At 45.2% G+C, this 144,179-nt stretch overlaps 1 protein-coding gene across 1 annotated transcript; it reads left to right on the top strand.

The window, feature by feature from the left end:
- The first annotated feature begins 72,168 nt into the window (after nt 1-72,168).
- RBP2 (retinol binding protein 2) lies at nt 72,169-139,857 on the top strand. Its single transcript, XM_069213791.1, has 4 exons — nt 72,169-72,322; nt 113,789-113,967; nt 137,695-137,796; nt 139,613-139,857. Exons 1-4 carry the CDS (start codon nt 72,250-72,252, stop codon nt 139,664-139,666), a joined length of 408 nt encoding a protein of 135 aa, XP_069069892.1. The 5' UTR covers nt 72,169-72,249; the 3' UTR covers nt 139,667-139,857.
- Nucleotides 139,858-144,179: the final 4,322 nt, after the last annotated feature.

Raw genomic sequence — 144,179 nt, 5'->3', positions numbered from 1 at the left:
AGAATCTAGATGATGCAGAATCCCAGAATCTACCCTATTCTGGGTTGCACTGTTGTAAACATTGAATAGCTTTTATTGTGTTTCAGTCTTGAATGTTAGCAAAAACTGCTTGTTGTCCATATGATGAGTAATTATTCCAGTTATAGTGCAGGTCAAACTGGTGTACACTCAGATTCTTAACCCCCCTGAGGGGATATCTCTGGTGGCCCTTGCTGTGGGGACACTGAATCCAATACACCTTGGAATATAAACAGGGTCAGTAGCACAAGTGTCTTGGAAGTCCTATGAAAGAAATCTGACAAAATAAATCACACCTGTCAGGGAATTTGCATTTCTATGCAAGGTCAGCTACATTCCAGCTGTCAACAAATTCACACTCTTGCCCACACAGCCAAACCTAAGGCCTGCTGCCTTTAGGGATAGTGTCATAAAGGAAGTACTATATTTAAGCAGATCAGATATACTAAAATTCACTCCATTCGGAGGCAATATTACAGAATGTAAGGGTTAGATCTTCCAAGCAAGGAACAAACGACCCAGTCCCCTACTTTATGGGTGTTGTTTTCTGTTATTCTTCTAGTGACCTCATTTTGTTTCCTCTTTTGCCATCAGGTAGGTAGAAAAGCATCTACTCAACCAGAATTAATAGGTGCCTAATGCTCTTACTATTTGTGGAAAGAGGCTGCTGAAATGCACCAATGTGGGAAAAACAAATCCCCAAACACAGATCTTCTTGGCCAATCTATCTTAATCATCGGATGTTAAGGTCTGGGTTACCATCTTTCCACACTGTATGACACGATCATAACTCTTCTATCGTCTCACTTTTCCTACACTCCAAGTCCGTTTTATAAACTCTATCAGTTGTTCTCAACCACTGGCCCAGAATGGGAGGGTCATTCTACAGCAACCTCATATAATTCTCTCTCCTGGTCAACAGAATAAAAAATAGACCGGTCTCATTTGGCCGCAGGACATAACTCAACTCAGCTGAGTATCAGTTCCAAAAAGAACCATGATGGGGCTTACCTTAATTTGACTTTGCAAAATTAATGCTAAGATACCACAAACACCCTCACAGAAACTACCCAACCTGAGGCATGAAACTAACATAGTATGTCATCTGATTTCTCTTCCCCACGTCGTCTACGGCATGGTGTGACCCCCTTAAAAATGTAGCCATCTTTCTCGGGGTGAAATAAAGTCTTTGCAACTTAAACAAGCTAGTTTGTTGAGTAGAGAAGACGCAGAGACAGTTGCCAAATCTCCAGATACTCCTCTACTGGTGAATAGCGCTCCCATTGGTGAAGAGGAATTGTATTCTTTTTGTCATCTGCCTTTACCAGTTCCCAATACCATTCAGAAACTTCCTTTTGGAGGAGCTTAGAACCTAGCATTTTCTCATCAAGTTCCTGACACACTTGACTACCTCAGCTCTGCTGACCCCCCAAAAACTAATTGCAAATATTTACACCTTTGGTTTTCTCCTACATAGCCTCCCAAGAAATCATACCATGGCCTACCCTTAATTCTTCCCTAACTCCAGTGTTTGTTAGTCGTAGGCTTAGCTCATCTTCTAGCAAGGGAGGAGTACCATGTGATTCCTAAATAGGGGAATACTTGGAATAGTGGTCATACATAAGATTTTCTGAATAGAGTACCAAACCTCCAAAAAAAAACCACAGCACCTTCAATCTCACCTTCTTGGAACCTGGGGTCACCAAAATTATAAACAAAGCCACCCCTCTCTCCTTCGTTCCCACCATTGCTGTGTATAGCATTTCCCTGCTAGAGTCATTCAGGGTGGATAACAACATTCGGGAGTTCTGAAATGGAAAGGGCAAATAATACAGTAAAACATCTGAGAATCAGACCCTGCATTTTCTAATTTCCTTCTTCCAACTGTGTCTCACTCCCTTGGAGTCCCAAGTAAAGTTAATTAATCTCCCTTGTACCTTTGCTATGCATTAGGAAACAGGAGGAAAATATTGTTGAATAAAATGACACCTTGGACAGAATTATCATCTTAAACAAATTTGTTCCACTGTATGAAGCTAATGAAATATGACCCGATCTTGCTACCATTTCTAGATTATGCTTCGGAACCTGGTCTAGTTCCTGTACAACTCTGATACCCAAATACCTAATCTTTGTCCGAAAAACCACCATATCGCACTCCATTTTCTAAACCATTACCTCTGGCGTATCCTTATTTACAGGCTAGCATGAGAATGAACCAAAAGTATCTGTAATTTCTTCCACCCAGGCAACTGTCCTACTTAGATCCCTAGATTACAGAATAATCATCTGTATGCAGGGCAATCTTATTCTCCAAATCCCTGTGACTTAAAGGACTGAATATTGATATCTGTTCTAAAGGTTTGAGCTAGAGGCGACAGTGGACATCCTAACAGGTTCCTCTCCCTATGTTAGTTCTCCTGGCCAATTGCCATTTCCCAAAATCTGTGCAGGGCTGTATATAAGGTCTTGAGTTGTGATGCCAAGGGTATACCAACCACTTCTGACACTTCCCACAGATAAGCCCAAAATACTCTGTTGAAAGGTTTAGCAACATCTCTTCTGACCTTGGCCAAAGCATCTGAATTTGTGGGTAGCCATATCTACTAATGGAATTAACAAATGAGTTAGGTCATGCAGCTGCCTTGATGGCACAAATCCATTCTGGTCTGGATGTATTATATTGATTGCTACCTTAAACATACTTCCTGATACGATTCCTGGAAGAAAAACTTTATAGTCATAGTTCAACCAATAAATTGGCTTGTATGAACCTGCCTTCTTTGGGTTCTTATTTGGCTTTAGGAGTAAGGAGGTTATGGCTTCATTCAATGACAGGGGTAGATTCCTCCCAGATAACAGTTCATTTAACATCTCTCTATATAGGAACTATAACCTCTTTCTGAGTTTTATAGTACTCTCCCAGAAGTGAATCAGAGCCTGCTGCTTTTCCAGTTGGAGTTCTGTTCATTTGTTCAAGGACTTCTTTCTCTAAGATGAGGTGCAAAAGAGGTGGTTGTTACTCTACAGATAGCTGAGCACCACTCAACCACTCTTGTACCGCCTCTTGCTTACAGCTACTTTTCTCTGTGTACAGCTCTTTAGCCAGCTTAACTATACACGTGTCTATCTGATCTGGACAGTGGCAGCTGCTGCATTTCTCAAGGGGAGGGCGGGGAGGGGGACAGGGGACAGTAAATAACAATAAAAAATGAATGAGAATAAAATATATATTTTATAAAAACGTACCATTTCAAGGTCACCAGCCGCCTTGCTCCTCTTCTTATGGTGTCCAAGCAGTCCCTGGGACATCAGCACAGACTCCCCACGCAATCCTGGTGCTTCTCTCATTCTATACCTAGCATGGGAGCAACACTGTGACTGGTCTGAGTTGCTTGGTCTGCCTCTCAGGCACTGCATTGGAGTCTGTGCAGTTTTTTCAACTCGGATGTGCAACACAGCTGAGTTGGAGAAACCTAAGTATGCATGTCATTTTGACCGGCCTAAGATGGCTGGCCAAGCTGACCTGTGCACTTAGTGCACTCACTCTACTCCTCATCCCCCTCCCATGGCAAAGCCCTGACCCTCCCTTCACACGCTGGCTCAGCTGAGCCAGCAGCTGAAAAACAAAACAAAACATAATTTTATTTTTCAGCTGCTGGCTTTTGGCCAGGGGGTAACACTCCTTCGCCTTTGCCGCTCCTGGATCTGAATGTTCTGAGGTGTTCCCCTGTTCATCTACTATTAATACCGTGATGTGGGTCCCTTCCCTGCCTGTTCTCGCTTTCCAGGCTAGAAGTCATTCACCCCTATTCACAAACTGGAAGTGTGCCAACTTGCTTGCCACTTTGCACTGCTCCTTCTCTCTATTATCTGCCTAAAAGCCTTACATTTCTCAGACAACCTCTGCCCAACTGCCTCCTCCTCCTCCTTAGTCTTGTACAACTCCTTTTCTAACATCTCAAAGTCATCCTCAAACATCCTGACCTCCTTCCACACTTTTCTCTCTTTTCAAGCCCTCCTGCTTACACAAGATTCCCCGGGTGACTGCCTTATATGCATCCCTTACCATGCTCAGTGAAGCCTTATCCAGAACACTTTCAAAATACTGCTGACTTTCCTCCCTTAAAATCTGAAGTATCTCTGCATCCAATAGAAGTGTTCTATTCAGTGTCCACCTAGGTTTGAGCTGAACCTCTGGCAATCCTATCTCCAAAAACACTGATGAGAGGCCTGAGCAATGAGTGGACATATGCTTAATCTCCTTGACATTATGTGATACTAAAATGTCTAGCAAGAAATAGTCTATCTTAGTGGAACTACAATATCTTTTACTAAAAAAGAGTACATGTTTTGGGTTCTGACTTCTTATGTCACACAACACAGGAAAATGTCTTGCATCAAAGTATTTACAGCCTTCCTGACTCTAGTACAACCCGCTGTGCACCTTTAAGAGACCCGTCAAGCTCCTCACTTAGCACAGCACTGAAATCTCCCCCAGTCACTAGTGGGGAGGGAAACTCCAAGAAATTCCCACCCAGGTGCCTTATTGATGATTAATCATTGCAATTGGGAGCATAATACCCTGCACATGTAAACTTGCTCTGCCCCACACTTAATTTGCCAATAACCTATCAGCTTTGAGCAATCCATTCTAAAATCTACCATACTTATTCAGGAGTTCCTTTTGATAAAAAAAGGACCACTCCCTTAGTTGACAATCATTGTTCAGAAGATACTGCCTGATGCACCAATCTTTTACTGCTAAAAAGAGCTTTGCACTTTCAATTAGTCAAATTAGTTTCCTGCAGTATTATTATATTGGCTGCACTATCCTGCAAATACTGGCAAATCAGACTTTGCCTATTCCTTGTCTGGAGGCCATTTACATTCCAAGTCACACACTCCCCTACCAATATTCGCCTCCAGAACTTTGGTCCTTTCAAAAACATCATCCAGTTTGTGTTCTAGTACCTGACACACACATTGCACACCGTTTTGGTTTGTCTCAGATACCTCAAATGGCCTCTGCATCTCTTGTCAAAGATCCAGGAGTATCTGTTCAACAGTACAAGAGGACGTGGGTGTTTCCAGCTGGGGGAGCTAACTACCTCTAGCTGAGTAGCCATTTTTTCTTCCAAGCCTGGGGGGCATCTGTTCCTAAGAACTTTTTCTAGTAAATCTCACAAGACCTAATATCTATTGTCTACCTGGCCTGCATAAGCTAGCCGTACCCAGCTTTTTCCATCTTGTCAACCACTCTAGGGGACTCCTATAGGACACCGAACACCAGGGGAGGTCTCCATATAAACCAGTACTGAGCTACTTGTGGCTCCCCTGTGTGATCTACACCAGTCTGTTCACCTCCTTTCCGCACTATTAATGGAATCACACCCACCTCTGAGCCTGTCTCTCTTTCCCAATCCAAACCCTTTGCTTTCAGTGGCTTTAAGAATTCTTTCTCTGCCAGGTGCGCTTTGCTTGTAGCCATTATTTTTTTTTAAAAAGGAGTTAGGACAATGGGTGATTCTATGCTTCATATCCTCTGCTGCTGCCCTAGCTTGCTGTCATGTCGTGTCCTTGGAACACCCCAACCCTCTTCTTCCAAAGTCCCTCGATACACATCCTCCAGACATCACACTTACTGAGATGGAGGAGGTACCTCAATCTAGAGGATACCTCTGACCACCCAAGGGAGCTAAGATTGGATCCAGCAAGAAACTCAGATCTCCCTGTTGCTTCCTCATGAGAGAAGGCCCTCAGAACTTTTGTCCTGAACACGTTTTACATACTGCCTGCAGTCAAACCTTTGCACGAGGCCTCAATGCATACTGTTGCAAAGCTTTTGACTTCCCTCAGAAGGATCCCCTTCCTCCATGCAGCCCTTTGGGATCCTGGTGGTGGTGCCCAAAGGTATCCACCCTGGGATTCATCGGGTGGGTGGCACGTTCCAGACAAGGGGGACCCCAATTGGCTAGTTTAGGTTCAGGGGCAGGGTTTGGAGTGGCAGTTAGGTCGCCTGTCACCTCCGTGATTTCTCACTTACATTGATGTGGTCCTGGATGTAGGATAGAGATTTTTGTTTATTATGGTAGGACTTGCTAGTTTGCTTTTGGTAGTTTTTGCCATAGTATAGTGTCTGGTAAAGTCACAACTGCTTTGTCTGTTGCAGGTATACAGTACTGATGAGTGGCTGGGATGGCAGAGAAAGCACAAGCGACGCATGAATCCCTGAGGGTAGTTTGTGAGGCAGGACGGGAGGACCTGATAAAGCCAGGGGTCCACTCACAGATTTGGGTGGGAATGGCTTGCCCCAAGCATTCGGCAGCCAGCGGTGTGCTGCTGCAGTTTTGCTGTTAACACAGCAAAGCCCAAAATTATTGTTCATGCAGAGGAAAATGATGAGCAGGTATCAAGAGGTGTGGCAACAGAAAATGAGTGTGGGAAGTGTGAGTGCAATTGCCTTGGAGCATAAAGGGGCAAATTTACATGCAGGCTGAGGGAGTGCGTGTATGTGTGGCCCGCAACCGGAGAGTGCAGCGAGTGCTTTGAGGCATGAAAAAAAAGCTTGTGACTCAAGTGGGGAGGACGGGTGTGGCATCAGCTCCACCGCCACAGAGACTGGTGTCAGCTATGCAGCACCCGGTGGTGTCAGAGTGCTCGTGCGAGTCAGTTAGTACGAGTGCTCATGATAACAGCATGGCCATGGAGGAAGGACATGCAATTGGAAGAGTGAGGACTGGAAAACATGGAGCAGTGCAGCTCACACCGATCACAGGCGCTAAAGAACAGATAAAACACAGGTAGTTGAGGTAGCAAAATGGGGAGGTGAGGAGGAGGGTTTGGGTGAAGGCTTGCTGATAACAAATGTTTATGCAACTTAAGGAGGGGCAAAACTGCAGTTAGCAGCAGAATGGCTGGAGGGTTAGCCCTGTGAACAATTGTTGCAAGTCAGTGGCCAAGGCGCAGGGTAGATTGGTATGGGTGGCAGATCGGGAGGCTAGCATACAGAGGTTGCACAGGGGGATAGAGTAGGAACCAAGACAACAGAACCTGCAGATTCAAGAAGAGAACATCAGTATTGGAGAGCCAGAGGTTAATGCAAGGTGAGAAGCAATGGTGGAATATTTAGGACTTGAAGAAGGCAAAGAATGCTGTTGCAGTGGAAGTAGGGGTAGGGACATCTGTGGATGACAAAGGAGTGTGACAGATTCCAGTGGTTTGAAAGTAAGTGAATTGGAGTGTGAGGGATTGGAGAAAAATGCAAAGAAAAAAACAGGGTGAGAACAAAACAGATGACAAAAAGGAGAATGAGGGAGACTTTTATAATGGTAAAATACTACAGGAAGAAGAAATGAGGGTTTAAAAAGGCTACCAGATATGGGATTTCCAATGCCATTGGGAGCGCATCTATTAAATTTGACTAAAGAGAAGATTTGGAGTTTATGGACGTTTTTAAACTAATACACAGGGAGCTGCAATCCAATGAAGGTTCGTGGGAAGAAGCATGGGAATGAGCAAAAAAATCTTGGGTACAGACTAACATTTATATGTGGACATCAGCTTTTCTTTTATCCATGTCAGTGTTTACTGTGAAAAATTCCCACACAGATCAGTGTCTCTATTCAAATACATGGATACCATATGAAAAGCATATGTGTAGTTTGGGGATTTTGGATGGCTCCACTATGAAGAGGAGTTTAGGGCAAGAATTGTATTGAGGCTTGAAAAACCTTGGGTGGAAGTCGACAACGAGCTATGGGTGCAATGGATGTACTCTCAAAGAAGCAAACTTTCCATGCAAGCAGCCAGTGGGCTAGCGGTCTCGTATCCACCTTTTCAGCCGTGACCCACCCTGCGGGGAGGGTGTGGGGACGGCAGAGGGTAGTCGTCCAATATTGGGACATATGGGAGTTTAAACAGTTGTGTTCCAAATGCGAGTGGAGACATCTTGCAATGCTTCGAGGAACAGGCCATCTTCAGTGGCCAACTTCAGTGGCAGCAGTCAGGGTCGAGGAAGGAGAACTCCTATGTCTGGGTAAAAGGGCTTTTACACCAATTAAAATGGATGTTTTAAACTATTGGCTGGATTTTTACCCCAACAGGGAAGAGGTGCTAATTCTAAAATGGGCATTTGAGACAGGTTTTAGGTTGGGCTATCAGGGACCCAAGATCAGGAGATTTGGTGACAACCTAAAATCAACCAGGGATCATCCAGAGGTGGTAAGGGAGAACATGAATAAACAAGTGAAAGAAGGGAGGATGGCAGGCCCATTTGAGTGATTGCTGCTGAACTTGATGATTTCTCCACTAGGGGTGGTGTCCAAAAAGACTGCATGTGAATTTAGGATGACCCATCATCCTTCCTGGCCAGAAGGTACATCATTTATTGATTTTATTGCTCATTGCTCAAGAAGATTCAGCAGTTCAATTTGCATCCTTGGTTGCAGCCATTCATTTGGTAAGGAAGGTAGGTGTGGGTGCTGACTGGTGAAATGTGATGTTAAGTCTGCTTTTCAGCTTCTTCCTGTCCATCTTAGAGACCTTTCTCTCTTGGGCATTCACTTTCAGAACTGTCTGTACATGGACAAAGTGCTTCCCTTGGGATATGCGATTTCTTGTTTTGAGAATTTCAGTTGCTTTTTGCAATGATGTTTGATCTTCAGGACTGGACATGAACTAATTACTCTTTAGCGGAATAATCATCTGGATGACTTCTTGTTCTTTGGTGCAGGTGGTGAGGTCTCATATCAGGTTGCATTAACAAATTTTGAGACATTGGCACATGAGATGGGAGTTCCATTTGCCCCCCAAAAGATCGACGGGCCTAGTACTAGTCTGATCTTTTTTTGGTCAATGGATGATGGCTATCATTGAATTATACAAATTTACTGGGATGCAGCAAACTCTGAAAGCTTTGGCCTTTTCTGGTAAGGAAGGTGGTGCGCGGAGAAGAGGCCATCACAATGGAAGTAAGAGTGGAGAAGCATAGCTTTCTTTGAGTTCTTTGCACTGCTGGTAGCACTATCTGTGTGGGGCAAGTGGTTGGCAAACAAGACTGTAAGATTTCATATTGACAATAGGATGCTTGTGGATTTGGTGAATGGACAGAAGATTTTTTGAACTGTTACAGAGATTCATGTTAGGTTGTTTGATGTTTGACATTGTCTCTAGCGCCAAACATGTACCAGGAGTAGACAATGACACTGAATATGTTTGTCTTGTTCACAGTGGTAAAGATTTCTTGTTTTGGCGCCTGGAGCAGATTTGTTGAAGACTCATGTTCTGCCAGAAGTTTGGGAACCAGCAGATTGAAATTTATCGCATTGAGTATGAGAACTGCCTACAGAAGAGCATGGGAGGAGTTCTTACGAAGTGGGGCACAATGGGAGCACCAGAAGGATGTAGGTATTGCAGCTAGGCAGGAGCATGAGGTGCGATTCATTATGGCCAACATAGTTAGGAAGGTTTCAGCTCCAAACATAGCAGGAAAGCTGGCAGGTATTAGCTTCTACAGTAAATTCTCCTGGGGATGTGAGCCATGAGCAGGCGAGATGGGTAGAAGGACTTTAGCGGGCTAGACGAAGGAATGCAAATGGAAACAGTTATTCAGGGAACCAATAACAATTCAGCGATTGATATTGTTGGACAATGGTTTAAGAGATTGTTGTTATTCCAATTTTGAGGTTTTATTATTCAGACTGTGTATGTCTTGGTCATTTTATGTGACACTTAGGATTTCTGAGGTAATGTGGAGTACAGTCAGTTGGGGTATGAGAGTGGAGGATGTGGTTGCTACAGACTTTAGGCCGAATATCTTTCTTGCACAGTCAAAGACAGATCAAGTAGGTAAGGGTGCAAAGATTTTATTTCACAAGATCGGGGGCACAGTGTGCCCGGGAGGCACTTGGCATGCTTTCAAAGTAGTGGGTGGGGCAAGAGAAATTTAGTTTTTAGGCATGAGGATGGATCAAGGTTGACTTCAGGGCATGTACTGGTGGTCTTGAGGAAGGTATTGGCACCGAAGGGAGGATAGAGGTCGATCTTTCTTTTCAGAGGAACAAACTATATTTATTAGAGATCAGGGAGAGTTTATCCAGGATATTAGCTTGTACTAGTGGCTGTTGGGGCGACCGCCTAGCCATAAATTTGCACAGCACCAGAGCACCAGTCAAGAATAGGGGTGGGGTGCAGAAAAACACATTGACAGACTGTTTTCCTGGTGGCAGAAAGGGAGGACAGCCAGATAGCCCAGAAGGGTTGGGGGCATTGCACAGTAGGCATGTCAGAGGTTATGCAGGAGAGAGATGGATGGATTGAGTGTGAAGGGCAGTGAATGGAAATTAAGGGGGATGGTGAATGATGAATGTTTGAATGGTGGATGGGGCAACGGTTTTCATTGTTGGGGAAATTTATGGGTGGGGGTGTTAGGATTGTTCTTTGTATTAGTGAAGTAGGGTTTTTGAATGATGGTAATGTAAATATGGTTTGATAGTCTGCTTACCTGTCCTAATAAGGCTGCCTTTTACTCTCTAACTGGTCTGGTTAATTGTGCCTTCCTGCCCGAATGAGCCTCAATTATCTGCACCCCTTCTGAAAAGTTCAGTCCGTAGAACAGCTCCTCCCTCTAGGAAGATTACCAGAAGTGCTAATTAGGTCCCATGATCCTGCTAAAGTTTTTCTCCTAGTGCAGCTTCTGCTGGTTCTACCTCCATTCCTCCCTGGCATCAGCAACACAAGAGCTCTCCTTTGCCAGTGCAGCAACCTTGCAGCCCTCCCCTAGCACATCGCAACCTTTGTGGAGTGCTGCTCACACTTTCATCTAAAAAAAAAAAGAGAAGAAAACAGCTGAATGTATTCCTGTTAAAACAATTCTTCTTATCCTTTGAATTACGTTGTCAATCAGGGGCTGAGTTTTGTGGAGCTCACTTAAACTGCCGACGCACCCCTAGCACTGACCCATGACCTCTGCGCTCAGCTGGCTGTCATATTAGAATCTAGTGATCCCATATTGACCAAACCTTATTCGCAGCCTGGAACCATAACAGCTGGGTCACACTCAGGACCCTCATGATTAATTAATCAACTGCTGACAAGGCTTCCACTTCTGTTATTGGAATTAAATTAGGAGTCAATTTCAGGGCTTTACTGGGAATGTCTCAGAAAAAACATGGTACTATTAGGCACCATGTTAACTTCAATTCCATCTGTGAGCCCACAGACTTTTACAACATTACCAGACACCCAGCACATTCTACTTGCCTTTTTGGTCCCTACTTTGCACATGTAAGAAATTCAGCATTGAAAATATTATTTGAAACCTTAATGGAGGCCCGTCGGTGATTTAAAAAGACAAACTATATTGCCCCTTTTCAAGTTATCATGGAGCCCCTCTGACCTATTCTTTGGAATGAGATTGAGTTTGAGTTGTGAACTTTCCCAAATGATGGACATATATCTTTGTCTACTTTAGCTGGAGTCAAAACTTGTGCAGAAGCATTTAGCCTTATGGCTGCCATCAGAAATCTCATGTCAGTGGAGTTTGCAAAATTGCCCTTTACATAAGAGCAAAGGATTGTATCTCTGATGTTTAGCACAGACTTGTTGGTTAGACTAGTGGAGGGATTTGGGATCGACAAGCTGTGGAGCACTGACTCTTCAACTTTTATCAGTCCAATGTCCTGCACTGTAAAATCCCAAACTTTCCCCTTCACAGTAGATTTTAAATCAGGAGGCCAGTCTTCCTTTGTCAAGACAGTGAACAAAAAGACTTCTGACTCTTATGATATTTTAAAGTCAGCGTTTTTCTCATGTGTCTGATTTGCCGCTTCCTCTGGTGTACAGAAAATTATGCAATTAATTTGGCACAAAACAACTCTTTCCAGAAAATCAACAAGTCTTGTATCACATATTATGAAATCATGGGTATCTTTAATAGGACCAATCTTAGCAGGGACACTTGGGTGGTCATTACAACCCTGGCGGTCGGTGTTAAAGCGGCGGTAAGACCGCCAACAGGCCGGCGGTAAAATGTTTGCAATTACGACCGTGGTGGAAACCGCCAACAAAGACAACCACTTTAACATTCCGACTGCCACGGCGGTACAAACAAACAGCGCAGCGGTCACCGCCAACAGACAGGCGGAGGACAAAGTACCGCCCACAGTATCACAACCTACCAATCCGCCACCTTTTCCGGGGCGGATTCACCGCGGATAAAAACACGGAGGAAACAGGATTCCGAAGGGAAAATGCTCACCTCTACAAAACCCACGAGGAACTAGGACACCATGGACCTGGAACTCCAAATTCTCACTGCGATAGTCTTCCTGCTCCTCTACCAGGAGCACGAACGCCGACGGCGAAGACCACGGTGTGTACTGCACCTACGACACAGGGGAGGGGGGAGGGAAAAAACAGGGGGACACACACGCAACACGCAACACCCCCACCCTCACCCACAACAACACACACACTAATCCATATTGATTCATCACAGTTACACCCCCCAAACCTCCCCGGAAGGATGCAAAGACAATAGAAAATGAGTGTAACCATTGTAATATACTAAAATCAAGTAGGCAAAAATATATATATACACCATGAACAAAATATACACCAAGCATAGTAGTCCAGGTAGTGCTCCAATTAAGTCAGTGGAACACTGGGCCCACACTGTATGGGCGAGGCCCACACAAGATCCCCGACCATGACGGAGAGAACACTGCAGGGGCATCAGAGAGCAAGAAAACAGGCACCTCAGGGGGAGGGAAAGGGGGGGCACCTCAGCCCGTTGAGTGCACGATGCCAAATCCACGAGAGGGCCACATGCCCACTGTTCAATCCTGGGGAGTGCAAAGCCACAGTCTCTCAAGTCTCTACAGTGGGTGGCTTGCCCACTGCCCTATCCTGGGGAGTGCAAAGCCACAGTCTCTCAAGTCTCTAGAGTGGATGGGTTGCCCACTGTTCCATCCTGGGGATTGCAAAGTCACAGTCTCTCAAGTCTCTACAGTGGGTGGGTTGCCCACTGCCATATCCTGGGGAGTGCAAAGCCACAGTCTCTCAAGTCTCTACAGTGGGTGGGTTGCCCACTGTTCCATCCTGGGGAGTGCAAAGCCACAGTCTCTCAAGTCTCTACAGTGGGTGGGTTGCCCACTGTTCCATCTTGGGGAGTGCAAAGCCACAGTCTCTCAAGTGAATAACAGTCTCCACTGGTTCTGGAGGGGGCATTGTGCCCAGAGTGCTTCATTCTGCCCGTGACGGACTCAATAGCGTCAGTGCCCTTGGAGCTCATGGGCCAGCGTTGCTTGTGACACTGTGGTGCCCTGTTCAGCGCATGCTTGAGACAGCGGTGCCCTGTTCAGCGGTGCTTGGAGCGGCGGGCTCCTCTGCAGTGACTCAGCTGCTGGCGGTCCTTCATGGCCCAGCGGGGCTTGTGCTGGCGGTCCTCTCTAGCCCAGCGGGGCTTGTGCTGGTGGTCCTCTCTGTCCCAGTGGGGCTTGTGATAGCGGTCCTTCATGGCCCAGCGGGGCTTGTGCTGGCGGTCCTCTCTGTCCCAGCGGGGATGACGGCTGTGGCCTCCTGGGCAGCAGGGCTGGTGGCGGTGGCCTCCTGGGCAGCTGGGCTGGTGCTGGCAGTGGCCTCCTGGGCAGTAGGGCTGGTGGCGGTGGCCTCCTGGGCAGCTGGGCTGGTGCTGGCATTGGCCTCCTGGGCAGCTGGGCTGGTGGCCTCCTGGGCAGCTGGGCTGGAGCTGGTGGTGGCCTCCTGGGCAGCAGGGCTGGTGGCGGTGGGCTCCTGGGCAGCTGGACTGGTGCTGGCGGGCCTCCTGGGCAGCTGGGCTGGTGCTGGCGGTGGCCTCCTGGGCAGTGGGGATGATGGCGGTCTTCTCCACCGTGCTGCTCTTCCCAGACTTGCTGAGTTTCTTGTGCCCCTTCCCCACCTTGGAAGGTGTCGCAGCTGACTCCACACTCCCACCTGTACCCCTGGGAGCGGCTTTGGTGGTTGGAGTCCTCCCCCTCTCCCGCTGGGCACTGGCCAACTTCTGATGCTTCACAGGTGGGGGACTGTCTGTGCTGTGGCTCCATGCCACACTGGCTGCCCCGGCGGCCGGTGCACTCCAGATTCCGGTGACTACAGGCACAACTGGTCCCAGAGATGTTGTGGCTGAGGGGCTAGTTCGGGACCTAGGAGACGGACGGGGTGGGGGAGGTGTGGGAAAGAGGTCAAGGTTGGACAGGAAAAGTTTTTGGAGACACTGGGACGGGTAGCTGGAGGCGGTTTGGGAATGGAGGAAGAGGTTGTGGTTGTAGGAGGTGTTCGTTTGCTGACTTTGGGTGAAGGTGCATGCACTGGAGGCTGTCGTGAGGTGGATGGCTGTTGGGTGGGTGTGTGCCTGCGTTTGTGTATCTTGGGAGGGGGCATCACAGACACACTGGGAGAAGACACAGGGGACGTGTGAATGGTAGTGGGGGTGGTGACTGCACGTGAGAGGGGTGTGGTGGTGCGTGTGCTGGTGATGGTAGTAGTAGCTGTAGAGGTAGTGCATGCAGGTGTGAGTGTAGACGAGACTGGGAGGGAGGAGGGAGATGAGGAGGAGGGGGACACAGTGGAGGCAGTGGATGTTAGTGTGTCTGCATGTGTGTGATGCTTGCGTGTGTGCCTGTGGGATGTGTGGTGATTATGTTTGCCTGAGCTTCCCTTGTGTGTTGACGTGTGTGCATGCTGGTCTAGAGGTGTGCTTGGGATAGGCTGGGGTACAGGGGATTGGGTCTGGGTGGAGGAAGTAGGAGGGGGGAGGCTAGACACAGGGACAATGGCTGCCATCAGTGCTGAGGCCAGATTCTGAAAAGCTCGCTGAAGGGCTGACTGACCAGAATGAATGCCCTCCAGGAATGCATTTGTTTGTTGCAAATTGCCTTTCTACACTCTGGGTGGCATTCAAAATGGTTGGCTACCCAACGGTGAGGAACCTGAGGAGGTCAATGGCCTCCTCACGGAGGGCAGCAGGGGTGACTGGGGCAGGGGCTGAGGTGCCTGGGGCGAAGGTGATGCTTACCCTCCCGGGTGAGCGGGCACGGGGCAAAGGTTGAGGGGCTGCTGGGAGGGCAGTGCTGGAAGGGGGGTGGCGGCTGTACCTGTAGATGGGGGGGGGGGCACAGATGTTGCCGCCACCACAAGGGAGCTCCCATCAGAGGACGAGTATGTGTCACTGGTCTCAGCTCCTGTCCCTGCCGTTTAGCTCCCCTCGCCCTCTGTCCCACTGGTGAAGTCCGATTCCGTAGTGTGGCCCTCCATGGCCAGGTGGGATGCAGCCCCCTCGTGCTCCGGTGCCACTGCTCCTCCGCCTGATGATGCTAATACACACAAGAACAGGGAGACCACAAATAGGGGGGGGCGACAGAAGAAAGACATGTTGAGTGCATGCATTACCGCTACCGTCGGCGGACACTACAGACACAGAAGCCCCCTGCACTACGCCACGATCTTGGGCTCCACTGTTCAATTCCTGGGAAATGGCCTACTAGGATATGGACTACATCTGCACGCATGGATGACACAGGGGCCTGACTAGGCGTAGTTGGCACTCTACAGAGGTGCGGTGGGGTGCCACATGGCCTGCCTTACGGAGGGACCTTGCCTACGGAACTCGCCCTGGCCTAGGGAAACCAACTGCCCACCTCCCCCACCCAGACCCCTCCACTGCGCGCAAAATCAACAGAATGAGAGTGTACTCACCCCCTTGTGGCTGCTGTGATGCCCTCAAGAGCCCATCCAACTCCGGGTACGCCTGTTAGGGTTTGTACACAGCAAAGAGCATGTCCCCTCTCACTGCACTAGTGGGTTCTGTAATAGCTCCCTTTTAATCTTACTATTGAAAGCCTTTCTTGTTATCTCACCTTCCCCCCCCCCAGGCTTCTGTATATATTGTTTAATGTGCTGTTTTGTTTACACATTGGGCCTTGCTTTTACCAAGGCTTCTTTAAAACACTCCTCCCTAGGCCATGTGTTAATCCAACCCATTTGCATAATAACTGAAACTCTGCACACCTTTCAAGAACATGTGCAGCATGTGAGGACCACACCTAGCTCTTCAAACCACACCCAGCTCTGCACACCTTCCAAGAACATGTGCAGCATGTGAGGACCACACCCAGCCCAGTCTATAAAAGGCATCCCCCGAGCCTCACCCAGTGCTTGTGCTCGTCTACCTCCCGCTTACCTGAGAACAGAACAGATCCCTCGGCGCTGGCACTCCTGCTCTTTACAGACTTTCATTGACTTCAATGGGCGCAGCTTCTGGCTCTTCCTTCTTCCGGTTTCCGGTTCCTCCTTGCTTCAGCCTCTCTCCTATGAGTAACCTGCAAAAGAGAAAGAAGACAAGGTTAGACTGATCAGTATCTCTTGCCAGCAACAAGTAAGTGCACAACCTTTTATTACCTGAAAGAACTTTGACAACAATTTCTGTATTCGTGTATAGACAATTTGAAACGAAATACCTTCCACGAACATTGTGATTCAAACTCTTTGTTACAAGAATATTTTGCAGAACTTTGTGAAGCAAACATTGTTTTTTCTCATGGAACTTTTAAGAATCGAACAGTGGAAACCATTAACAGCAAGGCAAACAGTCAATCAAGGACTTGCACAAATTACATTCTGTATTTTGATGTAAAAGTACAGTATTTGTTTTATAAAAGATTCTGGAAATATGGGAAAAGTGAGTCTGCTATTGGGAATTTAGGCTTTAGTTATATTATGATGAATGTTTGATATTGATAATTCTGATAACGGTATTTGTTTAATGTTTTAGAAGCTTTACAGTAATAGAAAACACATCCCAGAGCAGTAACACATTCCAAACCTGGAAACTAGAGACCAGGATCCAAGAGGTACTTTTAGAAGAGAATTTCTAATAAATAAAGGGATAGTCAGGAACCCATTTAGGAATAGGTTGCACTTATCTGTTCTTTGTTTATGTTTCATTAGGCACCAGTTTCTGCAGAAGTCAGAAAGGGCCGCAGATTTGTGCAGCACTTCAACAGTGGAAACGCAAGAACGGTGTTGTCTCTCTTTTTTATTTTATCCACTTCCCCCCTTCCCTTGAGCTTCTGTTCTTAGTGCACTGTTTTAAAAACTAGTGTGCTGGAACAAGCAGTTTCAGGGTGGGGTCGGATTGTCTTCAACCTCCATCAGAACTGAACAAGAACTCAGGTGAGCTGGGCTTTGACAACGCCACCGCCAGGATCCTGAACATCAGGGGGGTCATGGTGTGACGGGCACCCCTCCCACGTTGGGAGGCCATCCCCAGCTGAGTCTCTGCCGTCCTCTTGCTCCAGCGGCGCGTGTCCTCCCATCTTTTCCGGCAGAGGGTGCTCCGTCTGTGGTAGACCCCCAGGGTCCACACGTCCTTGGCTATTTGTACAGGGGGAAGAGAAACTTATTACCAACTGCACCATCAAAGTGATTGGCCCCCATCCCTACCCTTGCCATGTGGCACAGGCACTCACTGTCGTTTCATGCATGCCGCACTCTCCCCCCTTCCTTCTTACATCCACCCCTCTCCACACAGGCATAGCCCATACTGCATGCTCCCAGTGTACTTACCTGTTTGTCTGGAGGACCGTAGAGTAGCGAGTACTGGGGGAGGACCCCATCCACGAGTTTCTCCAACTCCTCCGATGTGAAGGCAGGGGCCCTTTCCCAAGACACTCGAGCCATTGTCTCTTCCAGACCGAGGTCACAGCAGCGCTTGCAGTGTATGTCCTCTCCTGTCGAAGATCAGGTATCGAGTGATAGAAGTGATAGAAAATGGCAGTCACGTCCGCGGCGGTGCGTACCGTCACCACCGGCGTACTTCGTCATTGGCTCCTGGGACCCATAGGGTCCAATGTTAACCAATGCAGCATTGCTCCGCGGTCTTCGACCGCCTACCGCGATGGTGTACAACGCCAGCGCAATTACCTCACATCCCATTGTCCCACTTTACAGGTCAGGCAGCCGCCATTTCATGGGCCCACATGGCTTCATTTTCAACTGCGTCACACATACCTAGGCCTAGACTCAACACACATACAGGCCACTTTTTAGATTGGTCATTGGTGTTCTGTGTAAGCTGTGGGTACGTACCTCTGAGTTGTTTGACTCTGTGCTCGCTGTTGTCCTTCATAGGCACCATCCGCTGGGACATGTGAGGAGATGGCGGCATCCTCCGGTGTACCGACCGTTGGTGGACCTATCGACAATGGAGGAAAGACATGTGATAATCACATACAGGTTTGGCCGACCAGTACATCTCCCATGTGAATGCCAAGTTCCCTGGCTCAGTGCATGACGCCTACATCCTGCAGCATAGCAGCATCTCTTATGTGATGGGTCTACTCCAGAGGCAAAGTGTGTGGCTTTTAGGTGAGCACCTGGAAGCTAGTCAGTGGGAATGGTTGTCTGGGTCTGGGGATATCCCTCCAGGTTAGTGTGTGTCTAACAGTTGTCCCTCGCCATTTGCAGGTGACTCTGCTTACCCCAACCTGCCATGGCTACTGACCCCAGTGAGGAATCCCAGGACAAGGGCAGAGGTACGCTATAATGAGGCCCATGGACGAACTAGGATGGTGATCGAGCGGACCTTCTGCCTCCTGAAGGCCAGGTTCAGGTGCCTCCATATGACAGGTGGATCCCTATTCTACTCACCAAAGAAGGTGTGCCAGATCATCGTGGCCTGCTGTATGCTTTACAACTTGGCTTTGCGACAACTGGTGCCTTTTCTGCAGGAGGATGGTCCAGATGGCGGTGTTGTGGCAGCTGTGGAGCCTGTGGACAGTGATGAGGAGGAAGCAGAGGAAGAAGACATGCAGAACAGGGACTCAGTGATCCAGCAATATTTCCAGTGAAACACAGGTAAGAATACAATCCTGCCTACTAAACCATGACCCACGCCCTCGTCACGAGCCGCCTGGACTACGGCAACACCCTCTACGCCGGGACCACAGCCAAACTCCAAAATCGCCTGCAATGCATTCAAAACGCATCGGCACACCTCATCCTCGACGTACCCCGCAACAGCCACATCTCCGCACACCTGAGACACCTGCATTGGCTCCCAGTCAGCAAAAGGATCACCTTTCGACTTCTCACCCGCGCACACAAAGCCCTCCACAACAAGGGACCGGAATACCTCAACCGACGCCTCAGCTTCTACGTCCCTACCCGCCTCCTCCGTTCCTCTGGTCTCGCACTCGCTGCCGTCCACGGCGGGTGGGAGATCTTTTTCCTTCCTGGTGGCCAAGACCTGGAACTCCCTCCCCACCAGCCTCAGGACCACCCAGGACCACTCCGCTTTCCGGAGACTCCTAAAAACCTGGCTATTCGAGCAGCAGTAACCCCTCCTTTCCCCTAGCACCTTGAGACCCGCACGGGTGAGTAGCGCGCTTTATAAATGTTAATGATTTGATTTGATTTGACTACATGTACTTTTACACTACTACCTCTCTCCTGTCTGTCGTTTTCACCCAGTGTATGGTCACTGAGTTGTCACTTTCACTACGATTTCACAGATGTGGGTCCCACTGTGTGACATCTGCTTAAATTCCTCATGGACTAGAGCTGTGTGACATAGGTATTTTGACATTACTATTTCAAAAACATTTTGTCACTGTAATTGCAAATACACTATTTCGAAATCAAAGACAGACTCCAGATCATTTTGTGCTTTAGGTGTGTTTATTTAAATGTTAAATATTGGAGGGGGAAGTTAAATGGTGAGGGGTGATGGCGGAGGAGTGTCCATGGCAGAGTCCAGTCTATTAGTCTCAAAGGTGTATTGCCCATATGGGCATAGGAAGTGGTGCTGGGGCAGTTTAATTATGGACAGGGTGACAAAGTGGGACAGTAGGATGACAATCAGGGTGGTCTCATTTCTTTGCAGGGGTCTTGGCATCATTCTCTGTATTGTTCCTGGATCTCAGGGACTGTTTGCGGGGTGGTTCTTCGTCTGCAGGGGATGGGGTGCTGGTGTGGTGGTCCTGTGGCGGGGCGTCCTGTCCACTAGCGCCGGCTGAGGTGGTGGGCAGTTTATCGTCCATGCTAGTGTCAGGGGCCCCTTATAGGGCCACAGTGTCCCTCCTGGTGTTGAGTACTGCCTTCAGCACCCCTACGATGGTGCCCAGGGTGGAATTGATGGTTCTGAGTTCCTCCCTGAAGCCCATATACTGTTACTCCTGCAGGTACTGGGTCTCCTGAAACTTGTCCAGTACCGTTGCCATTGTCTCCTGGGAGTGGTGGTAGGCTCCCATGATGGAGGAGAGGGCCTCGTGGAGAGTGGGTTCCCTGGGCCTGTTTGCCCCTTGTCGCACAGCAGCCCTCGCAGTTCCCCTGTGTTCCTGGGCCTCCGTCCCCTGGACCGTGTGCCCACTATCACTGCCCCCAGGTCCCTGTTGTTGATGGGGTGGTGGGTTAGCCAGGGTTCCCTGTAGTTGTGGACACACTGCTGATTGACATGTCCTGGGGACGGAGGTATGGGCCCGCTGGGTGGGTACTGTGCTGGTGTTTCCAGAGGGGGGAAGCTCTGTGGTGGCCTGTGACTGGGTGTGGGGAACCAACTGTCCCGAGGTCCCCGATGGGCCGGGCTGGTCATCTAGATCTAGTTGGGCAGAGGTGCTGTCAACACTGTGGGCCTCTTCTGTTGGTGGTGTGGACATGTGTGGACCCTCCTGTCCGGTGATGTTGGGTAGGGGTCCTGCAGGGGGATAAAAAGATGTTTATTACATCTGTGTGTGCCATGGTGTGCAATGGGTGGGTGACTGTGTACCCCAGTGCTTGCATTCCTGTGTGGGACCTTGTGTGATGATGGTTTCGGGGGTGTATGGGCATGTGCAGTGGCCATGCTTTGGTGATGGGTGTCCATGCTTTGTTGTTGCATGCAGGGCTTGGGGTTAGGATGTGTGGTTTGTGATGTTGGGACATTTGTGAGGAGTTAGAGTGATTGGGGTGAGGGTGAGGGTGGGGGATGTAATAGTTAAGATTTAACTTACCAGAGTCCATTCCTCCACCTACTCCTGCGAGGCCTTCAGGATGCAGAATCACCAAGACCTGCTCCTCCCATGTTGTTAGTTGTGGGGGAGGAGGTGGGGGTCCGCTGCCAGTCAACTGAACCGCAAGGTGGTGTCTTGAGACCACGGAACGCACCTTCCCCGTAGGTCGTTCCACCTCTTCCTGATGTCCTCCCGATTTCTTAGGTGCTGTCCCACTGCTTTGACCCTGTTTACTATTCGTCACCATAGCTCCATCTTCCTTGTAATTGAGGTGTGCTGCACCTGTGATCCGAATAGTTGTGACTCTACCCGGACGATTTCCTCCACCATGACCCTGAGCTCCTCCTCCGAGTACCTGAGGTGTCTTTGCCGTGCCATGGGGTGGTGTAGGTGATGTGTGGGGTGGTGTGTGGGGTGATAAGTGTGCTGATATGTAGTGGTGTGTAGTGTGAGGTGCGTGGAAGTTATGTGGGTGATGGTGTTGTGTGCCTGTGGATGCTAGTATTGTTGATGGCGGTGTCTCTCTCTGGCCTTCGTTCGTGGTTTTTGGTCATAGGGGTTTGTGGGTGATGTGGGTGTGTGTTTTATATTGTATTGGGGGTGTGGGAGTGGTGTATGTATGTGTATCAGGTGTGTATTTCGATTTGTCCAATGTGGTAGTGTTTTGTAGGAGTGTGTGTATTTTGAGTACGGAGGTGTGTACCGCCAATGGAATACCGCGGTTGAAAGACCGCCGCGTGGATTCGTGTGTCGTGATAGTGTGGTTGTATTTCTGTTGGCGTGACGGTGGATGATTTGTTTTCGCCAGTTTATCACTGACCTTTGGTGTGGCGGACTTGTGTGGGTGTCTGAATTTTGGTGGATTCCGTGCTGTGGGTCATAATGGCTGTGGCGGTTTTCCGTGGCCGCAGCGGTGTGTTGGCGGTCTTCTGCACAGCGGTATGTGGCTTTTACCGCCAATGTTGTAATGAGGGACTTGATTTTTTATTTGTCTATTTGAGATGCTAACATCTTGGATTTAATTTCCTGAGAGGTCTAGGTTTGGATCCTCCATCTGACAAACTGCAGAGTGGGTAGCACATGTATCATTCAAAAGGTATTATAAGTGAAGTCTAGAATTTTATTTAAAACAAAACCCTTTATTTTGCATGTTTTGCTCCATCATTGGGACTTGCAGCATGTTTGCATTATGTGATCTCTGATTCTGCATGTTCTGCGGAGTGGTCAGTTGGACAGAGTTGCTGACTGCATCACCCATTTTGGGACATTGGATTCATTTTCTGAAATGCTTAATTCATCAAGCATCATTTTGAACTCTAATAGGATTCAGTCTACAATCTTGTTTTCAGCGCCCAGTCTTGTTGCAAATATAGCATGGTGTGCTCATTTTATGTAAGCTATTGTTCACATTCACATTAGGAGTGTCTACAAAACCTCTACCGCCTTGAGGAACAACATTCCCTGTTGATGCATAATGAATACCACCTTGAACACTACCTTCTTGCACTCCCATGTTCACACTTGAAACAGAATCGAACCCAAGTCTATCATGGAGCACTTCTTCTGCCCACTTCTCTGAGCTAACTTTGAATGTTCAAACAATCACAGCAGGGGGCAATAAGGGAGGTTCGGAGGAAAAAGAGAGAGGCACTCCTGGTCCCGTGTGTAGGTCTCCCAAGTATAGGTAAAACAACAGTCATATACACACGGTTCCAAAACATAAAAAAGGTTCTCTTGAAAAGACGGTATACCAGAAAAAGCAATTTGTTTTAGAGCAAGAGCCCTCACTCACCAGCCGGTGACATGCTTCATCATTGGGCCATGCTCCTCGTCAGGCCGGCACTGCAATGCCTGACGGGCCCCTCAAGGGGGCTCTTTGCCGGAGATCTTTTAGAGGATGGTATTGGCCGGTCAAAACATGCAAAAAAAGGAGGAAGGATTGGTATAAAGAGATGTATAAAAATGTCTAAAGGAAAAAAACTAATAATTTATTCCGATGTTAATACCTCTGACATGGTTAAAAACACTGTATAGGGATGTGGCAAAATAATGTTTACAATCCCTCAACAAAGAAACATACAGTTCGTAAATCTTGTTGAAAAAAAAAAAAAAATGGTACGAAGTGGGGTAACACAGAGTTCTTGTGTCACTCAATCAAAACCAGGAGGTCAACATGTTTCTCGCTATTCATAGTAAAAAATGATCTTGTGCGATTCTTCAGGACCTAATACGTACCTAATCCTTATAGAAATAAGCTCTAGGATAAGAGTAATTTGTGTTCCCTATGTGGGAAAACAAAAGCCTGGAATACAGAAAGAGAACCATAATCAAAAAGTATTATTTTTTTAACATAGACAATGAGGCATCATGTAACATATTATCCTCAAGTAGTTGCACATTACCCTCATGAATACCACCTTGAACACTACCTTCTTGCACTCCCATGTTCACACTTGAAACAGAATCGAACCCAAGTCTATCATGGAGCACTTCTTCTACCCACTTCTCTGAGCTAACTTTGAATGTGCCACCATGTACGCTTCCTTAATCTTTCTCTGGCTGCTTGAGTATCACTGCATTATTTTACAATCTCCAGGATCTTTTGGCTTCTGCATTGCTCTCATAATTGTGGGCCACACCATCTCTTTCTGTGTAACTTTCAGTTTGAATTGCTGAATCACCTCCTGGTACTTTGTCAAAACTTCGACAGATGGACTATTTTGGGCTGTTCCAGCGAGTTCTTGTTTGGGACAATTTACAACCCCTTTGCATTCCATCTCCATGGGGATCATTACAACATTGGCGGTAAAAGTCGCTTACCGCCGTGCAGAAGACCGCCAATACACCACCGCGGCCCCGGTAGACCGCCACAGCTATTATGACACACATCTCGGAATCCGCCAAAATTCAGACACCCACACAACACCGCCACACCAAAGGTCAGCAATAAACATGCGGAAACAAATCCTCCACCTCCACGCCAACAGAAACATGCCCATGCTATTACGACCCACGAATCCACGCGGCGGTCTTTCAACCGCGGTATTCCATTGGCGGTACACACCACCGCGCTCAAAATACACACACATCTCCAAAACACTGCCACATTGGACAATTTAAAATATACACACCTGATACACATACAAACAACACTCCCACACACCCAATACAATATAAAACACACACCCACATCACCCACAAACCCCTACGACCAGAAATTCTGAAAGAAGGCCAGAGAGACAGCACAGCAATTGACAACCCTATCACACAGAGGCACACAACACCATCACCCACACAACATCCACGCACAAAACACCACACACCACTACACTCACCACACTCCTCAACACATACACCACCCCACACCACACCCACACCAACCCATGGCACGCCAAAGACACCCCCGCTTCTCCGCGGAGGAGCTCAGGGTCATGGTGGAGGAAATCGTCCGGGTAGAGCCACAGCTATTTGGCTCACAGGTACAGCACACATTAATAGCCAGGAAGATGGCGTTATGGCGCAGAATAGTGGACAGGGTGAACGCCGTGGGACAGCACCCAAGAAATAGGGAGGACATCAGGAAGAGGTGGAACGACCTACGGGGGAAGGTGCGTTCCACGGTCTCCAGGCACAACATCGCGGTACAGCGGACTGGCGGCGGACCCCCACCTCCTCCCCCACAACTAACAGCATGGGAGGAGCAAGTCTTGACCATCCTGCATCCTGAGGGCCTCGGAGGAGTCAGTGGAGGATGGGACACTGGTAAGTCAAATCTTAACTGTCATATCCCCCACCCTACCTGCATGCTATCACACACCCCCACCCTCACCCCCTCCCCTATCACTCCAACTCATCACTAATATACCAATAACACAAACCACCCATCCCAACACCAAGCCCTGCATGACACAACTAAGCATGGTCACCCCTCACCAAAGCATGCTCACTGCACATACCCAGAACACCCCCCCAACCATCATCACACAAGCCCCCACACAGGAATGCTTGCAATGGGGTTCACGAACACCCACCCATTGCACACCATTACACACACACATGCAATAATCATGCTCTTATGCCCCTGCAGGAATCCGAAGGACCGTCACCACACCAGAGGGTCCAGACAACATCACTCCACCCCCAGAAGAGGCCCACAGTGACGACAGCAGCTCTGCCCTACTGGATCTTGATGACTAGCCCGGACCATCGTGGGCCTCAGGACAGTCGGTTCTCCTTGCACAGGCACAGCCCAACACCGACCTTCCACCCTCTGGTAACACCAGCACAGCACCCACCCAGCTGGCACAAACCTCCCTACCCAGGACAGGTCAATCAGCGGTGTGTCCACCACTACAGGGCACCCAGGATAACCCACCACCCCAACAACAACAGGGACCTGGGGGCAGTGGTAGTGGGCACACGGTCCAGGGGACGGAGGCACAGGAACATAGGGGAACTGGGAGGGCTGCTGTGCGACAGAGGGAGGACAGGCCAAGGGAACCAACTCTCCACGAGGCCCTCTCCTCCACCATGGGAGCGTACCACCACTCCCAGGAGACAATGACAACGGTCCTGGACAAGTTGCAGGAGACCCTGCGCCTGCAGGAGGAGCAGTATTTGGGGTTCAGGGAGTAGCTCAGAACCATCAGCTCCGCCCTGGGCACCATCGTTGGGGTGCTGAAGGACATACAGCAGACCTTGAGGGACACCATGGTACTCCAAGGGGCCCCTGACACCAGCCAGGACGATGAAATGCCCACCATCTCCGCCAGCGCTAGTGGACAGGACGCCCGCCACAGGACCACCACACCAGCACCCCACCCCCTGCAGACGGACAACCACCACGCAAGCGGTCCCTGAGATCCAGGAACAGGACAGAGCAAGATGGCAAGACCCCCGCCAGGAAATAAGACCACCCTGATTGCCCTCCCACTGTCCCACTTTGTTACCCTGCCCATATTGGAACTGCCCCAGCTCCACTTCCTATGCCCAGATGGGCAGTGCACCTGTGAGACTAATAGACTGGACTCTGCCATGGACATTCCTCCACCATCACCCATCACCATTTTACAACCCCCCTTCATTTTTTGAGCACTTAAATAAACACCCTTGAAACACAAAACAATCTGGAGTCAGTCTATGATTTTGTACTTTGTATTATCAATGACAGTGTCATAATGGCTGTACCATTGTAAGGCTAACATACCTATGTCACACATCACAAGCCCTTGAAGGATGCAAACAGTTGACACGTAGGTTACCACACCTGTGAAACCGTAATGGAAGGGTACAACTGAGTTAACAAATAGTGATTGAAATCGACAAACAGGATAGAGGTAGATGTGTGAAAGTTAATGTAATGTTAAACCAGAAAATGTTCTCACCTGTGTGTCACTGGAAATATTGCTGTATGACTGACTCCCTGTTGTCATTTTCTTCTTCCTCAGCTTCATCCTCATCACTGTCCACAGACTCCACAGCTGCTACAACACCGTCATCTGGATCATCCTCCTGCAGAAAAGGCATCTGGCGTCTCAATGCCAAATTATGGAGCATGGAGCAGGCGATGATGATGTTGCACACCTTCTTCGGTGAGTAGAATAGGGATCCACCTGTCATATGGAGGCACCTGAACCTGGCTTTCAGGAGGCCGAAGGTGCGTTCGATCACCCTCCTAGTCCGCCCATGTGCCTCATTGTACCGTTCCTCTGCCCTGGTCCTGGGATTCCTCACTGGGGCCAATAGCCAGGAAAGGTTGGGGTAACCAGAGTCCTCCAATAGCCATAAACGGTGCCTCTGGAGTTGACCCATCGCATAAGGGATGCTGCTATTCCGCAGGATGTAGGCGTCATGCACTGAGCCAGGGAACATAGCATTTACCTGCGAGATGTACTGGTCTGCCAAACAGACCATCTGGACATTCATGGAATGATAACTCTTCCTGTTCCTGTACACCTGTTCACTCCTGTGTGGGGGGACCAGAGCTACATGGGTCCCATCAATGGCACCTATGACGTTGGGGATATGTCCAAGGGCATAGAAGTCACCCTTCACTGTAGGCAAATCCTCCACCTGAGGGAAAATGATGTATCTCCTTACGTGTTTCAGCAGGGCAGACAGCACTCTGGACAACACGTTGGAAAACATAGGCTGGGACATCCCTGATGCCATGGCCACTGTTGTCTGAAAAGACCCACTTGCAAGGAAATGGAGCACTGACAGCACCTGCACATCAGGGGGGATTCCAGTCGGATGGCGAATCGGTGACATCAGGTCTGGCTCCAACTGGGTACATAGTTCCTGGATAGTGGCCGGGTCAAACCGGTAGGTGACGATGACATGTCTTTCTTCCATTGTCAACAGGTCCACCAGCGGTCGGTACACCGGAGGATTCCGCCATCTTCTCATATGTCCCAGCTGACGGTGCCTACGAAGGACAACAGCGAAGAACCAGTCACTATTCCTCCAAGTATGTACCCACAGTTACACACAAGACTACACCACTCACAAAACCCTTCCTGTATGTGTGTTGAGTGTAGGCCTAGCTATGTGTGACGCAGTAGTAAATTAAGCCATGTGGGCCCCTGAAATGGCGGCTGCCTGACCTCTAAACTGGGACAATGGGATTGTGGGGTAACTGCGCTGGCGTTGCACACCGTCGCGGTAGGCAGTTGTAGACCGCGATGCTGCATTGGTTAACAGTGGACCCTATGGGTCCCAGGAGCCAATGAACAGGTGCGCCGTCGGTGATGATGCGCACCGCCGCGGACGTCACCGCCATTTTCTATCTGTTCACTCACTAGATACCTGACCGTCGACAGGAGAGGACCTACACTGCTAGTGCTGCTGTGACCTCGGTCTGGAAGCGACGATGGCTGCTGCGTCTGGGGAAAGGGCCCCTGCCTTCACTGCACAGGAGTTGGAGAAACTTGTGAATGGGGACCTCCCACAGTACACACTACTCTACGGTCCTCCAGACCAACAGGTGAGTACACAGGGAGCACGTTGTATGGGCTAGGCCTGGGTGGGGAGGGCTGGGTGGAAGAGGGAAGGGGGCAGAGTTCTAAGAACATTAATGCATGGGAATGAATGGGCCACATGGCCAGAGTAGGGAGGAGGCCACTCACAACGACGGTGCAGTTGGTAATGACTGTTCCTCTTCCCTTGTGCATGTCATGTAGGTCAGCGCCCACCAGAAGAGGGACATCTGGTGTGCCATCGCCAAGGAGGTCCGGACCCTGGGGGCCCATCACAGACGGGGCACCCACTGCCGGAAGAGATGGGAGGACATTCGCCGCTGCAGCAAGAAGACGGCGGAGGCTCAGCTGGGGATGGCCTCCCAACGTGGGAGGGGTGCCCGTCGCACCATGACCCCCCTGATGTTCCGGATCCTGGCGGTGGCCTACCCGGAGTTGGATGGGCGCTTGAGGACATCACAGCAGACACAAGGGGGTGAGTACAACCTCATTCTGCGGACTTTGCGTGCAGTGGAGGTGTCTGGGTGGGGGAGGTGGGCTGTGGGTGTCCCTAGGCCAGGGTGAGTTAGGTATGCAAGGCCCCTCCGTAAAGTAGGCCATGTGGCACTCAACCCCACCTCAGCAGAGTGCCAAGTCGAGGTATATTTGCCCCTGTGGCATCCATGTGCACAGATGTCCACCATTGCCATGTAGGCCATAACCCAGAAATTGCGTGTGCAGAGTGCAGGAGCAGGGCGTAATGCAGGGGGCTGCTGCGTCTGTCTTGTCCACCAACGGTAGCCGAATACCATGCACTAAAACTCTCTTTCTTCTGTCTCCCCCCCTTTTCCTGCTCTCCCTGTCCTTTTGTACATCAGCATCAACAGGCGGAGGTGCAGTGGCACCGGAGCACGAGGAAGCTGCATCCCACAAGGCAATGGAGAGCCACACCACGGACTCTGAATGCAACAGTGGGACGGAGGGCGAGGGGAGCTTCACGTCGGCCACCGGGTCACCAACCAGCGACACGGACTCGTCCACCGATGGGAGCTCCCCTGTGGTGGCGGCACCATCTGTGCGCCCCACTTCTATAGGTACAGCGGCCACCTCCCCTACCAGCACCGCCCTCCCAGCAGCCCCTCAGCATTCGCCCCGTGCCCGCTCACCCAGGAGGGTGGGCATCACCTTCGCCCCAGGCACCTCAGGCCCTGCCCCAGTAACCCCTGCTGCCCTCAGTGAGGAGGCCATTGACCTCCTCAGGTCACTCACTGTTGGGCAGTCTACCATTGTGAATGCCATCCAGGGTGTAGAAAGGGAGTTACAACACGGTAATGCATTCCTGGAGGGCATTCATTCTGGTCAGGCTGTCCTTCAGCGAACCCTGCAATCTCTGGCCTCAGCACTGATGGCAGCCATTGTCCCTGTGTTGAGCCTCCCCCCTCCAACTTCCTCCACCCGGACCCAATCCCCTGTACCCCAGCCCATCCCAACCACACCTGCAGACCAGCATGCACACAAGTCAACACCCAAAAGTAGCTCAAGCAAACATAGGCACCACACCTCGCACAGGCACTCACACAAGCATCACACCCATACAGACACAGCAACATCCACTGTCTCCACTGTGTCCCCCTCCTCCTCTTCTCCCTCCTCCCTCCCAGTATCGTCTACACACACACCTGCATGCACCACATCTACAGGCACCAGGAATCGCACCAGGACACCCAGCACCACAAGCCACTCACCTGCACTCACCACCTCCACTGCCATTTACACGTCCCCTGTGTCCTCTCTTCAGTGTGTCTGTGACGCCCCTTCCCAAAGTACACAAACGCCGGCAATCACTCACCCAACATCCATCCACCTCACGACAGCCTCCAGTACCTGCACTTGCACCCAAAACAGCTAAAGTAACACCTCCGACAACCACCTCCTCTTCCTCCACTCCCAGACCCCCTCCAGCTACCCATCCCAGTGTTCGTCAGAAACTGTCCCTCTGTAAAATTGACCTTTTTGCCCCCACCCCCTTTCCAATTCATCAGTCCCGTCGTAGCGCCTCAGCCAAAAAGCCTCCAGTACCAGTGGTGCGTGTTCAGGGATTGTGGAGTGCACCGGCCACTAGGGCAGGCAGTAGGACCCGGAGCCAAGGCACTGGCAGCCCACCCCCTGTAAAGGCACTAAAATTGGAGAGTGGACGACGGGACCGTGTTAAGACTCCTGGTGGGACAACAACTGAACTGGGTTCGAAGGGGATTGGAGAGTCAGCTGTGACTCCACCAAAGGTGGGGAAGGGCCAGAGGAAGTCTTGCCAGCCTGTTGTGAGTGTCACGGCAGAGAAGTGCGCCATCATTTACGGCGGTCCAGACACAACCGCCAGCACCGTCGTCACTGGTCCAGAGATCACCGCCAGAGTCACAGCCCAGGAGGGCCCAAGTATCGTCACTGGTCCAGAGACCACCGCCGGAGTCACAGCCCAGGAGGGCCCAAGTATTGTCACTGGTCCAGAGACCACCGCCGGAGTCACAGCCCAGGAGGGCCCAAGTATCATCACTGGTCCAGAGTCCACCGCCGGAGTCACAGCCCAGGAGGGCCCAAGTATCGTCACTGGTCCAGAGTCCACCGCCGGAGTCACAGCCCAGGAGGGCCCAAGTATCGTCACTGGTCCAGAGTCTACCGCCAGAGTCACAGCCCAGGAGGGCCCAAGGATCGTCACTGGTCCAGAGACCACCGCCGGACCTGAATCACAGCCCAGGAGGGCCCAAGTATCGTCACTGGTCCAGAGTCCACCGCCAGAGTCACAGCCCAGGAGGGCCCAAGTATCGTCACTGGTCCAGAGACCACCGCCGGAGTCACAGCCCAGGAGGGCCTAAGTATCGTCACTGGTCCAGAGTTCACCGCCAGAGTCACAGCCCAGGAGGGCCTAAGTATCGTCACTGGTCCAGAGTCCACCGCCAGAGTCACAGCCCAGGAGGGCCCAAGTATCGTCACTGGTCCAGAGACCACCGCCGGAGTCACAGCCCAGGAGGGCCCAAGTATCGTCACTGGTCCAGAGTCCACCGCCAGAGTCACAGCCCAGGAGGGCCCAAGTATCGTCACTGGTCCAGAGATCACCGCCAGAGTCACAGCCCAGGAGGGCCCCGGCTGCCACAGCCCCGCTGGGCTATGATGGAACGTGATGCCACACACCAATGCCCAGTGCAGAGATTGTCATGCCACACACCAGTGCCCAGTGTAGGGAATGTCATGCCACACACCAATGTCCGTACCAGAACCGCCATGGCAATGCACCGCTGAACAGTCCTGAACCGCCATGTCAGAGCACCGCTGAACAGGGCAAAGACCGCCATGGCAAAGCACCGCTGAACAGGGCAAAGACCGCCATGGTGAAGACTGCTGAACAGGGCAAAGACCGCCATGGTGAAGACCGCTGAACAGGGCAAAGACCGCCATGGTGAAGACCGCTGAACAGGGCAAGCACCGTGTAGGAATGAAAAGGCCGCCACATCAGGCATCCTTATCCCATGTGCAGCTGGGACATTGACAGGACATGAACTTTCACGGGGAGACTCATCCAGTATGGGCACCAGTCCCACCCAGTACCAGTAGAGAACTGCATCTACTTGAGAGACTGTAGCTTTGCACTCCCCAGGATGGCACAGTGGGCAACCCACCCACTGTTTAGACTTGAGAGACTGTGGCTTTGCACTCCCCAGGATGGCACAGTGGGTAAGCCACCCACTGTAGAGACTTGAGAGACTGTGGCTTTGCACTCCCCAGGATGGCACAGTGGGCAACCCACCCACTGTAGAGACTTGAGAGACTGTGGCTTTGCACTCCCCAGGATGGCACAGTGGGCAAGCCACCCACTGTAGAGACTTGAGAGACTGTGGCTTTGCACTGCCCAGGATGGTACAGTGGGCAACCCACCCACTTGTGAGACTTGAGAGACTGTGGCTTTGCACTCCCAGGATACATCAATGGGCATGGTGCCCCGTCGTGGATCTGGCTTCGCATTCATCTGGCTGAGGTGCCCCCCTTCCCTTCCCCCTGAGGTGCCTGTAGTATTTCGATCTGATGCCCCGGCAGTGTTCTCTCCGATTGTGGACAGGTGTCGTTTGTGGGCCTCGCCCATGCATTTTTGGACTTTCGGTGCACGGACATTGTTGTGTACGTATCTGCACTACTTCTCGTATTGTATATAATTATGAGTGATTTTCTAATATATATCTGTATATTTTTGTATGACATGTATATTGGCACATTATAATGTTTGACCGAATTTCGCATTGTCTTTTCTTTCTTCCGGGGGGATTGTTGGTTGTTACTGTTATTTTTGTGAATGCATTGGTGTGTATGTTGTGATATGCGAGGGTGGGGGTGGGGGTGTTTGGTGGGTGTCCCCCTAACTTTTGCCTCCCCGTGTCGTAGGTGCAGTACTCACCGGTGTCTTCTGCGCCTACGTAGCTGTTGTTCGTAGAGGAGCAGAAAGACAAGGGCAGGGAGTATTTGTAATTCCGGGTCCATGGAGTCCTCGTTCCTCGTGGGATGTGTTCAGGTGAGCGTTTTCCCATAGCAAAAGCTGTTTCCGCCGTGTTTTTATCCACAGTGAATCCGCCCCAGAAAAGGTGGCGTATTGGCGGGTTGTAATAGTGTGGGCGGTACATTGTCTCCTGCCTGTCTGTTGGCGGTAACCTCCGCGCTGCTTGTCTGTACCGCCGTGGCGGGCGATGTGTTAAAGTGACTGTCTTTGTTGGCGGTTTCCGCCAGGGTCATAATTCCCTTTTTTTGTCCGCCGGCCTGTGTGCGGTATTTCCGCAGCTTTAACACCGTCCGCCAGTGTTGTAATGACCCCCCATATCCTTTGGAACAACAAACTCAAACATATTCAAATCTTCCCATAGCACCTTTGACACAGTTACAATCCTTCTCACCTCCTCATACCATTTCCCCGGCAACTCTCTCAAATTGGGGGCATTTTTTAAAGGAATCCAGCTCAGATACACCTCAAGGCATATGCACATATGGTACTCCATACACTACTCTCAAGGGGAACTCAGTGGTCACTCAAGTCCCAGATTCACTTACATTTGCTTCACCTGCTGCCTTTTTTTTCCTTGGCTCCTTCTTTCTTTGCCCATCTATTGTTATATTTCTTTAGTTTTCTCCAATCTCTGCTGCTACATAATAACTATTATGTACTCTAAAGCTCAGGCCTTTCAATTATTTTATCTCTTTATCACTAATTACCTTTCTAAAATACTTTTGATTACTTTAAGTCTGATTTAGGACAGCCTAATTCTCTTCAGCCAAACTTTCCAAATTCTCATGTATCTCTTGAGCAAGCCTATAAGCTTCTTTGCTGTGGTTCTGTGACTGCAACCGTGGCGCTGGTAGGTGTGACAGCTACACCGGTAGATAACCCATATATTACAGAAGTGATTTCTACTTCTGGTGCACTTGGAGCATGGGATTTACCTGTATCCTCAGTCACACTAGCTCTTGATTCTCCCTTCCCCATTTCCGGTAATGTTGGCCCTTCAGGAGGAGACACAAACTAAAATGGTGGTGGTCTTGAATTTAATAAATCATCTAAGAACCTCTCTTCTTCATCATCAGCTGTTTCCATACCTTTATCTGTTGTTCTTTATTCTGACTCTTTCTTGTCTGTGGTCTCCTTACCTTCCTCTCTCACAATTGCAGGAAAACGTTCGGACCTTTAATCACATCTTCACGCCATGCTTGCTGTCTTGGATTAAATCTTGCATCCAACCAATTAGTAACAATTTCTAATTTGATTCTTCATTATTTTGTGTTTCTTCTCATGTTCAGCATGCCCCCTTGCATTCAAAGCCTCAAACTGGACAGATCTAGGTTTGTGTTCAATTTCATAGATCCGCCTTCTAAAACTAGTCCAATGACTTGCGCAAACATACTCATTTGCGCATGCATACACATTTCATGACCTTTGTTGGAAACTGGGCTATTAGCTGTGTGGCCAGCAAAAGTAATAGTTTCTCAATTGTCCTCAGTGGGAAACAAACACCCCATTGAAGTGCTTGACTCTCACAGGGTAGCAAGGCAGAGCAGTCTAAGGCTTTCTCAAGGGAGGTGGTGTGGGCTAGGAATCACCAATCACTGACACACAATAAAAAAGCTCAATAAGTGATTGTTCAGCCAGCACTTTTTTAGAAAAAGGAGAAGTACATTTGTTACGCACACAACACTAAATACTACGCAATATATTGCAAATATACATTGGCAGATGGCAGTTGCGCAACCTCTGCTGTCCACCTAAAGGGGTCAACCAAGAATATCAAGAGTGTTCAAACAGTCATGGTATAATAAGGATATTACTTTGGCATGAAGCATTGTCATAATTGCAATAACAATGGATCAGTAAAAGAAATGCAATCGTCATGTGAACCCAATAAAAACATTTATTCGAAATAAAGTTTGTGTTTGTGCATTCTTTCATGCACTAGGAATTAGACTGTAAGGTCAAAACAGCCCCTAGGGGTCACCACAATAAAAATAGCATATTGTAGGGTAACAATGTAAGTAGCCCCTAGAGGTCATAATCTCATGAAATATCATTATAGTATAATCCCTTTAAGAAGCAATATAATGTAACCATATCAGCCCCTAGAGGGCACAGTGCATTCCACATTTCAAAACCTTCCAAAATGTTCCATACACATGGCCTCTAGCAAACAACTAGTCCAAGCTGTCAAGCAAAAGCTCCAGCCATGAGAAACTTTAGATGTGACTTGAATAGTGGTAAAGGGGATGATTTTGGTGACCCAGAAGATGATCCAGGGAGAAAGAGTACATCATGAGGATGGGGTCCCTGGGCAAAATAGTTAAACAGGGAGTCCATCCCATGCATGCCCTCTCCCTCAAACCTGGTGACACAGCTTTCTTGCGGTGTCCACGGCCTCTGGTCCACCCCGGGGGAACTGGATTAACACAGCTGCAGATCCCTAAGTGCTCTGAGGGAGGGAAGGTCAAAGGTCACAAAACTTTTAAAATGCCACAACTCTGCCCCTGTGGGCTGATGTGCACAATCCTGGGCTCATTTTACTCTTGCTGGCAACCTCTATCCATCAGGAGCAGTTACAACATCCATCCTCCCCTCTAAAGCAGTGTAGGCCTCTAAAAGCTGGTCCTCCTGGCTCCCTGCACCCGTCCATTGTGTCTTTGTTGGTATTTGCAAAAAAGTTCAGGGCTTCCCCCAAGTGGTCCTCAAGGGGTGTAAGGGAGACCTACTGTTCCTGGGGTCAACTGGACAGAGTCCTGGATCCTGAGTAGGGTGTCAAGAGATCCCTCCTTCCAGTTCTTCATGGCAGTCCCAGGATCCAGCAGCAGGGTGGGTGGAAAATCCACAGGCAAGAAGAAATCTTCCCCTTGTGCAAGAGTTTATAGAAGGGGGAGGAAAGTTCCAGATGATAGGCATCCTTAACCAATCCTGGGGTGCCACATCACCTCTCCACCCCTCTCCCAAACCTCCTGCACAGCATTCTGGGACAATCCAAAATGGCGTCATCAAGGCCACGTCAACTCCTGGGGTCCAAGCTCCATCCCTCACTGACATCACTGCCAGGGATCTGCACACTAGAATTTCGAAGGCAACTTCCCTGTGGTTTGGCACCAGTTGTCTGGGCACTCTTCTTTGTTCAGACAGCTTGGGCCCTGGTGCAGTGTGACAGCTATGTGAATGATACAGAATGTCCACCCCACCCCTTCCTCCTCAGAAGCAAGGACAAGTAGTGCTAATTGCTCCTTTTGTGTAAGAGCAGCCTTAGTTCCTGCTGCTAGAGAAAATGTAATTACTGGACACAACAGGGTGACAACAGGGCTCTGATCCTGAGCTGAGCCAGGAAAATATGAAAACTCTAAATGACCCACAAGATGTATAGTTATCATTTTAGAAGTTGCATATTTGGTTGGTCTCTCTAGGTCAAGGAGAAGGGAAACAACACTCTAAGGCAATTCCCTCCCTATGTGTACAATGGAGTGTCACTATAGTTAAAACAGTAAAGCACACTGACTTTCCCTAACATTGTACACTATCCTCATGACGTCTATCCCAAGTGAATACCTATTCCTGAAGACCCCCCAGTGCACCAAGCTACCTGTATGCTGTTGCCTGGGTGCGCACGACAGTAGTCTCCCACAGTCAACTTGCACACATATGCACATGTGTAACCACCCAATTGCCCTTACCCTTGCTGAGCTGCAACGGCCTTATCCTAAAAGGCGAACACTGGCAGTAAACATGTGCAGTCCATTTACCATGTGATTACCATAGGTGAGACACCAGTTTTGAGGCTAACCCCGAGTTAAAAGTCCAAAAACCGGGTAATATAAAAAAAGCAAAACATCTGGGTGTACTACTGGGGCAGATCCGAGTCTAGCAGCCCTAAGCATGTCCATTATCTACCTTCCACTGGTGAGATATAATGCAGACATTTCCAATCTTATTGAACATGGAGTCTTCATACATTGCCTATGCTTTGCAGACAATATACCTCAGTGAAATAAACATTGGAAGACAGTTTTCTTCCATGTCTCTCGGCCCTAATAGTGCCCATCAGCACAGCACTGTCTTTATGTTTTAGCTTCCTTAATTTTAGCTTTAAATCTCTCCTTTTTTTAATAAAATAATATGCAGCCTGTTTTGGAATTAATTCCAAAAACACTTCTGACGGCTCTGCAATAAACACTATGGGAAGAAACATTAAGGGAAAGAAAGCGCTCTCGGCGTTCCCCTCTTTAGTAGTAAACAAGTAAACACTGTAACCAATTTAAGGCATGGTGCTCTAAGCCTAGGAGGATCTTCCCCTTCCTCCCATAATGTATCAACAAATACACAGACAAAGTTTAGTCATGTACAGGTACCACCTAAGCCCAACACTACAGACATGAATAGAGCCATCAGAAGTTCCTACAGAGACCAGGGCACTCGTGAATTACAGATGTAGAGTCAATTATTCATAAGTATTATATTAGCAAATCAATAGTCAGTTTCAAATAAGACATGCAAGTGAACAGAATTTCAATGGAGTCCTTCGGAGGAAGAGTTAATCTTTAATGGAACACAAAACAGCCAACACGTGTTTCGTCATGGGAGGGAATACTCCCCGTGACTTCCTCAGGGCTGCAAAGAATATCAAAGTACATAAAGGTAAAAAAAAATATACATATATATAATATATATACATAAATCAATACAGACATTAAACATGACAAAAGACTGTGTACAAACATAACACAAAGAAAAGGACCCGTGATTTGGTGAAAATCATACTTGTTATATTCTAGTAAATTCCAGTTGCAAGACTATGGCCCTCATTACGAGCCTGGCGGTCTGTGACCGCCAGGCTCGCGGTTGGCGGGAGCACCGCCGACAGCCTGGCGGTGCCCCTTAGGGCATTCTGACCGCGGCGCTTTGGCCGCGGTCAGTGCAGCAAAACCGGCGGTCTCCCGCCGGTTTTCCGCTGCCCGTCAGAATCCTCCAAGGCGGCGCAGCATGCTGCGCCGCCTTGGGGATTCTGACACCCCCTACCGCCATCCTGTTCCTGGCGGTTCGCCCGCCAGGAACAGGATGGCGGTAGGGGGTGTCGCGGGGCCCCTGGGGGCCCCTCCAGTGCCCATGCCAATGGCATGGGCACTGCAGGGGCCCCCGTAAGAGGGCCCCGCTTGTATTTCACTGTCTGCATAGCAGACAGTGAAATACGCGACGGGTGCAGTAGCACCCGTCGCACCTTCCCACTCCGCCGGCTCGATTCCGAGCCGGCGTCCTCGTGGGAAGGTTGTTTCCCGCTGGGCTGGCGGGCGGCCTTAAGGCGGCCGCCCGCCTGCCCAGCGGGAAACTCAGAATGCCGGCCGCGGTCTTCAGACCGCGGTGCGGTATTCCTGCGGCGCAACTTTGGCGGGCGGCCTCCGCCGCCCGTCAAAGTTGTAATGAGGGCCTATATGTGTTAAGATAATACTAAAACAAACCCAACTTACCCCATCTAGTTTGGAGAAGAAAGGAGAGACCAAGGCATATCGCGTGAGAAGAAAAAAGAAACAAAAGACCAACCAATCAAAGAGACCAGACTACCATCCAATCCTAAGTGAAAGAGTCAAAATACTACCTAGTGCACTCGCTCAGTAAAAAGTGTTACCATGCAAAACCATATATACAATGATCATTAAGTGAAAACCGCAGTGACCTAAAGTCAAACCAAACATACTTCAAATAGGTATAGCGCGAGAAAACTTAATCTCACCAGTTTCATAACCAGATTAACCATCTGGTATATATGAAACAAGGAAGAGAGAGACCGGGAGGTTATATGGTCCAGTGTACAGTCTCCCAATAACCTAATATACAAAAGGTACACTGTTCCACACGTACTCAAATAGCCTAGGGCACCCGAGGTGTCAGGAGCAAAAGCCCTCAAGCATCACAATGGATGACTGGCATCATCATTGGGAATTGCTCCTCGCCAGGCCGGCGCTGCAACGCCTGACAGGCTCCCCTTAAAAGGGGGGCACTCAGCCGTACTGTTATGATGGTAGTTCGTCAGACAGGTATGCCTCTATTCTGGCACCAGCATACGCTCGGAGAGAATGGAATGTAAAACTAAAATTGGTTATTCATCCCAAAATAATATTTCATAACTTTAATCAATATACTTGGATGAAGACCAAGATTCAAATCAAAAAGAAAGTAATAAACTGAGTGTTGATGCTCAATTACTCTCAAAGAGCAACAAACTGACGGGGTCTGTAATTTTAACAGTACCCTCAGGTTGGGGTCGACATGTTTCGCGTCGTGTGGTCCTACAGGATCCAGTGACGCTTCATCAGGATCAAAAGAAAATTTTATATCAATTCTTCTCCAATTAAAAACAAGAAAGGTGACGAAAATTAAATATAAATACCGGTCACTTACACTTCAAGTAAACTGGCTACGTCACTGTCAGGTCGCCCTGGGGGACAGAGAAGGGGTTTGTCAAGAACAAAAACAGAAATAAATACATACACCTAATAATACCTCTTATTGTGAATAACATGGTGTAGTTGTGCTATTCTCATAAGGTGGATCAAGCAGTCGTTTACGTAGAGAAATGGGCTTACCATCCCCCAATCAGGAAAGGGCTCCTTGAGAGGCACGTTTCGGGGACTTGGCAACACACTACCTATTGGTAAATAAGTCGTCAAACACGCACAAAATTACCATGTAACCAATTTACACAGATAGTATGGGTGGCACCATGCGCTCTATTGTGGGTGCGCAACAGTAGTGAAACTTGATTGGTGCCACTCACAACATGAGTAACATAGCAACTTTTGTGCGTAAAAAGTATTAGTAGAAAATATTAAATGCGAATACTCAGTATAAAATTAGTACAAGTCAGTGCAAAACACCATAAGTGCCACACAAGTAAAAGCAGATGTCGAAAAATGTGCCCACATTAGTGTGTCCAAAAATTATTGACTTGCGTCTCTGTGTCGTGATGACCGTTATAGCAGGTTATTAGTAAAATTGCGGAAGCACTGAGACACACGATGTACCAAAAAAAAAAACAAGTAAAACAATGGACGGTTTTATTGGCGTATCTCAGCTCGAAAAACAGACTCTCGAATCACAGTAACATTACTCACGTTTATATGCCAGGTCCGTCACTGAGGACCTACCCTCCGAAGCGGCGTCGGGTAGGTCCTCAGTGACGGACCTGGCATATAAACGTGAGTAATGTTACTGTGATTCGAGAGTCTGTTTTTCGAGCTGAGATACGCAAATAATACCGTCCATTGTTTTACTTGTTTTTTTTTTTTGGTACATCGTGTTTCTCAGTGCTTCCGCAATTTTACAATTAACCTGCTATAACGGTCATCACGACACAGAGACGCAAGTCAATAATTTTTGGACACACTAATGTGGGCACATTTTTCGACATCTGCTTTTACTTGTGTGGCACTTATGGTGTTTTGCACTGACTTTTACTAATTTTATACTGAGTATTCGCATTTAATGTTTTCTACTAATACTTTTTACGCACAAAAGTTGCTGTGTTACTCATGTCGTGAGTGGCACCAATCAAGTTTCACTACTGTTGCGCACCCACAATAGAGCGCATGGTGCCACCCATACTATCTGTGTAAATTGGTTACATGGTAATTTTGTGCGTGTTTGACGACTTATTTACCAATAGGTAGTGTGTTGTCCCCGAAATGTGCCTCTCAAGGAGCCCTTTCCTGATTAGGGGATGGTAAGCCCATTTCTCTACGTAAACGACTGCTTGATCCACCTTATGAGAATAGCACAACTACACCATGATATTCACAATAAGAGGTAATATTAGGTGTATGTATTTATTTTTGTTTTTGTTCTTTACAAAACCCTTCTCTGTCCCCCAGGGCGACCGGACAGTGACGTAGCCAGTTTACTTGAAGTGTAAGTGACTGGTATTTATATTTAATTTTCGTCACCTTTCTTGTTTTTAATTGGAGAAGAATTGATATAAAATGTTCTTTTGGTCCTGATGAAGCGTCAATGGACCCCTTTATCTACTACTAGCAAAAAGCTCTTCATTAACTGAAGAAGTATGCAGACACACCTTCAAATAAAGAGGTATGCAGCAAGAGCAAAATGCCAGGCTAAATGCAGGAAAACATTTCAGGCCTTAATGCACATGCATAAATGTGGCTTGCATATGACTTTTCTACATTACTACTTATAAGTGTACCTCAATTATATAGCTTCCAGTGCACCACGTTTACATGAATACACTTTGAATACATGATATACATTGTTGTGATTACAATTTCATTGACAGTTCAGGCTCTCATAACGGCACAGTCAATTAATGATCTCTCACTTCCAATTGGATGTCAGGGTGCTCTGATTTGTGCGCCGACAACCATCATTTTAACAGATGTATTGTGCCGATTAAAACCTGAGTCTTTAAAATTCAAAAGTATGGTGCCTGTGTAAGGTGACATAGCTAAATTACACCTTCATTCATGCGTAATCCCAGTAGCCATCTCCAGATCGCCATATGCATGGCAATCTGAAGATGAATACTTCAGGACCGCCCACTCCCTCATCCTTCTCTTGTGATGAGCTATATAGCTCAGACTCTTATGCACACTTGCAGAACGGACAAAAACACGATTGTGTCCAAATGAACGTGTTTTCATGTACAATGCCAGTGAGGAGCTGTTGTCTCTTTTTATGCAAGCATCTGGAGTGTGTAGCTACTTGCAGGTGGCAGGGCACCTCCCACTTGCTCTTGATGACAAGATTTTTGAACAGCACGTCTCTATGTCACCCAATAATGAAACAAACTGCAGAATTACTTTGCTGTGATGTGAGACTTGAGCTTGACGTACTTAAAACAACAAGTCCTTGTCTGCTTTATCTAAAATAAAAGAAAAACCAATCTCACTTGTGGGAACCAATTAACTTCAACACCCATAAAAATACTATCAATCACTCTAGGTTAGGTTCACTATCAGCGATTATCTGAATTGATCAATGACTTTAATCTTCTGCACAAAGAAATAAACAATATCCAGTGTTATTTAATATATGGTGGACGTATCCCTCTCTTCAGGGCTGTCCCCAAATCTTGTCCCTTCACCCTCCTGTTTTCTGAGCCTATTTCATTTTTTTAGGACTCTTTGCACTTCATCACTGCTAACAAATGCAAAAGTGCTTGTGCTTTCTCCTTTAAACATGGTGAAATTGGCTTACACCCAATTGATAGTTTACTTATAAGACACTAGTAAAGTGATAGTACAGGTACTCAGGGTCTGTAAATTAAATGCTACTAGTGGGCCTGCAGCACTCATTATGCCACTCACTTAAGTAGCCTTTTTAAACATGTCTCATGCCTGCCATGGCAGCCTGTGTGTACAGGTTAAACTGTCATTTCAAACTAACTGGTGAAATAAACATTTTGTCAGGCCTAAACATAGTTTTTAATACATATAAGTCACTCCTAGGTTAGGTCCTGACCAGCCCATCGGGCAGGGTGCACGATATTTAAAAGGATAGACATGTACTTTTAGTTTTTCATGTCCTGGTAGTGAAAATTTCTCAAGACATACTTCTCGCACACGGTAACATTTGGTTACTGTTAGACCTGGCATCATTACAGGGTCCGTAGCGAAATATGTATTGAAATGTGTGTTTTTGACCACTGACTTTGTGTTGCACCACTTTGTACCTCGATTAATTGCCTATTGACTTTATCGGAGCATTAGACTCTACCATGTTAAATCTGTGTGTATTTTTCCACATTGCAAACTGTATTTGTTTTTGTGCTTTTTCTCACCAAGGGCTTTGGTTGATAAGGATGTACTCAGACGGCAGGAAACGGCCTTGTTTTGATTTGACACCTTGGGATTGTGGCCAAACCCAAACTTGTTATTTTCAAAGCAGACCTAAACTAGCCAGCATCTTTGAATTGCTAAATTAGGTGGTTTTTCCAGAAAGCTCCTTATGGTTTTTTAAGATATAAAAAGACCCAGTGCGACGGTGAGAGTGGCCTCTATCATGATTCTTGACATCGGATGCCTGATATCTGTCACGTGAGGGTGGTAATCTCTTTCCCGAAGTCGAACAGGGTTATCGTCTTGCTGGCATGAGACAAATGAAGAGCGAGGCAGGAACTATGGTGATTAATTTTTACTTCATTACTTGCTTTGACAAATATAATATAAATACATATATTTGCTGTGTACATTGCAGTTGAGAATCATTTTGGTATATTTTCCTTTCATTGCTATGACAATTTTTAAACGTGTGATTTTAACATGCTAATCTCCTTTTTAGGAACCTCGTGGTGAAATAATAATAAATGTCTTCTTTGAACTGAGAAGTGCATTCCAGAGATTTTTGTCAGCTCGCTCATTAGTGAAAGCAAAACATTTTTATGTAGATCAGACAATCTAAAAAAGAGAGGTTGAGAGTGCACAATTTAAAAGTGTAAATTTGTTTTTATTCAGAGAGTTAAAGGAAGCACTGCAAACAATGTTTGAAAATACATGCAAAATTAAAATGGCTTATAATGTCGTGGCAAATATGTTTCTTGTTTATCAGGACTTTCTAAATTTTGGGATGGGTGCTTGGATAAATCAAAAGTACTGAATCTGTTTTCATGTTTAGAAAAGGTACTTTTTGAATGGAATGATATCCTTTTTGTTCTTGAAAGGAGTGTTTGGATACATTTGCCTGCTTACAGAAAAATGCATGAGAGATGTAAACAGTTAGAATATGAAAATAAGGATCTGAGACAACAGCTTGACCAAAATAAATTATTACAAGATAAAGCTGAAATCTACCAAGCTGTTACAGAACAATCCGACTTTTCACATTCCAGTAATGAGGAGGTTAAAAAAGGTGGGGGCCAGTGCGAGCTGCATTAGCAGAACGTAGTTCATACGCAGAGTAGCCCACAGTTTTTGGGAGGAGTTGAAATGCATTCTTTAAAAGATTACACTGAGCAAGAAGTTGACAATGTTACAGGTATATTCAGACTACTTTTGCAGAGTACGATGTGTACAATTAATTCAGACAAGACACAGGTACTGTCGCAAAATGTGCAGTTTCTAGGAATTCAGTGGAATCCAGGACATAAAGAGATGTTGTTACAGGTAAAACAAAATAATTTGGAGTTTGCTACTCCTGGCACTAAGCAGAAGACACAGAGTTTCATGAGATTGTTTGATTTTTGGAAACAGTAGGACCCTCATCTGAGTAAAATCTTAACCCTTTGGTACAAAGTAACCAGGAAAAAACATGAGTTTGAATGGGGTGAAGAGCAGCTGAGTGTTTTTGATATGGCAAATGAAATAATTCAATAGACTTAAGACTTGTGGCCAGTGCAAGAAGGAGACATTGAGTTACATGTAACTGTTCAGGGACAATATGCAAATTGTAGTATGTGCCAAAAACAAGTGAGGACAAGGGTGCCCCTGGGCTTTTGGACTAAAAAACTACCTGACTTTTAGGGAGCGCTATGCTCCTTTTGAAAAACAGCTTTTGACCTGTTATTGGGCTCTAGTGGATACTGAGCAAATAACGCCAGGTCATAATGTAATTCTGAGACCTGATGATCTCACCTAAATCTCACTGTATAGGACATGCACAAGAGGCTAGTTTCATATACTGGATCTGGTAGATACAAGACAGGGCTCGAGTAGAACCAGCAGGCACTGCAGCCCTAAATGAACAGGTGTCACAAATCCCTGTTCAGGATGAGGTACCACAGGTAAAAGAGTCACCAGGAAAATGGAGTGTGCCTTTTGAATTCTTGTCTCCTGAGGATAGGAAGCATGTTTGGTTTACTAATGGTTCATCTAAATACATGGGTACTAAAAGACATGGGAAAGCATTGTCATACAATCCAGTTACTGAAAAGTTGTTGACCACTACAGAAGAAAGAAAAAGTAGCCAATATGCAGTGTTGCACACTGTGTGTCAGGCTCTAAACCAAGAGCTGCCTGTGACTTCTAATTTTATACTGATTCTTGGTCCACTGCCAATGGATTAGCCATTTGACTTCCCACATGGCATGCACATTACTGGTTCATTCGCTCAAAGGAGGTGTGTAGAAAAGAGTTGTGGCAGGAAATTTGGGAAATGTTAGAACAGAGTAAAGTCATAGATGCTCATTGTCCCATTGACTCACTAGAACGCTGGTTCAATTCCCTTGCAGATGAAAAAGACAAAAGTTCAGAGGCAGAAGTGTCAACCCAGAATTCTGACTTGGTGGGGATGGCTAAGCGGGCACACCAGAAATGTGGACACCTGAGAGAAAAAAGCCACTTACAGGTGGGCAGAGATTAGAGGGATGCACATTCCCCTCGGTGTGATAAAAACTGTGATTTTGCAATGTCCTATTTGTCAGCACACACCAAAGAGATCTGTCCCACAAACAGTCAAAGTTCAATTAGGGAGAGGAAAGCTACCAGGACAGATAGTAATCAAAGTTATTCTGTTAAATAGTGGAGAAGCTGATTTATTCATACAGAGGGGAGACAGAATTGTCCAACTTGTGATAAGTTCAGTGTATGGAGTATTGCCGAGGAAGGGGACTGCCCCAGCCCTTCTGACAGTGCAAGGAAAGGGAAGTTCAGCAGATAAAAACCTCAGTGCAAAGGTGTGGGTTGAATCCCCAAATGGCCCTCCAAAACCTGCAGAAATTATAGCCAAGGGCCCCAATGATGTCCTGCTGATTATAAAACAAGGGAATGAAACATAGGAGCACATTTCAGATGACAAATGTTATTTGCAAGAAAAATCACACTTGTTTCTTTTACAGATCTTACTAAGACTTGCCACTGACCAGGAGTGTGCTGTGTGGTCTCCCTTTGGGCTTTTGCGTGTGTAGTCGGGGGAGGGACCACACCCCCAACTTGAACCTGACTGATCACTATTATGCAACGCTCCTGTGTGCTTCACAGATTAAAGTTCTGCATGGAAACAATGCAGAGCACCATGGATGTTCTGTCAATCTGTTTGATTACATTTATCCACTGGAACTAACCCATGGCTTGTTATCATCTGATGACTGCTGCCAGTCTCATTAAGCAAAATTGCCAGTTGGCTGACTATTCTCGTATGGGAACACTTATATTCCAGCAAACCTTACAGGTGGACTGTGTACCTTTACATGATTAGAACTCATGATATTTCCATCTAATTCTATACCAACTTGCTATCCTAGAGACACTATTCAATCAGTTCTTATCCAAATCAGAATATATAAGCTTCAGTCTTTTCATTGTAGGTGTGTCTGGTTTAGCTGTGTATAAGATCAATACATTAATCCACTTCCATTGCTTTATAGTGATTGCTTTTATCATTTCATTATGTTGCTGTATACAATGCATATCTGATTTGCTTATAATGTTTTCTTTTTCTTTTTTGAAATAAGAGAGAAGTACACAAAGTCATTTATCAAAGGGTGGAATGTACTGAAATATGTGTTGAAATATGTGTTTTCGATCACTGACTTTGTGTTGCACCACTTTGCACCTGGATTAGCTGCCCAGTGTTCACCAGTTGCAGACTACATTTTGTATTCAGTTTAGCTGCCTATTGACTTTATCATAGCATTAGACACTGCCATGTTAAATCTGTCCATATTTTCCCACATTGTAAACTGTGCTTGTTTATGTGCTTTTTCTCACCAAGGGCTTTGGTTGATAAGGCTGTACTAAGACGGCAGGGAACGGCCTTGTTTTGATTTGATGCCTTGGGATTGTGGCAAAACCCAAACTTGCTATTTTCAAAGCATACCTAAACTAGCCAGCATCTTTGAATTGCTAAATGAGGTGGTTTTTCCAGAAAGCTCCTACAGTTTTTTTAAGATATAAAAGACCCAGTGTGACGATGAGAGTGACAGAGGCCTCAATCAGGATTCCTGACGTTGGTTGCCTGATATCTGTCCTGTGAGGGTGGTAATCTCTTTCTCACAGTTGAATGGGGTCATCATCTTGCTGGCATGAAAAAGACAAAGAGCTTGGCAGGCCCTACTGTGATGAATTTTTACTTCATTATTTGCTTTGCATAATATAATATAAATACATATAGTCGCTGTGTACATTGCAGTGGAGAATCATTTTGGTATATTTTCCTTTCATTACTGTGACTACTTTTAAAAATGTGCTTTTAACATGCTAATCTCCTTCTTAGGAACCTTGTGGGGAAATAATACTAAGGCCCTCATTTCAACTTTGGCGGTAACTGCCGCCTGCCTCCACGGCGACGGCCACCAACATACCGTCGCCGTGGCTACCAGCCGCCCACCCACAGAAGTCTAGCAGAATTCTGTCGACGGTCATGGCGGCGGACGGCGGTAAGGTGGCACTGCTGTCAGCAGCAGCGCCACCCCAGCAAAATACTACCTATCGTAGCATGAGCAATGATACGGCCTAGCAGTGTTTTGCTGTCGGACGTTGCTGCTGACAGCAGCGCCGCGTCCGGTTTCGAGCCAGCGGACCCCCTGCAAGCAGGTAAGTCAGGTTTTCCGACAGGAGAGGGGATGGTGGGTGTTGTGTGTGTGTGTGGGGATGTGTATGTTTTGGTATGTGTGAATGCGGGTGTGAGTCGCGTTGAATAACTGTGTGAATGCCTGAATGTGAGTGTACCTGTATGTGGTGTGTTGTGAATGCATATGTGCGACAAAGTATGTTGTTGTGTGTTGCGGTGTGTGGGTATGTATGTGTGCAAGCGTGGGTGGATGTGGGTATGCATGTATGTATGTGTGCGTGTGTGGGTGTGTGCGGAGGGGTAGGAGAGGGAGGGGGTGGGTGAGACCCCTATCAGTGCCAGGGAAAGAATTCCCTGTCACTGATAGTGCCTACCACCATGGTTTTCATGGCGGTATGCTTGCCACGAAAACCATGGCAGTAGGTGGGGTCATAATCCTGAGGGTGGGATTGTGACGGCCGCCTGGCTGGAGACCGCAGTCTCCAGCCCAGCGGCAGTTACCACCCTGGCGGTCGGAGTGGTACATTGGCGGTTTGGATTGAGTCAAACCGCCAATGTCACAATTTGGGAAAAGGTACCGTCAGCCTGTTGGCAGTACCTTTCCCCAAACTACCGCCGACCGCCAGGGTCATAATGAGGGACAAAATGTCTTCTTTGAACTGAGAAGTGCATTCCAGAGATTTTTTTCAGCTCGGTCATTAATGAAAGCAAAACAGGGTCTTATGCCAGGCCTTTTCCCTTTCACCTCTTGTTTTTTCTGAAACGTTTCATTGGCCCTAGAGCTCTGACCACTTTACCACTTCTGATCTGTGCTAAAGTACATGTGCTTCTTCTCTAAGCATTGTAATATTGATGTATCCACAATTGGCATATTTAATTTACTTGTATGTCCCTTGTAAAGCAGCATGGGCATGTAAATTAAATGCTTCTAGTGGGCATGCAGCACTGATTGTGCCTCCCACACATGTGGCCCTGTAAACATCTCAGGCCTGCCACTGCAGAGCCTGTGTGTACAGTTTCACTGTCACTTTGACTTGGCATTTAAGACCTCTTGTTAAGCCTTTAATTCCCTTTTATTACATATAAGTCACCCCTAAGGTAGAACCTAGTTAGCCAATAGAGCAGCGTGCTATGTAAGTATAGGGCAGTATATGCTCTGGTCATTAAAAACTTCCAAAATTGTATTTCATCACTGTGAGGCCTGCTCCTCTCATAGGCCGGCATTGTGAATATCTAAATATACTTTTAAGCTGTAATTCTTGATCAGAAAGGGGTAGCTGCATCATGTTTCACATTATTGAAATCATGATGATAAATCCTCTTTACTGGTAAAGTCGGACTTATTATTACTATTTTATGAATGGCACTTTTTGAAAGTGGCCATTTCACAGCTCTTACTGCTCTGTGTGCCTGACCCCCTGTCTCAAATAAACGTCTGGTGGGCTGGGTGATAACTACCTTTGTGCATTCCCCTCAGACACACAACACAGGACAATCAAGTGGATCTGCATTCATCTGCATACTGAAGGGTCTTTCTGGAGGGAGGATGGGAAAGGCTCACACTTACACTTCAAAGGTCGTGGCCTGAGCCCTACAGAAAGGGATGATTACCTCCAACTGATAGTCTGGAGCCAGGACTGGGATGAAAGGGGAACCTGTGCACTTCAGAGAGATCCTTTGAATTCATTCCCCACATCAAAGGGACTTTTGGGTATAAGTACTGGGTCTCTGACCCCCTGAGATCAAAGCTGGATCTAGGAAGAACTCTGCTGCAGTAAAGGCTGCTGTGCTGTAAGGATTGCCACTTTGCCTGGACTGACTGTTCCAAGCAACTGCTTATATGCATTGCTGAGTTACCCTGCTGATCTCTGCCCTGATGAGGACAAGGACCGGACCCATCCTGCTGAACTCAGAGTGTCTCAAAGGGCTTGCTGACTTGCCACCATTCTTCTGCAGTCTCAGGGACATCAAAGACTACTTGCAACTCTCCCGGTGCTGCTGAACTCTGCCATCTGTGAGTTCTACCCTTGTCTGAGGTGCCCCTCTTTAGTCCTGGGTGTCAGAAGTGGGTTCTGCAGCAGATCCCTGCAAAAACTGACACATTGCCTTGAGTACGTGTAAAATGTGCCACATCGCCCCGCAGATGCAGGCGCGGTTAATGCTAAATCGAGCGTGAAAACGCTGCAGTGACCCGACTGCGTGGAAAATACTGATGCTTCGTGCCACTGACGTTTTACTTCATCAAAGTTACTGTTTCAGGGGAACAGGTTCTGTAGGTGGTCTACGTTACATTGAGGTAGGCCTGAACTTTGGATTTGCATTGGTCCCTCATGACCTCAAGCAACCTTTTGACCGCTAGTGACTTCTAAGCACATTTTCACATTTAATCTTTCATATCTCAACTTTTACTGATTTGTGTTGTTTTTGTCTTGTTTTACTCAGATAAATGTTCTCTATTTTTCTAAACTGGTGTGGAGTCTTTTTGTGGTGTTTCCACTGTGTTACGGTTTGTGTGTGTCGCACAAATACTTTACACATTGCCTATTAAGTTAAGCCTGACTTCTCTGTGTCAAGCTACCAGAAGGTGAGCACAGGTTGATTTAGGGAGTATATCTTACTTACCCTGACTAGGTACTTTTAAAAAGCTGGCATTTTCTTGTCCTAACCATATGGCGACTGCAGCCTGGGTCACATGATTAGGTGTAGCTGGCAATTGGACTTTGAGTATTACTCCCAGACAGTGAGACTAAGGGGGAATATGTGTTGGCAGGAGGGGCCATCCCTGACTTGATAGGGAAGTGTAGCTGTCACCTATCACACTTGCACATCATGCAGACTGCCTCAGCACATTCACATAGGGGTTCATCCTTGTTTTCTGTGCCCCCAGACAAGTTGGGGCCAGGCAGGGAGTCAGGAAATACCAGACACCTTTGGGGGTGAAAACCTCTAGTAATTTCTCCTACTTCAAAACTGGCACCAAGGATTAATAGTAGACCCTCAGACCCAACTGTTCAGTACAGATCGGAAACTGTGGAAGTCTCAGAAGAAAGACTACTGTGCTGCTTTGGTGAAAGAAGGACTACTACTCTGCTGCCTTGCTACTCTGCTATCTTAGTGAGGACTGGACCTACATCTTGAACCCGAAACCACCAGAGTGACTCCAAGAGTTAGTTGGCTGGCCTCCTGATCAGAGCCTCAGGGACAGAAATGGCTCCCACACCCTTGAACTCAGACTCTGCCTTGTGTGAGTCCTGCCCTCCAAGTGGAGCCAGCCCAGTCCTGGACCCTTGGAAGTGGGCCTGAAGATGCTCTGCCAGCCCAGCTGAGGTCCTCACGAAATTTGGTGTGAAGCAACACATAGGCCCGCAAAGCCTCTTCCCACAAATACAAGCTTCATCAGAACTAACGCAGAGTGATGCAGAGCCCTACAGAGCCTCATTGCATAGCTGCCAGCCTCGACGGAATCGTCACAGAGTAAAGTAAAGCCTTCCCAAGCCTTGCCACCCAGCTGCCAACTTCAAGGGGACTAGATGCAAGCCGTGCGGCATAGTTTTTATTCAGAACTGATTCAGTGCAACACAACCTGACGCAGGACTTCACATTACAGCCCTAGCAGCCCCTCAGAACTGACACCAGACAAAGCAAAGTCTCGCAAAGCATCACCACACATTCCAAGCACCAAGGACACAAGGTAATTTGTTAAACAGGCTTTACATGGTATCTGTATTCAGCCCAGCGCCATTGCGGTCAGCTTCAGCTCGTGACTTTGACACGGTCCAGTGCGACCAGGTAACCACAATTCCATTTTGTGCTTTTTAAGGTCTATTTAAATCAGAATCTTTAAATTTGCATTTCCATGTCTACTGATTGGATTTTTGTTGTTTCAGTCTCAAATAATGTAATACATTTCACTGTATGTTTCTGAATTGGTGTCAGATTTTTCTTGTTTTATGTTTTCACTTTATTACTGTTTGAGTGCTGCTAAATACTTTACACATTGCCTGTAAGTTAAACTTGCCTGCTTTTGTGCAATGCTACTAGTGTGTTGAGCACAGCTTAATGTTGGGTTTGCTTGTGTTATTTCCTGACCAGAATTGCGGTTGCTGTTTGAGTAGGGTTTCAACCCTCTCAACCAGTAACCCAGTTCCCTACAATATGCATTCACAACTAGACATTTAGTAAATCCCCATCACAGTGTGGATGTGGTGCTTCACATCACACTCTTCACCTTACCAGACAAGTACCAATAACAAGTTTATATCTCGAGATCTTGGATTTTCAATGAAATATGAAAAACAAACTTTAAACCTATAAACAATCAATACATACAATTTCAATAAATGCAACCAATAAACATGAGTAAACACTAAAAATGTCTTTGCACATGCATAGCCCTATTAGACATAATTTGGTCACCATAAAGGCACAACTTAAAAATGGGAAATAAAGCAATGTTTAACAAATCAACACATTAATCACAATACGCACATTCAATGAACCTAAATGAACACCTCAAAGTTCATTACAAATTCCTAGTTCTCTTGGACCCAATCAGTGGGCACAACGCAAAAGTGGGAACAAGGACATCAAAATCAAGATAACCAAAACTCCTACTATCCCACAAACCAAACCTGAATGGCCAAATCACTCACAACCTGCATACCTTTTTAATGAAAACCCAACTTACAAGCCCCACAATGCAATAAGCAATAATAGACTCACTACAGCACTCTCTACAATACCTTCTCACCCTATTTATACTCACTTCTCCTGAACACCAGTATAGGCTTCGGGAACACTGCCATTAGCCCACAAAACACCATCAGAATTTAAGTGTGTGGACTGAGTCAGTGCAAATTTAGTTTCAGGTTCTGATCTTCTGAACCATAAATGTCTCTGTAAATTCAATTAAACCTATCCAGATCCGCTCGAAGCCAACCTCTGCTTCCAGATTTTTGAAAAAGCGCGTTTCTCTAATGTCCAATTATAGTACTTCTGGCGAACCAGGAGCAGTGTTAATCCACTAAGGATTTTGTTGCACTTCACCGGATCTGATCATACAAATCAATTCAATATGAAATAACATTTCAGAATTAAATGTAAAACACATTAAACTTTACAATACAGAATGACAAGTATGATAATTGAACCATTATGGTTAATTGAAAAATTAAAAGCATTACAGAAAGCAAAAATAATGGCAAGAAGTCATTCAGTTAGAGTTATGAAAGCATGATTCTCAGAATAAAAATGCAAATAATTAAATAGAAGATTAAGGTATAATTCAGCTATGGTAAAAAAAAGTCATAAATCAGAGGTGAGATCAACCTAATGTTGCCTTCTAAGATCAGGGGAATGTGAGCCCCAAACCCTTAGGATGTGGCCTTTTCTACAGGAAATCACACAAGGAGACAAATATTTGTTGTGAATGTGCAAGGTTCTCACAATGCCATCAAATCATATTAAAGGAACAATGATACAATTTAAAATCAAATTATTTAGCCTCAGATTCACATATTGCAGTTCTAATCCCTGGTGAACCTTAGGCACTTCAATACTTAGCATAAATATCGTTCCAAAATCAAGGGTAGGTTCTTATGAGAATCACATCTTGGTCCCAATAAGTGGGGCCTTGGAAAGCATTCCCTATTTTAACAGCATGAAAATGTAGCTTGAGAATGAAGCATCATGTTGTACATAAGAAAGTGAAATCATGTTTTTAAACATTGTTTACTAAATACCTATACTGCGCTAACTCCATTTTAAAATGCAGCCTACATTGTACAGTTTACAATAAGCAGAACCTATCAGCACATTATCTTGAATTCCTATGTATTCATCACATTGTGTTAATACAATTATCATTTTACGAAACACCCTTTATCAATGTTAATTTACACATACTATTTGCTGTTTTTGTGAATATTTACAATTTGTGAATGTTTCATTTATGAGTCGTTAATTGGTATTAGTTTTTAGGAAATTCAACAAACAACCAGTAGATAAAACATCTGTAAATATACCGCACACTATACTATTTTTACAAAACTATGCTTAGAGACTGATGATGAAAACTAGGCCATTTGATTGATTGCAAATCCTTTTTTGAATGGTGTGCACCTAGGAAATCATTCTTACTTCAGGCTCTAAATTAGATAAACTGCATGGGCCTGTCCTGGTACTGGCGAGAAGAAGGACAACTGGAGAAATGTATTCAAGCGCCCCTGAAAACCAAAAAAAATATTAAAAGTAAATTAAGGAGTTAAAAAAGGGCCTACAGATGACTGAGAGGGGTTAGGCCATTGATAAATAATTAATGCTCCACACAATACATTGAAAGGACCAGTATCAGCAGATAGTGGGGATCTCAAAAGGTGAGGAGTGAACAGATCTCAATACTACAGTGTCCTCCTCAACCTGGGTTCCAGCTAATGACTACACCACACATTGAGGTATGTATTGCACATCTTTATATGTCTAGGTGTAACCACAAACTCAGCTTTCTAAACCTGCATGTGCCTCACCATGTTCTGACACTTACGTCACAGCTCTACAGAGTTCTTCAGGAGCCAAAAGGGTTCCATCATTTATACTCGCATGACACTACATCGTCACCTCTATTAAAAATATATATTTTTTTTTTACAAACATCTACACAAATCAAATCTCTTCTATAAGTTTTCTTTGTGCTTTGGTTACTCATCCGGATTGTATCTTCGGAAACTGGGAACTATGAACAGGACTGTCCATGATCTGAGTTGGTGATGTAGGAGCAATGATAGTCTGGGGTTTTCCAATTGTCCTTCCTGAACTAGCCTCTACCTTGGCATCAGTATCTGATGAGTAGTAAGCCACCTGTCTGAAATGCGAGGAATCTCACGTAGTGGATTACCCAGGACATTGGGCAGTCACCATTTGCCCTTTGCTGGTTACCACATGGAATGGATCTGCATCAAAGGGGCATCAGACTCACATTTTCTCAGTTGACAAACAAGCACTCGATTTTCTCTTGTCCAGACAATGGGATGGATTTAGATCTCAGTGGAAGGAGTTACTCCATCACAATAATGACAGATATCCTGTTTGGCGAAATCGAAATGCCATTGTTTTCTAAATCTAAATCAGGCCCAATGCTTTCCGAGATCTAATGTCTTTTGTATGTTGTCTCTTGTACACATAGGCCTTCATTTTCTTTTTACAATCTAAGTCTTTTATACAGGTTTCTTCTTCAGTTAATGATCTTCTGTTAGTCCATTGAGGTGCTCCCCCAAATATCAACGTTGCAGGGCTTTCACCTGTGGCCGAGTGAGGAGTTGAATGGTAAACTCGTAGGGTAGAATTCAAAACAGTCTTGAGGTTGAGCTTTTCCAATTCTAAAGAGGTCTTCTGATGCTTTGCATTAAACAGATTGACAAAGCCTCTGAATTCATGACTATGGAAAGGTGGGCCATTATCTGATTTTAAAATTGTAGTAATATCCCATGTTGCAAAGATGCCATCTAATCTCTCAATGACTCTGTCCTGATGAATGATAGATGAGAGATCTTCTACTAATGGAAAACAGGAGTACTCATTCACAATCATCATTAGGTGATGCCCATTGTCACATGGACCGAAAAAGTCAACAGCAATTCTTTCCCAGGCATGCTTTGACAACTCTGACATGTTTAAGGAGTGTTGAGTGTTTTCCGATGACAAGCAGTTGCATAGATGATAGACCTTTCATTTTTTTCAACTCTTTCATCAAAACAAGACTGAGCTCATCATCTTTGGAAACGTCACCACAGTTTGGGACGACTCCTGGTGGCCCACACCCTCAGTGCCCCCCCAGCACTGACAGAGCACGCCCACAACTTAGGAATCATCCTCGACTCCTCCCTATTTATGACATGCCAGGTAAACTCTGTTGACTCCTCCTGCTGGCACACACTCCGCAAACTTTGGAAGATCTTCAGATGGATGCCAGCTGAATGTCGCAGGACTGTCACCCATGCCTTAGTCACTTACAAGCTCAACTATGGCAATGCCCTCTACACCGGCACCTCAACTAGGAACATCAAAAAACTACATCTCATCCAGAACACCGCCGATAGACTCATTCTGGACCTCCCTCACCAAGAACACATCTCCTAACACCTGAGGACCCTCCACTGGCTACCGGTCGAGAAGCAAATTATCTTCAGGCTTCACACCCACACGTACAAGGCCATACACAACGAAGGACCAGCCTACCTGAACCACTGCATCTCCTTCTACACCCCCGCCAGATCCCACTGCTCCTTCCAGATGGCCCTGGCCACCACCCCTCACAACCGCAAAACCCCCGCCGGAGGACAATCCTTAACCAACATGGCAGCAAAGAGCTGGAACAACCTCCCCCTGCACCTCAGACAAAGCCCATTGCTCACCATCTTCAGGAAGAACCTCAGGACGTGGCTCTTCGGATGAGACCCCTGCCCCCCCCTCAGTGCCTTGGGACCCTCACGTGTGAGTAGCCGCGCTTTACAAATATTGATTGATTGATTGAAGATGAGCAAACCAAACGATCCCTGAGATGCCAACGATTCCACGATGTCCTTCAAGGACAACTTCAATCATCTGTTGTCACAGACTCTCCGGAATCACAGTTCTCTAACCCCTCAGGATAATGCCTTCATGTGTCATGGACAGTTCATCCTTGACATTTTTAAAATTCCCATATTCACTGTCACTGGTAAGAGGTTGAGTATGTTCGTTCCATGACTGATTGAGAATGTTTTGGGTGTTTTAACCCCTTTGGTGCTGTGGATGTAACGGTTACATCTTCGGCAGCCTCCGCTCAGGTGCTAGGATGTAACCGTTACGTCCTGCACCCGGCCCACAGGAAAATCGCTTCCCCTTCTATACCCTTTCCCCCACTCCCATCTAATGACATCAGTGCGCGCTGACATCAGTAGAGGCCGCCACCCCGCTGGACGGCATTTGCTTCCAGCGCGATAAGGGCAAAACAGGTACGTTTTTCCTGCAGCCGGGGGGCATTTTTTGTAAAAGGAGCATCGGGGGAAAGGAAAGGCTTTTCAGCATTCCTGTTGCCCGATCTCACCGTGATCGCTCAGCAGGAATGCCCACTAGACAGCAGGGATTGTTTTCCAGTCAGTTTCATGTCGAGGACAGTGGCCTCCTGGGCAAGGGTCGCTCCCTTTAGAGGGCCAAAATATAGCACACCATTTCTGCCCCCCTTGGGTGCAGATCGGCCTATTATTTTTAGGTGGATCTGGCCCCAAGGGGGGTAGAAGCCATTATGAAGTCAGGGGTTGTTTATATTTGTTTTTTTTTTATGTGGGGGGCAGCCCCTTGATAAAGGGTGGACCGCCCAAATGGGGGCACATCCCTGTTGGCCCGTTCAGCCCCCAAGGGGTCAGAAACCAGGCACCATGTATCTTGTGAGTGTGTGTGTTTTGTGTGGGGGGCGTCCCCTTCGGCAAGGGTCGCCCCCTCAAGGGGGGCACAATGCTGATGGCCATTTCTGCCCCCCTTGGGGGCAGATCAGCATATTATTTTTAAGGCCCATAAGCTCCGAAGGGTGGCAGAAGCCACAAAGACACCAAGGATTATTTTGATTTATGTTTTTTTGGTGTAGGGGGGTTGCCCTTTGGGTAAGGGTCACCCCCCCCGGGGGGCAGATTGGCCTATTATTTTTAGGCCCATCTGCCCTCAAGGGTGACAGAAGCCACTAAGGAGCCAGTGATTTTTTTAGTTTTGTTTGTTTTTGTGTGTGAGCGCCCTATAGGGCAAGGGTTTCCCTCCAAAGGGGGCACACAACTCTTTGCCATTTCTTCCCCTGGCCTATTTTTGTTTTTAGGCCCATCTGTCCCCAAGGGGAGAAGAATTCACTAAGGTGCCAGGAATAGTTTTTGTTTATGTGTTGATTGGGGGGGAGGGTCAGTCCCTTGGGCAAGGGTCACCCCCTCAAAGGTGGCACATAACTGTTGGCCATTTGGCCTAGCTTTTTTAGGCCCAGCTGCAGAAACCACTAGACACCAGGGAACATTTTTAAATGTTTGGTGGCGAGGTGTTTGCCAACTGGCAAAGTATTTGTATTTGTGATTATAACATTTTATTTCTCCTTTTTGTTCTAGTTCAAAGCTTTTGCTTCCTTTGCTGTGACTCCTTGCAGTTTTGGCAGTGGTTGACCTGCAGTTTGTGTAGTTGCATGTTTTAGGTAAGAATTTTTTTTTACCTCAAAAGAGTATTGTAGCCATGCATGAATGGCATTTTTGTACATGGTGTACTAAAGGCAGGATTGTGCGCGAAATTGTCCTTCGATTTGTGCACAATGATATTTGTGTTGTCTTATGTCTAATTTTCTTTTCTTTTTTCTTTTTAGTGAGATATCATTGTTGATTGCTGTGACTGTGCAGAGTAGTTGCTGGTGAGTCTAGCTTTTTCAGGCAAGTGAGTGGTATAGTTTTTGAGTACATAACTCTTTGTGATAAAGCCATACTTTGTTTATTACTTATTTTAGACAGTGCTGGTTGGTGTTGGCGCATTTGTCAAGTTTACTTTTCTTAGAAAGGATCATGGCTAGCCACAGGGTGACCTCTCAGCAGGTTGTTGGTATATTTTTGAGTTGTCTTCTGACCATGATTATGAGACTGACACTGCACCTGAGGCAAAGGAAGATGTGTGAGAGTCTGATAGGGAATTTTCTAACCGAGAGGAATTTTCTGATGAGGAAGCCACTCTCAGTGCAGATGAAGGACGTGTTTTAGAGGAGGACACTGATGTGCCAATAGTGCAGCAGCCTGGGACTGAAGGGTTTCCCATTGGAAGATCTGAACTCTGGGTTGCACCAAACATGAAGCAGCCAGAGTTGCCTGCCTTTACTGGTCTTCCAGGGTGTAGAGTGAATACAGAAAACTTTTTGCCTGTCAATTTCTTTCAATTGTTTATGGAAAATGTATTTTTGGAAGAGATTGTTGAGCAGACTAATTTGTATCTGTAGCAGTTTGTGAGGGACAATGCTACCAGACTTAGGCCACACTTTAGAGCTACCCAGTGGATTCCCATAAATCTGGAAGAGATGAAAAAGTTCTTGGGTTTGACTTTTTTGATGGGGTTGATAAGGAAGCCGTCACTGGCTTCTTATTATTCTACTATTCCCTTGATGGCAACGACTATATTTCCTGCAACCATGACTCGTAATCGACAGTGCTTTAGCCTTGCCACAAGATCACCCTGTTTATGACCGTCTTTTTAAGATTAGGCCTGTCCTTGATCATTTTGTAGATAAGCTTTCAGAGGTCTGTTTGGATTTTAGGCAGTACATTCCTAGTAAGAGGGCACAGTATGGAATTTAGATATATATGCTGTCTGAAAGTGGTAGGGATTCCAGTATTGTCCCCCTGGGTTGTCCGCCCAGTTTTGTAGTTAGTGAACAAATTGTGAGGGAACTTGGTAGACGACTGCTTAACAAAGGTTACCATTTGTACCTAGATAACTTCTACACTGGAGTGCAGTTGTTCAGGGAATAGTTCAGAGTGGACACTGTTTCTTGTGGCACAATCCATTCTAACCGGAAAGGATATCCAAGGGAGCTTGTGTGTAAAACTCTTGAGAGGGGACATTACAGTGCCTTGTGGAATGATGAGCTGCTAGCTGTGAAATTAGCAGACAGAAGAGATGTCTACTTGCTAACTACCATCCATGATGAGTGTACTTCCCCTGTGACTGGTTGGGGTCAGGTTGCCGACGTGTGCAAACCTGCATGCATTTCGAACTACAATAAGCACATGGGTGGTGTTGATACAGGAGATCAGAGTTTGGAACGTTACACTGCTGTTCGTAAGTCTTACATTTGGCATACAAAGTTGGCTATACATTTGTTTCATTTAGAAACTTTTAATGTTTTTATTGTGTTCAAGGATTGAATTTTGTTAAATTTCTGGAGTCAGTGATCGAGAGCCTTGTTGTGGTTGAACAGGAAAGAGTTCCTAGAGTAGCAGTGGTGGAGGGTGTGGCTAGATTGAAAGATCGCTACTTTCCTGATCAGATTCCTCCCACTGCCCAAAAAGATTTTTGCGCTAAGAAATGTAGAGTCTGTGCCCAAAGTGGTATCTGGAGGGAGACTTGTATGTACTGCCCCGATTGTCCTTCAAAGCCTGAGTGTGTGTGGCCGGCTGTTTCAGGAGTTACAACACCCAAAAGAATTATTGGGAACTACTGTGGGCGTAAACTGACTGTTTTATATTTTCATATGTTCAGTTTCACGATTGGCATTACTAGCATCTATTTAGTTAGAGCTTTTGTGTTTGTAGTTTTGTATCTATAATTTGTGTTTTCTTTTTTGTTAAAAAAAAGTGATGGCAGTGTGCGTGGAGTGGTGCTTGGCTGGCAGTGTAGTGACACTGCTAGCCAAATGGCAGTCCACAGACTCTGTCAGCTGGTGTGAGTGCTGTGTCAGGCATGTGGGCTTATGGAAGTGATGGGCCCTTGAATGGCACTGTCTGTTGATGCGAGTGTTGTAATGTGCTGAGCCCACGGCTGGCGGCGTGAATGGTCTTGTGAATGTCATGTATGAAAGGTGTGTGAATGGATTGTAAAGCGGTTGGAGCCTTGTCGTGGCTTTACAGCTCACAAGCTGTGTCATTGGTTCAGTTTTTTTATCTTTCAGTTATTAACAGTAAATTCCATTTTTGTGAAATCGCTTGTTAATACAATTTGATCTATTGAACCATCACTCACCCTTGTGCCAAATCCAAACAGAAAGTGTGGTAAAATTAAAAATTTAATAAAACGACTAGAAGCACACCTGTGACATGCTAGGTGCTCTGGTGGGACCCTGATGATGAAGCATGCCACCAATTAGGTTGGTGGGTGAGAGGAATGTTTAGCATAACCTAACAGCGTTTCGTTTCACAATTTAAATGTTTGGAACATCAAAAAAAGGAAGTGGACATATCAAAATGATCTATTAGAAAACTAACTGTTTTTGCATGGGCGGCACCTGCGTTTTTGGTCCCGGGTGCAGCGGTCATCTAGGGAAACCTACCAAACCCAGAATTGTTTTTAAACTAGACACCTGGCGAATCCAGGAAGGTGTGGATTGCATGGATCCTCCAACATTTTCTTACCCTGACTCCCTGCAAACCTCAACATTTGCTAAAAGAGCATATTTTCCTCACTTTTCTTCGTAGGATCACAGTACCAGTACAAGTTTCCTACCAGGCAATGTTTCCCTCAGTCTGTGGATAAAAATGATACCTCACTTGTGTGGGTAGCCCAGGTGTCTGCAACAGGAAAGGGACAGAAACGTGTAGAGTTTGAGGGGATAGCATAGCAAGTTGATAAGCAGAATTTCTTTTAACACATTTTTAGGCTGACTCTGCTTTGGGGAGGTGAGGTATCATTTTACTTGGGAAAGTCCCACAAGTCACCCCATCCTGAATTTCCCTAGGTGTCTAGATTTGAAAAATGTATAGGTTTGCTAGGTTTCTCTAGGTGCCGGCTGAGCTAGAGGCCAAATTCCACAGCTAAGCACTTTGCAAAAACATGTCCGTTTTCTTTGGTTAAATGTGATGTGTTTTGTGGCATTTCCTGTTGCAGGCACTATGCCTACCCACATAAGAGAGGTACCACTTTTTATCGGTAAACATAGGGTAGTGCTGGGTGGAAGGAAGATTGTGGTTCCCCTCAGATTCCATTACTTTCCTATGTCGGCAAAGAAACAATTGTCAACATGGGGCACATAGGGATGGCAGGAGGTCCATTCAGGAGAATGCAGATGGATTTAATTGAAATGCCAGCATGTGCTGGTTTGAAATATGTGTTGGTGATTGTGTGCATTTTCAGTCATTGGATTGAGGCTTACCCGACACAAAGGAATGACAGCCTGACCGTGGCTAAGTTGCTTTTGCAAGAACTAACTCCACGTTTTGGTTTTCCAGTCTCGATTGAATCAGATAGGGGTACACATTTCAATAATGAGGTGATAAAATTGCTTTTCTCCCCATTAAACATTCAGCAGAGACTGCATTGAGGTTACCGCCCAGAAGGTTAAGGTTTAGTGGAACAAATGAATGGAACACTGGAATCATGATTGGCAAAAGTGTGTGCATCAACAAATCTAAAATGGTCAGATGCTCTACCTCTAGTACTAATGTCAATGAGAAGTACACCTGACAAAAAGACTGGGTTATCTCTGCATGAAATACTGATGGGGAGAGCAATGAGATTACCAGCAATACCTGCAAACGCACTTATGAATATTACAGATGGTATGGTGCTAGATTACTGCAAAAGCCTGGCTGATGTAGTTTGGTCTTTTTATCATCAGGGGGAAGTTGCAACAGCCCAACAAATACAAGGCCAATGACATAGTCCGGGAGCTGGAGACTGGGTGCTCATAAGTAAACACGTGCGAAAGTCTTGCCTTGAACCAAGTTGGTTGGGCCCATATCAAATTGTGCTCACTACGACAACTGCAGTAAAGTGTGCTGGTTTGCCGAACTGGGTGCATGCGAGCCATTCAAGAATGGTGCATAATCCAACAGAGAGAGAAGAAGAGCTGTTGAGATTGCCAACAGTTGCCAATACTGCAAACCAAGGGGAGAAAAGTGTGCAAAACAACGAAAATGACAGAGATGTACCAACTCCTATAACAGATGAAAAAGGACAAAATGGTGTAGATGAACAGGCTGTAAAGGAGTAGAAGAATCAGTCCAGGAAGAAGGCAGCAAGACTGATTCCGATCAGAGAAGGGTGTCCTTGAAGGAGAACAAAAAAGAGGAAACCACAGACGAAAGATTTGCTCAGAGGAGGGAAACCTCAGAAGCAGGTGGTTTGTCCAACCAAACCAAAGACGAGACAGTCCCCGTTGGGAAAGGAATCGAGAATAGTCCCGCACAAGTGGATTATACTCTTCCAGAACCAATTGCGGGAACATCTAAAGAGAAGGGTCCAAAGGCAAGTGAAGATTCAATAATGAGAAGACTATTGACAGAAGGAACATTGAAAGGAGACAACTGGCCAGAGAAAAGGGAAAAGTTGATGTGATACCATCAATACCAGAGGAGAAAGAGTTGCCTGGTGAAGAACAAACGAATGGAGAAGATAGTGAAAGTAGAAGAGGACTGAAAAGGAAAAGGGTTGTGAGCGAGAGATATGCTGGACCTGAATGGGCATTTTGAATTCAAGTGATTGGCAAGAAGAATTTTTGAGTTATTGTTTTGACAGAGATTTCGAAAATTCTGACTTCAGAATGTGAGGATCCACAAAAGAGACATTGCGTTAAAGCTGAAAAGACAAATATTGAAAATGACTGCATAAGACGTGTTAGAAATTGGGTTTCTGGTTGGCTAGGGTATGCACCTCAGCCAGGCAGAACTTACCCACTCTAGTCAAGGCAAGGGAGTTACATGTCCAAGATAACCCCTGCTCACTCCCTTGGTAGCTTGACATGAGCAGTCAGGCTTAACCCAGAGGCAATGTGTAAAGCATTTGCACAACACACACAACACACGTGACGCAATATCCCCACCACAAAGGAAACACAACACCAGATTATATGAAAATATACTGTATTGTACACAAGGCAATTATCAGACCAAACATCACATATCAGTACTATCCTGCCACCTTAGCAGTTGTCTGAACATTACACATTAGTTACTCAGCAAACTAGCAGTAGTCACACATAACACACCGGTTACTCAGTATTCAGCAACATAAGCAGTAGTCAGGAAAACACGTTATTACATCATAGCACTTGTCATAAGAATATCAAAAAATTCCCATAGTCTGAACATTAGAAAACATATGGCAAGTTAGAAAAACATATTAGCAAGCATGTTCATAAAAGGAACATTTGCATACACATATGTAAAAACATCAAACGCAGGTAGGTAATATATGAATCAAACAAAAGTCTGTAGAAAGAACTTTGGATTGCAACTATATTGGTCCTTTAAACAGTACCTGGTTGAATGAAGGCACCTCCAGTGCCGAGAAGGCGAACAATGGGACCCCCGGCGCTCATATGCGCAAAACGGGGGCCTCCCTTATACTCTGGGGTCAGAGGAGGGCGACATGCACCTCCTCTCTTTTATAGACAGGCCCCTCTGGGGACCGTGATTACTGGGGGCCCCCCAGGGCCTCAACCGGCCCTCACTAGGGGGGCCAAAGACAGCAAAAACAACTTAGGGCAGTAGGGGGGCACCACACACCCCCTCCGGTTTAATGACAGGCCCCTCCTGGGACCTACGATCTCTGGGCCCCCCCCCGGGCCTCCACTGGCCCTTCCACCAAGGGGGGGGCCCAAAATAATGCCTGTTTTACCTAACAGCAGAAAAGGAGTCCTGCTCCGAAAGCAGAGGCCAGGGGGCACTCCCCGCACCTTCCCCTGGTCCTGCCGTGAAGCCACAAGAAGATCGGACCCCTCCTGGGGCCCGAGCAGACACTCGCCTGCACCCGATGCGGTGTGCGAGTGTTCTTCCAGCTTCCCGGGCCGCTGCGCTGATCTTATTTAAAGGGGCACAATGCAGCCAAGAGCCTACGAGCTCCCAAGGCTCTATAAGCGTGCTGCAAACCACGGAGAAGCACCCCTCGTGACGAAATGAATGCAGGGGTCAGGGGCCACAGCACCCTGCCCCTGGGGAGCAGAATCTTAAGACAAGGTCTGTAGTGTGGTCATTTTTATATACCCTTTGCGCAGTTGCTTCAGGCGTTAGGCCTTTGTGCACTTTGCCCTGGATGTATTTTATTCCTTTGCTCGCAGCATCGGGCCTCTGTGCACTTTGCTCTAAATGCATTTTATTCAGCTTTGTACTGTTATTTTTCAAATTGCCAGTTCTACGGTCTTGTTTTATTTTTTATATCACACTGTTTAGCCTACTTCAGCACTAGAGTTCTCAATAACACATTCTTGCTCACTCTGTGCTTCGGTCAAGGATACAGTCTGGTACATTGCCGATAGACGTGGTAGAAGTTTAGTCTTTGGGTTGCAGATATACATTCTTGCGTAGGGACATTTTGTTACCACATCGACATGTTAGTTATAAAAACACTACCTTGTCCTAATACACGCAAGAGGGAGATTCCGACCAGGGAACCACAACTAGACGCTGACTGCCCTGTTGCAGATGCTGATCCAGATCACAGGCCTTTGCTCAGGTATGAGGGTTGATGTCTTCCCAGGGAATCTGAAAGGCAAGCTTAGAGCTCGAAATAGAACCTACTTAGAGAGAACGGAATCTATTAACACTATGATAGCGTTGTTCTTATGTTTCACTCTCCTTGTGACTATTTCAATCCTACTCTGTTGTATGGTTCTGGTTATTGCGGCTCACACCTTATTATCTAAACTGCAGTCGTTTTATTAAAAACAATCTATAAAACTTAAACTGCCTTTGTCATTTGTATAGGAGATCATACTGTAAATGAAAGAGTTGGTTGGGACCTGAGCGACCACGACTTCCCTCAGAAGTTCTAAAGATGTCATGCGCTCGGCTGCCCAATCATCCCTTCCCCTTGGGAGAGATGAGGCACTGCTAGTTAGCCGGAGCAAAACCGGATTGAAGGTGACAGAGGTCCTTCTTAGTGGGTCATACTCAGTCCCCCACACCAGGAATGACCCTGCTATCTAGAAATCCAGTAGTTTCATTTAAGATAATGAGAGCCAACGCGACAGGTCCTCAGGTGGAGGGCCCAGCTACAGGCCAGCACAAGGGAAAGGCAACAAGTGGCAAGTCCTTCACAGTGACCAGGCAGGTCACAGGTCAGCACAGCAGCAGCAGTCCATGGCGGTTCCTGGTGAGTCCTTTCAGCCTTTGGTGTCCAGTTCCAAGATGATTCCAAGAGTTTCCAAATTGTGGGGAAAATTCCCCTGTACTTATAGTCAGTTCTTACAGTGTTTTACAATGGTAGGGAGAGGAGGTTCCAGCCAGTTACAACTGGTTCTGGGAGTGCCCCCTCTCTCCTTTCGGCACAGGCTCCAAACATCAGTGGGGGGTTAACAACCCTATTGTGTGAGGCCAGGCCACAGTCTTTACAAATGCAGGTGTGCCCCGCCTCTCCCTTCTCTCAGCCCAGGAAGACTATTCAGTATGCAGATGCACCTCTGTGACACCTCCACCCTCCCTGTGTACAGGCTGTCTGAAAAGTATGCACAAAGCCCCAACTGTCACTCTGCCCAGACGTGGATTGGAGTCAAGCTGCAAAACTCCAGAGTCATAAGCACAGATAAATGCGCACTTTCTAGAAGTGGCATTTCTGTTATAGTAATAAAAAATACACCCACACCAGTAAGCAGCATTTATTAACACCATCACAACCATACCAAACACGCCTACGCTACCCCTCATAAATCAGACAATACCCCTTACACATAAGGCAGGGAATTTCTAATGCACTCCTATGAGAAGGCAGCACTCACAGCAGTGAGACACCAGTTAGGCCGTTTGTCACTACCAGGACAGGCCACGCAACTTGGCACATGTCCTGCCTTTCTACATACATGGCACCCTGCCCATAGGGCTAGCTAGGGCGTACCTTAGGGGTGACTTACATGTAGTAAAAGGGGAGTTCTGGGCCTGGCAAGTAAGTTTAGATGCCAGGTCCCGGTGGCAGAAAACTGCGCACACAGGCCCTGCGCTAGCAGGCCTGAGACAGGTTTGATAGTCTACTTCAGTGGGTGGCGCAAGCAGCACTGCAGGCCCACTAGTAGTATTTAATTTACAGGCCCTGGGTATAGAGATACCACTGTACAAGGGACTTATAGGTAAATTAAATATGCCAATTAGATATAAGCCAATCATACCAACTTTAGATGGGAGAGCACCTGCACTTTAGCACTGGTCAGCAGTGATAAAGTGCTCAGAGTCCTAGAGCCAACAGCGAGAGGTCAGAAAAACCAGGAGGAAGGAGGCAAAAAGACTGGGGATGACCCTGCATAAGGCAAAAAATCCAACAAGACGAATAAAAAAAAACTGAACTTAGACGAGCTGCTATACTGAACTTGACAAAGGATCTGTCCAAGAGTGAATGAATTAATGAAATTAAAAAAATTAGGAGGGTTTTTTTAGATTTGTGATAAATTCAGACATTTTTATTTTTATTCCTTACATAGAAACTGAGTAACTCACACGTCCAAAACTGTAGGATTAGTTGTTGTAAAGTGTTTGGTATTAGATTAGCGGTAATGAATGTGTTGATATGTTTATTGTTGTTCATGGGAGTGTCTGTTTATAAGATTGATGGAGTAAATCAGACTGTGGAAATGAATTCTTTAAATTTGGCTGCAAAATCATTGACCAAAGATAAATTGAGAATACAATATCTGCATAGGGAAAAAGAGCTTTCTATTAATGTTTTCTATCGCTTATTGCATGAGTATGTTGAGGTGATGGATGCGACTGATTGTTACATATTTACGCAGATTCCAGCTTCAGTAGAAGGAGGAACTATGTATCATAGTCTCCTGTGACTTACCCAATAAGCTGTAGTCTTTTGCTAAAACACTTTCTATAATCAAGAGTATATTCAAGATTTTTATTTGAATTATGACATGGTATTATTTCTTGTACCTGTCTTATAGGATATTTGAATAACTAGCCAAAGAAAATAACATAGTGATTATGAGAGATTTATTTGAGCCTACTCTAACCTTTGGAACTGCCTTTGCCCACAGGAATAAATTGACTTGTTTACAAACGCCAGTAGAAAATACATTTCTAGATAAAGCAGAAGATAGAAGGAGAGAAATAAAGGCAAAAATTGATAAGGGAATAATAAGTAGAAAGCCTGAAATAGATTATGCCTATACTGATATTACTAAGCAGGGTAAACTAACAATAGATGCTGAGCATGTAGGGAAACTTTGTATACACAAGACCTTGGAGTAAGAATGATAGATTGTTTGTTGGAAAGAGTGAATGTAGACATGTTTTTATGTTTAGGAGTAAGTGGGATTTTATGATGAATGGACAATATCCTCCGATTCCTGGCATTTACTATATTTGAGGAAGAAATCCATATTACCGTCTTCCTAGAGGATGGTATGGGACATGTTATCTGGGAGTAGTCTTTCCGAAAATCTATCAGTTGGAAGACATGAGAAAGATTCCAGATTTTATGAAATCACAAATGAGACACAAGTGAGAATCAATTTCTGGAATTGTGGAAGACATATTTGGGGCCATAATTCCATCAGTGGGAGCGGTCCTAAACTCGATTAAGATTCAGAAATTGTCCACAATAGTGGATAATATGTTGACAAGATATTTTGGAGCTATCATTCTTCTGGATAAGGAATTAGCTGCTACGAGAGCTATGGCACAACAGAATCGCCTTGCGTTTGACATTCTTTTGGCAAAGAGGGTGGAGTTTGCAAATTAATTGGTTCTAATCATTGCTTTCAATCATTCCTGACGATTTGGGAAAGTTGAGGGAATTCATCACTAATGTGACTAACACTAATAATAAAGATTTGAAAGAATTAAAAGAAATCACAATTTGGGAGAAGGCTGGAAAAGGAATTGAAGCTGTGGGAAATTGGCTTAGCAATGTGGGAAGAAATGTTATTTTGAAAATCGCAAAATGGGTGTCAATAATTGTGTTTTGTTTAATTGGAATATGGGGAGCATTTTGAATAATGAAATGTATTAAGAAGAGAAAATTAAAAGGAAATTCTCGACATTTTGAAATGGAAATGAATACATTTTACAGAGAAAATAAGAAGAGAAACAGAGGAAGTTCGGAAATTGAAGAAACAACGTTTTAAATGAGATGATAATAAATACATTTATTAAAAAAGTGATGTGATGACATGAATAGTCATCAAAGGAGGGATGGTGAGAGCGTGAATTTTCTAATATGTTTATTAATGGGTTTCATATTAATACCAAGTGATGAACTAATGTGTAAAATGAGAACACATTTAAAATGGTTGTTTTTCTGTTCTAGGGTGAGCAAAATTATATTCAGATGCTGTAGTTATTTTCCATGATTCGAAGTTTCAAAATAATAAATGTTGAAGCTTGTGTAGACGTATCCACAGCTACCTCTAGCGGGTTGCGGGACATTTCTTACAAGGTCATATATTAACCGAGCGTTGCATACGTTGAAATGTCCTATTGTTTCAGGTACCAACTGCAACTAATGATTATATTGCTGCACATTATTAGTTTTTATATTTGACATAATTGAGTTAAGAATTTTTCTAAAATTATGTTTCTAAATTCTTTTCACATGAAGTTCAACATGTAATGCTAATCTGTGGTTAGTTAGGGAAATAATCATCTATCGCTTATGATCTGGTTTGAAATCATTTCATGCTGAACTAATGCATTCTGTACCATCATTACCGGTGTGCCACTCCTGTGAGAATTCAATCTTAGAAGTGTGTAAGCAAACATTTTCTACCCAGAGAAACTCAGCATGGTGATAAAAGGTCTGAAATTCGTCAGATAGCTATACATGTTTGATCTCATTGCCAGGGCTTAGTGGCCACTTATTGTATGCTTTTCAATTTATTGGTTCTGCAATGAGGAGAATGAGTGGTTTGATCGATGATGTAATATAGCAATAGGTACCAAACTGTGGAGGGACTCAGTTTGCTTTGAAAATTAGAAGTTGGTGCTCTCTTTGTAAAAAGAGCTAGGTAGAACATCATTAGCTGTCATATCCATGACTCCTTCATGGACCCATGCAAAGAGTTTATTGAGGTTATGCTCCATTGCTCTCTGGAGCTATCTTCCTCATTTCCCCAATCCACCCTCTTTTTTCACTTTGACATTTTTCTTCATTTTTGCTCTTCATGATTCTTTTCCCCTCTTTGACTCTGAAGCGTCAAAGGATCTTCATTAAAGGTGTTATGATGCCTCCTAACGTGAGATGGTGATGGCCAGAGAGGTAAATGTTGGAGGGCCCACGACACGCTTGAGCACTTCTGAAGTGCATTGGTGAGATCAGTGCATTGTATTTACTATTATCTGAGGCAGACATGATGTCCCCTTTAGCACAGTTGTGTTTTACACACTACTAGACTTACAAGTACAAACAAACATTGGTAAAGCTAATAGTTCTTGACATTACGATGCAGAGACAGACCAACTGACCATGCCAGAGCTTGTTTGATTTGGCATACTATATGGCCAAAGGATTCCAACATAGATGTCCATGCACTCACCTGTGTTTAATACATAGGTGGCCATGTTGGAACTGTTTTTGTTAAAGTATAATTTTAAAATTGCCACAGTGTTGAGCACACATGCGAATTTACAATTGGACATTTGTTATTCAGTTCTGTGATAGTTTGACAAAAAACATTCCAAGATGGCTGCCTCTACCTGAAAGGGTTTAGTGCTATGCAGGTGTACAATGGAGCTAGGATACTGTGCTTCTTTTGTGCATTGCACAGAGTGGTGTCACATACATGTGTATGAGACTGTGTACTTCCTATGTAAACATGATAGCTGTATTTGTGTGTATAAAAGGACACGTGTTCAGAAGGGGGCTGTGTGCTAGATGCTTATGGAAAATGTAGTAGTGTGCTGCATGGCTATATTAATTGGCACAAGCATGCTCGTCTGCAAGGAAAAAGTGTGTATGATATGCACATGGATGGGATCAGCATGATGCATGACTGGAGGAGGTTGTGTGGTAGTGATTTATGATAAGAAAATGCATTCTCTAAGTGTTTATGGAATGTAACAGCCTGCTGCATGGTGGGTTCATGTTTTATAGTAAAGAAGTGGGAAACATGCATATATAGCAGGGACTCCGCTTAAATCTGTGCTTTAAGGGAGATAGTGTGTCATCACTGTATGATGAAGTACAGTGTGCTACATATGTATTTTAAATGTGGTAGAGTGCTGCTTGTGTAGAAAGTACTTTGCTGCATGTGTATACTGAAGGGAATCGTGTGTTCTCTTTGTGATTTAGCAGATGAACTATACACAATGTGTTCCTGCCCCTCCCCCAAAAGTGGTAGCACAGACCATAATGAAAACATGAAATAGGGTTCCCCAGAACTGTGTATTTTAGAACCCTAATTAGAGTGTTACTCCTACACCCTTGGCTCAGTGATTAAGCAAAAAATCTATGTAAACAAAGTGTCTTGCAGGCTACTGCACATGCGCTGTCTCAGACGAGGACTCAAAAGGATATCAGACCTCTGTTGTGTAGCTATTTTAGTTATAGCTCCATTCACGTTATTTTAGCATTCTAACAATAGCCACTTTTGCGGTCTTGTTTTATTTCTCTCTATCTAGCTGTTTTTGCCTAGCCCAGCACTATGTTCTCAAACAAGACATTCTCGCTCACTCTGTGCTTCTCTCAAGGCTGCAGTGAGATTGGTTGCTGGTGAACGTGGTACAAGTTTTGTCTCTGACATTCATAGAAAAACACACACCCTTACATAGCGACATTTTCCCAGAACATCAGCTGTTTTATTATAAAAACACTTCCCTGTCCCTTACACGTTAGAGGCAGATTCCGGCCAGAGAACCACGACTTTGCTACAGCTTCAGGCCTTTGCTCAGGTATGGAGGATGAAGTCTTCCCAGGGGAACCTGAAGGTCAGAATTACAGCTTAACACGCTGTGCTCTATTATAGCCTAGGTAGGAATTAGTCTATTGACTCTAGTGACAATATGGTGGCGTTATTTCTATGCTTCCCTCTCCTTGTCACAATTTTAATCTTGTCATGCTGTATCGTCCTGATTATTGCAGCTCATGCTTTGCTATCTAAGATGCAGTTGCTTCATTAAAATCCTATTGAAATATACTGCCTCTGTTTATCATTGTGTATGTGAGACTAATGTAACTGAGAGAAACAGATGAGACTGACTGACCACGGTTTCCCTGAGAAATCAATCATGTCATGCGCTCAGTTGCCCAATCATTCCTGCCCTTGGGTAGAGATGAGGCACTGCTAGTTAGCCGGAGCAAAACCTGGAATGGGGGCGACAGGTGTCACCTGTAATGGGTCAGACTCAGTCTCCCACACCACAGGCGATTCTGCCGCTCAAACTCCAGTAGTCTCATTAGAATAATGAGAGCCTACGCGACACCTCCAAACCCTACACAGGGAGGAAAATCTGATGCACTTAGTTTAACAGCATTCATTCCATCAGGCCCTTGGAGTAAGCTTCTGTCCAGGTAGCCAACCGGGGCACTGCTGAGGGAAAGCCGGCGCCTCACCCCACTCTGAACAGGGCAGCTGGGACTGAGAGTTTGGCAGACAGTGTACTCCAGCGTGTAAAATGCAGCAAGTACAACGAAATTACAAGGGTTAACAGAGTCAACTGATCTGGCATTATAAAAGGAAAGGTAAATTAGAACTATAATTTTTTTTGCCGAAATTTGTTTAGAAAAGTAGTGACACGAGTTTTGGCACACAACTACCTATGAAACTGGCCCTTAAGATGTGGTTCAAAGGATCTGCTAAAATGACGTGTTTTCAGGGGGTTCCTCTGCAAAACCTACTTTTAGTTCGACAATTTTTTCTGCAAATGGGACAATTCTGTTGTGGAAACATCCTTAGCGTGTTACTTTGTTTGAGGAGAAACTTAACAAGTAAAACAGAAAAAAAATCGCTTCATAACCTGGTTCTTAGTTTAGCACTTCGGAAGTTGAGTTTTAATTTGATCCACTGCTAACATCTCCTTGCTAGTTGGGGAGAGCTATCTAAAAGAGGAAATAATCGGAGCAGATAGTCGCACACACTTTACAGGGTACATCTTGATTATAAACGTCTGATCTGCTAAACTGCAGCCTCTGGAACCTTTGCTCCTAACTATGCCCATGATTGTGGACATACTACCAAAGCGCATCATGTGTGTTCACCATTTTTGCTGTCCCTAGTTAATCACAGAGGTTATTTTATAAATGCATAATGTTACATTTAGTATAGTCACTGTTCCTAGTTATTATATTACATTCGAAGCATAGGCATTTGTTTTGCTCAAACGTCGCATGTTGAGTGAGAAGACTGGCTGAGTACGTTATCAGTCTAAATTCACCTTACTCATTAAAAAACTGCGTTTGCTTTGATCCTTACCCTCTTGAACCTAATTCATAAAAAACAAAGTTACAAAGTTCTTCACAGATTATCTCCCTGATTTTAGACTGTGCCTGTCTCTTATCATGAAAACCTGTGAACCTTGTACATCGCCAAACGTATAAACGTCTCATTCGGTCCAACTCAGTTCAGCTTCAGCTCCCTGCTTGCTTCAAGACGAGACCACAGCACTTGCGCCGAGCTCACCCAGACACAATGCCTGCCGATTACAATGGTACCTGGGAAATGGAATCCAATGAGAACTTCGAAGGATATATGAAAGCACTAGGTAAGAAGAAAGTTGATGTGGGTAAAACTCGTAGATGGCATTCTGCTTTTGGGTTTGATTTTACATGGTGGGACTTCTATTTACCCATATTTGTGCAGAAATCCAGGCTGATTTGGTACCAGCAAGTGTTGGGTCAGGGGATCGAACCATAGAGGGGTAATCTGAATTGGTACATTGTTATCCGCCTTTCATCAAGAGATCTATTGATATGATCACAACTCTTCTGCTGCTTGTTATGCCCAAGTTATGCACAAGGATTTTGATGGCATCAGTCTGAATCCTGGTGTATGCACGCCATGCTTGTTTTGAGTTGGTTTTAGTACAGATCCAATCCCAAAAATGTGCAATGTAATAGGTATAACCAATTTCTATTGGATTTGAAAGATCAAGATCGTGTGTGCACGACACACAATGCTCACTATAATTCATGCTCCTGTCATGTTTTGCTCTTCCTAGACAGTTTTTTTTATCAACATGCCACCTGGAAGGGGTGTTCTAAGCATGGCAGGGGTGTGAATAATACTGGGCATTGTGCAATGCTAACCATAACTGGCAGGTTTCAGATATTTCTTTTTGGTTGTTTGCTGAATCATACCTGACCTTTAACTGTGTTTTCACAGGTTTTCATGGATTTTTTGATATACCACATTCACCTGCAATGTACCCATCCTGTGCTGTGCACAACATGCAGTAGGACCTGTACCCAACCCCCTTTTGCCAGGTGCAGTGGGATTGGTTACAGGGCCTGCCTCACTGTGCACTGTATTTAATTTAATAGCTTCCAAATTTCATGCAGATTCATCGAACTGCACCAAAGTTATTTGTGAGTGAAATTGTATTGCCCCCTCATTTATCTTTGCCACCTACCGATCTGCTCAAAACCTGACCTAACCAATAGAAAGCTAAACCGAATAAAAATCTGCCACATTTTGTGTGGCTTCATCAAAGAGTGAAAAACCTATTAGCAAATGAACATTTCTCTGATGTTTAAAACTTTGCACCTCATCCTTGAGGGATCTACATCAAACTGAAAAAAGCATGGGTAGGACAAGTGCTGGAAATTGCCCTTTCTGCAGGGTCACACCCAAAACTTTTTGCCTTCTTCAGCCTGTTTCACGGACTCTTTTTTTGCTGACTTTTAGGATTCTGGGCACTTTATCACTTCTGACCAGTGCTAACATGCAGGTGCTCTGTACTCTAAACAACAATGAATTCTCCACAATTGGCATTTTAAATTTACTTGCAGTTCTCTAGCAAAGCACACTATATGTACAGAGGGCCTGTAAATTAAATGCTTCTAGTAGGCCTGGAGCACTGATTGCGCCACCTACTACAGAAGCCCTTCAAACATGTCTCAGGCCTGCCAGTGCAGAACCTGTGTGTGCAGTTTTAAACTGCCATTTCGTCCTGGCAAGGGTACCCACTTGCCAGGCCCAAACCTTTCTTTTTATTATGTGTGCGTCACCCCTAAGGTAGGCCCTCGTTATCCCCAAGGGCAAGGCGCAGTGTGTTTAAAAATATGGACATGCACTTTTAAGGTTAACACGTCCAGATAGTGTAAAACTCTTAAATTTGTTTTTCACTATTGCGAGGCCTATCTCTCCTGTAGGATAACATTGGCATTACCTTAAAATATCTTTTAAGTGTAATTTTTAAATGGGAAAAGATAGAAATATGGAGTTTGGTGTCCCGTGACTCACAATTTAAAATCACAACTTAAGGTAAAATAAGGTTTCAAATTGTACATTTTCTTACTTCAATCATTCTGTGCCTCTGCCTGTCTCTGAATATGTCGGGGGTAAATGACAACAGGGCTTTGTGCATTCCCTTTAGACAGTCACACAATGGAAGCCTAGGTGTGACCTAATGGGCCTTAATGGTCCATTAACTGGCTTGATGGGGGGCAGAGATTAGCACTGCCTCACCTACACCTGAATGAGGTTGTGCCTCTCATAACACAAAGAGCTTCAAAACCACTATAGAATGTCTGGAACCAGGGAGGGCAGGACAGGGACCTTGTGGACACCAAAGGAATGCCTGGAAGTTACTCCCATCTTCCAGGACCAGGGCACCACAGTAAACATACTGTACCCGAAACAAGACTAAATCAGAACTCTACTGGAACCAATGAAACACTGCCAGGAAGAAGGGCTTCTGTGTTGCCAGGAGGGACTGCCACTTTGCAACTGCATTGCTGTGTTGGCTTACTGCTTGCTGTGTGCGGTGCTGTAGGAGGGACAGCCACTTTGCTACTTGTTGTGCTGTGTTGGCCTGCTGCCTGCTGCTTCTTGCCTGCAGTAAGAAGGACTGGACCTGTTCTCTACATCCTTGATCCCTTGATCCCAAGCTATTTGGCTTTCCCCCTTTTCTTTTGCAGTCTCTGGGACATCAGAGACTGCTTCCAACTCACTTGCTACAGCACCTGGACTCTGCCATCTGTGAGTCTACCCTGAAAGGTGGTGCCACCCAATTCCTGGACCCTTGGAAGTCGGCTTAAGGTGCTCTGCCTTCTGTGGTTTTCATTGCAAAGCAACCCCACAAACACCGGGCACCAGGATTTAAGGTACTTTGTTCGGTGGGGCCCAAGTGGGTCCCCGTAAGAAGCCCATGATCCATCGTGGTTGGCCTGAACTTGTGACTTTGTCATGGTCCAGTGAGACCAGATATTCACTTTTGGCGATTTGCGCTTCTAGCGCTATTTTCATCTAAATCCTTAAAATTGCATATCTCAGGATCTACTTATTGGGGTTTTGTCAGTTTGGTCTTGCTTAAACTAGATAAATATCTATTCTTCTAACCTGGTGTTGAGTCTTTCTGTGGTGTCTTTCACTGTATTACTTTAATTTAAGTGTTTCACAAATACTTTACACATTGCCTTCTACGCTAAGCCTGCCTGGTCTGTCCCAAGCTACCAAAGGTTGAGAACAGGTTCGTTTAGGTTGTGTATCTGACTTACCCTGACTAGGATTATGGTCCCTACTTAGACAGGATGCCTCTGACAACTAGAGACCTGATTCATACCACAAAGAATGTCATATCTCTATCACATTTCACGCAGATCCCTTAAACTGTGCCAGAGTTATTAGTGAATCATAAATGTGTTGACTCTTCTTTAACACACCTACATCAAATGGATCTGCATAAAACCTGAAAGTGTTGTGCTGGGTGTAACTTGTTAAGTGCTTGTAAATACTTGATGCCAATTCAAACAGTTCTTAAAGTGCATTCATGCTTTCATCCATGTAGTCAGTCATTCATCCAAACATGCACTCATTCATCCACATATCCATTCATAAATCCTTAACTTATTCTCGCATTCACCCAATTCGCTATCCACAGTATCTCACACAAAAAGTCACCAATCAATAATGAGGTGCTTTCAGTTATTAGCCAGACACAATTCAGGCATTGTGTCATTGGTAGCGAGTGATGAGATGTGTGAAAGCCGGAGCCAGACTCATGCCTCATGCCTGACCCTGGTCCGCTTAAGTGCCCTTTGACCATGGAGCACAAAACGAGCTAAGCTTTCAAGGTAAGGCAATGCAGTGCCCTTTAATCTAAAAACCGATAGAAGAAAGAGATACCCATCCAGTGGCCTTCATAATTCAAAATCAGAAAAAACTGGGAACAATCCATCCCTTCTCTTCAGCAAATAGTGATCCTAGGTAAAAGTATTATTTCACCAGGCCTGATTTATTTCTTCATTATCACACATCAGAGCACCTTCAAATACATGCGTTCAGGATGTGCGCTGTACAAAAAGCCTTGCATTTTATTCATTTGACTGTAACGTTACTCTATATATTAAACTCTAGGCCACATACTGGGTCCACATGACAACTGAGTTGTCTCTTACTTCGCTATCATCAGGATGGGATGGAAGCGGGGCAAGAGCCATTCTAAATTTACCTATTAAAAGTATCATACCTAATAAATGCCTTTCACTTCAGTGATACACTCTGGTGTACTAAGGTGAAGCACGTCTGCATTAACGAAATATAGTGGTTTGAATTTGGAAGCGATTATGTTATATTTTAACGTTTGCTGCGATTTACATGCCAAATAATTTCACAGTTTGGCTGATACAGAGCCAAGTAAGACTCTCGGCGCAACTCAGACTTGGGAAATGAGAAATGGCTAAACCAAACAACCCTCTCACTCCTTCACAAAGGGTGCGCCCATTACCCCAGTCACAAGTGCGTGCTATCTGAGCAGCTAAGACGTTGCCCCCGAAAGATAAAACACGTGCTGCAAACAAAATATTCCGTGTCACATCTCTAAAAGGCCCATTGTTATCAGAAAAAAAATCAGTTTCTATATACTTCTTGCTCAACATGTTTTTTTTTTAATTAAAAATATACTGAGGATAGAGGACATGTGTTGTGCTCGACGTCCAATGTTGACTTTCTCGAGAGGATACGCGAGAGGATCAGGCATGCGCCTAGGTGAAACAAAAAAGGACTCTAGGAGGCAGAGTTTTTTGTCAAAAAGAATGTGGTTGGCATGTTCTAGTGAAGCCCAAGTCAGGTACAATTGTGGGACTGCAAAGTGAGCAGTGCAGAAGGCCAGAAAGTTAACATCCGCACTGTAACATGTTTTTTTTATTTTTTTTAAAGCTTGTTAGAGCATAGAGAACGTGGAAAAAAGAGGCGGGCGACCAACTGTATTTTATTTAAGGATGGCAACACCCAAACAACCTGAAAAGAAGCTAAGGCAACTGTTCAGTGAGGGGCGCGGGGAGAGGAGAGACTCAGCAGGAGGATAATAGGTTCCTGTTGATGAGTTAGTGTTTAATAGCATACATGTCAACAGACCCGACTCAGACTGGAGACTCCCGATTTTTTATTTAAAAAAATTGCTTTATTTCAGCTGTCCTGCTTAAAAAAATATTGCCCCTCGTTCAAGTTTAGTCAATGGGGAAAATAAATTCTCCAATTTTTTTTCTTTCACTGTCTCTCTTTCTTGTTCCGAAATATTGGCACATATGCTTGGGAGTGTGCTTACAAGTGCGCTGTCAACAACTGCAGGTGAGGCGTAAGTCGGTGGGGCACAGCCCCAACTTGAAGTGCAGCTAAAAGACAAGAAGATAAAGTACATTTCTTGTCAAATGCATGAGAGGTATGAATGGGCAGGAAACAGGTTCAGCAGCAACTGCAGTTTGAAGAATTGAAGATGAGGCGCACAACAGACGACGTGAAGACAGTGGTGGCTGGGGGAATGTAAATGGGGTGTGGAGGAAATTTTACACCTGAGTATAATGGGCAAGCGCAGCGAGCAAGAACTTAAAAAGGAGGATGTGGGGGGTTCTTCCATAGCAAGAACATTTCTTAAAACATTTATTGAAATGGTGGATTTTACGGCATACAATCAATCATTGAACAATTTGCACTTCAGTGTAAAGCAAAGAGAAACAACCCATTCTGAAGTGTTTACACCTATATTTAACCACACAAGTCAGCACTGATAAAAACACAATAGGATCCCAGTTCATGATGTTTATTTGTGGACAATACGTTTTGCAAGCCATTGCTTTATACAGTTTTGTTGCCTGTTTCAGCCTTTTCGTTACTCAAAATAGACTTAGACTTAGACCGGAAGCAGACAAGCAAACTTCCTTTACTCTAAGTGGACACTAACTATAATTCTGGCAATACCCATGTATTGCTCTCCTGGTACTTTGTACTACTCATCCTAGTAATTTTCAAACAAGATACTCAGGCCCATATTTATACTTTTTTAGCGCCGCATTTATGTCATTTTTTGATGCAAAAGTGGCGCAAACTTACAAAATACAATTGTATTTTGTATGTTTACGCCACGTTTGCCTCAAAAAGCGGCGCAAATGAGGTGCTAAAAAAGTATAATTATAGGCCTCAGTGCCTGCTAAGACAATACAAGTGCCATGCTTCATGTCAGCAGAAACCATCTGGGCATTTTCCTGCAGTTGAACTCATTTTTCTTTAATTCACCTTTTGTTTTGTGTATGCTTGCCCTTGTATTCCACTAATGGCACACCCTGCCAACATTACAAATATTTTCCTAAACTTATACGCATACATGTCTATGAAAGCTACTGATGTTGCTTATGTGTTGCAATTGTTCCTGACAGTGGCAGTGCATCACACCACATTTAAATATGTCATTGGGTTCTAAAACTGCTTTATGGAAGGCACTATAACGGCACACACTTTAGCCTCTGTTTTCCCCCCCACTGCTGAGCCCTTTTTTTGGCTATTTGGGATAGTTCTCGCTTAGGCCTTCATAACTTTTTGTCCACATAAGCTATCCACGCCAAATTTGCATCCTTTTTTTCCAACATCCTAGGGATTCTAAAGGTACCCAGAGTTTCTGGGTTCCCCTGGAGGAGACCAAGAAATAAGCCAAAATACACCTAAAATTTTGTTTGTTTAAAAACAAATGGGAAAAAAGGGCTGCTGAAGAAGGCTTGTGGTGTTTTCCCTGAAAATGGCATCAACAAAAGGTTTGTGGTGCTAAAATCACCATCTTCCCAGCTTTCAGGAACAGGCAGACTTGAGTCAGAAAACCACATCTTTCAACAAAATTTTGGTATTTTACTTGGACATACCCCATTTTTACTATTTTTGGTGCTTTCAGCCTCCTTCCAGTTAGTGACAGGAATGGGTGTGAAACCAATACTGGATCCCAGAAAGCTAAGCATTTCTGAAAAGTAGACAAAATACTGAATTCAGCAAGTGGTCATTTGCTCTACAAGGTTATCCTACAGAAAATAACAGCTGGAAAAATAATATTGAAATTGAGCTGAAAAAAACAGCCATTTTTCTCAGCGTTTTACTCTGTAACTTTTTCCTGCAATGTCAGATTTTTTTAAAGCAATATACCGTTACGTGTGCTGGACTCTTCTGGTTGCAGGGATATATATGGCTTGTAGGTTCATCAAGATCCCTAGGTATCCAGAGCCAATAAATGAGCTGCACCTTGCAATGGGTTTTCATTTTATACCGGGTACACAGCAATTCATTTGCTGAAATATAAAGAGTGAAAAATAGGTACCAAGAAAACCTTTGTATTTCCAAAATGGGCATAAGATAAGGTATTGAGCAGCAGTGGTTATTTGCCCATCTCAGAATTCCAGGGTGCCCATATTAGCATGTGAATTACAGGACATTTCTCAAATAGACGTCTTTTTTACACACTGTCTTACATTTGGAAGGGAAAAAAAAAAGAAAAAGACAAGGGGCAATAACACTTGTTGTGCTATTCTGTATTCCCCAAGTCTCCCGATAAAAATGGTACCTCCCTTGCATGGGTAAGCCTAATGCACGCAACAGGAAAGGCACCATGGACACATCACATTTTTACATTGAAATCTGACGTGTTTTTTGCAAAGTGCCTAGCTGTAGATTTTGGCCTCTAGCTCAGCAGGCACCTAGGGAAACCTAGCACACCTGCACAGTTTTCAAAACTAGACACCTAGGGGAATCCAAGGTGGGGTGACTTGTGGGGCTCTGACCAGGTTCATTTACCCAGAATCCCTTGCAAACTTAAAAATGTGGCCGAAAAAACACTTTTTCCTCACATTTCGGTGACAGACAGTTCTGGAATCTGAGAGGAGTCACAAATTTCCTTCCACCCAGCATTCCCCCAAGTCTCCTGATAAAAATGATACCTCACTTGTGGGGGTAGGCCTAGTGCCCGCAACTGGAAATGCCCCAAAACACAACATGGACACATCACATTTTGACAAAGAAAACAGACCTGTTTTTTGCGAAGTGCCTAGCTGTGGATTTTGGCCTCTAGCTCAGCAGGCACCTAGGGAAACCTAGCAAATCCGCACAGTTTTGAAAACTAGGCACATAGGGGAATCCAAGATGGGGTGACTTGTGGGGCTCTAATCAGGTTATGTTACCCAGAATCCTTTGCAAACCTCAAAATGTGGCCAAAAACACGCTTTTTCCTCACATTTCGGTGACAGAAAGTTCTGGAATCTGAGAGGAGCCACAAATGTCCTTCCACCCAGCACTCCACCTAGTCTCCCGATAAAAATGGTACCTCCTTTTGTGGGTAGGCCTAGTGCCCGCGACAGGAATAGATCACACAACGGTCAATGTTGGTACTTACATGAGGCAACTGTTGACCCTGGGGTGATCCATTCCTTACGCAGGCACTAGGTATAGGCACTCAAGTGGGGTAGTGTTTTTATCAGGACAGGTGAGGAATCACTGGGTGGTAGGAATTTTGTGGATCGCAGCATATTCCTGTAGTTTGTGTGACAGAAATGCAAGAAAAATAGAGTTTTTATTCAACATTTCAGCTTTGCAGGGTATTCTGGGTAAGAAAACTATGGGGAATCCACACAAGTCACACCTCTGTGGACTCCCCCGGATGTCTAGTTTCCAGAAATGTTTGGGTTTAGTATGTTTCCCTATATAGCCGCCGAACCCAGGACCAAAAACACAGATGCCTGCCTTACAAAACCAGTTTGTTTTGTGATAGATAATTTTGATGTCTCCACAATACAATTTGGGCAGTGGAATTCATGGCTGGATTGAATTGGGGAGCTCCCAAGAGAGCCCCCTCTCTGTGCTTGCCCCTGCATTCACCTGTTCTCTGGGTTGGGCTAACCCACTATTGCCCTGTTGCACAGACTGTGCTTGCGATGGACAACAGGACTGCCCTCATCACCACCCTCACAATTTACTGGAAGGAGTTATCCAATGGGACTCCTCCAACTGAAAAATCACTCCCAGAGTCTGCGCCATTGTCCTATCCCTCAGATGCTGTCTTAGTATCTGCTGTCTCAGTCTCTGATGGTATGTCAGAGCTGTCCTCTATAACCAGAGTGACGTCAGCAGCAGTCATCCACCAAGATGCCATCTCTGCTACTGGCTAAACTGTTGCTCTAAAACACTAGCCTACATAGACAGTCACAAAATTGCTGGTGTGTGTGTGCGATACGTGCAACAGTAGAGGCCACCTTACCTGCGCTTCTTCCCTCAATCAGCACGTTCTTTCAAGACACTCAAACACCTTGTCACATACCATTTGTCATAGTCTTTAGCATCTCCTGCACCCAGTCCAACAATCATTATTGGTGCTCCCACTCCCATGTCCTCCTCCTCGGATTCCCTCATTACCACCCAGCAAATGTGCTTTTCATCTCTCCATAGCCACCCCCCACATACATTTCATTTGTATTGTAGCGCAGGTTTTGGCTGACTTTACTAATGTACTCAGCTATTTACATCAAATACAGATTTGCTCTTTGCAGTAGTCATATAAACCTTCTGTGCTTCTTTATGGCACTAAAACTGCCACTAGACAAAAGTATGATCCTTTTGTAGCAGAAACATAATCACAAGACTTACTTGACTGTTTCAGGTCCTGAGCTCGCCCCCCACGACCGCAGCACCAACCTGCTGCCTTCTGCCTCTGTCCCACGAGCACGCTGCCGTTTGCGTATTCAAGGCCCTCCTCCACCCGCAGGCATCCTCCTGCGCCTCATCCCTGGTGGCTAGTGGGCTCACTTGACCCGTGTGCCGCTTCCGCCGTCCTGTAAGTGTTTTTTGGCTTTTTCGTTTTTTCAGCGCCTCGCCGCCTGCGCTTCTGCCCCCTTTGTGCCCCCCTGATTGCTGTCTCCCCGATCGTGTATTGTGCCATTATTGTATTTCTGATTGTATTTCTGATTGTATTTTCTCATTGTAACTGCTTGTAGTTTTGCTCGTTTTCAGTGTTTTTTGCCCCTTGTGCGCTCCCCGTTCCCTGCCGCTGCCTCCCTGCGGCCCCGCCCCCCTCGCGCCCCCATTTGCCGCTCCCTCCCGCCTCCCGCCTCCCAGCTGCTCCTCCCTCCCCCCTCCCTTCTTAATGGCTGGCGCTGCGCGTCGCGAGTGAGCGAACTCTGACCTGTTTCAGGTCCTGAGCTCGCCCCCCACGACCGCAGCACCAACCTGCTGCCTTCTGCCTCTGTCCCACAAGCACGCTGCCGTTTGCGTGTTCGAGGCCCTCCTCCACCCGCAGGCATCCTCCTGCGCCTCATCCCTGGTGGCTAGTGGGCTCACTTGACCCGTGTGCCGCTTCCGCCGTCCTGTAAGTGTTTTTTGGCTTTTTCGTTTTTTCAGCGCCTCGCCGCCGGCGCTTCTGCCCCCTTTGTGCCCCCCTGATTGCTGTCTCCCCGATCGTGTATTGTGCCATTATTGTATTTCTGATTGTATTTCTGATTGTATTTTCTCATTGTAACTGCTTGTAGTTTTGCTCGTTTTCAGTGTTTTTTGCCCCTTGTGCGCTCCCCGTTCCCTGCCGCTGCCTCCCTGCGGCCCGCCCCCCTCGCGCCCCCATTTGCCGCTCCCTCCCGCCTCCCGCCTCCCAGCTGCTCCTCCCTCCCCCCTCCCTTCTTAATGGCTGGCGCTGCGCGTCGCGAGTGAGCGAACTCTGACCTGTTTCAGGTCCTGAGCTCGCCCCCCACGACCGCAGCACCAACCTGCTGCCTTCTGCCTCTGTCCCACGAGCACGCTGCCGTTTGCGTGTTCGAGGCCCTCCTCCACCCGCAGGCATCCTCCTGCGCCTCATCCCTGGTGGCTAGTGGGCTCACTTGACCCGTGTGGCGCTTCCGCCGTCCTGTAAGTGTTTTTTGGCTTTTTCGTTTTTTCAGCGCCTCGCCGCCGGCGCTTCTGCCCCCTTTGTGCCCCCCTGATTGCTGTCTCCCCGATCGTGTATTGTGCCATTATTGTATTTCTGATTGTATTTCTGATTGTATTTTCTCATTGTAACTGCTTGTAGTTTTGCTCGTTTTCAGTGTTTTTTGCCCCTTGTGCGCTCCCCGTTCCCTGCCGCTGCCTCCCTGCGGCCCCGCCCCCCTCGCGCCCCCATTTGCCGCTCCCTCCCGCCTCCCAGCTGCTCCTCCCTCCCCCCTCCCTTCTTAATGGCTGGCGCTGCGCGTCGCGAGTGAGCGAACTCTGACCTGTTTCAGGTCCTGAGCTCGTCCCCCACGACCGCAGCACCAACCTGCTGCCTTCTGCCTCTGTCCCACGAGCACGCTGCCGTTTGCGTGTTCGAGGCCCTCCTCCACCCGCAGGCATCCTCCTGCGCCTCATCCCTGGTGGCTAGTGGGCTCACTTGACCCGTGTGCCGCTTCCGCCGTCCTGTAAGTGTTTTTTGGCTTTTTCGTTTTTTCAGCGCCTCGCCGCCGGCGCTTCTGCCCCCTTTGTGCCCCCCTGATTGCTGTCTCCCCGATCGTGTATTGTGCCATTATTGTATTTCTGATTGTATTTCTGATTGTATTTTCTCATTGTAACTGCTTGTAGTTTTGCTCGTTTTCAGTGTTTTTTGCCCCTTGTGCGCTCCCCGTTCCCTGCCGCTGCCTCCCTGCGGCCCCGCCCCCCTCGCGCCCCCATTTGCCGCTCCCTCCCGCCTCCCAGCTGCTCCTCCCTCCCCCCTCCCTTCTTAATGGCTGGCGCTGCGCGTCGCGAGTGAGCGAACTCTGACCTGTTTCAGGTCCTGAGCTCGTCCCCCACGACCGCAGCACCAACCTGCTGCCTTCTGCCTCTGTCCCACGAGCACGCTGCCGTTTGCGTGTTCGAGGCCCTCCTCCACCCGCAGGCATCCTCCTGCGCCTCATCCCTGGTGGCTAGTGGGCTCACTTGACCCGTGTGCCGCTTCCGCCGTCCTGTAAGTGTTTTTTGGCTTTTTCGTTTTTTCAGCGCCTCGCCGCCGGCGCTTCTGCCCCCTTTGTGCCCCCCTGATTGCTGTCTCCCCGATCGTGTATTGTGCAATTATTGTATTTCTGATTGTATTTCTGATTGTATTTTCTCATTGTAACTGCTTGTAGTTTTGCTCGTTTTCAGTGTTTTTTGCCCCTTGTGCGCTCCCCGTTCCCTGCCGCTGCCTCCCTGCGGCCCCGCCCCCCTCGCGCCCCCATTTGCCGCTCCCTCCTGCCTCCCACCTCCCAGCTGCTCCTCCCTCCCCCCTCCCTTCTTAATGGCTGGCGCTGCGCGTCGCGAGTGAGCGAACTCTGACCTGTTTCAGGTCCTGAGCTCGCCCCCCACGACCGCAGCACCAACCTGCTGCCTTCTGCCTCTGTCCCACGAGCACGCTGCCGTTTGCGTGTTCGAGGCCCTCCTCCACCCGCAGGCATCCTCCTGCGCCTCATCCCTGGTGGCTAGTGGGCTCACTTGACCCGTGTGCCGCTTCCGCCGTCCTGTAAGTGTTTTTTGGCTTTTTCGTTTTTTCAGCGCCTCGCCGCCGGCGCTTCTGCCCCCTTTTGTGCCCCCCTGATTGCTGTCTCCCCGATCGTGTATTGTGCCATTATTGTATTTCTGATTGTATTTCTGATTGTATTTTCTCATTGTAACTGCTTATAGTTTTGATCGTTTTCAGTGTTTTTTGCCCCTTGTGCGCTCCCCGTTCCCTGCCGCTGCCTCCCTGCGGCCCCGCCCCCCTCGCGCCCCCATTTGCCGCTCCCTCCCGCCTCCCGCCTCCCAGCTGCTCCTCCCTCCCCCCTCCCTTCTTAATGGCTGGCGCTGCGCGTCGCGAGTGAGCGAACTCTGACCTGTTTCAGGTCCTGAGCTCGCCCCCCACGACCGCAGCACCAACCTGCTGCCTTCTGCCTCTGTCCCACGAGCAAGCTGCCGTTTGCGTGTTCGAGGCCCTCCTCCACCCGCAGGCATCCTCCTGCGCCTCATCCCTGGTGGCTAGTGGGCTCACTTGACCCGTGTGCCGCTTCCGCCATCCTGTAAGTGTTTTTTGGCTTTTTCGTTTTTTCAGCGCCTCGCCGCCGGCGCTTCTGCCCCCTTTGTGCCCCCCTGATTGCTGTCTCCCCGATCATGTATTGTGCCATTATTGTATTTCTGATTGTATTTCTGATTGTATTTTCTCATTGTAACTGCTTGTAGTTTTGCTCGTTTTCAGTGTTTTTTGCCCCTTGTGCGCTCCCCGTTCCCTGCCGCTGCCTCCCTGCGGCCCCGCCCCACTCACGCCCCCATTTGCCGCTCCCTCCCGCCTCCCGCCTCCCAGCTGCTCCTCCCTCCCCCCTCCCTTCTTAATGGCTGGCGCTGCGCGTCGCGAGTGAGCGAACTCTGACCTGTTTCAGGTCCTGAGCTCGCCCCCCACGACCGCAGCACCAACCTGCTGCCTTCTGCCTCTGTCCCACGAGCACGCTGCCGTTTGCGTGTTCGAGGCCCTCCTCCCCCCGCAGGCATCCTCCTGCGCCTCATCCCTGGTGGCTAGTGGGCTCACTTGACCCGTGTGCCGCTTCCGCCGTCCTGTAAGTGTTTTTTGGCTTTTTCGTTTTTTCAGCGCCTCGCCGCCGGCGCTTCAGCCCCCTTTGTGCCCCCCTGATTGCTGTCTCCCCGATCGTGTATTGTGCCATTATTGTATTTCTGATTGTATTTCTGATTGTATTTTCTCATTGTAAGCGCTTGTAGTTTTGCTCGTTTTCAGTGTTTTTTGCCCCTTGTGCGCTCCCCGTTCCCTGCCGCTGCCTCCCTGCGGCCCCGCCCCCCTCGCGCCCCCATTTGCCGCTCCCTCCCGCCTCCCGCCTCCCGCCTCCCAGCTGCTCCTCCCTCCCCCCTCCCTTCTTAATGGCTGGCGCTGCGCGTCGCGAGTGAGCGAACTCTGACCTGTTTCAGGTCCTGAGCTCGCCCCCCACGACCGCAGCACCAACCTGCTGCCTTCTGCCTCTGTCCCACGAGCACGCTGCCGTTTGCGTGTTCGAGGCCCTCCTCCACCCGCAGGCATCCTCCTGCGCCTCATCGCTGGTGGCTAGTGGGCTCACTTGACCCGTGTGCCGCTTCCGCCGTCCTGTAAGTGTTTTTTGGCTTTTTCGTTTTTTCAGCGCCTCGCCGCCGGCGCTTCTGCCCCCTTTGTGCCCCCCTGATTGCTGTCTCCCCGATCGTGTATTGTGCCATTATTGTATTTCTGATTGTATTTCTGATTGTATTTTCTCATTGTAACTGCTTGTAGTTTTGCTAGTTTTCAGTGTTTTTTGCCCCTTGTGCGCTCCCCGTTCCCTGCCGCTGCCTCCCTGCGGCCCCGCCCCCCTCGCGCCACCATTTGCCGCTTCCTCCCGCCTCCCGCCTCCCAGCTGCTCCTCCCTCCCCCCTCCCCCCTCCCCCCTCCCTTCTTAATGGCTGGCGCTGCGCGTCCGCGCAGCGGGCGCGCCGCTGGCGCGCCGGAGGCGCTTCCAGAGGCAAGCCCGTCTGCGCCCGTCCGCGCCTGGACCGCGCCCAGCGCCACACCCCCTGGCCCTCGCGCCCCCCGCATCCGCTACTCGATCAACGAACTCCGCGCCTTCAACCCCGGCCCCTCCACTGAATGCTGCCGGGCATCCCCGAAGCACACTAAAGGACCTTTTTCCTGCCGTACCTGCAACTTCTCCTGCATCAGAACGACCAATCCAACTACTGAAACATTCAACCCCAACCACCTGAACTGCATCCTCATCAACACCCGCTCCGCACGAAAACACGCCATCGAGCTCTGGGATTTGCTCGACACCACTGCTCCTGACGTGGCTTTCCTGACCGAAACCTGGTGGAACGACTCCTCGTCTCCGGACATCGCCATCGCCATACCGGACGGCTACAAAATCACCAGAAGAGATCGAACCAACGGAATCGGCGGCGGAATAGCCATCGCTCACAAAGCTACCCTCAAAATCCACACCCACTCGGACGACACCCTCAGGACAGCCGAACACCTCCACTTCCAGATCCACATGGACCCCAACACGACCCTCAGAGGAACCCTCATATACTGCCCTCCAGGACCAAGAGCCCCCTTCAGCGACACCATCGCCGACCTTGCAAGCACCCACGCCCTCGCTTCCCCGGATTACATCCTCCTGGGAGATCTGAACTACCATCTGGAAAATGCCAACGACATCAACACCGCATCACTGACCTCCAACCTCCTCAACCTCGGACTCCGCCAGCTAGTCAACACGCCCACCCACATCGCCGGACACACCCTTGACCCCCTCTTCACCTCAAGCAACCACATTTCCTTCAGCCACACCTCCGAACTCCACTGGACCAACCATCACAGCGTCCATTTCACCTATAAGAAAACCACAGAGCAACACCGCATCCAGCTACCTCCCCACCGCCGCTGGGGCAAAGTCACCCAAGACCAACTGACCAGCACCCTCATCAACAACCTTCCACCCGACGCAACCGACCCGAGCACAGCCGCCATCAACCTCCATCAATGGATCCTCGACTGCGCCAACACCCTTGCCCCTCTCAAGAAACCCACCGCCATCCAAGGAAAGAAAAAACCAGCCTGGTTCACAGACGATCTAACCACCTCCAAAAGCATCTGCCAGAAGCTCAAAAAGAAATGGATCCAAGAACGCACACCCGACAACCTCGCCGCCCTCAAAAACGCCAACCGCGAACACCAACGGATCCGCATCGCCAAGCGCGCCCACTTCACCGAACGCATCAACAACAATGCCCACGACTGCAAAGAACTCTTCGGCATCGTGAAGGAACTCTCCAATCCAAAAGCCAACTCCAACGACATCCCGCCCTCCCAGAAACTCTGCGACGACCTCTCCACCTTCTTCCACCAGAAAATCGCTACCATCCACGACAGCTTCAACACCGGTCCACCGCCAGACCCCACCCCGACGTCTCCTCCCGCGACTGCCACCTCACCGCCTGGACCCACGTGGACGAGGCAGAAACCATAACAACCATGAACACCATTCACTCAGGCTCCCCCACGGACCCCTGCCCCCATCATGTTTTCAACTCAGCCAACGCCACCATCGCCCCCGAACTCTGCAAGATCATCAACCTCTCCTTCACTTTTGCCACCTTCCCGGACAGCTGGAAACACGCAGAAATCCAACCCCTCCTCAAAAAACCCAAGGCCGACCCCAACGATCTCAAAAACTTCCGTCCGATCTCTCTCCTCCCTTTTCCAGCGAAAGTCATCGAGAAGATCGTCAACACTCAGCTCACCCACTTCCTCGAAGACAATTCCATCCTGGACCCCTCACAATCCGGATTCAGACGAAACCACAGCACTGAGACTGTTCTCCTCGCCGCCACAGATGACATCAGACATCAAATGGACAACGGCAAAACCTCAGCCCTCATCCTCCTCGACCTATCAGCCGCCTTTGACACCGTCTGCCACCGCACCCTACTGACCCGCCTCCAGGAAGCCGGCATCCAAGATAAAGCCCTCCACTGGATCTCATCCTTCCTCTCCGACAGAACGCAGAGAGTCCGTCTCTCCCCTTTCCGCTCCAAAGCCACCAACCTCATCTGCGGCGTCCCCCAAGGATCCTCCCTCAGCCCTACGTTTTTCAACGTCTACATGGCCCCCCTCGCTCAACTGGCCCGCCAACATCATCTCAGCATCATCTCCTACGCCGACGACACCCAGCTCGTCCTCTCCCTGACCAAAGACCCGCTCACCGCCAAAACAAACCTCCACGAGGGACTAAAATCCATCGCCGATTGGATGAACAACAGTCGCCTGAAACTCAACTCCGACAAGACGGAAGTCCTCATCCTCGGGCGCACTCCCTCGGCCTGGAACGACTCATGGTGGCCCTCCGTCCTCGGACCCCCGCCCACCCCTGCCAGCCACGCAAGAAACCTCGGCTTCATCCTGGACTCCGCCCTCACCATGTCCAAACAGGTCAGCGCCGTCTCCTCCTCCTGTTTCAACACCCTTCGAATGCTCCGCAGAATCTTCAAGTGGATTCCAACAGAAACCAGAAAGACGGTGACCCAGGCCCTCGTCAGCAGCAGACTTGACTACGGCAACGCACTCTACACAGGCATCCCAACCAAAGACATCAAACGACTCCAACGTATCCAAAATGCCTCCGCCCGACTGATCCTCGACATACCCCGCCGAAGTCACATCTCACCCTCAACTAAAGGAACTCCACTGGCTCCCGGTAGACAAGAGGATCACCTTTAAACTCCTGACCCACGCTCACAAGGCACTTCACAACACCGGACCCTCCTACCTCAACACCAGACTTAACTTCTACACTCCAACACGTCAACTCCGATCCGCCAACCTCGCCCTCGCCATCGTACCCCGAATCCAGCGCAAGACATCCGGCGGCAGATCCTTCTCCTTCCTCGCCGCCAAGACCTGGAACTCTCTCCCCACATCTCTTCACCAGACCCAGGACCTCCTCACATTCAGAAGGCTCCTCAAGACCTGGCTCTTCGACCGCTAAATCAGCAGCGCTCCCCCCCCCCTCAGCGCCTCGAAACCCTGACGGGTACATAGCGCGCTTTATAAATACTATGATTGATTGATTGATTGATTGACTTCTTTATTGCTGCCTAAAAGCTACAGTTGAAATGCGTCAGTTGAAGTATGTGCACTGCTTTGAAGATGCAAGCTGCAACTGCAAGACAACTGGTGGCAAATATATATATATATATAGATCACTTTTATAGGTGGGTCTGGCTTTCCTGGGGGCCGATTGCAGCCCTCAGGGAAACCACACATGCACTGACAAAAGTGATATATATATATAGATCTATCTATAGATATATCCATGTAGATAGACATATCTATCTACATGGATTGATATATCTATATCTATATATATATATCTGTATTTTTGTGTGTGGTAGTTGTAGGGTTTCCTTGGGGGCCAAAATGGCCCCCAGGGAAACCCTACAACTACTAAAAGAAAATTGCCCCCACAGGGGGTCGTCCTGCCTACAGGCGACCCCCTGTCAATTTCATGATTAAAAAAAAAAAATTAGCCCCTGAGGGTGGCACGATCATGCCCCACCAGGGGGCCCCAACATTAAATTTTAAAAAATATGGCCCCACAGGGGGTCGCCCTGCCTATGGGCAACCCCCTGTCAATTTCCTTATTTAAAAAAAATATATATGGCTCGGGGGGGGGTGTCCGGCCCATTTTCCTATGGGGGCCGACCCCCCCCTAGTGAAATCCCTGGCGTCTAGTGGCGTTTGGGGGCCAGGAAACACGTTCAGGAAGGCCTTGTATGAAATGGGAGAGTCTCCCCTTTCATAGGAGGGCTTCCCGAACATGGGGAAGGCCGTTTGGGGCCGTAGGGCCGCTTCCTGCTCCGATGGGGAAAACAACACTGTGACGTCAGCGCGCCGGATGTCACAAAGGGGCGGGTGGACACATGGAAGCTCTTCCATGTCTCCCAGGGTTTTAAAAAAAAAAAAATCCTCGGGTGTGACGCCCTCCCTGGTGTCGGCCACTGGTTGTGACCCGCACCAGGGAGGTAGGCCGACGCACACACTAAAGGGGTTAAAACCATTTGTTTTCACAATGTGTTTAAAAGAGCTGCAGCAGGCACCTGTCACTGCCTAGTGCCTTGCCCTCTTCTAGAGCTACTGGTAGCTCCCCTCGCCCTCCAAACCAGGAAGCAAGGGTGCTCACTGTACGTGCTGCTAAGATATATATCTACGTACGTAGTGTCATAAAGGACCAGAAGCAGCATGTGGCAGCCCAGCTAGCAGATGTACCTGACTGAAAGGGTGTCATACAAGAGCATCAATACTCCCTTTAACACATTCACACATTCACACTCACACATACACAACTGCTTTGTAGGAATTCATTTTCTTTTTTTTTTTGTTCCATTTTCTTACACAGAAATATGCATTTACTTCTTCATGTTTAGCAATACTAGTTGGTTTCTTGCAAAACCATGCCCTGCGCACTCTTTAGCTCGAAATAAGATTGAGTTCAGCATATTTATCTAAACGTGTTTATAATGGCAACAACCAGGCCGAAGTAATAATCCATTTTGTAGCCGATTTAGGAAATGCATGCAATATGGAGCCACGCCATCTATTGATGAATGTAAGTGCCAGAGCTCAATGTTGGCACAAACCAAGCACAGCTCCTAACAAAATTCACATCACATTTGCACTAAATAACAAGCATTTGCAATGCAGTAGGTCTTGCATGTCCTTGAGTTACAGCTATTGGCATTGTAAATGCATAACTGGAGACAAACACACACACACACACACACACACACACACACACACACTCTCTCTCTCTCTCTCTCTCTCTCTCTATATATATATATATATACATATATAAAACATTATGCTGCTGTGCTATCGTCATGTCACAACTATAATGTTGTATTGTAGAACATGGTTTGCCTTTTCTCTGACTCATTATGGAGTTCAATCTCCACTGATTCAGTTATTCTTTACGGTTCTGCACTAGTCTTAAATATTATACAAGCTCTGTTTGGAGTACAATGCATGAGAAGTCTAGATTGTTTAGTTAGAAGGGTGCTTGATGAAACTTTTGCTGTCCTGCATCCATTTACTTTGAGTCATTGTTTAGTAATGATCTACCAGAAGCACTTCATGTCTTCCTTTACTAATCCTGCTTTTCTCAGGAACATTTCTATGGGTTAGATGTACAGGCTGGCCTGTCCATACCGTTGCTTGACACTATTGTCTTGATTGTGCCTCCAAAGCTGATGGTTACTACAGGGCACTCAACTCTGAGTAGCCTGTATCCTTGATATTAATGTCTCTTTTTGCTTTCTCCCAGCTGATACTATCTCCTGTTTTTTTGTCTCACTTGCTTGAAGATAGGGTGGAGGCTGACGCTGCATTTCATTGCAAGACTCTGCAACAACCACTCTGCCTAAAAGTAGCAACTGCATTTATTTTCCAAAAGTTACCCACTGGTGCACTATTTATCTTTCAAAATAGGAATTTTAAGAAGAGCAGCACTATCTTTATATGTTTTAATTTTTGTTATGGATAGATATTTTAAAATAAAATGTAAAACCATTTTTGCACTATTGCAATTTTCGTACATAAAAAGGTTCCCAAATACCATGTTATGGAACTGAGAATACTAGTTATAACACAAGGTTATTATAGCGTGCAAGTGAGCAACGGCATATCTAATTACTGTTAGAAATGGGGTCTTTGGTTGGCAGTCAGGTTACCCCCTGTCCAAGCAAAGACCCTCACACTAGTCAGGGTAAGTCACACACAATCCAAATTATCCTGTGCCCACCATCTGGTAGCTTGGCACTGAGCAGTCAGGCTTAACTTAGAAGGCAATGTGTAAAGTATTTGTGCAATAAATCATACAACAACACAATATAGCACCACAAAAATACACCACACAGTGTTTAGAAAAATAGATAATATTTCTCTGGATATTTGCAGGTCAAAACGATAAAAGATGCAATAGGAAATTGTAAAGATATCACTGAAAAGTGATATGAAGTGTCTGAAGTCTTTAAGAAGCAAACAAAGTCTCTTTCAAGCGCAAAGTACCTGGTTTGGAGTGAAAAATCTCCGCAAAGGACCGCAGAGGAGGAGATGCATGGAAAATGGTGTGCATCGGTTTCGCCCCTTCACACACGGACTTGCATCATTATTTTTCTCACGGGGAAGACGTTGCGTCGATTTCCGGCGTGCGGACAGTTTCCTCTGTGGGTCACGTGGTTTTCGGATGCCCCGGGGTCTGTGCGTGGAATCCTGGGCTTGTAGTCCAGCTGCACGTCGTTCGGGTGGGCTGTGTGTGGAATTTTCTCCCTCACAGCAGGTGCTGCGTCGATTTCCTCTCTGGAAGTCGGGCGGCGTTGTCCAGGAGGGCCGTGCGTCGAAGTTCCGGTCGCACCGCAGGCGCCGATCTTTTCCTTGCGAAGTCGAGAGCGTCGTCCCGAGTCGGCGTGCAGTGAATTTTTCACCGCGGAGCAAGCTGTGCGTCTAATTTTTCGCTGCACAAGGAGTCCAGTTGAAAAAAATAAGTCTTTTTGGTCCTGAGACTTCAGGAAACAGGAGGCAAGCTCTATCCAAGCCCTTGGAGAGCACTTCTGCAGCAAGGTAAGAGTTCAGCAAGGCAGCAGGGCAAAAGCAAGGCAGCAGGCCTCTGTAGGAAGCAGTCAGGTGAGTCCTTTGGGCAGCCAGGCAGTTCTTCTTTGCAGGATGCAGGTTCTGGTTCAGGTTTCTTCTCCAGCAAGTGTCTGAGGTGGTAGGGCAGAGGCCCTGTTTTATACCCAAATGTGCCTTTGAAGTGGGGGAGACTTCAAAGAGTGGCTTATAAATGCACCAGGTCCCCTTTCAGTTCAATCCTGTCTGCCAGGGTCCCAGTAGGGGGTGTGGCAGTCCTTTGTGTCAGAGCAGGCCCTCCACCCTCCCAGCCCAGGAAGATCCATTCAAAATGCAGATGTATGCAAGTGAGGCTGAGTACCCTGTGTTTGGGGTGTGTCTGAATGAATGCACAAGGAGCGGTCAACTAAACCTAGCCAGACGTGGATTGTAAGGCACAGAAAGATTTAAGTGCAGAGAAATGCTCACTTTCTAATAGTGGCAATTCTAAAATAGTAATATTAAATCCAACTTCACCATTCAGCAGGATTTTGTATTACCATTCTGGCCATACTAAATATGACCTTCCTACTCCCTTCAGATTAGCAGCTACCACTTCAACAATGTTCGTTAAACTTTATTTCGGCAAATATTGCCATAAAAGTCAAGACAAGAGATAAATACAACATACATGTATACATTTCACTATTAAATATAAAATACAATACATACAGTTGACAAGAAATATATGGAAGTCTCCATGATTAAGCAGTAACGCATGTAAAAGTATAAATAACAGTTTATAAATTAATTAAAAGCCAGAACTAAAAAAATAATTAACTTGGATCGAAGAAACAGTGCATCATATACCTTTACAAGGAAGGGAAAGAGCGGGTCACCTAACAAAATATTACAGCTTGTGACCAAGTCATTTTCTAATAAGGTACACATTAAATAAAAATCTACTCGTGCCAAACACCACTAATCGTGAAGTATTAGACTGAAATATGCGCTCTGCTTCTTTGTAGGATCTAACCCCCACATATTTACAAACGGGTTTGATCCAGCAATCCCTTGGTTTCTTGTATACTGGGCAAAAGAAGAGTAGATGAACAACATCTTCTTTAGCCCCTAAAGTACAGAGAGTGCACAATTCACAACCTTTTACCCCTCCCCAATTGCATGTGTAAGCATTAATCTGTAAGACCCCATACCTAAACTGTAGATATAGTGTTTTTGCCAGTGGAGGACCGATCTCATCCCAAAATTGTTCGAATTTAGGTGTATCTTTTATGTTCAAAAAATTCAAAGTCAGAATACCAATCGATGAACTATGCAATAGCTCTCCGTTGACATAAGACCAAAAGGTGTCCTTTACATATTTCCTTGTACATGTTGTCATATTCTGAGGAACTTCCCATAGGTGTGATAAACCTAATCTCTCATACCACTTAGATACATATTTTAACCAAGGGGTATTCATATGACCATCTATCTGAGTTAATTCAGTCAATCCACTCTTGTAATCACTCAATTCCGGGGTTACCCATAACCTGACCCAGTACAGCAGTGGTCTTAATAATGCTTGATAGTCTGCTCTTTTAAGGTTAATATCAAGGAAGACAGGGACTAGAGGAGTTCTTGTCGGTATTTTAAGTAGCCTTCGTACAAAGTGGTTTTCCGTTTTTCCAAAATTATTGTTACAATAGTAGCCCCAGAGTTCAGCACCATAAAGGGCGGCCGATTGGGCCTTCGCTTTATATACTTCAAGAGCCGGTGAGATTGCTTTAGAATAACTAGCTCCGTGTACTTTTAAAATAGGCATTGAGTTTTGTTTAAGGGATAAGATGCTTTTATCCATCTGTCCTTTCCAGGACAGGTTACTATCCAGCATTAACCCCAAATAATTAAAACTCCCTACCTGTTCCAGTTTTTGATTTTCCAAGGACAGATTAATCCTGAAGGATTTCTTGGGGTTTATGGACATATACTTAGTTTTGGTAGGATTTATTTATAGCCCCTTCCCCACACAATACTTCTGGAAAGAATCCACCAAATTTTGCAAACCTCTCGGAGTTTGAGAAATAAGGATGGTATCATCGGCAAATAATAATGCCGTAACCGGCTCACCACCTAGCTTCGGGGAGTCATGTACACAATTCCTTAAATAGCTCGGAATAGCATTAACATATAATGAGAAGAGTGTGGGTGCTAACACGCAACCTTGGCGCACACCACGGTCTACAGGTCTGGCCCTTGAGGTTTCTCCTTCTTTTCCCCATCTAATTTTTGCATAGTTCCCTGTGTGAAGCTTGATAAGTTCTTTAAGTAGTTCCCCAGGGACCGCCATGTTCCTTAATGTAATCCACAACAAATTGCGCGGAACAAGATCAAAGGCGGCCCTTAGATCCACAAATGCCACATAGAGACTACCCTCCCTTATGTTTATATACTTCCAACAGATGCACATAAACCTAAACACCTGGTCAACCGTACTGATTTTTATTCTAAAGCCAGCCTGATATTTGGTTAATATTTTAGTCTCTTCAATCCAATCTAAAAGCCTATTTAAAATGTGTCTCGCATATGTCTTTTGAAAAATATCTATTAAACTTATTGGGCGGTAATTACTTGGATCATAGCGATCACCTTTTAAAAAAATTGTTATGATTTCTGCCCCTTTCCATGAATCGGGGATCGGTGTGCCTGCCGCAATGGAATTACTCAGGTAATTTATATAAGGCCCCCACACATCCACATCATATTTTAGTAGATCGCCGGGAATTTTGTCAGGGCCTGGGGCTTTGCCCATTTTCACAGCTAATAAAGCCTTATTAGTTTCTTCTAAACTAAAAGTTAATGGAGCAATACTCGTTTCTAAGTTTGTCTCGTAGTCCCCGAGGGGCAAACTCTCCTTTTTGTTAGCATAGAGCTTAGTGAAGTGATCACACCAAGTATTTTCATCTAGGAAAATATCCTTTGTTGATCTACCCTGCTTATTTCCCTTAGCGATTAAATTCCAGAACGTGCTCTGATCCCGTAATTTAGCTGCATTCAAGAGATCCTCCCAAAAATTTTCATCCCATGCTTTTTTAGCTTGGGCCATAGTGTTTTTGTAGGCTAGTCTACCGCTTTTTATATTCAAACAGTTCCCGGATTTTACTGCCTGGATCAGTCTTGATTTTGCTATTCGACAATCTTTATTATACCATGGGTTCGCTGTCTCAAGATGGTTCCTTATCCTAATACCATCTTTTTTTTTGTAAATTTTACTCAATAGTGGAGTTAGTGCATCTACCAGCTTAAGATGTAGATCAAGAACACCTTGTGTTCCCACTAATGCTGACTGTAAGTCACCTACCGTTTCAGTAAATACATTGTAAATATTTATCAGCGTCTTTTCTGTTCCCAAGATATATGGCCAGCTTAGAGCACGCCTGTTATTGGTTACCTCTAGCTCCGCGACCGTGGAATTTAATAGGGTCTCTTCTTCGGATCTCATAATAAATGATTGAGAGTCTAGCCATAGTTGGAGGGGGAAATGATCACTCTCCGTCCTATGGTCTATCTTGAAATCAGTTATTTGGTCTCATATATTCCGGGTAGCCATTACAAAATCTATATATGACCTGGAATTTCCCTTAAAATAGGTTGGAGCTGCTGGTCTGTCTGATCGAAATCGACCATTACAAGCCCTTAGATCATGTACCACAGTCAACTGTAAAATCTGTAAGGCGGCTTTTGTGCTTTTAGCTGACCTTGCAGATTCTAAGGGCAGAATATCATTAGCGGCATCTTGTTCATCAAATAATTTTTCCAACCCCAAGACAGGCTCATATTTACAGTTAAAATCCCCACCAACTAACACCTTTACATTATCTCCTAATGAATCTAGAAAGGAATCCAAGAGTTCTACCACCTCTGATTCCTTGTTAGATGGGGCTGGTCTATTATATATATTTATTAAATGTATAGTTTCTTTTCCTCTTGTATCAATTTTAAGGCCTAGTAGGTCCGGAGAGGGGATGGATAACTGGGTGACATCTATTTCTAGAGTCACTTTAACCCAGATAACCAGTCCCCCTGAGGCTCTACCTCTAGTTGAAGGAATAGCATAAGAACAGTATGTTTTATACCCTAACCTATGGGGGGTTTCTACCATCCAAGTTTCCTGTAGGAATATGATATCGTAATTCTCAATATAGGAACACCATACCACATCCTCAAGGTTCCTGGCTAAGCCAGCTATATTCCAAGATATCAGTCTAATATTTGTTTTCCCTTTTACACAGGGTGGATCTAATACTATTGGTAGGTTGTCTTTTTCTGTAACATCCTCTAGTTCAACCAAAGGATTTAGCTCTTTATCTTGGTTATAGTCTATACTAACGTCATTAACCTCCATAGTCACTGTGGGGCACTTATCAGGTACGCCCAAACTGATTACCTCACTCAAAATAGAATAAGGGGATTTAACGCTGTTTGCCAATTTACCTATCCCTGAATTTCTGGGGCTCAAAGGTACTGTAGGTTTTGGTTCTATGTTTTCTATACTCTGTTTTTGTTCCCACATCTGGGTATATGCTAACATTTCTGTGATAGAATCCCCTGCTCGTGGGAGTCAATCGTTTTCATCCAAAGTACTCAGTACCGAAAATCTGTTTTCAATTGGAATATAAAAATTAGTGTTACTTCTATTAGTCAAGAGTCTGCGTTTTTTAGAAAATTCTGATGTACTGGCTAAATGTCTATAAAAATAACCCAGAGGGTGCACACCCACATCAGACTCCTCTATATCCAAAGAAGCTGCTCTAAGAAGAACAGTCGCAATGTGTTGAGGGTGCCTAAAATTAACAATTACACAATCCCCCCTTAAATTTTTTCCTCGCGTTTCCGATCCATGGTACCCGTCTGGTAGACATTATATGATCGGATAGATGTGGGGGGAAACCACAATTTTTGTTTAACCAAGCAACTGATTTCCGTTTGAGAGAATCATGTGATTCCTCACGGAAATTCATTGCTGTAGGGTCTGAGGGACATTCGAAAGGACTATGACATATGGTTCACAATCAGGTGGGAGATCAATATGATTTGGTCTGTTCACGGGGGGAGTGTACCTCACGATATTAGATGCAGCTGCTTTCATATGAGAGGTACTATCCACCATACATGGTGGCTCCCTAGATTCTGGTAAACATGACCTCTGTGCTACAGCCAATTGTGCAGAGTTACCGGATTGGGCGGGTAGCTCAGACTGTTTCATAGTCTGTTCCTTACTCATCTTATCTAAAAGACCACCCAACCTAGATACCTCCGTAGATAACAATTCAATTTTTTCCATAAGAGGTTTAGTCATATGGTCTAGTTTTTCCTCAAATAGCTTAGCGATGTGACCCAAGAGATCACAATTCACATTGTCCTTATTAATTGTAATCTCGTTATTAGCTACATTACTTCTATGACCATGTTCTATCGTTGGTAAGGATGTATGTTTCCCCGCTTAATTTGCGTTTTTCTGCATTTTCTAACAGCTCTCTTAGGAGGAGAGTGAGACAATGCAGGCTCACTCGGGGGCTCCAATGGGTCTTGAATTGGTGGTTCTAAAACTAAGGGTAAAATGGCTGAGTTTTCCAAAGGCAAAGCTTCAATATTAGAGAGATCCACCATAATGCAACTGCTACCATCGTCTACAGAAGAAAACATTTCTGAGGTGGGCTCCTTCCCTAAGGATTTCCTTCTATCTATGTTTATCTTGCTCACCATTTTAACCAAGTAATTATCCAGGGTGGAAATATTTTTAGACATTCTACACCACCCTCACGTATATAACAACCACTACTAGTATTGATAAAATACTCGATGGACTATCTAGTATTTGGTATTTATAGCCCTCCCCTACACAGAGCTTTTATATCGTAACAAAGTATAGGGCACCTACATATATCAACAATAACACGGAACAGCAGGTGTGTATTTCCCAGAAGGCACAATAACTCAATTAAATGGAGCCCAAGTATACAGCTTACAAAAGCGTTATCAGAATAAATAGAAGCAATTAACAGCTTAGCGAGTTGGCCCAACCCGACCCCTTCTGGCCCCCTAACGGCCACACAACGGCCACACAACGGCCACACAACGGCCACACAACGGCCCACACAACGGCCCGCCCTTTGCCCGGGCTTAGCCCGGCGCGGCCCGCGCGCGGTCCCGCTCAGCCAGGGGCAGGATCAGTTTAATAGCGCCTTCGGGTGCGCAAATTGCGTTGGTTCTGCTTCCGGGGTGGAAGGGGACCTGGGTAATATAGTCCCGTCCTGTCCCGTCAAACGCTCCCCCCACACAGCGGTCGCGATGTCAGGCGAGGGAAGCGCACGGGGGGGTGAGAGGTGTCCACGACAGAAAAATCAGGATGAAACTAGATAGGCCATTAAAAGTCCACTAGCAACACAATAGAAACACCAAAGAAATATATCAGGTAAATGTAAAGGATTTGGGCAGTCACCCCTTACTATAAGTGAAAGAGGGGTGGCCCAGCCCAGCCTCTTCCGGACGATGACGGGCGCAGGACGGGCCCGCCCTTGGCCCGGGCTTTGCCCGGGCGCCGCCCGCGCTGCGGGAGCGCCGAAGAAAGTTTTAAAGCGCTCCTGCCCTGACGCGATTGGCTGCCCCTCCTGCCTCCTCCACAACGCGCGTCGAGCGCCGAAGAAAGTTTTAAAGGGCTCCTGCCCTGACGCGATTGGCTGCCCCTCCTGCCACCTCCACAACGCGCGTCGAGCGCTGAAGAAAGTTTTATAGGGCTCCTGCCCTGACGCGATTGGCTGCCCCTCCTGCCTCCTCCACAACGCGCGTCGAGCGCCGAAGAAAGTTTTAAAGGGCTCCTGCCCTGACGCGATTGGCTGCCCCTCCTGCCTCCTCCACAACGCGCGTCGAGCGCCGAAGAAAGTTGTATAGGGCTCCTGCCCTGACGTGATTGGCTGCCCCTCCCGCCTCCTCCACAACGCGCGTCGTGCGCCGAAGAAAGTTTTAAAGGGCTCCTGCCCTGACGCGATTGGCTGCCCCTCCTGCCTCCTCCACAACGCGCGTCGAGCGCCGAAGAAAGTTTTAAAGGGCTCCTGCCCTGATGCGATTGGCTGCCCCTCCTGCCTCCTCCACAACGCGCGTCGAGCGCCGAAGAAAGTTTTAAAGGGCTCCTGCCCTGACGCGATTGGCTGCCCCTCCTGCCTCCTCCACAACGCGCGTCGAGCGCCGAAGAAAGTTTTATAGGGCTCCTGCCCTGACGCGATTGGCTGCCCCTCCTGCCTTCTCCACAATGCGCGTCGAGCGCCGAAGAAAGTTTTAAAGGGCTCCTGTCCTGACGCGATTGGCTGCCCCTCCTGCCTCCTCCACAACGTGCGTTGAGCGCCGAAGAAAGTTTTAAAGGGCTCCTGCCCTGACGCGATTGGCTGCCCCTCCTGCCTCCTCCACAACGCGCGTCGAGCGCCGAAGAAAGTTTTAAAGGGCTCCTGCCCTGACGCGATTGGCTGCCCCTCCTGCCTCCTCCACCAATGTATGAGGGCAGCCCCAATGTGAGCCTATGAAGGGAGCAGGCCTCACAGTAGTGTAAAAACGAATTAAGGAGTTTTACACTACCAGGACAAGTAAACTACACAAGTACATGTCCTGCCTTTTACCCACACAGCACCCTGCCCTAGGGGTTACCTAGGACACACATTAGGGGTGACATATGTAGAGAAAGGGGAGGTTTAGGCTTGGCAAGTACTTTTAAATGCTAAGTCGAAGTGACAGTGAAACTGCACACACAGGCCTTGCAATGGCAGGCCTGAGATAAGGTAAAAGGGGCTACTTGAGTGTGTGGCACAACCAGTGCTGCAGGCCCACTAGTAGCACTTAATCTACAGGCCCTAGGCACATACGGTGCACATTACTAGGGACTTATAAGTAAATTAAATAGTCCAATTGGGTATGATCCAAGGTTACCATGTTTAAAGGGAGAGAGCATATGCACTTTAGCACTGGTTAGCAGTGGTAAAGTGCGCAGAGTCTAAAAGCCAGCAAAAGTCCAAAAAGTGGAGGGAGGCAGGCAAAAAGTTAGGGGTGACCACCCTAAGGTTGTCATGTCTAACAATTACGATATGAAATCAGGGAAGAGTTTTCAAGGAGACAGAAAAGCAACAGAGAACAGGCCTTGTTTTTTAGAATTAGAAATCAAAGCAATGAGATTGTGACAAGGTTTGTACTTACATAAGTCATCAACTGAGCACTATGTAAATTCCGCTTTTTAAGGGGCGATTGTTATCTGGAATTGACAACCAAGTCTTTCTCCCCATGATCACGGCATTTTATTTTTACCTATGTGAAGTAAAATGTTGAATTCAAAGGCGAGGACATCACCCCTTAATGTTTTAATTGAAAGGCAAGAAATATTCCATGTTGCTTGTACTCCAACACTGACATCCAGTGGTTGACTTCATCATTCCAAATGAAATGTTATGATTCTCAAGCTAGAAAAATCGCACTGTCAGCTACGTCGCTAATAAAATATTTGTTGAAATAAACGTTCAGGGAAGTTTGTTCCTCTCGTGGCTCACGAAGGGAAGACAAAGGAAACAATGTAACGTAACTGGTACTCATGCAAAGCACTCCAATATGGCAGATTGAGTTTGCGCTTTATTTAACTTTAAAGTACCAGGAGTGCAAAGGGCAGAAACAAAAGTAAACGAGTGGAGCTTAGTAAAATCTTGAATTCGGCATGGAGCATTTGGATAAACAATAGATATGAACTGGTAGTCATACAAAGAGCTTGATAACTTCTGAGCAAGATCCTGCTGTGTAAGAAATAAAAATAAAAAGTAGCCCAGAAATCATGCGGAAAACATGGAGCTGTGTATGTTTTCAGTAAATGGCCTGTCCTATCGAGGATGGCTAAATACCGAAAAAGGCATGAGGTGTGCATGCCTCTCACAAATTAAATCAAGGGCATTTTAAAAGGCAAGCCCTTGAACGAATGAAAGTGATGGGCGTGATATGGGCATGGTTAAAGGCCCAACAGAGAGACAAAAGTTCGGCAGCGCTTGTGCGCTCGACCTTAAACTGAACAAAAAAATTGTTTGTTGTCCGGGATGAGTTAATTGCTTTTATTGGGCCAACCCAGACGTCTACTCCACAATGCTGCAATAAACCAGGAGAGTTAGGCTTGGCTCCATAACTCTTTCAAAGTGAAAACACAAGCAGTACTAAACACACGGGTACCCACTGTACTCCTCCAATATTTTAATCGCCCTGTCGCGCCCCCAGCTGTTAAAGTAAATGGAGCTCTGCTAACTCTTACAAGGGACATTCAATAAGGGTCCAGAAATCAATCCTATGCATGCCTCTGTAAATCAGACATACCCTCAGCAATGATGTCACTGCTGTACCTTCAGCCTGCAGGTAGAAGAAAACCTTGCTAGGCTGGCACATGCACAGCAGGAAATGTCCAAAATCCATCTTTCTCCCCATTCTAAAAAAACCCCAAAGAAAACACACAGATTCGGCTTACTTTATCACCGTGCAGCAAGTAGTCATTTAATCCCAGCTGCTCAGTGTTTCTTCTCTTCCTTCTTCTCTGTCAAGGTAGGAGGGCGATGCCCATCACGTCATTTATCACCAGCAGCCTCTGCATGAACATGAAGTGCCAAACTTGGTACGCAAGATGAGCTCTATACCTGACACACGGAAGTGCACAAGCAAAATGCTGTCACTAACATGGAACAGAGCAGATGGCTGAAGTGGGCTGGCCAAGTGTCCCATGCTGGATGCTGTAGTGGTCAGGAGAAAAATGTGAATGGCACAGCAGACCAGTGAAAGGAGAGGGGTGGCTGAAAGACCCTACATCTAAGGATATTATATATAATTTTAGTAAAATTAAAAAGTTCTTAGCTAGTGCAAGATCGATTAAAGAAAGAAAATGGCAGGAAGGGGAGCATGTGGGAGGAGCTTAAGAACATAAGGGAAAAAACAAAGTAAAAAGAGAGAAAGGGGCTGAGAGGGACCCAAACTAAACTGCAACTTTAAAAAGTGGAACATCACCCAATGACATGTGGGAAGGGTAGGGCTTAGACTGAAAAAGAACCATTGTAATGTTCAAAGGAAAAAATAACAGACAAACCTATTTGCAGGATAAATGACCGTTTCACATTTAAAAAACACAATGTAAAGGCAATTGTGAAAAAAGACTCTATTAAATGGTTTCCATCAAATGGTAAATACCATTAAACAGGTCATGTTAAATGGATTTCTAAAAATAAGTTGACCTAGATATCACATACAAGATATAAAATCTTGTTGACATGTTTCACATAGGACTCCATCAATCATTTGCCAAGTCAATTGTCAATATCTGCAATAAATACAAACTGGAGCCCCATCAACATTGATTTCCTACATGGGGTGCTCCAAAATTAACAAATTGTTTTCAAAGCACCCACTGCTGCATGTCCTTATGAAGGTTGACGCCCTCCTTTTTTACCCCAAATGTGAATTGGTCAAAGCTTTTTCCTTAGTATACCCTTGACAAGTTTGAACCAATAGTGATTTGATTGGGGTGTAGGAGAGAGAGGAATGTATTATTTGTGTTAAGTGGAGGGAACAGCTGTTGTCCGTTATACCCCTCCCACCTCTTCGTTTTGGGATCAGCAAGTCCAGGCCGCCAGGAGTCCCATCATATGTGCTGTAACACAAATAATAGTTTCCTTCATATTCCATCAGACTAGAGATATAGGCAAGCACAGATTTCCTGCTGCATAGCTGACTACCCAGATGAGGCTAATTTCTGCTATGAAAGGAAGTTGGAGCAATGAATCTGGTTAAGGAAGCAGAATTTCTACAACTGAGAAATGTGAAAATGCTTCTCCTTAGGATACCATACACTTTTTGTGCTTTTCGTGTATGATCACAGCTTCAGTATTTCATGGCTAGGTAATATTTAAAAATGAAGGGCCCTTTTCAAGAAAACATAGTACAGCTGCACCCATAGAAGTATGCCTACGTACGGGTGTGTCTGAAAAGGTGCGCCAGGCTCAAGATTACAAGCATGGTATTGTGAGTCATGTGACTTTTCTCAATGGCTACTCCCTCTATGGAGATAATTACGTAGCGTAGATTTAAACACAGAAGGGATGCAATCACTCTGTGCAAACACACATTTTCTTTCTCTATACATTCTTTCCATTGCAGAGATTCCTTCCTCTACACCCCCAGCAAATCTAGGGGTTATCCATTGCCCTTCACAGCATGGAAGAGGAGTTATTCCAGCCCATGGCTTGGGTGACTGTCTGACCATTTCTAGGATGAGATGTAGTCAGATTTCAGTTTGTGAATGCCCACAAATGTATGTTAGCGAGCAGTCACAAATCTATAAGGCAAACAGCCTTCTTTTAACCATTTCCCCCTTGTGGGGATTTACTACTACCGATTTCTCCACACTCATGAGACAGCAATCTACAGTAGTAAATCCATTTGCACTTGCATGATTATTTCTGTGAATTCCAGGCAGGCAAAAATAGAGCTATTTTCTTCCTTATCTTATGGCTGAAAATATAAACATGAATAGGGCCCCTGAGCCTCAAAAAAGTAGCTACTGTCACAACAAAACACACTCCTCACAGGAAAATTTGCATGCAAAAGATCTAAGGTTTTGTTTACTTTATGTGACATTGATGTGAATACTGCTTCCAAAGTGAATGTGCCAATAAAATGTTGATATAGTTCTTGAGGAAGCCATGAGAAGCAGGGAGAGCATTGCACTGGTTGCTGCTGTAATGAAAAGAGCAGATCGGGCATCATGGACGGTTGCCACTGTACTGCAGAGATCCTGTCAGGCATCACATTCGGTCAATGGTGAAGCTTCACATTGCAGTCTCTGTGGGCTGTACTGTGAAGTTGCAGATCTTGGTTGGACAGTTGTCACTGTCAGTTGCTGTAGCTCAAAGAGTCTGGTCCAAAGGAGCTTTGTGTTTCAGGTCATCACAGGTAGCAAGATCTCAGCGCGACAGGGTCTGTTTGCAGTCATAAAGACCCCAAAATTTAAGGATATCTCCTTTCCTTTAGAGGAGAACTCAAATGATGCCAGTCAAGTGCCCAGGACCTTGTGAGGCACCTCTTGGGGTTAGTAACTCAGAAAAGCCAACTAGACCTTGTCATGTGACCCAAGATACAGGCTGCAGGCACCAAATGGTTATGACCATAAAGGTCAACTTTCCAAAAGTGGTTCAGAACTGTGAACTAAAATCCAACCTTACCATTATAAAGGGTTTTAAATTGCCATTCTTCAGAGACCAAACATGACATTTCTACCAATACCCAAACAAAAGTTATCACTTACTAAATGTAACAAGGTAACTCAATGTTGTCCTATGAAAGAGGAAGGCCTTGCAGCGGTATAAAACGAATTTAAGACTTTTCACTACCAGGACATGTAAAACTTACAAGTACTTGTCCAAGTTTTGAAATACACTGCACTGTGCCCTAAGGGCTGTTGAGGGCCTACCTTAGGATGACATGCATTAAAAAGGAAGATTTAGGCCAGGAAAAGGGGTTGTTTTGCAAAGTCTAACTGCACACAAGTTGCAATGGAAGGACTGAAACATTTTTAGGAGGCTAACTAAATGGGCAGTACAATAAGTGCTGCTGGCTCACTAGAATCATTTAATTTCCAGGCTCTGGGTACTGGTAATACCATTTTGCCAGGGATCTAAAGAAAATTAAATAGGCCAATCAGGAGTGAGCCAATTTTATCATGTTTAGGGAAGAGAGCACAAGCACCTTAGCACTGTTTAGCAGGAGTGAGCCAATTTTATCATGTTTAGGAAGAGAGCACAAGCACCTTAGAACTGTTTAGCAGTGGTAAAGTGCACAGAGTCTTAAGGCCAACAAAACCGAATTCCAGCATAAAAGGAGGAGTAAAGGTAAACTGTTTGAAGGAAGACCACCTTAATGGACACCTGTCCTTTCCATCTAACCACCACAATTAAAAAGTTTAGAAGCATTCAGAAATCACCCATATGTAAATGGAAAACTTCAGAAACACATTGTTGGTTTTAGTAGATAATCAAGTCTTGTCTATAATTTGCATTCTGGTAGGTGCAGCTCTTCTTTACTGATGTGAATAGCAAAACAATTGCAGGGCAAATTAAAAAATAGTTGTGAATGAGCCCTCACCCATGGGACGGTGCATGTTGAAACACTCTCTGACATACATGTTGTGCGTGAAAATTGTCAGGGTGTGCATTTACATAAAATATTTTTCAATAGTACGAAAGAAGTGGGTGACAAAGCTTCAAAGAAGAAAGGAACTTAATGTTTGACAATGGGAACTTATTCTGCTTCAACGTGACTTCGTAGTTAGCCAATGAGGGATGAAAAGAATTCATAATGTAATTTTTTCCTTACGTAGGGGTTCTTGTACTTTTGATATTTCCATTATAAATGCACAACTGTGAATGCAAAAACGACTGGAGATCCCAATATTGCACCCGCTCTCTGTTTGTGATAACGGTTCAGAAGAGGCATGCAAACATCATTTAAAGTTGCACTGCAAACATGGAACTGGCATACATATGCATTTAGGACACTTAGAATATTTTGGACACACACCAATGAAAGGATTCCACTTGTGTTTAGATTCAAGCTGCACTCTTGAATCGTCTCCTTCTAAAATAGGCACGAGTCAAAGTCGCCATTTTAAATAATACAAGGGCAAGCAGAGAAGACAGAGCGCCTGGTTGGTGGTTAGGCCAGGACCGGCAATGACTTATTTTCTTCACCATACTTCCCCACTCTGCTGACAAATTATGGTGTCCTAACAAAATATTAATTTTCTACTTCAATCTGCACTCTGAGTGCAGCATTCAATCCAGAGATGAGAGAGATTTCGGGGTTTTTTATTACTCATTTGAAGCAGCTTCTTGTTTTTATGAAAGCTATATAAAGTCAATTAATAAATGAGCTATTAATAAACATATATATGGGGAAAATATATTGAAAAATCACATTGATTTTCAAGGTTTAACAAACACTACTCCATCTTTAAGAAACAAAAAGTGGGAATATTTTCAACACAACGAGCAGAAATGCCTGCTCGGTAATTTACAAAGGAAGTATTTGAGTATGCTTGTTTGGCATAGTCAGAAACAGGAGTACGTGAGGCACAAGGCACACTGAGCCCATCTCAGTAAGGATACTTCCGTACTCGCAGAACCACTAATTGCAGAATATGCACAAATTCTGTACAATGTTTTTTTTTTAAACTAGTACATTCATTTTGCACCGGAGAGTTTATGCAGAGAGCAGCTGCGAATAGTGTAGGTCGATCGAAAATAGATGAATCTCACTGCACTACTTAAGGACTCCCTGCATGATCCCTCTTGTTACTATAAAGCCCGATTAAAAACTATAATTAGATCACATCGCTACCATAGCATAACAATGTGACATAACATGAAATAACACAACATAACACCATCACAAGGCAAAAGAACATGGTGTGAGCTGCAATACATCACCTTCTCTGTAAAAAAAAAACATCAATGCTATTGAGAACATGCAGAAATATAACCTAGCTTGCCGACGCGAATACAGATGGAAACGTACACTAAAAAGCTTGAAAGCAGAATTATCTAGAGTTTTTCTTTAACAATCCACCTGAAAACTCCTAAAAGCGATTACATTCTCAATCCACCCAGCCCACATTGTTGAGGGAAAATTGTCAAGCAATGTCATTATATACACATGCGTCTGAAGTTGAAAATAGATAAAACAGGCATTAGCAAAGCAATGGGTCTCCCGTTTGCTCGAGTTAGAGCTATTAGGGTTGTAAATTCCTAACCGGACTTTTCTTGCCACACAAACTGAAAATAAAAAGTGAAATAATTGACATAAGCAAGCCGATTCAAAGCACCATGGCCCCAATGCACATGAGCACCAAGGAGATAGACAAAAGGAAAAAGAAGTTCGTTGGCAGTTAGTTATCAGCAAAAGTGCAGTTATCCATGTAACAGGGTCGGTGGCCAAGGCGTAACAAAAACCGCCCAAGGAGGGACAAACTTAAAGCATTTACCAACGAAAACAAAGGATTTTTGAATGGCAAGCCCATGAATGAGTGATAGATGTAGAGTCCAGCTGGACTCATTGTAGTCTTTCTGCCAGCCACTCTGCTGAGGGCTGGTCTTACATATGTAACACACACCCACCCAACACAGGCGTCAATGATGGGCATGGTGGGCGCTGTTAAAAGCCCAGGTACATACCTGCAGGTCGGAAAAGCAGCACTTTGAGAGCAAATATGAGGGTAGGGCTAACTTGCAGTTTTCGGGACGAGGAAGTGGTATCTAATCAGAGCTTCACCACTTGACCCAAATGCAGTAATTCTCATGTCCCTGTGACGACTCCGCTATCAGAAGAAGCACTTAGAGGTGATTCACTTCACAGTTTCGTGCCATACAAGCAGCGTCGTTAAAGCAGATTGCATAAGTGGGGTCAAAAGGCTCGACACGTCAAATATCGCAGCTCGCCTGAACTCTGTACTTCAGAGGCGTAAGGCCAACCTGTTGCAAGTACTTGCCTCCAGGACGTTAGGCGGGAGCAGCCCGCTGCCAGGGACATGAGAAGAAGTAAAATAAGCCCCAGACGCTAGTTAATTGGCTACAGCTTTTCAACTTTAAGAGCTTTGATTTCAGCGCCTGGAAACAGACCCAAGGCGGGCCAAAGTCTGAGTATGACAACAGCCACTGATGGTGAGTGAGATTTAGATTTTATTGCATCTCACCCGATCTCTATTGCAGAGCTCTCAGCTAACAATCTTTCTGTAGACAGAGCATATTCTATCCACATTAAAAAAGAGAGAATCAGAATTACACTATCAATATCAACCCACAGACAGTCCCCACCAGCTCAATCCCTGTCAAAGAAAGAAGCCTTACCGGCAGTGCTGTGGCCCCTGATACTCAAGCCCAGCACTGGCTCTCAGTCGACTTTCAGAGACCCCCATGTAGACCTTAACCCTTCCTCACCTTCTCTTCCCTCACAGGCTCAGGCGCCCCCAACAGCGCTTCAGACAACTTTACTAGCACCCAGCGACCATCCTTTCGCACTCAAAGGTCCAAGATGTCTGACACCAGCAGCTGGTCCTTTGTCACCGTGGCATTCTTTCGGATATCTCTGATAGATTCTCAGCGACCCACAACCATGCCCTACAGACCAGGTGAATAGCCATAAAAGGAAAACACTCCACAACTTTGAACCATAATTCGAACGGCACCAACCGGACAAGGCTGTACTTCTCTAGAAGGAACATTTTTTGTAAATCAGTACCTCATTTTTTTATTGCTCACTTTAAAAAAAAAAAAAAAGGTGGAAGACATCCTCTTGTGCCTCATCCCACTGCTTTTTGAGGTACCACAGGCAATACAGAAATGTCCTAGGACCACTTCAAACTACAGAACAGGAGAGGTAGACGTCCATGTGATTGACTTATTTCTATTAAACATAAACTGGGCACATTCTGGATACACTTTGGTTTTTGATGTGACCTCCGGGAATTCACCAAGTACAGCAATACAAAATTGAATGCTCCATCACAGCATCATCCTGGTGAGGTTACATGACTTCATGAATGTCTTGTCAAAGTCTTAACCCTGGATAAGCTGGAGTCTTGATGGCCACCTATAGTACACAAATAATGTTTACCATTGATCTACGACCATGCTTGATGCTTTCGGGTTAACGCATTGGAGTGTCTGTGCACAACTAATGAAGTATTATCTCATTACAAGGATGTTCTTAGTATCACAGGTTGTAGATCTTAGGAAAATCCATATACAAATTGCTCTGCCCACTTCTTTGCAGGTGATGTATCTCTGCTGCTTCAGTAGGGTTAGTCTTCTGTGATACAGCACCTATGTGCTAGCAATTTTGCTCTACTTCAGTGGTCACACAAATTCAGTAGGAGCTTGCTTTGGACAAGGTCAAATCCTAAGTGTCTATTGTCCATGAGAAGCGTGTTAATGGCTATCTCTGCACTACTTGATGATCACCAGGTGTTGATGTTTGTATGTCTGGAACAAAGGTATTTTGTATACAGGATTCCCTTGCACAAGCAGTTGGGCCCTTCACAGAAGTTGAAGCAAATCTTTGGATGGGTACAGCTGACTAAAGTCTTTAGTTCCCTATTTACTTTGTTATTGTCAGTTGAGTCTGAATGATATCTGCATGATGCAAACGGGTTAGCCATGTCAGACTGGAGGTGCTCCAACATGGCGCTAGAAGGGCAACAGGACTGCAACCTTGTACCGCTGCTTCTTTGATGTGGTTAGCTTCCATGTGGAGGGGCTGTCTCTCCAAGGCTTTTCGAAACTTTGCTCTTGGCTAACAGTTTGCATGTTTGTCTCTCATATGTGGTTATGGAGACATGGAGATGGAGAGGTTATCTCTTTTGTTCTCTACGCTGGTACTGGAGCCATTTGGACCTCTGGAAAAACAACCCTTTTGTACTGGCCACTTCATTGGTTGTACATTTCAGGATATATTTACAATATGCCCTACTTAAAGTGCAGCACAGCCTGATCCACACTTTCTACAAATACTTTGAATGAAATACAGTCTCCTATATAGAATTAACTCCTGACACTCATGGTATTAACTATCAATAGCCCTCAGAAGGCCGTTGCTATTTACCTGATGACAAAAGACGTGCTTTTCCTGGCCAGAATGGCCTGTATAAAAGCTGAATGAATTAGACATCAAGAGTACAACATTTAGAAAAAAAAATACCTTGTTTCAGAGTGTGCTTGAAGGTGCAACTGAAACAGTTTGAAATGCATCCAGTTTGGGGAGTTATGTGGCTGCTCCCCCATTCTCCAGAGCACCTGTTCAAGAAATACAAGGACACTGGATATTTGGCTACCCAGAAGGAGCGCACCTGCCAATACCTAGCCACCATTTAGGATGAGTATTGCCTTTAGAGAGGTTGCATCTGGCAGGTGGTGGTCTTATGAGAGGAGCAATAATCAGGGCTGATGTTGGAGCAACCAAGGCGCAGGTGGGCAAGTGTTCTGTAGTTACACAGGCCTTGCATGGCAGATCTTGCTGTAGCCACACACAGGCCTAGTAAGGGGTTCAGCATGGCTTCTTGAAGGTCCCACTCCATCTCTGCAATGAACTTGACCACGCCACACGTCTCAGGCACTGTGGCACCAGGGCAAGCCACAATTGAGTTTTTAGGTCACAGCAGTGAAGGTCTAGAAATGAGTGCCTTCTTGATCACAGAGCACAGGTGAAGCTGAATTTCCTGTGGTTTCCTCCTGGAAACGTGAATTGAAGAATCTGATACCCACTAACACCTGGGGCACACTGATTGCTCTCTTTTTCTTTGTCAGACCACGTCCACCACTGGGATCTTGCTGCATGTGACTCTTCCTGGACAGTCACACCTCCTGCAGGGTTGGTAATTTTCTTCCCTCTGAACAAGCAGGTTAGCTTCTAAGTACTTCAGGTAAGATGAATAGTTAATTCCAGCGAGGGTCCCCACACTTCTGGGAAGCCAGATATATATGGAACACAGCAGCTCTGGCTGCATAGAACTCCTTTGAGTAATCTGTGGTGCACTCCTTTCCTTAGTCATTGAGAACTTGGGACTATTACAAGTGGGTCATGGGTACCACTTTTAGAGAGTCAAAGCAAACAAGAGATGTGGAAACATGCACAACAGACACTTGGGGTGTTAGGGCTTGACTCTGGGTTAGAGTATAGAAGTAGAACTTTACAAAAGGTTGCCAGAAGGCCTCCACTCCAGTAAGAGCTGCTGTATGTACTTAAACCATGTCAAGGTCAGTAGTATGTCTGTATAATAAGGAGCCTGCTTGGTGTGCCCCTCCGGGTGGTATGACGGGTCTACAACCTCAATGACGTCAAGGAGCAGACCTAGGCTTCTGTGCGAACACTAGATGTATTTAAGGCTAAGCCCCAAAAAACAGGTTACCAGATATTTGCAATGAGGCACTCCGGGCAGGGGGGAAGACTAGTGTACTCCCTGCAGAAGAAATTCCTGTCCCACAATAAGAGAGGTTTTATTTTAAGTAGCTGATGGAAACAGTTTCTGATAATCACTTCATCATCAACCACCATGTTTTGATTCAATATAAAACCAATGTTATTCACTATCAGTGAATGGATAGATGGCTGTCCAAAGATTATCAAAAACCGTGCAGAACTGAGGGTATCCACGGATGTTGTTCCAAACATAATTAATTCTTTTTTGAAAGTTTAAAATGTAATTCACATTGGTGAATCAATTCCTGAACCTTTACCACAAGTTCTTGAAATTCTAAGGCAAAGTGTTGGTCTTTAGTAAAATGTGCATGCACTCTATGAGGAGCAAATCCAAGGCTCATAAAAACATATGAAAGGTGGATGAATTTAACAAAGATCACAACCAAATGCGTGGCAGCATCATAAATTACAGAGCTGATTTTTAAGGTATCTAGGAAGGCCATTACCCAATTTTTATTTCTAGGGAGAAGCCTTGGTCATCAATGATTTGTGCATGGTTATCTATGAATGATCATGGTTTAACCTTGTTTTGACCATACATTTGAACGAAGCAAGAAACCTAGCATTGCCATAGTTGTCACCTTAGTAAATCATGGGCCCTAAATGATACATATTTGCTGTAATCCTAAAATCCTAGTTCAAGGGCGGAGTGATCATAATCGAGACTCTCAGCTTATTGAAGCATGCAGTCGATGTAGTTTAATACGAAGGGCTAGTTGAAAATTGGCATCAAATTTAACATCTGGATTCCTCACCTGAGAAGATGAGCTAGCATAGGCTTACATCCATCATAGCTTTCCAGGAACAGAAGGAAGAATTTTAATCATACCTCTTAATGGGCAGAACTGCAGAGGTTCATTCATCATCACTCATTCCAAATGTAATAAGCAACAGGCAGACAGAAATGGAACACAGGAGCTGGTTGTGGCTTCTTCGGGTTTCGCCAGTTCTTAGTTGCATTTGTTTGGCACCCTGCCGGTTTTTAGAAAGAGATAGTGAAGACACCCCAGGTCAAGGAGCACCAATGTTGCCAGAGTATTGTACACTGATCTAATTAAAAGCCGGATCTGACCGTAGTATTTGATTTACTTAGGTTCACAATGCACATGCACATACTTATGAATCCAACTCAGTTCTCACAAGCCTTGTTCGTACACCTTTCTGCATTTAATTGCTGAAAAATGCGCTCAATAAAACAGTTTTGTCAAAAAAGGGAACAATAATTGATGCAAACCTCAGAGCAGGTATCATGCTTAGGCTACTGAACTGCTTAAAAGACGTTTCAATACATCGGACAAGCCATCACTGGTGTCGTCTCAACACATCGGACAAGCCATCACTGGTGTCGTCTCAACACATCGGACAAGCCATCACTGGTGTCGCTCATACATTAATTCCATATGATAATCGGCACCCAGGAATGTGAGAAAGAAAGAGTTGCAAATTGATACGACTAATCAAGTTTGACTAGAATACGTTGGTATTTACATCCTACCTCTTACTACACAATACTAATGCATAATAATGAGTTTGTTCTTTGAATGTGGCCTATCAACTCTAACCTAATTTTTTTATTCCTAACAGACATAGATTTTGCTACCCGGAAGATAGCACAGCACCTGAAGCAAACAAAGGAGCTTGTTCAAAATGGAGATGTTTTCCAAACAAAAACTTTGAGCACGTTCAGAAACTATAACTTAGATTACACCGTGGGAGTGGAGTTTGAGGAGAAAACCAAGGGACTTGACAACAGGACAGTTCAGGTACATACACACCAATGATTTTCTTGTTACTATATTTCTAAAGGATGATCACCCTAGTGCCTGCATGGCCTTGTCTAAAATTGTAACTGCCAAAAAATACTAGTATTCTAGGGTTGTACCTATTCTAGTCAAATCCAATCAATAATATATTAGGCTTGGCCGATACTAAAACACATTACTGGACCAAAAGGAGCAGGGACTTCAATGATTAAATGCATGAACAGTGGAAAATATCCCTGAAAAACAAAAAAAAACAATTTTAGCCTGTGGATTGTCTGATCAATCTACAATAAAATATCCTTCACTAAAGATTTTACACTCGCTTTTCTCTGCTTCACTTTACAGCCATCATCATAACATGGCTCGAAACGAAAGTCTCAGCACACTGGCCGTCTTTCAGTTAGTTCATTCAACTCTGTCACTCACACCACCTTTCCCATGACGGTGGGGATGTAGCCCTTTTTTATTAAAAGACTGGCTGCCTCACCCACCTTACTGTCCAGTTCAAAGCATACATTGTGGTCATCTACTGCTCTCATGGATCAACTAATTCCTTCTTTAAGGACCTTGATAATTTTCTGAACTAATTATACACCTCTTACCCGCTCAAGATATTCAGATTTTAATTTTCATCAAAATAATTGCGCTGTAAGCAAATTCTCTGTGCAGCTTCTCTCTGACCATGTGCTAATTTCCACACAAATTTCTCTCTCTTGGTAACCAATTTGACCTCCTCTTTCTCTTCCCTTGAGTCCTTATCAGCATACACATCACTCAGTCTCTACACCAATCTCACTCGCCCACAACAGACCTGTTCTTCTCCCTATATAAAATACCCATGACCCCATCCCTCATTACAACACAATAAGTTCACCTCATTCTAACTCATTTGAGAACCACAACAATACTTTTTTCTAAGCTCCTAATGTAGACTTCCCGTGCATAACCACTTCCCCTTCCCTTCCACACCACAAAAAAGCCCTTGACATCTTGGGCTATGCAGTCTCTGAAAACCAGCTTGCAGACAGTTCTGTGCTCCTCGTAGAAACAAACCTATCACATGTGAGACAGACATGCTATCAACCTATGTGCCCCTTCATCAGTATCTTTACATTGCCAAAGCTAAAACTAGAAACTCATATTTTTACTTCAGCCCTACTGCAAACAACTATCAGAGAAGCTTCACTCATTGCTTTTACCATCCAACATCTCCATCACTTCATCCACTTAAACAGCTAATGATAGCAGTATCTTTTCATTCTAAATTCCACAACATCAGAATCACACTGACCCTGTAGGCACAAATAAACCAAGTTTTTCTCTTACCCACTTATCGGTAGCTACAGTGCCATTCTTATATCTTTCCAGGCACCCTCGTCCATTGAACTCCCCCATTCTGAAATCCAGGAAATACCTCCTGCATGTTTGCCAAACACAGTTGTCCCCAAAACATGAAATCTCTGTCCCACCCATCCTGCACTCGTACCTCATTGTCTCACCTTTTCAATCCCACCTCACTACGTTGTACACCCACTGCTTTAAGTCTACTGTAGCACTACCTCTTCTGTTCAAAAGACTTGCCTGCTACCTATGTTCCAATAACTTGGCCAACCCCCTCTAATAAGGATTCCACACACCCTACTCCACAGAAATACATTGCTCAACTCTTTGACCATCAATTCAGCTCAACATATTTAGGCTGTCCTGTTTTCTGTGTTTATTTTTTGTGGATTTCAGTGATGTTTTGTCAGTGTTTTCCAAACCTTTTGTAATCAGTGCTCATCTATATGTACTCACCTAACTAACCACTAAAAAAGACAAAACTGTTTTTCAGTGTTCACAGAACATGTTATGGCAGTGATTATTGCAACACACATATTTCATTTAAAGGAGAAGTATTATTGGACTTTCAATTTTGCTGTTATTAGTGTAGCTGTGGACTCAAAACCCCCAGAAGTAAGATGCAGTTGATAAAAATCCAGGATTAACTGAAGGTATCAAACATAACAATGTGACCTCTTGCAGCTGTGAATTTTCTTGGTATGTGAAAGCCTGTTCATGGTTTTATCACTATCCCATATGCATAGTGACAGTATGCTTTTCACAGGCACCTGGTACAATACCTTACATTACATATTTATAGCCTAGGTTGCTAGGCAGATGACCTGCTGTCAATACCGGCTTATGAGGAAAGAGGGTTGATGTACCAAAGGGTTTTAACCATTCTGTCTGTGTGTAAATGTGATAGCAGATATTGCCAAAGATTCATATGAGCCAACCATTTCATCAATCTGTGAAAGACATAAAAACTGACAAAAGATCAAATATGATTTTAATATTCCTAGATTCTCCATAATCTATAAACTAGCTAGATCAGACCTAAAACACACTTCTAAACTCTGCACCTTTAATCTAAGAATGCAAAACTGAAGGAATCAAAATGAAGAAAAAACAATATTTTAGTGACACTCATTAAGACCAAACCTCAAGCAGAATAATCTTAGGCCAGCCTTTCTTGCTGCTGTCTTGTATAATAAAGTCAAATTGTGTTGGCCCCTTCAGAAAGAATTACAGAATTAGTAATTCTCTCTCACTTTCCTTTCTTTGGATGGCATTTTACTTTATGCAGGTGTTAATCAGCGTTTACATGTTAATGAGGGATGTTTTCCTCTCAGTGGTGTTTTATTATTTATATTTAGGCTATCTTGTTTTAGATTTAAACTTATAATAACCGTATCATCCATTCTTATTCTCCTAGACCTATTCCTGGCATTCAACACTGTTGACTACACACATCCACTTTTAATATTATCCTCCCTGGGATTACAGGATTTGCTAATGAACAGTTAATCTTCTGTTTGGGTAACCCAATCAAGGGTTCAGTGGTGGCCCACTGCCTTTCTCATTCTTTATTTTCTCTTTGAGTAATAATCTTCTTCTTTAGCTTCTCTTCATAAAATCTAGAAAGATAACTCTTGGATCTCCTCTTTCTTTTCTATTTTCTTTCAAACACATACCAATTCTCTGGCAATTTTCTTTTTGTTCACCATTGGGTGACCTTGCACGCACTCATACACATCTCTGTGAAGACTAAAATCCTGTAAATGCCTGCTTTGTTCAAAATTTCATTCTAAAATCCCTCATCACTTTCCCTGTAACTCCCCCACACAAAAACCTAGGAATGCCTTTAGACTTTGCTTTACATCAGATTACTTTATATCTTTCACATCCTCGCTGTACTGCACTGGTTTTTAGAAACGCTTGCCCGTAGTTACCATTCTTCCCTGCTAAGAACCTCATCGCATTGAGTCACTTGTCATAAAAAGATTGACTATTCCAGATATATGATTTGCAGACTCCCTGAACATCCATTCTCTTCCATAGATAAAGTCATTCAAACAATGTATATATCACCCAACTGAAATGCCTCGAAGTCTTCGAATGAGTGTTGCAGCATTGGCTTCTAACTGATGTTTTTTATTTAATACACAGTGTTTCTTTTTCTTGACCTAAATTTGTTAATGTTATATGTCGAGCTGAGATGAACCTTATCAAACTAATACTTTTGAAGATTTTGGCCCTCATTATGTAATCGGCGGTAAAAACCGCCTACCGCTGCAGCGACGGCTGCTAAAAGACCGTTGCCGCGGATACCATATATCTGCCATAATATGACCACAGCTGGATTTCCACCACAAGAAGTACGGAAATCCGGCTGTGGTCATGCTGGCAGATGGTGTTAAGTTGGTGTTGCTACCACCAGCAGTGCCACGCGAGTAGACCGCCGCCAGCCGTACTATGAGAAATAATACGACCTGGCAGTGTTCTGCTGGGGGTTGCTGCTGGCAGTAGCAGTGCCCCATCCTGTTCCCTGCCAGAAGACCCCCTGGTTGCAGGTAAGTTGGGTTTCTGCCAGGTGAGGGGGGTGTTGTGTGTGTGGGGGGGGTGCGCATGAATGTATTAGTGTGTGCATGCATGCTCATGAGTGTGTAGTATTGATTGCATGTGTGTGTGTGTGCAAGTGTGAGAATGCATGTATGAATGAAAATGTGAATGAGGGTCTGCGTGTAAGTTTGAATGTGTGCACAGATGTGTGGTGAATAAATGGATGCATGCATGTTTGAATGCATGTATGCCTGTGTGAATGAGTGTGTGAATGTGTGGTGTGTGCCTGCGAGTGTGCGTGTATGGGAGGATTAGAAGGGGGGACAGTGGATGGAGGGGGTGGATGGGAGTAATATGTGGAGTGTTGGGGGTGGACCTCCTACAAGTGACAGGGAAGGAATTCCCTGTCACTGGTAGGGCCTACCGCCATGGTTTTCATGGCATTCCGAACATCACGAAAACCATGGTGTTAGGCAGGGTCATAATTCCGCCGGAGGGACAGTAGTGGCCGCCGGATAGGAGATTATTATTTCTAGCCCGGCGGCTGCTACCGCCATGGCGGTCGGTGTGAGCCAACCAGCCAATGTCATAATGTGGCGGTATGTACTGCCAGCCTGTGGGCGGTACTACCACCACATTAACACCAACCACTGGGGTCATAATGACCCCCTATATCTCCTTTATGAACTGTGAATCTGTCTAAGCGAGGTGTGGATTATTAGATTTACAACATTTCTCACGTAGTGTATGTCATAATATCAAGATCAGTAAAAACAACCTGCATATGTAGAGACATCACAATATCGACTGCCACTAGAACGTCAAGGAAGGTGTATAAATCGAAGCACAGGTGTATAATTCTCAGCACCACATTCATGTACCTTGACAGTTGATAGAGCGTTCCGTACTAATAATTTACCTGTATTTTGGACGCTCTTTAGGCCGATGAATCTTTTGACCAAGTGGGACTCTCTTCACCAGAGATCAATCAATTTAATCAGATCAATGATCAATAACGAACATAAGCAATGCCTTGATCAACATAACACTTAACAATTAGTCCAGAATACATTTCGGCGAACCATGACCTTTCGGTCATGAATAACCACACCAGTTTATTCAAAGTTAGTGAATTTATTTCCCTATATTAACAAGGCTAGCACAATATAGATGTGTCTCAACACCAAATGATAAACGTAAATGAACATTAATAGCTGTCCATAACGGCGAAACAGGTGCAATCTATGCAGCATTTGAATAACAAGGCATTCGATAATAGCAATGCAAATCACTAAAACTATAATCTGTAATGAGCTAATTGCATACATTGGTCAGCATAACAAGGTCTCAAATTGCATCGTGCAACAAAAGGAATCCTCATCTAACCTCAAATTAGCATCGGCATGTGGGACTTCATGCAAACACAATTTAGCAACATTAATTTGGAAAACTCCTAACTAGGGCTCTTATCAAAAATCAGCAGTTGGTTACCTAAAAGAAACACAATGCAATTGTACAATGTCCTTTCATATTTACCAATTTCAATCAGCATTCAAGGAAGTCTTCGTCTCACAGGTACCGTTTCTCGATCAGCATGGGACGGGGCAAAGGGGCAAGGTGGACGGGGCAATTTGCCTCACGGCGGCAAGATAAACTACTACTTCATGCAAAGGGACAAATCAAAGTTAAAGTCTCTAGGGTAAGAATCATTTAAAGTCTCTTTCTCTCGATTAGAGAAAGCATCAAAGTCTCTTTCAAAATGGCATCGCAGCAAGATGGGCCATAATAGCTGCAAAATGGCTGGTAACGGCAATAATGGCTGCAATGGCTGGTAATGGCTGTAATAGCTGTAATGGCTACTTTCTTCTCGTGCACCTGGTTTAAATAGACAACAGTTCAAATCCAGTAGGGTCTTCCATTGGAGGGTTCATAGGTTGGCTTCAAATTGTCCAATCAAAAACAACAGTTCTCAAGCTTTTACTTAAGCATGCATTATCCTTGGAGACGGGTACGTAAGTTGCAACATTTTATACCAATTAACTCACTTTCAGAGCTTCCATTGTCCGCACCTGCAGATTGACCTTGGAGCAAAGAGAAAAATGCCAGGCTGGCACGAAACCTTAAGATAAGCATGTGAACGATCTCAGTGGAAAAGTACAGCTTCAAGCAGAAATACACGTTTATTAGCACATTGGAAAAATACGAGCATCTAAACCGTGAGACCAGGCAACTAGGCCAAAGCCTCCACTAAAGTTATGCTAAGCTAAAACATTTCAAACAAGCAAATCATAGCACACGTTTACGATTATGTCGGATTAGTGCACTTCTAATACATCACGTTATATAAAGCACGCTTATAAATGTTGGCAAACTACTCTGAGTGCACATTTTGTCCCCGTACAATCTTTATTAGTTCGGTTAAAGTCACACATGATTATTTCACACTACGTTTATGCGCTAATAAATGTAAAACCTTCATTTCTGCGTCATCAATCCCTCCTCTGATGACAACTTGTCATCACACAAACTATTCCCACAAATTTTATTCCATTAAAATTCTGTCAGTTCTCTTTTCCTTTTAGTTCCCCTAGTTTTCACTTTGTATTCTTCTGCCATTCTTTTCATCATTTTCTCTTCCTTTCTTCTCTTAATTCTTGCCATAATCATTATTATTCCCCTTTTTATTCCCCAAATTCCAAAGATACAAATCAGTACTATTAATATTCCCTGTATTATTTTTAGTAATATTCCATTCCAAATTCCCCCAATCCAATTTCCCACTGAAGCAAGTCCTTTTCCAACCTTCTCCCACACTCCTGGTTCTTTCAATTCCTTCAAGTCTGCACTCTCCTTTGTTAGATTAGCAAGCATAGTTTTAATTTTCACACTGTTGTCGGGAATATACGTGCAACAGTGGCGCGCACCAAGCATTTTGCAAACGCCGCCATCCTTTGCTAAAAGAATGTCTAAGGCAAGCCTGTTTTGAAGAGTCATAGCTCTTTCCGCTGCAAGTTCAGCATCTATCAGGATTATAGCACCTGAAAACTTTGTCAACATGTTATCCACTATAGTAGACAACTTTCTTATTTTGATGGAATTCAACACAACTCCCAATGAAGGAATCATGGCTCCAAATATATCTCCTACCACAGCAGCTGCGGTCTCTCTTTTCTGGATACGATGGGATCCAGATGTCTTTTGAATCATCGATAGGTCATCCAGCTGATAAACCTTTGGGAACACTATACCCAAATAACATCTCCCCCACCATCCTTTCGGAAGACGATAATAGGCATTATACCCACAAATGTAATATACACCTGGAATGACAGGGTCAAGTCCGTTCATCATGAATGTCCATTTGGCCTTAAAGATAAACGTATGTTTACACTCACTCGCTCCTACGAAAATGTTGTCATAATAAGATTCACCTCGATATATACAAAATTTCCCTACATGCCAAGCATCTAAAGCTATTCTCCCTTGTGTTTTTATTGCGGCAAAATCATAATGATCTACTGAAGTCCTCTTACTTAGCTCTTTTTCTAATTTTGCATTCATTTGTGCCCTTCTATCATCTGTGCGATCTAAAAAGCTTATTTCTACTGCAGAGAGCGAGCAGGTAAGGTTTTCCCTATGAGCGTGAGCCGTTTCAAAAGGTTGCATTGGCTCGAAAAATTCCCTCATTATTTTAGCATCCCAATCTTTAGCAATCTGGCTTAGCTGCGCTATTATAGGAACATATGCAAAGGTAACATCATAATTTGAGTAAAAATACTGTATGTTGGTTTGACCATAAAATCTAGAAGTTACTATACTACATGTAATCCCGTATGTAAGAGGCATGTGGTGATAAGTCACCCCTTCCTTTACTGATGTCGGTATCTGTGTACACACATAACAATCTTTCGCATCCATAGTCTCAACATATTCTGTTAGCAAGCGATAGAAAACGTTATACGAAAGTTCCTTCTTATCATGCAAGTGTCTCTCATCTACTTCTAGTCTTTTCAGTGCAGTTAGTTCAGTGACAGTAACAGGAGCAAAAGTAGAAGCATCAATTTTCTCATTCTCACCCTTTCCACGTGTAGCAAGCACTATTGCTATTATTATTAGTACACATGCAATTATCAAGCCTATACACGCATATTTACAATATTTCACTCTACTGTTTTGTGTAGCCATGATCTGTATAGAATCAGAGAGCTAGAAGCACCTATAAAGAAACTATTTAGCAATTCAGTTACGAAGCTGAACGAGCGCAATGTTCACACAGTTTTCTTCAAGAGGCCAGTCACTTATCGGTTAGCAGCATTTGTCTCAATTCGGCAATAACTCAGTCTTTATCAGTTCAGCAAGTGTCTCATCCGGTTTAGCAATGTCTCAGCTGGTTGTTTGTATCACGTTATGTTTATAGCAAGCAATGGCATTTATCACCCTTTCAATCAACAGTGTCCATAAAACTTTTCTTTTCTATTGGTATCTCTTCTTCTTCGTTCTCGAGGCTTAGAGATACGAATTCGTCAGTCCAATCGTCATTTATTACATATGCCCATTCTGGACCGGAATATCTCCTGTTTGGTATCCTTTTCCTTTTCAATTTTGCCTCTCTCTTTGATTCTGCCTCGCTGGTACTTTCCTCTTTGGAGAAGTCTTTTCCTTCACTTGAGGTTGGTACCACGACAGACACTTCCTTTCTTTTCTCTTTCACTTTTGGCCTTTCTCCGTCGTTCACATTTTCTTTAGTTCTTAGTTTTATTGGTGATATACTTAGTCTCCTCTTTGCACCATGTCCACTTGATGGACCTGCGATCTTTTCTGTGGAAGCTTGAACAGTTTCGTTCTGTTCTGCCTTGTCCCCTCCTTCTGGGTAATCAATCACGTTCTCTTTTTCTTTTTCTGTATCGTCTGCTTCTGGGAAAGCCCTCCTCTGATCAGGCTCTCCTGCTTCTTCACCTCTTTCGAGCCCTTCGTCACCGTTACTTTCGTCAGGCTCTTTATCACTTTCAGCTGCTTCAGGCTCTTTGTCACCTTCAGCTGCTTCAGGCTCTTTGCTACCCTCAGCTGCTTCAGGCTCTTTGTCACCTTCAGCTGCTTCGTCGCTGTCTGAGGTTTCTCCTTGGTCTTCCCCAAATGAGTCTGTTGCTTCGTCCTCAGAGAATATTTCTCTCTCTCCTGTATCTGCCTGTTCGCTTTCAGTTCAGGTTTGCTCTGTCTCGGCGCTCAGCACTGTTTTATCAGGCACTGGCAGTTTCAGCGCTTCAACTTCCTCATCTGTGGGACACAACACTTTCTTTGTATGACTGGCGTGAATCCAGTTGGGAACTCCCGCACACTTCACAGCGGTAGTTGTCGTCAGGATCACTTGGAAAGGGCCTTTCCAACGGGGTTCCAGACACGACTTCCTCACGTGCTTCTTTACCACGACCCAGTCACCTGCTTTCAGTGTGTGTCCTGGACCTTGGATCGGTGGCAAGGTGGTCACTTCCACCTGGTGAGAGAAAGAGCGAACCACGTCAGCCAGACCTTTGCAGTAGTCTAACACCATATCATCTGTAATATTCAAAAGCACGTTTGCGGGAACTGCAGGAAGTCTCATAGCCCTGCCCATGAGAATTTCGTGCGGAGACAATCCAGTCTTTCTGTCAGGGGTGTTTCTCATTGACATTAACACCAAAGGCGTTAACGTTGCATCACGTTCATGACAAAACAATGTGAAAGGCTTTGTGTAATCAGGCATACCTAAAGCTGGAGCCCTGCACATGCATTCTTTCAATTCAATAAAAGCATCCATCTCATCTCCTTTCAGCTCAATTTGATCCAAGGCATCCTTCTGGGTCAGTTTCAGTAAAGGCTTTGCTAGAGTTGAGAAGTTGGGAATCCACTGGCGACAGTAGCTTACCATCCCCAAAAACTTCCTCACCTCCCTCCTTGTCTTTGGTGGACTCATTTGAAGTACACTTGTTAGGCCATTTCAAATTTGTCGATGCACATATTTTCGCTATTCTTGATTTCAGTGTACCATTCATCTGCTCCACCAGTCCTGATGCTTCAGGGCGATAGCTACAATGCAGTTTTTGCTCAATGTTCAGCGCTTCGCAAAGTAACTTTATCACCTCGTTATTGAAGTGACTTCCTCTATCTGATTCTAAAGAGATCGGGAATCCGAAACGTGGTATTAACTCCCTCAACAATAGTTTTGCAACTGTAAGGCTGTCATTTCTACGTGTGGGGTATGCTTCAATCCAATGACTAAAAATACACACAATCACCAACACATACTTCAGACCTCCATGCACAGGCATCTAAATGAAGTCCATCTGCATTCTACTGAACGGGCCACTTGCCCTACCAATGTGGCTCGCGTTCACAACCGTTCCCTTCCCTGGGTTCATCTGCTGGCAAATGACACATCGATGGCAAACTGCTTCTGCAGCTTGACGGAATCTGGGGTTAAACCAATCAGTTTTGAACAATCTTATCATGGCATCTCTCCCTAGGTGAGCCTGCCCATGATAGAACCGTGCTAGCTGCGATAAGAGACCATTTGGCAAAACAAATTTTCCCTCATTTGAAACCCATAACTCATCTGGTCTCTTTATACATTGTGATTTAATCCAGGAATCTCTTTCATCCTCCCTGACATTATTCTGTAATGCTTTTAGTTCATCCATTGTATCTACGACCTTCAAGGCAAATGCTTCAGCTGGTTCGAGTTCTGGTTCACTTATCGAATTCCATTCATCTCTGAGTAATATACAATTCAAGGCACAAAATCTTGCGACTTGATCCGCATATGCATTTCCCAGAGAAACATAGTCCTGTCCTTTTGTATGAGCACTACACTTTACCACTGCAACTTCAGCTGGCATTTGGATGGCGTGTAACAATTCCCTTATTCTCTCCCCGTTTTTCACTGGGGATCCTGAAGAAGTCAGGAAACCTCTCTGTGACCATAGTTGCCCAAAGTCGTGCACAATTCCAAACCCGTACTGACTATCAGTGTAAATGGTAACCTTCATCAATGCAGACAGTTGACATGCTCTTGTAAGGGCTACAAGCTCTGCTACTTGTGCGGAATAGACTCCTTGGAGCCAGGATGCTTCCAAAACACCTGTTACAGTACATACAGCATATCCTACTTTCAAAATTCCCATCCCATCTCTTAGACATGAACCATCAACGAAAACAATTTGGTCATTTTCATCAAGCTTAGTATCCTTAATGTCAGGTCGAGGTTTTGTGCAAAATTCAGTCACCTGAAGGCAGTCATGCTCGACGTCTTCAGCGTTCTCAATTTCGGCATTTTCACCAGGAAGCAAGGTTGCTGGATTCAACGTAGTGCACCTTTTCAGCTGCACGTTCGGTGAGCCCAGAATTACCGTTTCGTACCTTGTGAGTCTTGCTCCAGTCATGTGTTGCGTTCAGGAGCGGGTCAAAAGTATCTCAACTGAGTGAGGGACCATGACTGTTACTGGGTGTCCCATCACTATTCCTTCACTCTGAGTGAGGCTGATACCAACTGCTGCTACGGCGCGCAAACACCCTGGAAGTGCTGCTGCGACCGGATCCAAAGTAGCTGAAAAATACGCTACTGGTCTGTTTATGCCACCATGGGCTTGGGTCAAGACAAAGAACATGCATCACGTTCATGACAAAACAATGTGAAAGGCTTTGTGTAATCAGGCATACCTAAAGCTGGAGCCCTGCACATGCATTCTTTCAATTCAATAAAAGCATCCATCTCATCTCCTTTCAGCTCAATTTGATCCAAGGCATCCTTCTGGGTCAGTTTCAGTAAAGGCTTTGCTAGAGTTGAGAAGTTGGGAATCCACTGGCGACAGTAGCTTACCATCCCCAAAAACTTCCTCACCTCCCTCCTTGTCTTTGGTGGACTCATTTGAAGTACACTTGTTATTCTTTCCTTCATTATTCTCCGTGACCCTTTCTCTATCTGGTGACCCAAGTATTTCACTTTCTTCTGACAGAACTGCAACTTGGAAGGAGACACCTTGTGTCCATTCCTTCCCAAATGGTTCAACAGAGCAATGGTGCCGGCTGTGCAGCCACTTTCTGTCTTAGATGCGATCAGTAAGTCATCGAAGTACTGTACTAGGGTTGACTCGAATGGCAATTCTAACGCTTCCAAGTCTTTCTTTAGAATCTGATTGAATATTGACGGTGACTCAGAAAACCCTTGAAGAATTCGACACCAACTGTAAACTCTGTCTAAGAATTTGAAACAAAAGAGAAATTGGCTGTCCTCATGAAGAGGCACCGAAAAGAATGCTTGTGACAAGTCAATGACGGAGAACCACTCGGCATCGCAAGGGACTTGAAACATTATCACAGCTGGATTCGGTACGACAGGGCAGCATTTAATTATGATGTCATTTATTTTCCTCAAGTCCTGTACAATTCGGACCTTTCCACTCGGCTTTATTAGTCCCATGATTGGTGAATCACATACCACAAATTTGTGTAACCCTTGATAGTTACCAATGCTGACTGGTACCGGATCTGTGATTGGGTTTGTCAGGTGCCTGTTTGCTACTCCCACCACTTGAACTGTTCTCCCTGAGAGTGGCAAATTTGGTACTTCAATGCTCTTAACAGTTGAACGTGTGGCTCCTGTGTCAACCAAGAATGAAACACGATGACCCATTACTCTTCCCTCCACATACGGACCCTTTTGATCAACTTCCAAGGATGCTGCAAGCACACAATCTCCCTCCTCTCCTGAACTTTCACTCTCCCATACATTGTTTATTCCATCCTCACTGTGTAATGGGAACTGTTGTACTGTGCCGTTTGTACTCATCACCTGACTCGAGACCTGTGGAGGAACCATCACTTGCTGCTGACTCATTGGTGCCAAGGGTATTTGCATTTGCTGATTAGGTACCATGGGTAACTGCTGTTGCATCGGCTGCATTTGCGTCATCTGCATACGAGGCATCTGCATCTGCTGCGGCTGCATAGGTTGTAATCCCTGCAGCTGATTTATGGTCTGAAAATGTGGGTTTGGACCTCTCATTTTCGGTCCCCTCATTGTCTGGAATGCATTGACATCATTGTTTTGCTGACCAACACCTGCACCTTCCTGCACCACCATCGGGCACTCGCGTTTCCAATGTCCGACAATTCCGCACACGTGACATGGCATCACCTTTTTCAATGCCTGCACACCATTCGGAGTCACAACAGTGTTCAAATCCGGACCATTGTTCCCAAAACCTCCTCTGCCTCTGCCTCTCGCCTGTGGCTGAAACATCATATTTCCCTGCAACTGTGGCTGCGGTTGCGGTACCTGTTGTTGGAACCCTTGCAAACCTTGCAGACCTGTCTGAGCTGCTTTAAGTTGCATCATCATCACTTTCTCTTTCAACTTTTTCTGTTTCACTTCAATTTCGTCGCTACAGTATTTTGCATAATTCAACACCTCATCAATCGGTTTCGATTGCCAACAAATCAAATGCGACTTTATCATCTGACTTATCTCTGGTCTCAGCCCTTCCACAAATCTAAACACAAAATGAAGCATGTCCTTCGTCTCTATTGTTTCCGTGCCACTGTAGTTCTTGAACGCCTTCAACAACCTCTCATAGTAACCATGAATCGACTCTTTAGCCTCTTGGGCAGTTCGATCAATCTTCTGCCAATCCACATTTTTCGCGGCAACCTTCGTCTTCAAATGCTCAATCACCTTATAGTACAAGCTCATCACCATAGGTGATGGTGCACCCGTATCTCTGTCTCTCTCTGGTTCACTTGTCGGCCAACCTACAGCTCTTTTGCAATCCTCCCACAAATCTGCCGGAACCACAATCTCAAAAAGGGTGTTCAGGTCTTCCCAAAGACATTTCGCAAGCTTCACAAACCTATCAGTCTGTTGATACCATTCAATCGGTTTCTCTCTCAGTTTGGGAAAATCATCCGTAAAAGACTGAATGTCGCTTCTGTGCCATGGTACATGTATTAATTTTCCCCCTGCTGTCTCCCTCATTGGTAACATGGTTACTGCATCACTACTCTGTGGTCTTTTCTCGTTGAGCTCTGGAACACTGTCTTTCCTCTTTTCCTTTCTCTTTACCCATCTGCTTTCCCATTTGTCTAAGCACCTCCACACTTGTGCACTCTGCAGCAATTCTCTAAGGTGCGCCTTCATGCCTGCTGACCTCATGTGTTCAAAGTCTGTGGTCCCGAAATCTAATCTGTAGCTCCTGCTCAAGTGTTTCGTCTTGTCTATCTCAACCCCATTTTTGTCTGCTATTTCTTGCAACCTTCTATGTACCTTGTTCACTTCTCTCGTAATCCTGGGACATAGATACCTCAGCTCTTCTTCCGAGTAGGACTCTAACCTATTCACACCCATAGTCCCTTCCACCAATTCTTGTGCTTCCATGTTCAACCTGACCCTATTCAGATAGTCTTCTCCCTTCCCACTGGCTGAGCTTTGTGTGGAATTCAGACTGTTGAACCACTGTGTCAGCTGTTGTGCATTCAACCCCATCAGTGTAGCATTCACATCGACTGCCATCGATGGTTGCGGCAACTTTTCAGTGTTCGATGATAGCGGTATCATCAGTGGGGGACTCGACCTCACCAGTGTTGACTGAGCACATATGGGACTAAACTCCATCAAGGACCCAGATCCAGTTGGCAGAGCCGCTATCGGAGTTGTCTCTGGAGTGTTTTGTATGCACCTCCTTTCCATCCCACTCTGCACCATTGAGCTTTGACTGCTCATACCTGGGTTAGGCTGAATGTACAAAGGTACCGGTGGACCTACAGTAATGGGTAGGGATATCGCATCTGCATTCTGTCCATTCCCCATGTTCTGAGACATGTTCATTCCCACACTATGGGTCATCATTGCCGGCATGCCCGTCTGACTCCCCGTCATCTGAGCATGTGCAGTTCCCTCCTGCATCTGTTTTTGAGGCATCAAAAACTGAGTTGATTCAGCTTGTGCCAATGTTGGGTTGCGACCATTCTGTACTCCCATTACGGTTGGATCTAGGGTCATTCCCGTACTGTTGTCACTGCTGTAGTACCTTGGGACCTGCGGCTGATAATTTTCTTCTGGTTTCAATATGGGCACATCTGGATATATTCTCCTAACCTGCGGTATCTGCGGGGTGAACAGTAAACTCGGGTCCTTAGATCCCGATGACGCTTCTGAATTCGGAGTTTCACTGTTCTGTACCGGTGCCGGAGGGGCAGAACTGGTACTTGGACCTTGTCCACTCTCTGCATAAGGTGGTGGACGGTCGTTCAGCAATTGCATGATTAACTCCTCATCCTCTAACTCCTCTTCTCTTCTCAACTTTTCCTCGTCCTCTCTATCTTTGGAACACCTCCTGTTTGTCTTACAGGTAACTTTCTTGCCTGTCGTCTCTTCTTCCTTAGCAATTGCGGGAAACAATTTTATCCCCTGCAATACATCTGACCTCCACACCTTCTGTGCATTATCCCACCTAGCATCCGCTAGTGTCTTTTCTACCTTTCTTATCCTGGTCTCGAACTTATTTTGCTGTTGCTGTCTAGCCATCAGTTCTCAAATCGCTAGAGCCTCAAACTGTGCTGGCCTTGGAGGTACCTTCATGTCGTACATCGCAAATCTCAAATTCTCCAGGATCCTTATATTGAATGTCCCATGGACCGGGAACGCTACGCTCCCATGTTTCTCTGTCAGCTTGTGCCATTGCTTTAGCCAAAGGCACGGAGCTACCCCCTTTTCCTCCATTACAATGTAAGCTGGTGTACCTTCGGGTGGCGTCTCCTCTCCTACGCCTGCTTTAATGTAAGACTCCCCCTTCATCGCACTCTTTAATGCTTTAAAAAATTTCATTTTCTCGTCTTTTATTTCACAAAGTTTGTAATCAATAGGTGACTTTAATTCCCGGAATACTCTTCGCTTGCCTTTCCCCTTCCAATCGAGCCCCACGGACTGCGTCCAATCCGTGCGCGACCCTTCTTTGCAACCAACCTATCCCAGCGCGGCTCCTAGTGACGTCACACTCGCACACTCTGCGGCTGACAAAGCCTCGCGGCTTGTCCTCCTTCACTCAGCTCCTCTCGTAACAACTTCTAGCATATATCGCGAGCAACCAAAATATATAAAACAGATCTGTCGGTTTACTACAGGAAGGGTAACACAATCGCTTCAGGACCTTAGGGATTTTTCACTAGCCTCAGCAGTTATTCCATCTTTCTCGGTCCCCACTTTCGCAAGCAAATCTGACCCGCAGACTCTGCTCTCAACTTGTCAGTGATCTATTCTAGTGCACTTAGAATTTTGTCAAAGCCCGAAGTCGAAGTTTTCTTTCACTCCCTTAACACACGTACCGACTTGTTGACCACGCCCGATCAACCTACTAAACCGACCAGACCACAACATAAAACAAGTGTCTCATACACTTTTCAACATACTCCGGAGTCTCTTGACCTCGCAGGGCCCGTCTCAACAACAACAACCACGTGGACCTTTTTATGCACGAAGCGCCACATGCACATGAAGTTCGACGACTTCCCTACTCTCACACTCGGAGTCGCACCTCCGCTATTTCTATAAAGTTCGACGACTTCCCTACTTCTACACTCTGAGTCGCACCTCCGCTATTCTCTAAGATGCTCGCAACCTTTTCACACAATCTGCGGCAATAAGCTGTGCAAGCGCAAAATTCTAACTTCACTCATACCATCACTAGTACCGCCAACGCCGATCTCACACCTCCATTCTCTCCATTCGCAAGCTCCGAGATCCCGGGAAAGTCGCGGTGGACCTAGCCCATCATCATTCTGTCAATCTGTTTTACCCAAGAAAATCTAATTCAACTTCTCGAGTGGGATTTCAAAAGTCGAAACCGTTAATTTAACACCATGTATGTCTCTAGTGGGGTCCCAAAAGTCTGAACCGTCCTCTGCTACCATCTACTGATAGAGCGTTCCGTACTAATAATTTACCTGTATTTTGGACGCTCTTTAGGCCGATGAATCTTTTGACCAAGTGGGACTCTCTTCACCAGAGATCAATCAATTTAATCAGATCAATGATCAATAACGAACATAAGCAATGCCTTGATCAACATAACACTTAACAATTAGTCCAGAATACATTTCGGCGAACCATGACCTTTCGGTCATGAATAACCACACCAGTTTATTCAAAGTTAGTGAATTTATTTCCCTATATTAACAAGGCTAGCACAATATAGATGTGTCTCAACACCAAATGATAAACGTAAATGAACATTAATAGCTGTCCATAACGGCGAAACAGGTGCAATCTATGCAGCATTTGAATAACAAGGCATTCGATAATAGCAATGCAAATCACTAAAACTATAATCTGTAATGAGCTAATTGCATACATTGGTCAGCATAACAAGGTCTCAAATTGCATCGTGCAACAAAAGGAATCCTCATCTAACCTCAAATTAGCATCGGCACGTGGGACTTCATGCAAACACAATTTAGCAACATTAATTTGGAAAACTCCTAACTAGGGCTCTTATCAAAAATCAGCAGTTGGTTACCTAAAAGAAACACAATGCAATTGTACAATGTCCTTTCATATTTACCAATTTCAATCAGCATTCAAGGAAGTCTTCGTCTCACAGGTACCGTTTCTCGATCAGCATGGGACGGGGCAAAGGGGCAAGGTGGACGGGGCAATTTGCCTCACGGCGGCAAGATAAACTACTACTTCATGCAAAGGGACAAATCAAAGTTAAAGTCTCTAGGGTAAGAATCATTTAAAGTCTCTTTCTCTCGATTAGAGAAAGCATCAAAGTCTCTTTCAAAATGGCGTCGCAGCAAGATGGGCCATAATAGCTGCAAAATGGCTGGTAACGGCAATAATGGCTGCAATGGCTGGTAATGGCTGTAATAGCTGTAATGACTACTTTCTTCTCGTGCACCTGGTTTAAATAGAAAACAGTTCAAATCCAGTAGGGTCTTCCATTGGAGGGTTCATAGGTTGGCTTCAAATTGTCCAATCAAAAACAACAGTTCTCAAGCTTTTACTTAAGCATACATTATCCTTGGAGACGGGTACGTAAGTTGCAACATTTTATACCAATTAACTCACTTTCAGAGCTTCCATTGTCCGCACCTGCAGATTGACCTTGGAGCAAAGAGAAAAATGCCAGGCTGGCACGAAACCTTAAGATAAGCATGTGAACGATCTCAGTGGAAAAGTACAGCTTCAAGCAGAAATACACGTTTATTAGCACATTGGAAAAATACGAGCATCTAAACCGTGAGACCAGGCAACTAGGCCAAAGCCTCCACTAAAGTTATGCTAAGCTAAAACATTTCAAACAAGCAAATCATAGCACACGTTTACGATTATGTCGGATTAGTGCACTTCTAATACATCACGTTATATAAAGCACGCTTATAAATGTTGGCAAACTACTCTGAGGGCACATTTTGTCCCCGTACAATCTTTATTAGTTCGGTTAAAGTCACACATGATTATTTCACACTACGTTTATGCGCTAATAAATGTAAAACCTTCATTTCTGCGTCATCACAGTGTATTGGTAGTCATTATCGCTACAGATCAATATTTCAACCACAGGAGTGTGGCAACCTCCCTTTTAAGCAACTTTCTTTGACAAGTTATTTTATACAATCTTAGTTTGTTTTGTCTATTTGACTCCTTTGTGTTTTTGTCAATTTTATTTTCTTAGTTTGTTTTGTTTTCATGATGTGGAAGAGTGTTATTGTTAGATATTCATGTTTGGTACTTTGTATGTAAGCCTTTTGTATTATTTGTGATTTCGGGAATATTGTTTACTGATGTTCATGTTGAGTGTTAAGATATATAGCTAAATTGTTTTTTATACTTAACTTATAGTCAGGAATGAAAATGGTAAGCACTGATATTTTCAATTTATGATCAGCTCCGCAGCCGATAACCTGCACAACAGCCATGAAAACCATAGCTGGCACACCAAATACAATATTCATGACCTTCTTCTTATTGAACAGATGAAATTACACATGATTTAAACATTGTTGCTGGTCTTATTACATATTCCATAATCCTACCAATGAGAACAATAAATAAGCTGTTTTATTGTTGAGTAGGTGTTTTGTATTGATCTTGCACGTTTAGGTGTACTTGTCATTTTTTTGTTTTTGTGGAGTCATAGGCCGGTTCCAATACCTTAGCAGACTAACGGTCAACATATGTCTTAACGTCTTAACACTTTGAAATCCACCTGAAAATGTCTTTAAATGCTAATTTCTCTAAAATTACTGAATAGATTTACACCAAAGAAAGTAAAGGCAGTTTCTTGAGTAACAGTCTATTTTTATGCCAAGATCTCTTGCAGTTGCCAAAGCCACCCTCTCAAAAATGTTTTTGGCGCAGGGTTTGCAGATCCAGAGTAGCATTCAGAAACCCAGGTAGGCACAGGCCGTCTCCATTTGTGGTTCATATTTTGGATTGTAGTGCCATTTTGGATGGGTCTATTTTTACCTCAGTACCTCAGTAACTTAGTAGCAGGACCACTGATCACAAAACTCATGGACTCATGTAAGGTCCCCTTTCATAGTCTGAGATCCCAGCGTTGATGTGGCATCATCGATTCCATTTTAAGGTCTTCCTCTTCTTGGCCTCTGCAACATGCTCACTTTAATGTTTATCAGCTATTATCGTCAGGGATCATTCATACAGGTGATTAAGAAATTGTTAAATATTAACTGGCTCCGTTTGCTTCATTTGGCTGGTGTTACACCACTCCTGATAATCTCAATGGTTCGTCCCCTTCAAGCACCAGCTCCTTTATTACAGTCCAATCTTTCCAAGCAAAAATGACTGACTGCAATAAAATTGCTTCTTCTTATTAGTACTGATATCTTCTTGCAAGCAGAGCATTATACCTTGAGCAACACCACCTTGGAGGAAGTCGGTGTGAAATTTATGATGCAAGTCAAGATACTATGCACAGCACTTAATCTTTTCCTCCCTCCAACATGTGGCTGTTGTACTGGCATGTGCAATGTCAATACAGGGTTTCACAACAACTTTCTGTGATGATTAATGATTCATCTTAACTGAATGAGAAATACTTGCAAAGCTTGCACATCATGCAGAAAATCAGCGTGTCTCTACTTTCAACAGTGACATCATGGATGGTATGGATGAGTGGTGTCCTCAATGAAGTACTGGTATGCGCTAGCAAAAATAGTATTCATTAGGAGACAAAAGACAGACATACATGCTATAATGTAGCATATTGCATGTCTTTTAGAAATAAGACCAAATTTTTAAAAGCAACAACTTTGGATTTAGATACAATATTTCACAATTAGTGTATTTGTTTGATGTATACTTGTTTGTGTATTTTGTGCATTGTCTTGAGGTTCAAATAGTAGAAATTGCTTGTGTTGTGGTCCCTTGCTTTCAGCAGTGATTCATTGAGGCCCCACAGATGTCAAAAAATTGGAACCAGTATCCTAAGAAGGTGCCTTACACTTAGAGCTCACCTAGGACCGTGCATATGCTCCACACAGGTCACAAGAGGCCTGATGTTTTCACATATCAAGACAGGAAAATGCTAGCGCAAAGAAAAGCTGTGGGTGGTAAAAGGTTTCACAAGGATGATGGCTGTAAAGACCATGAGCGAGTAAGCAAGGTGTTACTTCCTGAGCAGAGTGATGATTCATTGGAAGGAGCATCAGTTTCTACATACCATTCCAGAAGCTGAAAGAGGCATTTCTCAGGTGCCGATCTGGTCTGTAGACAAGACCTTACAGTTGGGAGGAGAGAAAGAATAGAACCTTGCATAAACCAGATGACGTGGTGGTACAGGTGGCTCTGACACTGGAAACAATGACACTTCCACTGAGTCAGATAATGACACCAAATGCCAGTAGGATGACTCGGTCAAACTCTTGCTCCACATGCTTGAAATGAGGTAATTGAGCAAAAAGAACGTTGAGACAGGATATCGTAGTGGAGACAGAGATCAAGGGGAGTTCAACATCAATCCCCGTTTCTCAGACATGGTTCTTAAGGCAGATGGCACGATACTTTAAGTGTCTCAAAAACCTTTAGAAAGAGTTGTACTAGAAGAGTAACAGCAGAATCACCACAACCAAACATTGAAAGTAAGGTGACTCCCCAACCTGAAGTAGGCACGTACTTTTTAAAGTTTATGCAAAAAAATAACAGGAAACCAAATAGGGGAACATGCAGAGCATGGCACATCAGTCTGAGCCACCTTCTATATGTAAGTCGTCCTTCTGACAGACTCGTAGGTGATTGTAGGATAAGGTCAGAGCAGTCTGTATCTTGGACAACCCCAATTGCTTGTTGTCAACTCTGATATTAAAAGGATTTCTCCTTGAATTTGACCACAAGCTAGATAAGCCAGCAATGACAGAATTCTATTTGGTTACACACGGGCAGCTGTTTTGTGACCCTTTCCTCTAGTCTGTCCAAATCTGTTGGGCCACATACAGCAGTAGCGCCTGGTGAATTTTGAAAATGATGAGGCATAAAAGTTGCTTGCAGCTTTCATGGTGTGAGCACAATTGCTGCAATTTTTGGAAAATAGAGGGAAAAACTGTGCACTTTACGACATATTTTGATAAAAAATAAAAGGCATTTCTTGACGTGTACTCTTGAAGTATTTAAATATTTAAGAATGTGAGTTGTTTTTTGCAGCAGTAAATATTTTATGAAAAGGGTGACCAATCCATAAACAGATGGCCAAAGCTGTATCAGAAATTTGCCAATGTACAAATTAAATCAGGATGAACAATACCCAAATAATCAATTTTACATGTTTTAGTGAGCAAACATCTATATAGCTTTTCCAAATAAATAATCTACTGATCATAAGATCCCCACTGAGCGTTTGCAAAGTCCTTATTGTGACTTAACACCACATCTGGTAGACCCACCCAGGGCCTGCAAGTAGATCTTAATTGTACTGTAAATGCATTTTTATAGCATTTACTACCCCTAACAAGGCAATGAAGCACTTTACGCCAGGAAGCATGCGGCCCCTGAACCCAAGAATAGTGGTTAATCAAGTGGGTATTATTGATTATTGGTATTATGCCATGAATGAGACCATTCCATGCATTTACTCCAGTGTCTTTAAGGCGGATTATAATATTAAGGGTTCAGTGTGATAATTAGTTGTGGAGTACTTGGACTCATCACATGGTTGGTGGAGTTAGCAGGTGGCCTAGATGACATTAGGCATTGCTATTCTTCAGGGTATAATTTTTGAGGTGAGGTGTGATCAATTTACAGAAAATACGATAACAGAATTTAGGACAAATATGCTCATGACAGAGTAGGGTCTGCTCAGAAAGAGATGGCATACAGAGGATAGAGCGTAGGAGAGGGTCATTCAAAGAAAAAAGTAGAGGCAACGATCGGATGTTTTAAGTCAAGATCAACATTTACATATTTAGGAATAAAGGGCCTGAGTATGCCAGTGCAGAAGGAAAACGGTAAAAAGAAAGAAACATCATGTGAGATAATGCTACTTTAAATATCTAGAATATAGTGAACAATCTAGCAACTGTAGCTAGACAAGTGCTTAAGCAAGGACATCTGACAAGTATAGGGGATGGAAGTGAAAAGTAATGGCTGGTCACTTATGTAGGTAAGTACCATGCAGAGGCGGGTGCATCACCAGCACTGCCACGCCAGCAGGACTCCGTCCACTGTATAAGAGTCGTAATACGGCTTGGGGGAGTCCTGCTGGTGTGGCAGTGCTGGGGGTGCAAGACCGACAGGACCCATCCCCTCCCAGACGTCCTGCTCGATGGAAAAGTAAGTGGATGTCCAAAAGGGAGGGGAGGCTGCCTGTGTGTATGGTTGCGTGTGCGCAGAATGGGGAGTGTGCAATGTATGCGTGTGTGGAGGGATAGGGGTGTGAATGATTGCAGATGAGTGGGGTGTCTGTATGTGAGTGTGTGGGTGTGAGTATGAGGAGGGGTGTGCTGTGAGTGCATGAATGCAGACAGTACCGGTCCATTTAAAGCACTGGTTTCACCAATCAAATGGTGGGAACTAATCCGTCTCTGCCAGCAGCCTGCACACTTCCCATTTTACATTTGGGTGATGATGTGGCTCAGCATTTTGGATCTGACTGCATCACAGGCTCTGTGAGACTCAGGTACAGGCTTCCAGGCATGAGAAGCCCAGTTATGTGGTAGATGTCTCCTGTTACATAGGCACCCAGGGGACCACCGGACAAGAATGCATTTTCGGTGAGGGTTTCGGTGGAATCCCCTTTTGGTAAAGACATATTTGCGTACTTGATGGATAGTAACCCTAAACTGTACTCCAGACCGCCTAGACTTGAAGAGTTCAGAGAATTGACCTACCCACTCTTACACACAGTCACAGGCATGTACAACAGTCATAATGCATTTCTCTGATATTTCCAGGGCCCTGTGGCGGTTGGCTGATATAGGTTCCAGAAGGTGAAATATGGACAATGGGATTGCAATGCTTGCACCACCATACTGATGTCGCGCAGTCTTGTCAATCAGTCACCCACATCCTTATTGTCACTGCATCTGAGTAGTAATAACGTCGGTGGTTGAGGCGGGTGTTTAGGTAGCAAGAGTGGGACTATGCAAGGGTGGAAGTGGTGCCCGCACGAAGTTTTAACCAGGATTTGTACGTTCCAATCGATGGTGTAGAATCAGAATGTATTTGAACAAACCCTGCTTCAAACCAGGATGACAGAGAAAATGAAGAATGACAGAAAAACAGACCACATGGAGAGCGTTTAGTAATTGGAGCAATATTTGCAAGACTTGCATCTGACTGTTTCTTTTTCATTATTATAGTCACTTGTGACCTGGGAGAATGATAAATTAATCTGCGTCCAGAAAGGTGAGAAAAATAACCGAGGCTGGAAGCACTGGATTGAAGGAGATATTTTGCACTTGGTGAGTGTACTTTAGCAGAAAGTAACCAATGTTGTGTAGAAATCTGGATATCTTCGCCTCATTTTGTGGGCCATGACCCAGGCTAGATACTGCATGCCATTCTGTAGAGACGAATGCAAAGGACATCTCAAATACTCGTTTTGAGCCAGTAAGAAAATTGTGGAAAATGTTTCATGGAACAGGAAAACTGCTGAACAGCAAGATTTGTTTTATATTTTTTTTATATATAACTGTTTATTAGGTCTGGCAGTAGAGTAGTTTAGCCAGCGAATCACCATGTAATCCTGCCTCCGAGTTTAAATGATTGATGCACACGGCCAATGCAGGGGCACTACACATGATGGTAGTGGGGTAAAACTAGGGATTATTTTATGCGATTCCTCTGGAGTTTACACAACACCCTCTCTAATAATAGGAATGATCCGTGGCAAGCTGTGTGTGTTAAACGAAATGCCCAGAGGAGAGAGGAGAATATAAGTTTTTCTTATGTTATGTACATATCTGTGATGCACAGGCTTCCATTGGTTTGGCCTGCTAGCTATTTTTGCAGTCGGGCTGACTCTCCAAACAATTAAGAGTTTCAAAGTAAAATCAAAGTTTTATTCTTGTTGCAAAAATGTGTTGTGTTTTGTCTTTCGTTTGTGGGGCTGTTCTATAATGTGATGAATGGTACTCTGTCCGAAAGAGGGGTTGGGGTCATTACAACCGTCATTGATGGACCTGCCAGCACCTATGTGAAAATGAGGAAATACTTACATTATTTACTGTGCGTTTTTCCTGGGTAAATTTGTATTCTACATTTTGGAATTCCTTAGAGGTCCTGGGTTGCTTGTGTTCTGGTTCAGGGAGAACATAACCTGGCAGTTTAGGCTGAAATGTTCCAACTGGAGGAGGCACGTCTCAATGAACATGGACATTGAGACGTATATTGCACATGGCTGGGCACAAACTTGGGTGGCAGTGTGTGCAAAATAACAATGAGCGGGGATGTGGCTCAAAGTAATTACCAGTGTCTGAGATTAAGTTAAGCATTCCATCCATCACCTTTATATATACTTCAGTGTGAAGCCCTAGGTGGAACGAGTATGCCCAGACGTGGGTCCTGTGTACACTGTACCACTGGCAGCAAGCTTTACTTGGGTGATCTCTCATAATGGTGAAACCAGTCCTGGGTTGCTTGTGGTCCAGGAGGATCTGGCTCGGCAATTTGGATTGGACTCTTTCCATTGACGTAGGGTCAAGCTTGACTTGCATTTAGCTGGGTTCAAACTGAGGTGGCATAGTGTGCCAAATAATGACACACTGGGATGTGACCCTAGTAATTACCAGTGGCTGAGATTAATTTAAGCATGTATATATTTTTTGTATAATACCTAATAGGTAATAATGAGGTGGTGAAATCAGCTGTAATGGCTGTCGGTAATCTCGACCACAAAGCAGTTAGGGAGTGATGGCCTGTGGGAGGGGCTCCTTAACCAGGAACATACTCTATACTGAGAACATTAACCAGAACAACGAGGATTCCCTAAACTGGAGTGAGAATTACCTGGTTGAAAGGAGTAATTACCTCTCAAGAATACAAGAATACTTCAACAGTGCTTAAATATTTGGTACAGTACTGAACTTAATTGCCTGAATCAAAAATGAAAGGTTTTGTCCAACGTTCAACAAATGCACCTTTTGAGTTGGTTGTGCCATTAATGGAATAGTGCGCCAGTCGCCAAATGTGATGAGTGAGGTGGTCGCTCTGATATGCAAATTAAGAAAGTCTCATGCTGTATATGTTTTGTACTTAAAAGTGTCTCTGTCATTCCAGGAGCTGACCTGTGAAGATCAGGTGTGTCATCAGACATTCAAGAAGAAGCAATGAACAGAAGAATTTGTCCATCATCCAAAATGAGCACTGTCTGTGAAGTGGCATCCTGAGACGTACACAATTAAATGCATGGGTTCCTTTGTATCAATTACATATGTACAACAATACAACCACAGTTCATCTGAAAAGTATTTAAGACGTTTACATCTTTTCTACAAATATTGAATATAAAAAGTTTACTCGAATTCTAAGTGTTATTCATTTTTTACTTGCAAGATAACTACAGTCATCGAAACCAATGTTAAAAGCTACCAAATGCCTTATAATGGGTGAAATGACTCTAAAATATCAATACAAGAAGCTATGTGCTTTCATTTATTCATCATTTATGACTTTTCAGTATCTCTGCATACCACCTAGTAGCTACTTCAGACCATTGTATATGCCCCAAAGGTATCACAGACGCATGGCCCTATACAGTGCTCCTCATGCACAACCACAAGATCTTCAACTTAATCAAAGCCTAGTCTGAATGGATCAGTTTAAACACATATGGAAGGTTCTGCCCTTAATATCGAACCCAGGCATTCACAAGCTACGTCACGTCTCTAGAAATGTTTTTTTGGGGGTGGGAGGAACAAACATAAATGAGAACATACAGGCACATATATATTTGTTATTTACAGTTGCAGTCGCCTCTTTATATTTAGATCAGCGTTCCAGAAGGAAGAGAGTTTTTTGTATCCTTAATATCGTTGGCACCACTTAATAAATATTCCCGAAACTTTGCCAAACAATAGTTCATCCACTTCAGCTTGGAAAGTGGGGTCAAGCAGGGACTGCGAAAAAAAAGAAGGGGGGGGTGAGTGGGTCTCAAAACACTGTCTTCCCCTGTTTCTTCGGATAGGATCTTTTGGGAAGTGATACAGAAAAAACACCTATAGTACAACTACACAATGGCAGTGAGTCCTACTTCTGTTTCAGATTAAACATGTTTACGGCTGTCCTGGCTGTAATGAAGCATTCTGGGTATAGTAATCCTTACATTACAATCAATGACATACCGTTTCAGTGACTTTTCTAAATGCGAATTGTCACATCTCATGTAATTGTGACCGCAATTATAGCAAGAATGCCTGTGTACCAACTATAAATATCACTGATGAAATCTCAAATTATATCATTGATGACATCAGTGATGTTACTGATCATGTAAAGAGTGATGTAATATGTGTGGTCCTAAGCAGTGCATTGCGGGGAGTAAATTATAGTTAGGTCAGGTAACTATAACTGCTGAATTTCAATGGTTTTGTGTGAGTGAAATTTGAGCCTCACTATCACGTCTGTGTAACCTTTGTTTATTCCAGTGAATTTTAAAGTTTTTTTAAAAATTCTATTTCCTAACTATAACATCCCTGTAACCTTTGAAGTGAATTTCGATGATTTTTTAATTCTACTTCCAAACTATAACAACCCTCTAACCTTTTGTTTTTTTTTCAGTGAATGTTTATGTTTTTTTAAAATTCTAGTAACCAATTTTCACATCCCTGTAACCTTTGTTTTTTCAGTGAATTTCTATGTTTTTTTAACATTAAGGGGCATATTTATACTCTGTTTGACGCTGAATGTGCGTCAAATATTTTGTCGCACATTCGGCGCAAACCGTGCACCATATTTAAACTTTGACACCCAAGCCCGCGGACGTCAAAATTCTTCAGTGTGCGTAATTTTTTGGATGTGGGAAACTGCCTTGCGTTAACGACATGCAAGGTAGGCGTTCCCGCCCAAAAAATGACTAAGGCCTGTGCACCTTATTTATACTCCTGCATCATTTTGACGCACAGGATGGGGCAGGCCTTAAAAAACGGCACACAGCCTGCTGTGCGCCGTTTTTTAACACCTGGGTGAGGGCAGGCGTTAAGGGACCTGTGGGCTCACTTCCATGGTCTCTGACCATGGAAGGAGTCCAGAGATGCCTTTCCCTGCCCCCAGGGACACCCCCTGCCACCCTCGCCCTCCCCTGGAGGACACCCATGGATGGGGTACCCATCCCAGGTAAGTTGAGGTGAGTACTTTTTTTTTTTTTTTTTAAGTGGCAATGGGGGGGGGGCTAATTTGGGCACCCCTGCATCCCACTGTGCCCAATGACCATGCCCTAGCCATGGCCATTGGGCAAGGGGGCATGACCCCTGTCTTTGCTAAGACAGCAGTAATTTCAATGGGGGTTGTGCGTCGAAAAAATGGCGCAAGTTCGGTTTGAGGCATGATTTTTGCCTCAAACCTGACTTGCACCATTTTTTGATGCACAACCCCTATTTTACCCTACGCCTGCACTGCCTGGTTTAAGTCATTTTGTTTTACTCTGACCAGTCCGCAGCGCCGGCTAACGTCATTCCTTAAATAAGGCGCCCACATGGCGCGTAGGAATGACGTTAGCCGGTGGTAAGATTCTTTGCGCGAACTAGCGCTGGTTTGCGTCAAAAAGTATAAATATGGGCCTAAGTAATTTTAATTGCTTTATGTTAATCCAACCACCAGTGCATAGCAAATGGCCAAAGGCAGCGCACAGCCGGGGTTGGCCTAACACCTATAACTACCAACCCCAAGCCACGCACGGCCTTTGACCGTGCACAGTGGGCATTGGCAACAAGACCTACATTTGTAAGCACCACATGCCACATGCAGCCTTTGGCCACACCATACAATGGGTTGGCCACACAGCCTGACCAGTGGCCAGGCCCTGCAGCCTACCCCTATAAGCACCCAACCTCATGCCAGGCACGGTCTTTGGATGCCTTTCGGGGGGATTGAGATCTAATCAAAGGCATTCTAACAGAGCAAAATCTTTTCTTTGTTCAGTTGCATGAACAAATGAGGTAAAGAACAGTGCATAGAGAACAACATTGGCATAGCATTTCAGAGGGGTTTGACAACTGATTACCAATAATAGCACTGGCACTGTAAGTATTTTTTTTTAAGAAGTTCCCTGATCTTTCTTACACTTCTTCTCAACAACATCACTATGATCTTCCGAAAAGGCAGCCAACCCTACGCCATGCATGGGCTTTGACCCTGCACAGCAGGGGCTGGCCACAGGGCCGGGACTGCGGCCTACCCCATAAGAACCCTATCCCACACCATGCACGGCCTTTGGCCCTGCATAGCATGGGGGTGGTCGTAGGGCCTGGCCTGCAAACAGACTCTGCAGAATACCCCCTATGTGCAACCAACCCTAAAACTTTCAAGACTGCAGCTGAAGGGAGACCCTAGATAGTTTTGAAAAATTCGAGAAGATTTACAAAACAAAAACTGCTTTTCCTATTGAAAATAGGTCCGAACCATAACTATCTGCTGGCAACCACCAGGAGGTTATAATTATATATATATATATATATATATATATATATATATATATATATATATATATATATACATATATACATACACACACACACACACATACATACACACACATACATACACACACACACACATATGTATATATATATACACACACACACACACATATATATATTTATATATATATTATATAACTACACACACAGATATGCACACACATACATATGCTTCTTTCTCTTCTGTATGCATAAGTGCAGGGCTGGCACGCCAGTAACTGTTTTATCTAATATTTTATCCAAAAAAACTAAGTAATCAAAATCAAAGCATTTCCGCTGAGACACTAGCCTTGTTCACTATGCTCATATACATAGAAGAAAAAGTATTTATACACGCGCAGGTGAGTGCGTCTTAACGACCACCATCAGCAGTTTGGTGCACGCCAGCGACCACACTTTGGATTTGGAATATATATATATATATATATATATATATATATATATATATATGTGTGTGTACATTCTCACCATGCAAAACAGGTAAATCATTCGGTTTGACCCACAAAGCTCTCACTCAGTCTTGATGCCGGCTGTAAAGCACAACCAAGCCTCAATCATATTTAACCAAGTCAAAAGATAGAAAAACAGCCGCACACAAGTCATATTGCTTGAGAAATAATTTTAATTCAGTTTCTCAGCTGAAAGCAGAATGCAAATGACCAACAAGGTCTTGCTCACAGCTAAAGTCATTCATTATAATGCCCTCTATAAATATGCACCTATCAATCTGCTTTATTCCGGTAGGAAGTATACTATAAAAGCACAATACAAAATATTTAAAAGGAAGGTAAAACATAAAAACATTGGCTTTTAAAATGTAACCGTAAAATGCAATAAGAGCTTAAAACAAAACAAGCTACATATTGGTTTAAATAAATATACAAGTATAATCAGGAGCTTGCAATAGTTACTATGAAATGGTGCGTAGTCTGAAATATATTGTTGATCCTACAATATGATGCACCAACTATGGGATTGCATTGCCCGCAGCCGATGTAAGTGGGGGAAATTTACCTTTTAGGATTCCAAGTCGGAGATGCCAAACGGATCAGAGAAATTTTGCCAGGGAGCATGCCAATGGCACAGATGGATCTGATTTAAATATCCTCAGAGCTGGTGAGCAGTTCCTGAAGCCCATAAATTTATATAAA

Source organism: Pleurodeles waltl, chromosome 11, assembly GCF_031143425.1.
Source record: "Pleurodeles waltl isolate 20211129_DDA chromosome 11, aPleWal1.hap1.20221129, whole genome shotgun sequence".
Lineage (NCBI taxonomy): Eukaryota > Metazoa > Chordata > Amphibia > Caudata > Salamandridae > Pleurodeles > Pleurodeles waltl.
This window is presented reverse-complemented; position numbering and strand designations above follow the sequence as displayed.

Coding starts and splice junctions, on each gene's coding strand:
- RBP2 (XM_069213791.1), top strand. CDS start 72,250: ATGCCTGCCGATTACAATGGTACCTGGGAAATGGAATCCAATGAGAAC. Junction 72,323..113,788: donor AGGATATATGAAAGCACTAG/GTAAGAAGAAAG, acceptor TATTCCTAACAG/ACATAGATTTTGCTACCCGG. Junction 137,797..139,612: donor AAGGAGATATTTTGCACTTG/GTGAGTGTACTT, acceptor CTGTCATTCCAG/GAGCTGACCTGTGAAGATCA.